This window comes from Hibiscus syriacus, unplaced genomic scaffold, assembly GCF_006381635.1.
Source record: "Hibiscus syriacus cultivar Baekdansim isolate YM2019G1 unplaced genomic scaffold, ASM638163v2 tig00110677_pilon, whole genome shotgun sequence".
Classification (NCBI taxonomy): Eukaryota; Viridiplantae; Streptophyta; class Magnoliopsida; order Malvales; family Malvaceae; genus Hibiscus; species Hibiscus syriacus.
In genome coordinates, this window is record NW_024062821.1 from 235,700 (window position 1) to 379,878 (window position 144,179).

The window sequence follows — 144,179 nt, forward strand, 5'->3', positions numbered from 1 at the left end:
CGGTGGACCAGACCATTAAAACTCTCTGCCTACATGGAGAAAGGTGATTGTATCATCAATGGTGGCAACGAGTGGTATGAGAACACCAGACACGAGGGAAGGAAATGTCCGGACGGGTTTGTTGTACCTTGGAATGAGAGTTTCCGGTGGCGAAGAAGGTGCGCGGTGCGGTCCCTCTTTGATGCCTGGAGGTTCCTTTGAAGCTTATAAATACATTGAAGACATTCTTCTTAAGGTTGCCGCTCAAATTCCTGATAGTGGACCCTGTGTGACTTACATTGGCAAAGGCGGATCGAGTAATTTTGTCAAGATGGTTCATAATGGAATTGAATACGGTGATATGCTGCTGATTGCGGAGGCTTACGATGTTCTGAAATCTGTCGGAAAGTTATCGAATGAAGATCTAAGGAGAGTTTTCTCAGAATGGAACAACAGGGAGCTTTTGAGTTTCTTCATTGAAATAACTATCGATATATTCGGAATTAAGGATGATAGAGGAGAGGGTTATTTAGATGTTTAAGTTTTGGACAAAACTGGGATGAAGGGGACTGGTAAATGGATTGTAAAGCAAGCTGCCGAGTTATCTGTTGCAGCTCCAACAATTGCAGCATCTTTAGACTCGAGGTTCCTTATCGGGTTAAAGGCGGAAAGAGTTGAAGCCGCTAAAGTCTTCAAATCTGGAGGGTTCAGTGACATCTTGACCGACCAAACCATGGATAAGGAAAAAACTAATCGACGATGTAAGGCAAGCTCTTTATCCATCCAAGATTTGCAGTTATGCGCAGGGCATGAATCTCATCAGCGCAAAAAGCATGGAGTAGGGTTGGGACTTGAAGTTGGGAAAACTGGCTAGGTTATGGAAGGGAGGCTGCATCATCCGAGCTATTTTTCTTGATCGAATCAAGAAGGCTTACGATAGAAACCCAACCTCGCAAACCTTCTCGTCAATCCCGAATTCGCAAAGGAAATCATTGACAGGCACTCTGCTTGGAGAAGAGTTGTTTGTCTTGCTATCAACCTCGGTATAAGCACTCCGGCATGTCATCGAGTCTTGCTTATTTCAACACTTACAGGAGGGAGAGGCTACCAGCCAACTTGGTTCAATCTCAACGAGATTATTTCGGCGCCCATACTTACGAAAGGGTCGATATGGAGGGATCTTTCCACACCGAATGGTTCAGGATCGAGAAACATTGAAAATTCGAAGTTTATAATTTACTCCACTGGTACTCTTCGGAACTTCGGATGCGTGTGATAACATATGTTCCGGATCACTCGAGCTCAATGTTATGGTTATTTCTTTTTACCTCAAAATCGTTTCGAAAACCTATCTGCGAATTTAGGCTTGTGTTAGTGTGTAGCATCTATTTTCTTTGTCAATGTGTTGAGCCTCGCATGTGATTGCAAATAATTTATGTCACTAATTACTGCTAAACACAAACATTCTTGCTTTCATTTTAAGCTTTGGTTGGTGAGTCTCCCAGCAGGGATTTCTTGCATACATAAGGACTCGAACTTGAGACTTTACTTAAGCAGTTACCTACCACTTGAACCAACTCTTTGGTATAATATTATGATTTTACATGTTTTGGATGGGTCCACGTGGAATATACCGAAAACTTGACACCCTCCCACTATGAATATTACACTGTGAGAGATTTCAACCATGTTTTGAATTCATTCAACACAATGAGTAAAGGGCAAATTTTCTTGGGTAAACTATATATTTAGGGCCTAAAATATTAGTTTTGGTATGCTTTAGTAATTAAACTTTTAATTTCTTTAAAAATTATACCTAAAGTTTAATTTATGTTTCATTTTAATTACCATCATTGAAAACTTAATATGTTTAGTACTTAAACTATTAATTTTAGACCGTTTTAGTACCTAAACTTTCAATTTTAGTCTATTTTAGTACCTAAAATTTTCAATTTTAGTCCGTTTTAGTACCTAAACTTTCAATTTTTTTAAAACTTAATGTTAAATTTTGAACAGAGTACTAAAATAAAATAAAAATTTAAATTTTTAACAGTGAGTACTAAATCTAAATTTTAAGTATGATTTTGAAAAAAATTAAAAGTTTAGTACTAAAATGAACCAAAAATAATAGTTTAAGTATTGAACTCGTAATTTAGTCAATTTTCTTTATACGTCTGCGACTCGTCGCATCCAGCTGCACTAATTTCTGAGATTGATAACCACCACATTTTTCATTTTTAAGGATAGATTACACTTTTTTATCCCTCAACTTTTATTATACATTTTTATTTTATCACTCATTTTTTTTATATAGTTTTTAATTTGATTACTCAATTTTTAAATTACTTTATTTTTTGTCAATCAGACGCTAAAATGAAAACATGATGGCGTGACCCATTTTCTCCGGCAAAAGTTCTCACTACTGGAAATTTTTAATTCCCAAACTAAGGTACTCATCCGATTAATTTTTCAAATGGGGTGTTTTTTATAATAAATTTGGGATCTTTCGGTGTCTTCAGGGTTAATCAGATTTTTTGATGGGATCTCTCGGCGTCTTCAGGGTGTTGGATTGTTTGTGTTTTCTACGGTAGATTTGGGATTTCTCGGCATCTTCAGGGTTAACCAGATTTTTTTTACTCTTGCTTCTTTTAGTTGAAATCCATGAAAAAATTTGGCCTTTTTACACAAATATCACATTAATATAAATTAATTACTTGTTAGACACTGTTTAAGAATATTTTACAGATCAAGCAAATTTTTAAATACTTTCTATAAAATTAATCATATTTTATTAGTATTTTATTTAATTATTGTATTATTTAATTATTTAATTATTTTATTTAATTATTTTATTTTTTTACAGTTATAAAATAGAAAGTGGTCCTTGAATAATTATATTCGGATTTCTCGGCTTTTAAACTTTTCTCTCGGCTATAAATACGCTCTCAACACGTGGATGTCTATACTGAAGCGACGACATTCTTCTAGTTTAGAGGATTGATGTGAATGTTTACAGGTTGAGAGCGTATTTATAGCCGAGAGAAAAATTTAAAAGCAGAGAAATACGAATATAATTATTCAAGGACCACTTTCCATTTTATAACTGTAAAAAATAAAATAATAAAATAAAATAATAAAAAAATTAAATAATAAAATAATTAATACAAAATATTATTAAATTTATAGAAAGTATTTAAAAATTTGTTAGATCCGTAAAATATTCTTAAACTGTGCTTAACAAGTAATTAATTTATGTTAATGTGATATTTGTGTAAAAAAGTCAAATTTTTCATGGATTCCACTAAAGACACCTAGAGATCCCAATAAACAATCCAAAAATCTGATTAACCTTGAAGACGCCGAGAGATCCCAAATTTATTGTAGAAAATACCCCATTTGGAGAATTAATCGGATGAACACTTTAGTTTAGGAATTAAAAATTCCCTGTAGCATTATACGGGAACTTTGGCCATTTTCTCCTGAAATGGAATCTATCTATCATCCACCTATTTCCTTTGTTTTGAAAATCGGACCGGCCGGTTCAATCGGGGAACCGTTACTTAGTCCGGTTCAATCTAAACCGGTTGAACCGCTATTAGTGAATCGGCCAAAACCGCTGAATCGTTCGAAACAGACTGGCTGAAAACCGGAAAAAATCGGGATTTTTGGTTTTTAAAAAAAAATTAAACCAAACAACGTCGTTTGTTAAACGAGCCAAGTCGAACTCGAGTATTGCTAAGCTCGACTCGAACTTGAAAACTTTAAAAGTAAGCTCAACTCAACTCAAATTCACAAGCTTAAAAATTATCAAGTTCAACTCAAACTCGAAATATAATATTGAAACTTGAACTCAAAAAGGCTTGAACTCAAAAAAAAAATTAGAATATCGATTGAAGCCTAAAATTCGAGCTTGATTGAAGTGAAAGCATAGTTCACTCAATGCTCACAAAAATGCTCCATGATTTTGAATGCCAAATTACCTCTATTATTTATAGAAGTTAGTTGTGATGCGCTTCTATGTTTCTTAGCAATGTGAGATTGTTTTGTTATCATATTTTTACTCTTTAGACTTTTGGGATGCTCTTCTATGTTTCTTAGCCATATGAGATTGTTTTTTAAAAAAAAATATGACTTGTGATATAAAAAATTATTTTTTATTAAATATTTTTGGTATTTTTATTTAATTTTTTAAATAATTATGACGTCGTCAGGTTCTTTCGACCAGTCAGACCGGTTCGATCGATTGAACCAGTGAACCGATAGCATGACCGGTTCGCTAACCAGTCCGGTTCTAAAAACCATGTCTATTTCAAAAAAAAATCTTTTTAAGGTTTCATCATTTTATCACACTGTTATCGAAATCATCATACTCTAATTTCTTCTTTGATCACTCTATACATTAGTAGACTTATTTTATCATCTCCTATCATTCTGTTAGTTTAAATTTTCTCAAAATCTCTTTAAAATATGTGGAACTACAACATAAAAACCAAATAAAAATGAATCTGGTTTAGGGATGGGCCTGAGATCAAAATTAGACGGGTTTCGACTTGACCCAATTGTGTCAGATTTTTTTAAAAAAAATTGGGTTCGGGTTGGATTCGGGTTTAGGGTGAAAATACCCAACCCAACCCAACTCGGGAAAAATTATAATTTTACCTTATATATTTAGGGATAATTACAATAATACTCCTCTATATATTATTTTTTTCAATTAAATCTCTATTTTTATTGAATAAAAATAACTTTTTTAATAAATATATTATTTCGAGTCTGGTCAGGTTCGGATTTTATCTCAAAAAATCGTATCGGGTTCAGGTAGGATGGAGGATGTAAAATTTTTGGATCAGGTGGAGGATGTAAATTTTTCAGGTCGAGTCGGGTCAGCCGAAACCCGAACCAAACCCGACCCGTGCCTATCCGTAATCTAATCTACAATCTTCACCGTTAGATCAATATATAATCAATATATATTGTTCATCTCCTTATTCTTCACTTCCCCACTCTTGAGATTTGGAAGAAGATGATCAAACATTTAAAAATAAAAAGGAATTTGAAAAACTAGGTAAAAATCTTGGGAATGAAGATTTGAAGGATATTTTTTATAAATTAAAAAAAACATTTGAGGCTTTTTATAATTTTAAATAGATAGATATCTTGTCACAATTCCGTTAAATAATTAACGTTGGAATGATAAAAAAATAAGCATTTTAAAAGTCGAGTAATCAATTTAAAAATATTTAAAGTGACCAGAATAGGAACACAATCAAGGTAGAGTGATGAAAAGGCATAGGTTACCCTTTTAGAAAACAAAATATATTTTGTTCTTTTTCAGATAAATTGAGTTTCGTTTACAAATTATTGAATTGATAGATTATTTCAATAAAAACAATATTATAATTGAATTAATAGCCTTTAAAATTGTATTAGTTCTGTAACGAATGGAATTTGAGCAAAAGAATATTGTTTTGTCACATAATCAATCAAGGGACTTATGTATTCACATATGGGAACCGAAACCATATCTTGTTTATTATGATAAAGAGAAATGGGCCACTACCACTTTGTTTCCTTTACTTCATTTTACTGTCTCCCACTAAATCCACTCCTCGTTTTCCTTTCAAGCTTTAATGCTCACTGTTTTGAGTTTACTAAATTATGTAGGTGACGCATTTAACTGGCTGTCTTATATCGAAATCCGCTTCTCTCATGGTGACCGTCCAAATTGCAGCAAATTCTTGCAATTTTAACTTGGAATTGCAATAATTTGACGATCCAAAGAAGCCGATTAGACAAAACAATCCAATAAAATCCAGTAAGGGACACAACAGAATAGGTCAGCAAATTTGTTTTCCGGTGGAAACTATCATTTCAAATGTCTCCACTGAACAAAAGGTGATGTGTAATTGCACTTTCCTTTGTATCGATTTGACGGTGTTGAGAAAACAACAGCCCTCTTTTCACTTAGTCTTTCAAGTCCTCCAATGTTGACATTAGCTGCTCAAACACTACATTTTCGAGCCACCACGTCTTTCAACCAAATCCATTACCATCTCAGCAACAACAATTATGGGTTAGCTAATGATTCACAGAGTAAATAATTAATCGACTAATTATCTAATTACGTATATAGGAAAGATGTGCCGAAATTGTTTCTATGATCGAGAATATTTTTCTTGAAAATCTGTACGATTTGATAAAATAAAATCATAATCGGGTGTTATCAAATATAATAGAATACATATAAAATTATTTTTTGAGAAAATTTTAAAAATATAATTTTGGAAGTTTGCTTTTTTTTTTTATTACAAAAAGTTTAGGTCAAAATCGTTCTCCCAGCCCACGGCCAAGACATACCTAAGATCCAATTGGGATTTACATAGGATTTTACAGATTGTTCACCAAGAGTGACGGTAGTAGGATTCGAACTTGGCCTTACAATATCAAATTCCTGAATATCAACTACCTATGTCAACACTCGTTAGCGAAGTTTGCCTTTTGACAGTATACGAAGAAAAGGTAGGAGAATATATTATGCGTGGGGAATGTGAAAACATCCTAAGATATACAAAATCGATAATATTACTAAAATAACAAATCAATATGACTTCTTTGAGAAATTACGAATACAAATTTAAATTTAAAATTAGATTAATTGAATGAATATAAATTTTATGAAGCTATCACAAATAGTCAACGAGATAACATCATGTGAGTTAGGACACCATCTTATCAAAGCAAAGCAAAGTCACACTTGTGGGGAGTAGTATGGGTATCGTGGATTGCCTCGAGTGAGAATACTATTAGGAGGTGTTTGGTTCAAGGATTATGGAATTCTCATGGGATGAGAATCCCACATTCCCATGTTTGGTTGGTCGGGAATCTCATTCCCCGTAATGTTTTATTACCAATAGTAGATTTTTTGAGGTATATTACCGGGAATGTCATTACCTCCCTTCCCTTAGGTATTGTAACATTACTGGTGTTTTGGACTAAAATGCCCTTAAATTATTATTTTTTTTCAAAAATATCATTCTTCTGTCATTGAATAATAAAAATTCTACGAAGGTTAAATTACAAATTTATCTTAAATTATTTTAGATTTACAAAAAAAAATCTATAATTAAAATTTTATATGAAGTTTAGGGGTTAAAAAAATGTACCCTTTCATTAAACCTTTTTTATGTTTTTAATTTTGTAAAAAAAATTATATAAATATTATGAATTTAATTTTTTAAAGAAAATATATAAATATTTTACAATTTGTAATATTATACAATATATAATAAGGACAATTTGGTCAAATATACATTCCAATAATCTTTTATTCCTTTAACCAAACACGGTAATCTTACATTCCTGCTAAAGCAACCAAACACAAAATACAACATTCCCAGTAATCCTATTCCCTGGTAATCTTTTATTCCCACTGGTAATCTTACATTCTGTGAACCAAACGCACCCTTATGGTTAATTTGTATGGGGTGTCTTTTGACAAATAGGGATAGAGTTCGGGGGCATATGGTTTGATGCTAGTACGTTGTGGTATGATTTGGAGTCAGTGGCGGATGCAGAGCATATTTACGGTGGGAACGTGTTCATTTTGAAATTCAAATTTCTTTATATTAGTTGTTCAGTTTATTATAGTATCCACCCAAAAATTTTATTTGTAATTTCATACAAAAAGTTTTAACAATTAATATGTGTGTGACCACCCTCAAACATATTTCTTGATCCACTACTGCTTGGAGTGCGATTATTAAGCCGGATTTACTTGACCAGTTTATTCACGTGGATTTAAAGGGTTGGATTCAAATGAATCTCTAAAAATTCTAAAATCAAAGATGGAAGACCTCAAATAATGATTATCTAAAGTAAGCTTTAAATTAAAGGAAAATCATTAGCAATACAGCTCCTAGATGTCACTTTTTAGAACAAATTAAACTAGACTTCAAGCTTAAATCTTTTATACATTATTCATTAATAAAGTTATTCTATTCTTTAAATAGAAAACTTATAATTAACTTTTTCCCTTTTCATTTAAGGCCAATTCAACTGGATTCGGGAAGTTTAGAGTACATAAAACAAGCAATGATATTCTAAAGTAACTTCAAATTGACAAACCCCAAAATACTCTACAAATTCTCAACAGAATCTACTTTGCTTCATCAGGCTAGTGGCCCTCCCCAAACCAATAACCAAACCCTTTGCCTCTTTTACCCAGCCTAACGCCATTAATCGGAATATTGCATTTTCCTTTTTCAAACTTTGTGGTCCTCGATATAAATTAATTATTTAAAAATTAAATACGGATAATTATTAAAAAAAATCTTCAATACACTCTTCTAGCATTTACATATTTCTGCAAAATTACATCCATCTGGACGTGAAAATGGCAACCGAAAAGAGAAAGAAAAGATTGGAAGATTTAGTGTAAAGTTGTTAGCTCCTTTAGTAATCAATCGAGAGCTCTCAAGCTTGTTGTTCAACATGGCGAATTGGGTTGGCGATGTACGTAGGGTTTTCGTCACCGGCCATGATCACAACAATTTTGGGCTCCATTTCAAGTTGCATGGCGGCCACCCCTTGCTTGGATGGCTTTTCTTCAGCTTCATCGCCATGCGTGGACGATTCCTTCCATGAACAAGCAAGAATGACTAACGCTATCGCAATGAGTCCTAGCATCGCCGCTATTCCACCGAACAGGTATGGAATGGGAGAGTTCCAGTGCCGGAACACCGCTCCTGTAGCCGCTGCCGTCGAGTTGCTTGCTGGCCTCATCTCTCTCTCTTTCTAGATGCTGATCAGAGGTTTATCTGTCGAGAATTTTGTTATCTTTCTTACTGGTTTTAAATGGTGAAATGGGAGATTAATGGGAGGTCTGAATTTATAGTAGCGGCCAATTGAGTTCCACAGTGCAGGATTAGGACGAGGAAAATACCATGTTGTTGCTTTTTCAATACGGTACCCAATTTGCCCGTTTTTCTAAAGAGATTCTTGCTTGGGGTCTACTTGAAATTATTACTGGGCCTCTGTGTACGTAGAGAATAGCACCGATTCAGGCATTTTTACTCAAAAATCACTGAAATAATCAATAATTACATGCCAGACACCCTTTCTTCAAATATTATCAATCTAGCATCCATTCTGACAGAGTGATAATAAAGTGAGTTTCAGGATACGCACCTTACAGAGATGAACGGAATGCGCGGATCATGAAGTGCGCCTTCCTGGGGTTTTGTCCAAGCTACCGTCATGGTGGAAAAACGTGGAATGTAATCCACGCCTTCGCGGGGTTTTCTGACACGCCAGGAAGGCATGGATCATGAAGAGTGACATTCGATTATTCCCCCTCAATTATTGTTCGTTCTATTATTACCGCAGCTGCCTTAAATCTCGTACGACCCATCCACCTCCCCTATAAATACCCAAAATCCAAATATCAAACCACACCAAAATTATATTCACATTCTTCCTTTTATACATTCCTTCTATCAAGTAGATTTTGTTGCAGTTTTTATAAGGTAAATTTTTTTATTATATTATATTTATTTCATATTTAATTTATTTGATCAAATTTTATTGTATTAATTTTTTTCTACGGTTGTAAAATGGAATGTGGGATCGTATCTCGAGATATTTTGTCAATACGGTAACAATATTAAATTGAGTTATTTAAATTATTGTGAATTTTTTTTAATTTTTTTAGTGTTAGTTTATATTTCAATTCATATTCTATTTATTTAATTAGGAGAATGATCGTATATTAGAAACAATTATTCATTTCTGTATATATAAGACTTTCAATCTTTCAAACTCTCAAAATAAGGCGTATTTCAGCTATTATTTATTATGATAGAAAAATTCGGGAAGATGAAACCGGCGTTATCTTCGCATCAAATTATTTTTTCACATTATCCTTCAAGAGAAACATCACTATTGAGGAGATGATTACTAAAATTTCAAGGAACGTTAATGTTGGAAGTACTAGAAGATTGTCCTCACTTCAGTACATATTTCCAACTACACTATTTCTGTTAACTTATACAGTGTTCGAACTCTCCAACGATGATGATGTTGTTATGATGGTTGATGCTGAGATTCAAAATTCAGACATTGTTACACAAATGTATGCCACATTTGTTGAAGTGTCTGCGGTTCATGGTATGTCATTATGCTCCCACTATGAGTTGGCTCAACAAGTTGATCAAGTTGACAGCCCAACTCAAGTAATGTGTAATATTTTAACTCATTAATGGGACATCCAAATCCTGATACCATCCAATCAAGTTCAATGGGGAGACATTCATCAGCAACTTGTTATGAACTCTACTGAGATGGGTACACGAACAATCAATATGGCAACATCATTTCTAGTTCAAGGGGAAGATATTCATATAAGAATTTCTTTGACCTTAATATGGAGATGCTTACAACACAACACCTAGTTCAAAACTCGTATGACATGATACCTTCAAGTTCAAAGGGAAAACATTCAACTACCAGCTTGTTCGATCTAAATATTGGCATCACAGAGTAACCCTCATCTCCACCAGAAGAACCTCTTCGTGAGCCAGGTGCAAATGGTGTTGAGACTGGACTATTCATTAAGCCAAAACCACCGCAGTTCAACATGGACTCCGATGATAATGATGTAGATGAATTTCCCACGAATATAGTACACACCGAACCTCCAACACACATGTATGAAACTGACTATGATACAATGTACGAGTTATAATTTACGTATATACCTAATGTTAGTGACTATAAATTTAACTTATCAGTCAATAATGGTGAGTTATATATCGGAATAGAGTTTTCATCCAAAGAAGACGCGATGATTGCAATTAAGAATTACAACATTCGTAATTATGTTCACTCTAGAGTCGATCAATCTACCACTGAAACGTATGGTTGCCACTGTATCCAACGTGTTAATAGATGTAACTGGATGGTTCATGTTTCAAATAAGAAGAGGAAAAACAACATATGGGAACTAACAATATACAACGGTCCTCATACATGTTGTTCTAGAGGGATCAACTAGGACCACCCCAACTTGGAATCTGACATTATCTACTAAGACATCATGCCCATGGTCAAAGCAAGCTCCCATATAGCTATTGTGGTGCTGATTTCAACTATAAAGTTTTAATATGGGTACATCATCTCCTACAGAAAAGCACATAAGGCAAAGCAAAATGCCATTAAAAAACTTCAAGGTGAGTGGGATTCATCTTACAATGAACTACCAAGTTGGTTTAGGGTAGTGTGCAGACTGAATCCTGGGACAATAGTCGATTTTGAAACTTGTCATACATACTACAATGATCAAGTGCTTCACGATCGATGTCAATTCTATCAGTTTTTTTTAACTTACACACAGCGCACTAATGTTATGAAATATTGTAAGCCCGTGGTCTAAATTGATGAGACATTCATGTGTGGAAAATACAAGAAAGTTTTACTATTGGCAGTTGTCTAATATGGTAATTGCAACATTCTTCCAGTTGCTTTTGCCCTTGTTGAAGGTGAAGATACAAATTCTTGGTGTTTTTTTCCTTAGAAACTTACACTTACATGTTGCCACAAGGGAAAAATATGTATCATTTCAGACCACGAAGCTAAGATCAAAGTAGAAATTAACTTTTTGGGTCCAATGTCACAACCGCCCCATGTCCAACATCGATATTGAATCCGACATATTATCGCGAACTATCATGAAAAATTTAAGAAGAATGATGAACGCTAATTACTTGTGCGTATGAGTATGTCATAATGTCTAATTTCATTTCTCAATCATTTTCATTTTTTATGGGAATTTAACAGTAAGTTCTACATTTGATGCGCATGATACGAATTATTACCTCAAACGTTTGAGTCCATACTTCAAGATTTACGAGAAAAAACGAGCAATGATACAATTACATCATCCTCATTAACAAAGAAATGTGGAAAAATGCATACGATGGTGGATATCGATATGGACATATGACAACCAAATTGGTTGATGCTATCAATTCAACCTTAAAGGGGGCACACCATTTACCAGTAAAAACTTTAGTTAAAATGATGTATTTTCATTTAGGAGCGCTTTTTGCAAAGCTCGGGGGACAAACTCAAACTTAGATGCAAAACGACCATGTTTATCACCAAAAATATAGTTGCAGATCTATAAAAAAAGATTGTTACATCAAATGGAATTTCTGTAACAAGCTTCCCTCGAACTCATGAATTATTTTGTGTCACATAAATGCCACAATAGAAAAAATGTTCATCTCTTTTATCATCACGTAACCGTTGAACATCACAATGTAATTGTAGTTTCTGAAATATTAGTGTATGTTATTTCATTTTTGTTTACTTTCAATTAATGTCATTTGAGCATCAACAAGTAATGGGATACTCAAGTGAAAATTAAATAAAAACATTACAAACTAAATAGTAAAAACAATTAAAATAATTAACTAGAAACATTAAATACAAATGTTACAATTCAAACAATTAAATAATAACAAAGTTAAGAAACAAAATACATAAGAAGTCCATAATTCAATACATTTGCTGATAAACAAAGAAAAATAGATAAAAACATTACAAACTAAACAAGTTTATCGATGTCTGCGTCTTGAATGTGTTCCACAGGGCGACGGTTATCTATTTCAATGAGGATTTCTTCGTATAACTTGTTTTTCCTCCTCACTCTCATCATCATTAGCAGCAGTAGAAGTAGCAACTACATTTTTGTTGATGAGGGACGGATGATGATGTAGCATCTCTATAGAATATGGACCCTGGAGGTGTATGACTAACCATCTCACCGCTTATAGAAAATTATGAAAACTACAAAAACACCAACATCGATGACTGTGATCTATATTGAGCTGAAGGTGTATGTGTATGTGGTGAATCACCACCCACCAAATAAGCAGCATATGAAGCCCACACTGGATCTATAAGCATGCCACGAGATGTCATAAAACCTTACGGTGGTGGCATCTGAAATGGTTGCGGTGGCATCTGAAATGGTTGCGGTGTCATCTGAAACAACTGCGATTTCATCCGCCCTATGAATAGTGGCGGGCTGAGAATATAAATCAGTGTAAACGGTGGTTGTTATAATGGTTCCAATGCTGCAGCTGAGGACGAGCCGAAAATGTATGCTCTCCATCCACGAGTCGGGGGATGATGTTGTTGTGACCGTGTACATTTTTCTCGACGTCGATGAATTCTCTAGCCTCGTGCTTCCTCGGAAAGTATGTTGAACCACTCATAATAGTTACCCACAATCGAATAATGATCCATATAAATAGGTTCCCTAGGGGGAATGTGTCCACGTCGATCCTCCTAGATCATTATCCACTCGTTATGCTTCAACAGCTAGTTGACATCCTTTTTGCCCCGTCTATCGACGTTATGCATATTGTCGAGATTCTTAGGTTCTTTAGGAATGTGTTGTACGAAAACAAATTAGCAGAGCTTGAAATCAATATGATGTCACTCGATAATTTATAAAAATTATTTTAATATTTTTCCTTATTATCCAATTGAATATGAAAAGATCATAAATTAAATTTATATTTGAATTCTTAAATTCTATTATTAGAGACAATTTATAATCGATAGGGATCAATTTTGGGCGTTGTGGGGTGCTAATCCTTCCCCAAACGTAATCGACCACGAATCCCTTTTTATTATTAAAAAGAACAAATTTTTGGTTAAACGCAGACTAGTTTCTCTTTTAAAATGGTATTTTATTAAAAACTATTTTAAAAGATGATTTTTAGGTATTCGACCTACCTAACCCAAAAGGCTTATGGCGACTTCAAACATTTCCTTAAAAAAAACCATTTATTTATCCTTAAAGGCTTATGGAGACTCGATTGGGGACCCTGGTCAACCTAAGTCAATTATATATTGTCTCTATAATTAAAAATTGAGAATTCAATTTTATTTAATTTATGATTCATTTCTTTCAATTTATTTTATACCATTGTATATTTATTTGTATTTAATTGCTTTTTGGATATTAATTTTTGTGTAAAAATTTCTCCTCACACACAACATTTGCATTTGCATAAACATAAGCTCTATATTGAGCTCTTTCCCTTTTAAATGGGAGTGAAAGCGACGTCTTCATGAGAATTTATTCTCCGTGTCAGACCTAGCAAGTAATTTTCGGGGTTCATATGCTCTATGTCTTCGTGAGAATTTATTCTCCGTGTCAGGCATAGAGAAATTTGACCCCTCGAATTGAACTCGATTCGCGTAAGTCTGTGATGGACTAGGATTGAGGGTTTGACAGCCCAAGGGGCACCAACAAGGACGATTCGAGTACCTTTACTCTTAGAACTGAAACCCTGCATATAATAAACCCTAGAAATTCTCCTGATCTAAGACAATGTTGAAACCCTATCTCTAAGTGAACACAAAGGAGAAATATGCTCTAGCTTTTAATTTATTTGATTTTTTTCTTTTTCCTGAATAAATGCATACGAACTAGAAATCATGCAGTTAGGTTAATTTTTCCAAACAAAGCATGGAACTAGAAAGCATGAGCAAAGGTAGAATATTTTCTTTCCATTAATTGATACTAACCATTTTATCTTTTTATTATTTTTATCTATTTTATAGATACATTTTATTTTTCTTTAATTTGTTTTCTTGTGTTTGCATTGCATGATCATGACATGATCAAAAGGTGTTGATTTAAAAGACTGTTCATCAAATTGGAAAGTTTTCATAAATGGACAAAACAATTTATGATCAAATAAAATATGACGCAACCAAGGAAATACATCCTGAGGAAACTCCGAGGATAGAAGCGAGCTATGCACACAAAGATCATGTTATATTAATACCAAAAGTATTCCACAAAGATCCTGTTAGATTGATACCAAAAGCATTCTACGGTAAGAGTATCCGTCAGAGCATTCAGAATAAAGGAGATTTTTATGAAGCTCAAGCATGTTATTTGAAGGATCAAAAAAAGAAATTGAGCACAGAAATGAAAACCATGCATGAAGATTTCCAAAGGATCAGCCAAGCTTTTCGAAATGCTGGCATAGGAAACACCCCAGAAGAGTGGATAACAGGGCCAAACTGAAAAAGAACTACAACATATATGAAGATCTTGTCCAAGAACTTCTTGGACACAAAGGTTCTCTTACAAGGGAAAATGATCAACTCCGAGAATAAACACAGAAAATGAAGGAAAAAGAGAATGTCATGAAAGAAGCTGCAGTCCAAGCAAACAATGTCGCTCATAAGCTGATAGACTTAGCTGACTTTACAAGGAATTGAAGCAGACTGATAACTCAACTGTTGAGCATGAATGGAAACTAATTTGGCTTTAGAGAAGTTAGGACTGAAAGTTGTCCCCTATATGTAAAAGTTTTGTTTGATGCACCGAAACTTTTGTGTTCAGTGAAATCTGTTTTAAGATGATCACTCTTGAGTAACACATTTTTCATACATGCATTTGCATTTTGCACATTTGCATTTGTACTTTTATGTTTGCTTTTGTATTGCACAATTTGCATTCTTATTTTTGTATTTCTATAATTTTGGCATATTCATGTTACATTTGCATTTGCATCTTTGCATTTTTTACGTTTGTATTTACCATTTCATTTTTGCATTTGCATCTTTACATAATTACATTTTGTTTCAAACTATTTTACATACATTTAATCATGACAATATGAGAATAATTGGTGAAGGATTCCATGACAGAATTTTCGAAATCAAATTGGAGCTAACTTGGTTTTCCTAAAGAAGGATAAGAGCCATGAATGAGATTTTAGCAAGGGTTGGTAGAATCGAGAAACTGCAAGAGCAACTTATCAAGACTCAACAAGAAATGACTGATCATGCAAAAAAGTTCCAGGTTGATTCAAAAGAACAAATGACCACGTTAATGGACATGATGAATGATATGATCCATGGAGAGAAGCCCTTAGAGGATTCTGCTGTAAACGCTGTGAATAAGGTTATGAATGATAATGATGAGTTCGAAGCGATATTGTCTGATGATCAAGAACCTATTAGGGAGCATGGTAATTCAAGACAACTTCAAGATTTGGTCCCAAGGGGCAATTTAAGGAATCTGGTAAATACTACCCCAATTATAGCTGAAATGAGCATCCAAAACCCCTACGATCACAAAAGCGCAATTAGTCGTTCAGAATGATCACAGAAAGTGAAAGTATCTTGATCGAGAAAAACTCTGAAGGTGTTTTAAGAATCTATCTCTGATTTATACCCTCATTTGGTTAAAGGTCAATATATTACACCAAGATTGGTGAAAGTGTCACCAAAACCTTATGCTCATTGCTATGATCAAGATAGCTTTTGCAATTTTCACTTGGGGGTAAAGGGACATTTAACAGGGAGTTGTTGGCCACTGTTAAAAGAAATAGAGATGCGCGTTGACAAGTGAGTATTGACACAAGAAATGGGGGAAAATAAGGATGAAAATCTTGGGCCAAGTACACACCCAACATTCGAGGAATGATAGAGCAAGATAAAATAAACAAGTGGAAGTTGTTATATACCACTGTAGTACCTTTCTATTTTCAGCATCTTGTTTGAACATGTTTTTGTTCCTTTTCTGTCTTGTTGTGATAAATATATTTTTGTTGCTTTTATGGTTATGAGCAAGGAATTAAATTTTAATCTTGAAATTTTTTAGTATCAAGTAGATTAAATATTATTTTTCAAGAATTATAGATCTTTGGAAAGTGGTAAAATTATACATTACATATCCCATCCAATGCCAATTACTTGACCCTTACAAAAACTAAATCTTGACCATACATTTATCTGAGACTATGAAGTCATGTCTCTACTTGTTTTTGAGACACCAAATACAGATGGTTACCTTCTTGGGCAGAGTTGATTGATTTATAACATTCCACCATATACACGACTTCAAAAGTCACACATTTTTCCTTCCAAATACAAAACCATCATAAACCAAAAGACCTCAAAAGAACCAAACTTTCAAATTATCCGTGAATCTTCCCACAAGAAGAGACGAGATGAGGCATCATGGACCAACTTATCGAAGATAATTTCGAGTAATTGGGGCATACTCAAAGAAGAAGAAAAAAGATTGATTTAGATAAATATATCATGCCTTAATTACATTGTTTTCATGTAAATAAAGATTAATCTTGAATATTCATCCCCCTGGGGATACCTCTTTTTACAAATGCTTCTGTGTATGAGATGATGAATGTCATTGTTTCATTTATCCTTTCAAATATATGTATATATATACATCCCTTGTTGTCCCCTTTTGAGCCTATAATATTTTTTTTCTGATTCAACCTTAACCAAGGATCACCCTCCACATTGGGGGGCAAGAAGAAGGATATTCTCACAGGAATAAAGATTGTCAATTACGAAGGTAAATCTTCATGAAATGAAGAGGGTTTTGAACTACAAGGTAGGTCAAATACAAAGTGCTTGAAGATCAATCCATTCAAGAATAACGAAAGAATTTCCAAAATGCAAGAGGAAAATGAGGTGCTCAAAGCAATTGAAGTCCTATACTCATTCAAAAAAAATGAATCAAGATTGGTGGCTCATTGAGCCTCAAGCTACAAGGTTGATCCAGTGCAATTAGTTCAAAGCTTCGTATTCAACAAAAAGAGCGAGAAATGATGAAGATATGAGAAAATGGAAATGAACCCAAAAATTGACAGTCTAGAGGGATCCAAAAGAAGAATGACAAATATCAAAGCAAATCCAAGTCAAGCAAGGCAAGATTGAAAGCATCAGAATGAATTGATCCTTGGTTCAATTACCCTTAAACACTTGTTTGGGCCTTTTTATCCATTTTTTTTCATAACCATGAGCCCTGGCCTACATTACGTACATGAAAAGTCCATTCTAATCATACATGGATTTCTAAGTGAAAGAGACTATCTTCAGATTTCATTCCGCCTCTCAAGATTGATTCTTATTTTGTAAAAATTGGTTTCTAAAATCTTTAATACATAATATGAAAAATGATAAAAGGGGGTTCAACACGTAAAATGTCTAAATAACGTCTTAAAACCAAAGGAGGATTCGAGTCAAAAAACCTGAAAAGACAGCTCGAATATTGAATGGTGCAACAACCACATAAGAGACGACCTTAAGCTCTTGATGAAGCACCATACATCCCAAAGACGTTCCTGAGATTCTGGAATCAAGAAATATCTCTAGGAGATTCGTATAACAACTACTTTTTCAAGTTAGTGGAAGCTCAAAGTGGCATATATGCTGGAAAAACCTGAAATACCTTCTTTACCATAATCAACCTACACCTTAAATCATTCAATAATTTTGACACTTTCCATAGGACTATGATTGTTTTATTTAAAAGTGTAGTTGATTTATTTGATATTCATTAAACTCATTGTTTATGATTTGATTCTATTGTGAACCTGTAAGGAGCAATACTTACAAAATTCTTTCATTCTTCGATAAAGAAAGGAGGAAAAACATTTTCAAACAAGACAGTCTCAAATAAGGAATGTCCTTAAAATAAATTATTGCCTATTCTATCTCTATTGAAGAAAAAGAATGAGCGAGGCCAAAATGATGATGCGTTTCACTTTCTTGAAGGCAAGGGGTCTGTGAGTCCAGAAAGTCTAGAGAATTGAACTTGTAATACTTCTCCTGTAACATTATTAGCAACTCATCAAGAAAGATTACCCTATTTAAAAGGGATACTTATCTCATGCTGATGGCAATAAGCAACACCAGACAAGTTACTTCCCCCATCTATTAATCTATCTCCCCTAAAAGATCCTTCAATCACAGAACCATAAGTCTCATTAGGTGTATTATGGGAATGAACAAGTCTTCCACATGCACTTTGGTTATACCAAGATGTTGGCTCAAGTCTAGATACATCATTGCTACTTCTTCCATACCGATCATTTTTTTGTCAGGATTATATCCATTATGTCCTTCAAAAGATTGATAAACTTGAAATTAAGAACTTATGGCACAAAATAAGACATTAGAACAGATTCTACACTTATAGACCTTTCATATTGGGTAATATTGGTTACAGGATTCCAGAAGTAGAGAGAACCAGTTTTACTATCAACTAAATTTTCCATGGTTTAGGAAGAGTGGGATATGGCAGTGTGTATCTTGGAGCAACAAAAAAGGTAGTCACTGTAGTAGTAATTGCAAGAAAAAGACACCAACAAAAATCTTCTAGTTCATCCCGATGATCTTCCAGTAAGGTTGTTACACATGATGCCACCGACAACATGGTTGAATCAGTCAAATCTACTCATCAATGGCTCCAACCGATCACCATTCAGTTCTTGCACATTTGCTTTCATATGTATGCCAAGACAGTAGAAGGCAACCTCAGCACCACCGATCCCAGAGAGAAGAGATGGGACATTGATACCCTAGAGGAACATGTCTCTTAAGACCGAAAGATGATAAGCCATTGTGTCGGCCTGGAATGAATTACCAAGCGATTTATACCAATCTGTCCGACTAGATCCCTCCAGATCAAAAAAATGAGTACCTCATTCAGAAGAGGCATATATCTCAGACATTTCTGTCTGAATGATTGATTACTTCTTAAGTTTGTGAGAACATAAAGAGAATTCCTCAAGTTACTGAACAACACCGCTGTTTAATGACACTAGAATGAGAGCATTCAAGATTAACAGATTTGTGTACAGATCACGAGTACCCTCAATGGGGCATTAGCAAATTTGGACCTCATGGGGATCATAAGATTCAAATCAGACAAACATTGAGAGTAAGCCTTACAATTTAAAATGTTGGGGCATTTTTTGAAGGCCCAATTCAGAATGATCCATGTTGGGCTTTTTTTAAGGCTCGCATCAACAAGAAGCAAATATTGGGGCATACTGAAAGCCCATTTCAATCAGAAATAGGAATGTTGATGCATTTTGAACGTTCGTATCAGCAATTATTGGGGCATGTTGAAAGCCGATATCATCTTGTGGAAATATCATTGACTTGAGCAAATATTTCCAATAAGACAGAAAGGAATGAAGAATGAAAATGGTGAAACAGTGACAGTGGAGCTGATTATACATAATTACTTCAGTCATCAGGCAGTTACATTAGAATCATGTTGTTGAACAAATATCTACTCAGCAAGTATGGTTTCAAATACCCAATCTTCTTAACCATGTGTCACTTGACAGTGTGTCTTTTGTTAAGTTATATCACATTTGCATTGATAAAGAGGGTCCCCATATAGACTATTCAATCCAGGGTTCAGTTCCTCAAGATCTCGACTTTTAATTTAGTCTTTTGTGTGTCAGTAATGGTTAGAAATATTTCTTTGAGGTTCCTGGCAGTTAGTTTTAATCATATTGTGGAGTTACGAAGCTGTTTTTCATAATAGTTTTCCCTTACTTGATGACATTAAAGAGGGAGGCTCGACTTACGTACATTACCCTTATTCCCATTATTACTGGGGTTATTATTGCCAATCAGGGTGAATGGGCTTTCATCTATTTGGTTTTATCATGTACGTTTCATCTACAGTAGTAAGAATTCCATGAACCTCCTTCTGCAGATGGCTCCTATAGTTGACGTGTTTCTACTTCCTACAACACTCATTATGGAAGAAAACGTGATCGGTATCACCTTTTCCCTTGCCCGAGATGATATCAAGATCAGTTGGTATCTCTTATTCAATTCGGCACTTTCATATTTTGTGAATTTGACCAACTTTTTGGTCATGAAACACGCCAACATCTCACTTGTATTCCCATTGAGTTTTGTTCTCAAGTGGTCTTGTGAAATCATACAAAAGTTCTGAACACTGTGAAAGAGCTCCCCTGACCATAAATCTGTGCAGAAGCCACAAGAAAGGATGAATGTGTTGTCAAATGTTTTACGAACATCTGGACAGAAGCCACAGGAAAAGATGAATGTGTTGTCAAATGTTTTATGAACCAGTGATTATGGTGCTGAACCAATGTTGTGATCATATGGTTTCCATTTATTGATCCAAGATGAAGCATGTCTTCTTCAATCCCAAGGTTAGAAGTAAAAAATGACGAAGATTTCTTTCCACAGAAGGGAAGCTGGAATTTTAACAACAAGAAACTAGTGGAGCCAACTAAGTTTGAATGACAGGTTGTTGTTAAACATCTTGACATGATATGGTCTGAATGGCTTTGTTTGAGACACGATTATATGTGGAGACATGAAAGGAATTAGGATAAATCCTCCTTATGATATGTTTCAAGAGTCAAATCAGAACAAACTCTACTCTCCTAATTAATTTTTGCTGAGTTCGACATATTTATATCTACATTCTTCAAAGATGATAGATTATCTATTCAAAGATGATATATTCTCTTTCCAAATATGAAAACTTTATTAGACTTCTACACAAGTTCAAATGAAGAAAACCGATGTTATTAAAGACAAAAATGGGACATCAATGTCATAATTCTAATTATGGCAAGAGTTCCATAAATGAAATAATTCTTCTGAGACTTTAATGCAAATGAAGAAGACACAAAGATGCAAGATTGAAATGACATTTTGATTAAAGTGAAGGAAGATTGTCCGCTATTTGTGAGTACTATAAATGGGTGCTGATATGTGTGCAACTATACACAATCGAACAAGTAATAAAGTGATAAGTCGAGTATCGTCTCCACAGGGAATTGGGGAAATCAAATAGGTTTGTCAAGGCACTTTACTTTGTCACCTAAGTAAAGTTAGTGATGGTATGTACAAATGAGAATGTTGTGGCAAAATAGAATAGCTGATGTGGAAATGGAATGATGGTAGAGTGATGGTAATTGAAAATGTCGTGGCAAATTAAATTGTAATACGTGCAAGCAAATGAAAATTTCAAGGCAAAATAAAATGTAAATATACGATTTAATAAATATAGGACTTTAGCTTTCTCAAATGACAAGCAGCAATGGGAATGAGTGGAAGGAGTCACAAGGAAAATCTAAGTCTATGTCTTTGAATGGTGTTTCTTCTAAGCTTACCATGCCCGACAGAGTCTACTGAAATGCCTTATGCTATCTCTAGTAAGGGACTCGACAAATTAAAGATGCCCTGGAAAAACTGATTGGCGTAAGCCCTTGCAGTGACCCTATTGGTTCAGTTAATAGGATATGTCTCGGCAATACCTTTTTACGGCAGCATTAACATCTAACCTATCGTTTATACACAACTCCTTTTAGTCGAATGAAATCTTATCCTTATCTATAAGGTGGATTAGGCGTAGTTACTATCTAGAACCCCTTGTTTGTATAGTTCCTCCCTAGCTCTCTCAAAGACTAAAGATATTTTGCCAAGGCATTCTCTCGAACCCTAAGCACCTTCTAAGGAAAATCTACTCTCGTAGCTCCTACAACCTTAAAGCATTAAGTCTCACAAACAAAACAGAATAAAGCATAAAACAACAACCATTTATTAAAATAAAAACTTAAACATCCAAGTGAACTCCCACAAAATAGGATTAGTTCATGGTGGGGTTCGAAATCAACAAGCACAAAGTAAGATTCATTCGTTCCTTACAACCCAACAACAAAATATAAAAGCAAAGGACTAAGGGGAGGAGAGAAAGCCTTCGACGTGCACTGTCCAATGCTTCCCTCGGCCACCAAGATCTGCTCCTAGCGAACTGGCTCCTCTCGGATGCTCAGAACGCCACTCCCTTCGACTTGTCAATGAGAAATGCCACGGCAAGTCTTCTTCATTGTGGCTTCTTCATTGAGAAAGATGAGACATTCTCTCTCTAACCTTTTAAGCTCAAAACATTGGGGAACTAAAGTCTTCTTCATTGTGGCTTCCTCCTCTATTTATAGGGGAAAATTAACCCTAAGACTTGGTGTTAACCATCCTAGGAAACCCCAAAACCATGGTTGATTTACTAGGGAGTCGGGCAAAGCATAGCAGTGATCCAGCCTGGGTTGCTGGCTGAGACCCGGCATAATCCCGTTGCAAGCGCCCAAGGACAGATAAGATCTGCAGGGTCAGACGGCATCATCAGTAGGACTGGCGGTTGCAGTGCCGATCCCTCCAGGTGTATCTTCGAGGTGGATTTCTCGGGCAGAGGGCACGGAGTATTGGAGACAGCTGGCTAGAAAATATCTTCTTTCACCTTTTGTGTTCTCGAAATGCCAGTCGAACTCGGTATTTTCATTTAGCTCAGCAATCTCCTTATGCCACAGCATTTTCTTTCCTCTTTTCCTTGCTTTCATCTTTCAATACCTGCACATCATCAGACAAGTACCTTTCCCATAAAGCAGCACCGCTTGTAAAAATAAAATACCACGGTAAACCAAAATCCACCACATGCAACTAAATGCTTTTAAATGCATCTATATGGTTCTAAATGGTCCTTTAGACATTCAATAACTTAAGTAAAAAGGTACAAAAATGTGACCTTTTACGGAGTTATCACACCCCCAAACTTTATCCATTTCTTGTCCTCAAGCAATGGATAATAATAGCAAAAAAAAATACCATGACAAGTTCAGTAGCAAAATAGTTTTACGAAATAAAATTTCAGCCCTCAGAATTTGGCTTCAACAAGTTAGACTAGGTTTGAGAATTCAAGTACTTCCCCTAGAACAAAACTCTTTGTGTGGGTGTGTGTGTGCTTGTATCCAATCCATGCTTAACAAACCTATAAATTTTCTATGCAAGCTTTCTCAATTTTCCATAACATTTTTTTAAAATCTACTCCCACCTTGCCTTTTTTTTTCTTTTATTAAATCTGCTACGAGGGGAGTCAGCCCATCACTCTACCATCCCACACTCTAGGTGAAAAGGAGCATACCTTCCACCCTCGAGCTAGTCAGGTAGAGTCATCCCGTGACATCTTTCATTCACTCATATGCCATGGCATAGCGAAGTGTCCCTCTACAGATATACCGAGGCATTTATTCATACTTCATTCATTTTTCAATATTTTTTTAGACATATAACTGTGGGGTTTCAGCAGTCAAATTTTTATGCCACAATATTTTAAGAATTTTCTTATAAAAAATTTCTAAGTTTCTCAAGCATGGAAAGCATACAATCGTGTATTCAAGGGTTTCAAATAAGCAAGTCCTAGAGTTGGTCCTATCATCCTTAACCAATCATGAACATTCTATCATGGTAACTCAGAATTCATCATCATCGGGCATCCTTAACTAATTCCAGAAAGCTATTCATAAATTACTAATGTCATGGCATATTTATTTTACTACTACTATCATGCAGTGTTCCGATAACCCTACTTCCCCCAAACCTGAGAGAAGCATTTTCCCCAATGCTTACTAAATCTAAGGAAAATGAAAACTACATGCTATAAATGCAATGCAATGCAAGGTACCTTGGCTTTATGGTAGTGGTACAGCGGTTGCACGGCGAGTGCGCTTGCGGAGTTTGGCGGGGCTGGATTATTCGGAGTCAGACGCGGGTGCGGCTGGAGGAGTGTTAGGTCCTTCGGGAACAACTGGGATCGGGGGCTCCTCACGCTGAGATGCCTTCCTAAGGCGACGTCTGGTCCTACGCAAGGGATTTTGCCGTGGCATCTCGGATTATGACTCCTCGGTGGGCTGTGGTACGGTAGGATTCTCGGCTTCCATTGGTGCGGTCGGTTGCGGCATATCATGATGTTCAGCCGCCAAAGGTTCAACAATTTGTGCAGGTTCTGGGAGATTAGCGAGTTGGAGGTTGGCTTCTCTGTCTACATCGAGTGACACTTCATGGATTGGATAGGGATCGACGGGCTCTTCTGCCGTAGATGGCTGGTGACTGTCTTTACTAGATGAGTGTTGAGCAGCCGCTGGAGCAGGGTGAGGTACTTCTGCAAATGCCTCGGTATCTTCATTCGGTGGCACAAGAACAACAGGAAAGGTAGGAATGGTAAAGTTAGTGTGCGGGAGGAACTCCATCAAGGCGCTGGTGAGAAATGCATCTCGTCATTTGGCATAGGCAAAATATACCATCAATTTGTGGGACAGCTGCCCGATATGCTCTTGAGTGCGCTAGAATGCCTGCTCCAGGGCGTTTGAAGTTGCCCTGACATGTGGAGATGGTACAGCGCGAGATGTGGTTGCCTCGCGTTCCTTTCCTTTGGCTTCCTTGTAGCCCAACAACAGAGGGATTTTTGCTTTATTGAGTCCAGCAATGCCCGGCAAAATCTCATCAAACATTTCTTCTCGAACCTTCTTTTTCTGACATAAAGCAGTGATGAGATTTGGGAATACTAAGGCACTGGCCGGTCGCTTCAGGCATAGATGAGCCTATTCTACGATAATCTTCCCTACATCGATGGTTCGTCCGGAAATGATCGAGTGTAGCAAAAGCATCCGCTAGCACGACACGGTTGTATTGTGGGAGGTTGGTAGAAGCTTGTGCTTCATGAAATGGTTCCACAACTTTACATAGGGGAGGAGTCTATCCCTATCCACGGTCTGTCGTCTCAGTTGCTGACCGTTCCACTGAGTATCGGGAAGACACAGGTCTTCCAGGATACCTTGGTAAGTTTCGTTGTCAGCGTCTTGGGTGAAGCTTGAATGGTTATCATCAACAACCTGCAGTTTAAAATATCGGTTAATAGCGGTAGAAGTAAAACAAATAGAAATGCAGCGAACCATCACGGCATGCTGATTTGGCTCAGTAATGTTAGAATAAATCTCCTTCACTAATGTTGCGTTGACAGCGGCAGTGTGCTTGGCAAATTTCTTCCACTTATGCCTAGTGACCACATCGAGCACCTCGCTGCCCAAGTCGGCATCCTCCTCCTCGGAGAAGACAAAACCCAACTCGAAAAAGACTCATCGGTTCTTGATTGTTTGGTACCGTTCCTCGGTGGCTTCATCCACAAAGTGTGGTGGTGAGGGTGGTGGAGGGGGTCGTGAACGAACCATTGTGAAAAAGTAAAAAGAAAAGAATGATGCAAGCTTTGAGCTACAACGGCAATGGCGGTTTTCGTCAAATGGAAGGGAGAAGAAAATGATAGAAAGTAAAAGTAAAAAGATAGAAAGTGAAAGGTGAAAACGTGGGGTAAGGGAGATAAAAAGAAATGTTTTTTGGGGAAATGTTAATGAAGGTGGGGCAGGGGCGGGAAAGAGACAATAAAAAAAATTAAAAATCAATTCCTAAGTCAAAAGTCAAAATAAAATTTCCCTACTTTTCTTTTCGTTTTGCCGCCCAAAATTTACTCATCTTCCTTAACACGCTTCATGTGCCTCGTGCGTGGGATCTCCCTTGCAAAAATAAAATGAAAATGATTAATTAAAATGAAAATTATTAAAAATAAAGATAAGATAAAAATATTTTATGTACAAAAGTGAGTTAAAAATGTCACGGCATCCTTAAGATGTCGGACCAATGTCAACGTCATGCAAAAGTAACGCCGACTTGTCACGTGTAGGTGGGACTCCCTGGTAAGCCTTGAGGCGCTGGCCATTGACTTTAAAGATTGATCCATCATCCATTTTCTTGATGTCAACAGTGCCATAAGGGTAAACGTGGTGAACTTCAAATGGTCCTGACCAACGTGACTTTAATTTGCCTGGGAAGAGTTTGAGCCTGGAGTTGAACAACAGAACTTTTTGACCCACATAAAAATGTTGTGGCAAAAGCATTCTGTCGTGCCACTTTTTGGTTTTTTCCTTATAGAGCTTGGAATTTTCATATGCTTGCGCTCGAAGCTCCTCCATTTCATTCAGATCGAGCAATCGTTTCTCCCCAGCAAGTTGCTCGTCGAAGTTTAATTTTTTTATCGCCCAGTATGCCATGTGTTCTAGTTCAACCGGTAGGTGGCAGGCTTTTCCATATACCATCTTAAAGGGCAACATTCCCAAAGGCGTTTTAAATTCTATCCGATAGACCCATAATGCTTCATCGAGCTTGGGGGACTAGTCTTTTATCCGAGGGTTCATCACCTTCTCAAGGATTTGCTTACTTCTCTATTAGAAACTTCAGCCTGTCCATTCGTCTGTGGGTGATATGCCATGGTAATTTTATGTCGCACTCCATATTTCTGTAATGCCTTGGCAATCAGCTTGTTGTCAAAGTGAGTGCCCTCATCACTGATGATGGATCTAGGGACTCCAAAGTGAGTGAATATGTTCTTATGAAGGAACTTGAGCATCGTCTTGGAGTTATTTCTTGGCATAGCAATTGCTTCAACCCACTTTGAAACGTAGTCCACCGCAAGCAAAATGTATAAGTCTCCAAAGGAAGATGAGAATGTTCCAATGAAATCAATGCCCCAAACATCGAAAAGCTCAATCTCCAGAATATTTTTGCAGCAGCATTTCATGGCGTCTGGAAATATTTTCAGTGCGTTGGCATCTGTCACACGCTTTGCAAAATGCGTAGGCATCTTTAAATAATGATGGCCAATAGAAGCCTGACTAGAGGACCTTTGTAGCAGTCCTCGAACCTCCAAAATGCCCTCCACAAGTTGATGTATGGCAATGGTGTAAGATATCGCTTTGCTCTTCTTCGGGGACACATCGTTGAATCATTTGATCAGCACATTGCTTGAATAAGTACTGCTCGTCCCAAAAATAGAACTTGGCATCATGAAGAAACCTCTTTTTACCCTGGCTATTTAGTTCATAAGGAAAAACACCACTAACTTGAAAGTTAACCAGGTCAGCGTACCACGAAATTGTCGTGGCATATAAAATTTTCTCGTCAGAGAATTCTTCTTTAATATCAAATATGTCATGGCATTTTGAAGTGTTCTCTAGCCTAGACAAATGGTATGCAACCTGATTCTCAGTACCTTTCCTATCAATTACCTCTAAGTCAAATTCTTGCAAGAGTAATATCCACCTAATCAGTCTAGGCTTGGCATCTTTCTTGTTCACTAGGTATTTTATAGCTAATGACCAGTGTGAACTATAACTTTGGTACCTATCAAGTATGGCCTAAACTTGTCAAATGAAAATACCACGGCAGGTAATTCTTTCTCAGTAGTTGTATAATTTAATTTTGCATCATTTAAGGTACGGCTAGCATAATATATGACATGAAAGATTTTACCTCTACGTTGCCCAAGCACAGCTCCCACGGTAAAATCACTTACATCGCACATTAATTCGAATGGGGCCGTCCAATCTGGGGGAACTATGATCGGCGCAGAGATAAGTCTTTCCTTTAGCTCTTTGAATGCGCCATGGCATTTCTGATCGAACACGAACGGTTGGTTCTGTTGCAGCAGGGTACACAAGGGCTTGGATAGTATGGAGAAATCCTTGATGAATCGCCTATAAAATCCAGCATATCCAAGGAAACTCTGAATGCCCTTGATAGAATTTGGTGGGGGAAGCTTTTCGATCACTTCGATCTTGGCTTTATCAACCTCAATGCCCTTCTCAGATATTTTATGGCCCAGAACAATGTCTTCTGTCACCATGAAATGGAATTTTTCCCAGTTTAGCACAACGCCGGCCTCTTTGCACCGCTTCAGTACCTTTGCCAAATTGCCGAGGCATTTTTGAAAGTCGTCACCAGAAACAGAAAAATTGTCCATAAAAATTTCCAGAAAGTCCTCAACCATGTCAGAAAAGATGGCTTGCATGCAGCGTTGAAAAGTTACTGGGGCATTACAGAGTCCAAAAGGCATTCTTCGAAAAGCATAAGTGTCATACGGGCATGTGAATGTGGTCTTTTCTTGGTCCTCTGGTGCGATAGCAATCTGGTTATACCCCAAGTAACCGTCCAAGAAATAATAATATGTCTTGCCAACAAGTCGATCCAACATTTGATCGATGAATGATAAAGGGAAGTGATCCTTCTTGGTGGCCTTGTTGAGCTTGCGGTAGTCCATGCAGATTCGCCACCCGGTGACCGTGCGAGTCGGTATCAACTCGTTATCTTCACTCGTTACCACGGTCATGCCTCTCTTCTTTGGCACGCATTGAACGGGACTTACCCACGAACTATCCAAAATAGGGTATATTATTCCAGCGTCAAGCCATTTGAGAATCTCTTTCATAACATCTTGTTTCATGATTGGATTTAATCTTCGCTGTGGCTCTATGGATTTGTTGTGGCATTCTTCCAGCAGGATTTTGTGCATGCAGATTGTTGGACTTATTCCCTTGAGGTCTGTCATAGTCCATCCTAACGCTTTCTTATGCTGTGACAAAACACTTAGCAAACTAGATTCTTGGTTAGGAGCAAGGGCAGAGGAAATAATCACAGGCAAAGTTTCATTACTACCCAGATAAGCATATTTAAGATGCCGTGGCAAGTTCTTAAGTTCAAGGGTAGGTGCATGCTGTAATGAGGGCTTGGGAGGAACAAACTCTTCAAAATTCAAAGGTTCAAAGTGCGTACCTGGGCTAGCTTTAAGGAAGCTAGCCTGCTGTTCCTCAGATGAAAGGTCATAAGTCTCTTCAAGAAACTTCTCATCAATATCCAGCTGAATGAAATTTTCGCGGCAAAACTGGTCTGCTTCTTTTTCAACTGCTGTATTTACTTCAAAAATGCTTTGGCATTCTTCAGAATCATCCATGTATTTGAGAGATCGGAATACATTAATGGTGACATGTTGATCGGCCACGCGCATGGTTAGTTCGCCCCGCTCACAGTCGATGAGAATTCGACCGGTGGCTAGGAAATGTCTCCCCAATATGATGGGTGCAGTGGCGTCGACCTCACAGTCCAGAATCAGAAAATCAACAGGAAAAACGAACTTGTCAACCTTCACGATGACATCTTCAATTTGCCCCTCTGAACGCATGTGTGAACGATCGGCTAATTGTAAGATGACGGAGGTGGGTCTCGCATTTCCTATCCCAAGCTTTACGAATATTGACTTAGGCATCAAATTTACACTTGAACCCAGGTTACATAATGCCTTCCCAACGAACTTGTCTCCTATCGAACACGGTATGATAAAGCTACCCGGATCATGTCTCTTTGGTGGTAGCTTGCTTAAGGAAGAGCAAAATTCTTTTGCCGTGGCAATTGTTTCGTACTACTCAACCTTTCTCTTATTGGTGGCAATTTCCTTAAGAAATTTAGCATATGTTGGCATTTGCTCTATTGCTTCTAGAAAAGGGACATTGATTTGCAGTTGACTCAGTATGTCAACAAACTTTTTAAACTGGATGTCTCCGTTGTGCTTCTTCAGTCTTTACGGAAAAGGAGGCGGGGGTCTGGCTTCCTATACTGATGGGGTACGAACAGAAGTTACCGTGTCATTTTTATTTACCCCTTCAGTTTCTTTACTTGATGAACTTTCAGATTTATCCTCATTCTCTGGTACTTCTTCTAGCACCTCTTGATCAACGTGACTGGTCTTAAGGGGCGACTCGTCCTTCATTGTTCCCCCAAACTTGTCTTCAAGATTAATCTGTGTACCACTTCAGAGAGTTAGCACACTACATTGCTCTTTTCCATGAGGTTTCATGACTTCAGTGTCACTCGGTAAATGTCATGGTCTGCGTTCTTGTAATGTCGTGATAATTTGACCTACCTGACTCTCCAGTGCCCTTTGTGATGAACTATGGCTTTGAAGTAGGGCCCCTTGATTTTTAATTTAGGTAGAATGGTCTTGCAGCATTGTCTTCATTGTTGCAATGAACTCTTGCATTGTGGCTTCCAACGAACTAGTATTAGATGAAGATGGCCATCCCTTATTAGAATTAAGCCATGGCATATTAGATTGATAGCCCTTGGAGTCATTAAATTCTGCTGCCGAGCTGGCTGATGGGCACTATTGGTTCATTGATTTCCCCATGAAAAATTTGGATGCTGACGCCATCCAAGATTATAGGTATTGGAATAGGGGTTGTTGTTGCCTCGGTTGAAGTTACCCACAAAGTTGATGGATTCTTGATTGGTTGGGCAGTCACTCTCATTGTGATTGTCGTGGCATAATAAACATGCTGAATTGGCTGCCTTCACTTCTCTCACCTCACTTGGCCTTTGTAAATTCTTTAGCATGTTGGTAATGGCCGCAAGTTGAGCGGACACATTTTCTTTAGAATCTAGCTCAAAATTCCCATGTGTTTTGCACCCGAATCCAAGCCTAGTAGAGGGAAAATGATAATCATTGGTAGCAATCCTATCCAAGATGTCAAATGCCTCTGTTGGTGATTTGTCAAGTAACGTCCCATTTGCCGAGGTATCTAGCCTCATCCTCATTGGTGCATTTACTCTATTATAGAACATCACCACTTGTGTCCAATCTTAAAAACCATGGTTTGAGCACTTGCAAAGCAATGCCTTGTACCAATCCCATCATTCATACATCGACTCGTCATCAGCTTGACGAAAGGAAGCAATGTCGTTCCTTAATTGGGTGTTCATGTTTGAAGGATTATACCGCAGCAAATTTTTTTTGCACAGATCTGTCCACCACTCCACAGAACCCGCTGGAACGCCACTCAACCAAGCCCTCGATCGGTCACGCAGAGAATACGGAAAAAGCTTCAATTTCATAATATCTTCGTGTACCCCTTGCTGGCGAAAAGAATCGCATACCTCCAAGAAGTTACGAATGTGCTGCCTAGCATCTTCATTTGGCATGCCCCCAAACTGCCCTATAGAATTCAGCATATTAAACATGACAGGTTTGAGCTCGAAGTGGGCTGCCTGAATTTCTGGGGCCACTATTCTAGGATTTAAATCATCTAAGATCGGGTTTAAGTGATCACGAATAGCACGAGGCCTGGTTGTATTCCTAGTATTTGGATTTGCCTCGGCATTATGATCATCCTCATGACCAATGCCTTGATTTCCGATTTGGTACATGCTTACACGTTGAGCGCGTCTTCTTTGCCTAAAAAGCCTCTCAATTTCTGGATCAATCGGTTCTAATGGCTCTTCAGGGTTGCTTCTGGTCATATACCTAGAAAAACAATTAAATAAAATTAAGGAAAGTAAAAAGTAAAGCTAATTAAAAAGAAAATATGAACAAGTAAAATAAGAATGATATGACAAATCAATTTAACTTCCAGTTGCCAAGTCCCCGGCAACGGCGCCAAAAACTTGTCCGCTATTTGTGAGTACTATAAATGGGTGCGGATATGTGTGCAAGTATACACAATCGAACAAGTAATAAAGTGATAAGTCGAGTATCGTCTCCACAGGGAATTGGGGAAATCAAATAGGTTTGTCAAGGCACTTTACTTTGTCACCTAAGTAAAGTTAGTGATGGTATGTACAAATGAGAATGCTGTGGCAAAATGGAATAGCTGATGTGGAAATAGAATGATGGAAGAGGTGATGGTAATTGAAAATGTTGTGGCAAATTAAATTGTAATACGTGCAAGCAAATGGGAATGTCAAGGCAAAATAAAATGTAAATATACGATTTAATAAATATAGGACTTTAGCTTTCTCAAATGACAAACAACAATGGGAATGAGTGGAAGGAGTCACAAGGAAAATCTAAGTCTATGTCTCTGAATGGTGTTTCTTCTAAGCTTACCCTGCCCGACAGAGTCTACTGAAATGCCCTATGTTATCTTTAGTAAGGGACTCGATAGATTAAAGATGCCCTGGCAAAACAGATTGGAGTAAGCCCTTGCAGTGACCCTATTGGTTCAGTTAATAGGATATGTCTCGGCAATATCTTTTTGCGGCAGTATTAACATCTAACCTATCATTTATACACAACTCCTTTTAGTCGAATGAAATCCTATCCTTATCTCTAAGGTGGATTAGGCCTAGTTACTATCTAGAACCCCTTGTTTGTGTAGTTCCTCTCTAGCTTCTCTCAAAGACTAAAGATATTTTTCCAAGGCATTCTCTCGAACCCTAAGCACATTCTAAGGAAAGGCTACTCTCGTAGCTCCTACAACCTTAAAGCATTAAGTTTCACAAACAAAATAAAATAAAGCATAAAACAACAACCATTCATTAAAATAAAAGCTTAAACATCCAAGTGAACTCCCACCAAATAGGATTAGTTCATGGTAGGGTTCGAAATCAACAAGCACAAAGCAAGATTCATTCATTCCTTACAACCCAACAACAAAATATAAAAGCAAAGGACTAAGGGGAGGAGAGAAAGCCTTCGACGTGCACTGCCCAATGCTTCCCTCAGCCACCAAGATCTGCTCCTAGCGAACTGGCTCCTCTCGAATGCTCAGAACGCCACTCCCTTCGGCTTGTCAAGGAGAAATACCACGGCAAGTGGGATTGACGGAGAAAGATGACACTTTATCTCTCTAACTTATTAAGCTCAAAATAGTGGGGAACTAAAGTATTCTTCATTGTGGCTTCCTCCTCTATTTATAGAGGAAAATTAAACCTGAGACTTGGTGTTAACCATCATAGGAAACCCTAAAACCATAGTTAATTTACTAGGGAGTCGGGCAAAGCATAGCAGTGATCCAGCCTGGGTTGCTGGCTGAGACCCGGCATAATCCCGTTGCAGGCGCCCAAGGACAGATAAGATCTGCAGGGTCAGACGGCATCATCAGTAGGACCGGCGGTTGCAGTGCCGATCCCTCCAGGCGTATCTTCGAGGTGGATTTCTCGGGCAGAGGGCACGGAGTATTGGAGACAGCTGGCTAGAAAATATCTTCTTTCACCTTTTGCGTTCTCGAAATGCCAGTCGAACTCGGTATTTTCATTTAGCTCAGCAATCTCCTTATGCCACAACATTTTCTTTCCTCTTTTCCTTGCTTTCATCTTTCAATACCTGCACATCATCAGACAAGTACCTTTCCCATAAAGCAGCACAGCTTGTAAAAATAAAATGCCACGGCAAACCGGAATCCACCACATGCAACTAAATGCTTCTAAATGCATCTATATGGTTCTAAATGGGCCTTTAGACATTCAATAACTCAAGTAAAAAGGTACAAAAATGTGACCTTTTACGAAGTTATCAAAGACCGAGTTCGCCACTTTGAAGTCACATGAAGATTGCATCAACATTTATGCATTCATAAGAACATCATTTGTATAATAAAAAAATGCATTACATTGATAGATTTGATTGCATTCAAACATAAAGTTTTACAGGTTTCCAAATGAAAAAGAAGATTCATGATGAAAAATACCTTACAAGAATAAGGTAGAATTCAAAACCCCAAATACAGGAATCACGCAAACATCTGAAGAATAGATGAACGCAATCCACAGAAGAAACATTATTTTGAAATGTGGCATGTTACCCAATCAACAAGTAATTTTGAAAAATGAGAAAACGACAAAGTTTCTTACATAGTAAACTATTTCCCAAATTTATAAGTCCTACGGGCCATCCATAAGACCTTCAGTGCAGAATGTTTTCAAACAGAAATTTATCTCACTTGAGATTGTTTTTCTTAAAACAAAATTTGTCTCGCTTGAGACAGTTTCACTCGAAACAGAAATTTATCTCACTTGAGATTGTTTTTCTTAAAACAAAATTTATCTCGCTTGAGACAGTTTCACTCGAAAGAATAATTTATCTCACTTGAGATTGTTTTTCTTAAAATAAGATTCGTCTCGCTTGAGACAGTTTCACTAGAAACAGAAATTTCCATCACTCGTTGGATCAACATTTCTAGAAATAGTCCATAATGAGAAGAACTCATATGAAGATGAAGAAAAAGTTCATAATGAGAAGAACTTGTTCAACCTTTTGCTCGATTCTATCACAGAATGAGATATACCAGCATCAACATTTTCAGAGGAAGTTCATAACGAGAAGAACTCATCTGAAGAGGAAGAAAAAGTTCAAAATGAGAAGAACTTGTTCAACCTTTTGCTCGATTCTATCACAAAAGGAGATAGATCAGCATCAACATTTCCAGAGGAAGTTCATAATGAGAATAACTCATATGAAGAGGAAGAAAAAGTTCATAATAAGAAGAACTTGTTCAACCTTTTGCTCGATTCTATCACAGAAGGAGATAGATCAACATCAACGTTTCTAGATGAAGTTCATAATGAGAAGAACTCATCTGAAGAGGAAGAAGAAGTTCATTATGAGAAGAAATTGTTCGACCTTAGCTTGATTCATCATCTATGGAGTTGAATGAAAGAAGAACCTCACTTGAGGATCAATATTTTCAGAGGAAGTTCATAATGAGAAGAACTCATTTGAAAATGAAGAAGAAGTTCATAATGAGAAGAACTTGTTCAACCTTGCCTTAATTCATCACATATGAAGTTGAATCAATGACACCTCTTTCGAGGATCAGCATTTCCAGAAGGAGTTCATAATGAGAAGAACTCATCTGACAAGGAAGAAGAACTTGTTCAATTTTTTGCTAGATTACATCACAAGAGGAGGATCATCATTCCCAGTGGAAGAGTTCATAATAAGAAGAACTCGTCCGAAGTGAGCAAAAAGTTCATAATGAGAAGAACTTATAGCTCAAAAGTTTAAACAATTCAAGCTAAAAATGGTGTTTTATGTCTTTACTCCATTCCTGTTCCATAACAACGAGTAAAGAGGGGCAGTTGTAATCACTATTTTTACCTCAACAGCAGTCCCTCTACGTTTCAGCTCCAGCAGCTGCCAGCAACTTCAACAACATCTGGTTCCCCGCTCTAATTAGCACCCGCCAGCATCTCCCTGTTCCAATAGCTTCCAACAACAACAGCTGGTCCCCTATCCAACAGCTTCCTAGTTACAACTCACCACCAAGTAAAACAAACAACAATCATCTTTTTTTTTGTTTTAAGCATGTAAATGGGTTAATATATATAACCCAAAAAACTCATTGTAATGGGGATGAGAACCTTTCAAATATAAAAAAAACTGTGAGTTTCTGGGATTTTTAATATCATTTTCATTTAACGGTTTTATGTTATTTTTTTCTTTTCTTTGGCATTTGAACAAAACAGTGTAGAGGAGAAAGTATAATCTTACCTTGTTAGTCGGTTCTCGCCAGAGGAGGGTTATAGTCGTTGTCATCGGGTTGTGTTTGGCTGAGAGTCTTTGGCGTTTAGGGCCTCATAGAGCGTCGGTTTTGAGTTTCTAGAGGAGTATGTGAGTTAGTTTATAGTTTTTGGGTTCATTTTTAGTAAGCCGACCATCATGGGTGGTGGTCAGAGAATTGAGGAGCGCCGTTGAGCGGCGATGTTGGTAATTTGTCAGTCTTGGTCGAAAGAAATTTGTGAGAAAGAAGATATTTGGGTGGTTGTTTAGCTTTCTACCGGTCGGCGTCGGTTCCATTCGGAGTAAATGGCCACCAAGGCGGTGGCCGGCGGCGTTGGTGAGAAGCTTTGAAGCTCTCGGCTGCATGCATGGAAGATGGAGAATGAGAGAGAAAACAATTTTTTTCATGTTTTGCAATGAAACATCAGACGGGTGTTTTAGTTTAGGTCATATATTAGCATTTTAGGGCAAATTACATATAGGCCATTCCATTTAAGCATCTATTTACATCTTGATCACTAACCGAGGGTCAAATTACATATAGCCCACTAAACTTTTACCATATCTTTATATTGTAGTCACCTAAAATAGAAAAAATCCCTAAATAATCCCTATAATTCAGATACATATTTGCACTTTAGTTCCTGATTTTTTTTATTTCGAAATTAGCTGCTATATTTTTATTTTCTTTCATTTTGATCTCTATGCTTTATTTATTATACTTTAGTCATTTTAATTCTATCTTTTAATCTTCTGAGCTATTTTATTTTTTGGCATTATATTTGATATCTTTTATTTTAGCTCTTTACTTTATATTTTAATTTATGCAATTTATTTTTTATTTATTTAATTTCATTACTTTAATTTTCTATTTTTGCTTTACATTTTTCAATACTTTAATTCTAGTTCTTTAACTATTTCGCTTTATTTTATGTTTAGTTTATTTTAGTCATATTAATATATGTATGTATGTATGTATATATATATATGAAAGATTAATAAGTATTATTTAATTAATTTCACAAATCAATTAAATGATAATATTTATTTATTTTTAAATATTAAGAAAGGGTGGTCTTAAAGTAACTAGACGTCCTATTCTGATACTTTAAAAATAAATAAATATCCTGCTTATAAAAATATATATATATTTACTTCATTATTTTTAGGAAAATTATTATATTCTTATTAATTTATTTTTAAATATTAAGAAAATATAGTCTTAAAGCAACTAGATATCCTTTTCTAATATTTTTAAATAAATAAATACTTTATTTATAATTTATAAAAATTATTTTAATATTTTTTCCTTATTATCCAATTGAATATGAAAAGATCATAAATTAAATTTATATTCGAATTCTTAAATTCTATTATTAGAGACAATTTATAATCGACAAGGACCAATTTTGGGCGTTGTGGGGTGCTAATCCTTCCTCTAACGTAATCGACCACGAATCCTTTTTTATTATTAAAAAGAACGAATTTTTGGTTAAACGCATACCAGTTTCTCTTTTAAAATGGTATTTTATTAAAAACTATTTTAAAAGATGATTTTTAGGTATTCGACCTATCTAACCCAAAAGGTCGATGGCGACTTCAAACATTTCCTTAAAAAAAACCATTTATTTATCCACATCACTTTTCCCGCCAAGTAAAATTTCGTGCCCAGACGAAAATCGGTTACGACAAACGCAATAACATATGTTATGTCCGCAATCACAATAATCGTAACGCAATCGAAAATGTAGCCGTAACCACAATTTAAATCCATGGTAAAAATATATTAATAAACTACAGTTTCCCATGATTCTTTACCTATGTTCCTTAAGGATCGTAGTACAAGAGCAGAGAACACAAAAGTATAGAAAAATGTGTTATAAGGATATATTCTTATTCAAAAATGAAAAAAAAAACTCAAGAAAAAATGAAAACAAAGGACATGGTATAAAAAAATAAGAGAATTAATAATCATTGGCGGTTGGCAACCAACATTAAAATTGATGACATCACTATCTAAACAAAAATCAAAGGAAAAGAAGAAGATGACACAAAATATTGAGAGAAAAATTAAGTTAAAAAACGAAGAAAAAATTGACAAGATTATGGAAGTCCTGAAAAATAAAATTTGATTTTATTAAACTAACTTGCAATAATAGTGAGATTAGGTCAAATCCCAAGAGAGCTTAAATTAGAATATCAATGTTTGACAGATAAAATCAAGAAATAAAAATAACGAAAACCAATTATTATCAAACTTCCAATTCAAAGATGTGTTTTTCATCCGACTGTAATTTTGATCATAAGCTTAAAATATCGATTTTCAATATTCGAGTAATTAGTCACTTGCTTGGAACCATAACAAGTATAGTTTCCCTTTTATACTTGATTAGCCTACTTATTTGCAACAAGTATTCAAATCAAGTCTTATCATTAATGATAGCATTAAGAATCGTGGGAATGATTAAAATAAAATCAATTAATTTCCTACTTTTATTTCCCCGAAGATTATCATGTGCAATGTGAGGTTCAGATAATAAACCGTAACAAACACAAATAATTACACTTACTCCTTGCTACTTATAAATAGTGGTAGAAAACTCAATATCAAATTAAATCATCAATTTAGCCAATATCAAGAATTCATAAAAATAAGAACAAGAAATAAAGATTGCTTGGATTAAAAAAGAAATACTAGTTTAGCACAAACCTCACAAAATTACAGTAGAATCGTTTCACCGTTAAATCAGAAATAAAGCTTAGCCACTCATGGTGGAATAGAAATACAAGAGAAAAAAAGAAGCTATATTGTAGAAAGATATATCTGAAAAGGGCTAAGGGACTCTTTATATAGAGCCAAAACACTAAAAGAAAGGTAAATCTGAGTCTATATCAAATAAGTAAAAAACTAAAATAAAAATAACTCAAGATAAATAAAGTCCTAATAAAAAAAGAGATTGCTTGACCATATACTTTCAAAATAATGAAAGTGTCCATAAAAGTGAGTTACATATCAGATTTGCTTCCAAAAGTTCAAATTTTTCTTGCTAGACAGCAGTCGCGTGTAAGTCATAAGACATGGTCACGTCTTATCAAAGATAGTTTTCTGCTTAGTTTCATATTCTTCCAAAAGACTTGATTCTCACATACAACGTTAAAAACAAACTTTTGAGTTGATTTTCACCACTACATCCATATTTCACCTCCTAAATCAAAACAAAGATAAATTCCACAATTAAGCTCAAATTATAATAAAGATATGAAGGAATTAAACATAAAAAGATGTATATAATTACAACTTACCAAAAATCGTTTTAAAATTGAATTTTTTAAAAATTATTTGATTGACGTATAATCATCTTCTTTCAAAATTCAATAATAAGAGTCAACAATCTTTAGAATATGTGATTAAAAGTTTTTAGTTGACATATTTTCTCGTTCTTAGTATGCGGGTTCAATACCCATTAGGAGTAAAATTCTCCTATTTTCTCAGGTAGAAATTGTTCAAAAAAGAATCCAATAATAAGAAGATAGAAAGGAAGAGATGAGTTAGTTGTCAAACTTGTTAAGTTTATTAGTGGTTAGTTGTGATCCATATGCTTATGGGCCTATTACAAACATGTAGTGAGCCTTAGCCTAGACAAGTATTTTGTTTTAATGAATCAAATATCACTTACTGATCCAGTTTCACTAGCTTGTGCCCTAGTTACCATCATGCTAGTTTTACTTTTATTATTAGTTTCCTAATCCTGAGTATTTCAATTTCTTAAAACAAGATTGTTTTCTCGTTTCGTGGCTGCTCTCTGTAGTGGGTCCGACGCTTCTTCCTCGACTAGTTGGTGCTGACACAACTTTAATTATACGTACCCTACTTGACGACAGAGATGTCTGGGATGTTGGGGGCTCCGATCGTATTCTTGGAATTTTTAAATTTTTTAAATTTTAATTTTTTTATATTTTTTACTGATTATTTAAATTTATATTTCCTAAATTTTTTTAATATAAAATTTTAAGTTCGTACACCTAATATAAATTTCTGTCGTACGTCGATGCTTGGCGAAATTAATCTCTACTTAAATGAGATTAATGTGTTTGATAGGTGGGAGGAGTTCATCCCGGATAGTTGTATGATATCATTTAAGTTTTAATAAAAAAGACCTATAAATTGCCAAAATCAATTAATAAACTATGCAAATAACGTGCATATTTCTAAGGTTAATTATAAAATAAGTGTCTAGATTATACTATTTTTTTAAATAGGTGTCTATAACGTTACAAACATTATTATTTTAATTGTTCGAGCCGTAGCGATTGTTAAATTCTATCGTTAAATGACATGTGTCATATTCTGATAATTTTAAAAATAAAATAAAATTATATATTAAAAACCCCAATTTAAAAAAAAACTTAAAAACAACTCAAAACTTTGAAAACTCCAATTTTGCTCCCTAAACTCATGCCCGCCATCGCTGTTTGACATCAATCTGACCTCCACCAGAACCTCCACCTTACGACAAGTCAAACCTGACCGTAAACGTTGCGTCTCTGAAGAAGGAAAAAACAAAATCACAACCCAAAACTGCATCTCTAACGAACACATACTACTAAATTTGTGACACTCAGGTGATCCAACGACGCACACAACAACAAGGGAGACAACGACCGTCCAAGAAAATGGCAAGGACGACGTCGAACGTGGCTGACAGGGAGGTTAGGGTTAGAGATTTTAAAGTTTGTTTGTAATATTAGAAAAATATAATTTTTTTATAAAATAATATTTAAAAAAAATCAAAATTATCAAAGGGTTACACGTGTCACTTAACGAATTTTTTAATAGTCGTTACATTATGAACATCTAAAATAGTAACATTTATAATGTTAAACATTTAAATAATTAAAAAAATTAAACACCGATTTAAAAAAATATATAATTTAAACACTTATCTTATAATAAGCGTATTTCTAAATCTGTGTACTGCAAAAACTTGACAATTCTTAATAATACCACAGTTCTTTTAAGTGGTCAAAACTACAGAACAAACCAATCAGCCATTATGAATGGTAAAAGTAAAGCAACAACCTCCCATTATTATAGGTCAAATGGAAATAAATATATTACCGTTGAAACGAACGATGGATTGCCATCTTGTCCCCGTAGCAATAGGTGATGTCCTTTTATGTTAGATCTAGGATCAGGGATGGCAATGGATCAGTTAAATTGTAATTTTGGTCCCTCTATAATCCTTGAAATTAGGTTTAATTAATTACTTTATTTTCATAATCTTATTAATTATTTTAAATAATAAATATTATTTTTTAAATCAAAATGTTCACTTAGATTTTCCTAGAAATATCATTTTCATATACGAAAAAAATCATATCATTATCAAATGGTTTAGAGAAGAATATTTAAACAAATATTATCTCATATTTATCACATATTTAAAAAAAATTCTTAACAAGTTTAGATAAATTTTGAATTTGAATGTGATTTATCATCTTAGTAGATTTGGAAGATTCTTGAATATAAATTTGAATAGTCACGTCACATCCTTCATTAGATGTTAATAACAAATAATTTGATTGATAAAATTTTAAATTCGATGATCAAAATAAAAATAATAATAGTCATAAAAATTGTTTATTTTATAACTTAAAATGGTTGAGAATCAAATATTTTAAAAATAACTTGCAAAATGGGACATAAATGTAATGTTAGACCAGCAACGGCTAAATCCTGCAAAAAGATGAAATAAATCCAAATACCAAAAAAAGAAAAGGTAGTGGCAGTGCAGCCTTGGCCTTTGTGTTTTGTTCTTGATATAAAAATGTGTCTAAGACACTGTCCATTACTTCCTGCATGCAACTGTTGAACATGTTGCAGATGATAATCTTAGCCGTTCATCCACTCTCCATCTATTCTAAGAATTTTATAGCTCTCCTTCATCTTACAACTTAGCCCCAGATTTCCAGTTGTTGCCCGTTTCCCCAGCTTACTCCTTTTCTCTCTGGGTTTTGTTTGTGTCGTGAGAAACTTTTTAGGGTGTTTCTTTTTTAACCCTATGGCTTGGCTTCTCGCTTTTGTTCTTCTTCTAGGCGTTCCTCAAGCAGCAGCTGATGAAGGTAAATCATTTTCAATCTTCTCCTCTATTTCCCCAGGCTTTGCTGTAGACTTTATTTAAAGTGATTTTGCAGCTGGTGAACTTGATTTCTTTCCCTTTCTTGTTTCTCATCCTTTTGAACGTTGGAGATCAGACGAACATGAACTGTTAGTGAAGGATAATCAAACATGTTTTCGGAGAAAGCGTTTTTAGTGTAGTGAAGTCTTAATTTTTTGTTTTTTTTTTTACTTAGCTTGAGGAGATTTTAGTAGGTTCAAGCATTAAATTGGGGAATGAATGAGATCTGAATGGCGATTGGAGATGTTAAGATATAGTGTGTATATATTGTATGTGGTCTACGTGTCGGCTAATGAGAAGGTAACTGATGACTCTTTGGTGGGGGGGGGGGGGGGGAAGGAAGGGGCTCTTCTAATCTTAATATACGGTGACAAATTTTTTTTACCGAAAATATTAATATTTTTTTATAAAGTATTATTTAAAATATTATTTTTTTATAAAGTATTATTTAAAATATTATTTTTTTATCAAAAATATTAATTTTATTACTTAATTTTTAGTAAAAAAATAATATTTTAAGTAGCACCTAACATTAACATTTCTTATAAAAATAATAATGTTTTAATTAACAATTTACAAAAAAAAATATTAACTTTTTATAATTTATTTTCTTAACCACGTATTAATATTATCGTACATTACACATTCCCGAAAAGAAAGGTATATAGGAATACTCAATTATTTAACTGCGGGCCATGCATTTTCTCTGTGTGCAATGTGGAATCCAGCTTTCATGCTGGATTTAAGGAATAGTTTTTCACCCTCACTTTCTACTTATTTTCCCATTACTGTTGAATTCTTTTGTTGAATTTAGATAACGAAAAGAAAATGGAAACCCAAAACCATGGTAGAAAATAGAGTAAATTTCGTATTTCATCACTCAACTTTATTTGTATTTCTATTTTAGTTAACTTTAAAACAAAACCAATTAGAAAATTAAGTGATTGAATTAAAAAAATTTGAATGACCAAAATATGAACGTGTACAAAGTTCAGTGATGAAATAAAGTAGTTTAAACTAGAAAATCAATACTATAATAAAAGGGTAAATTCATATTTACCTAAACTATCAATTTTGATCCATTTTAATATCTAAACTTTTAATTGTTTTTCAAAACATACCTAATGTTTAATTTTTTTAGTATTCCGCTGCTAAAAACTTCCGTTTTTAGTATCTAAACTATCAATTTTGATCCGTTTTAGTATTTAAAATTTCATTTTTTCAAAATCATACCAAACATTTAGTTTTTATAGTACCCACCGCTAAAAACTTCATGCTTTTATTGTCTAAACTATTAGTTTTGACCCGTTTTATCACCTAAATTTTCATTTTTTTCAAAATTTGATGTTAAATTTTAAACGGGGCAATAAATAAAATAAAAACTAAAATTTAGGTATGATTTTAAAAAATTGATAGTTTAGATACTAAATACGTAATTTACCGCAATTGTTTAAGGAAATATCTTTAATGTATAAAACTAGGAGGTTTAATTTAGCTTTAATTTTTGACTGATTCAACCATCTTTCTATTGTTTTATATACTTGTCAGCAGGCTAGATCTTAGAGGTAATTTCATTGGTTCATTTTAGTCCTTCACTGTATTTTCTTTTAGAAAAGAGAACAATCTCTGGCGGTAACATTTCCACTTGCCTTGGTAATGAAAAAAATGGTCAAAAGATTTACTGGATCTAGGGAACATACCATCCTCCATTGTTATATATATATATATATATATGTATTTGTCTTATTGCTTTTAATGTAGGTAGCATGCACCCATGTATGTGTAATTTTTTTATAGAAGTAATGTTCACGTGTAGAAGTTTCTTTATAGAAATGTTCGTAAAGGACTTCGGTTTCGTAAAATGTTGTTGAACTTTTCATTTTTCTTGAAGTATATGTGTTGGATGCATCCCCTATCCGACGCTTTGACCTGAGTCCAATTAACATGGCGTAGTCGAACTGCCCTTTGGTTTAACTATTTTGGTCTAATTTTGTTGCTGCAGATCCATACATTGGAGTGAATATAGGGACAGATCTATCGATCATGCCACACCCAACTCAAGTAGTTGCTCTTCTTAAAGCTCAGCAAATCCGACATGTTAGACTGTACGATGCGGACAGAGGTATGCTAGCCGCTCTTGCGAATACCGGCATTCGGGTTATGGTTTCTATACCCAACGACCAACTTCTAGGCATTGGACAATCGAATTCCACTGCAGCTAATTGGGTCTCTCGGAACATCGCCGCACATTACCCAGCCACCAACATCACTGCTGTTTGTGTTGGTTCTGAGGTTTTCGTTGCACTTCCTAATGCAGCGTCGGTGCTTGTGAATGCCATGAAGTACATTCACTCTGCCCTCGTGGCGTCGAATTTGGACAACCAAATCAAAGTTTCATCACCTCTTGCTTCATCCATAATCCTTGATTCTTTCCCGCCTTCCCAGGCTTTCTTCAATCGCTCATGGAATCCGGTTATGGTCCCCATGCTTAATTTCTTGCAGTCGACGGGGTCGTCTCTCATGCTTAATATATACCCTTACTATGACTATATGGAATCAAATGGTGTGATTCCATTGGACTATGCACTTTTCAAGCCTCTTCCTCCGACAAAGGAAGCTGTCGACTCTAATACCCTTGTCCACTACTCCAATGTCTTTGATGCTATGGTCGACGCTACATACTTTGCCATGGCTTTCCTGAACTTCACTAACATCCCTGTCATGGTGACTGAAACTGGCTGGCCATCGAAAGGTGATTCCAATGAACCGGATGCAACGATAGAGAATGCCAACACTTACAACAGCAACTTGATCCGTCATGTGATAAACAAAACCGGAACTCCCAAGCACCCTGGAATTGCTGTCAGTACTTACATCTATGAGCTCTACAATGAGGACCTGAAACCCGGGCTGATATCGGAGAAGAACTGGGGATTGTTTGATGTAAATGGTGACCCTATTTATATATTACGCCTCACAGATTCAGGGTCATTGTTAGCAAACGATACCACTAACCAAACTTATTGTACCGCTAAGGAAGGGGCTGATCCAAAGATGTTGCAGGCTGCTTTAGATTGGGCATGCGGACCCGGAAAAGTGGATTGTTCACAATTGTTGCAGGGAAAACCATGTTATGAGCCGGATAACGTGATTGCACACGCAACTTATGCGTTGGACACTTACTATCACCGTATGGGGAAGACTCCCGATGCATGCGACTTCAATGGGGTTGCAGATATTACAACAACAGATCCAAGTAAGATGAATAGAGAGCATGCATGCATAGATACTAATATAACATTATTGCTTGTATTAAAAGGAAACTAATCCTAGTTTGCTTCTTTCACAGGTCATGGTTCTTGTATATTCCCAGGAAGGTAAAAACTAAAAACTTTTTTCTTAGCCCTCTGGCTTAGGTTTTTTTTCCCACTTGTTACATAAGTTGAACATGCTATTTGTTGATGTGTAACGCAGCCATGGCAGGAATGGAACCATGGTAAATATAACGGCCCCGTCAATGAATTCAATGAGTTCGAATTCACCGGGTCGGAATTTTTACGGCGGGGGAGGTTTTGCTAGCGTGTTTGTGGTAATCAAAGTTATGTTGTGGAGTGTAATCCTTGTAGGGTGATTTTTTTTTAATTAATCTTCTTGTAGGATGATTTGTTTTTTCTTGTAGGATGATGGTAGGTGTATTTTGGGCATGCTATGGAGTTTAATTTAGACAAATTTTGGAATAGAGAATGTGGGTGATGGGAGTTTTCTCCATTTATTTTGGGTGCGGTGAAAATGATGGTTTAAGAACAGAGTGGCCTATTCGATTTTGTACAAAATGTTGCACTAGTCTCTTACTTTTGGGATCATATTGAATTTTTTTTATTATTCCCAAATTGAGTTGGATTGAATTCCAAATCCAAAAAAGAAAATTCTTTTAATATTTATCTTTTATATTTATAATTAAATTATATAAAATATCAAAACTTAGAATTAATATGAAAAATTTAAAATTGAAATTAATTAAATCAAAAACTAATAAATTATTTATATAAATTTAAAAATTAAATTTAATGAAACAATATACAGGTACACCCATACCTATAAAATAACATCCCACTCTCTCTATTCTAGAGACCACCACTCCTCAAAATCCGCAATTTCCTTTAAAATTAAATAAAAAAATGCCCACACCATATTAAAAAAAAACTTTCCACTCTCTTTTAATAATTTTCACTTCTCAAAAACTACCTTTTACTTTATAATTCTTTTAAAAATATTATGTTTGAAAAATTAATTATATTTTAAAAAAATCATCGACAATTCATTTATTTTAAAAAAACAAAAAATATATACCAAGAAAAAACTAATCTAATCTATTTTTTTTCAATTAAACAGTCATAATCTCGGTGTTTTCCCGATATATCACCTTTTACATTTATTTTTCCCTGTCAGGCACCCTTCAGACTATTTTTCCCGATCTAATACCCTTTACAGTAAGGCGCGCCCCCTACAGCGCGCTTTACGTTGATCTGGCGCCACGTGTGTAATGCACGACTCCTGGGGCGTGCCTTACGTCACGTAGGGTAATAGCGCGGGGCAGGGGCCGCGTTTTACCTTTCAATTATATATAGCGCGGGGAAGGAGTCGCACCTTAGCTTTAACTAATTAATTATATAAGGCGAAGTGCATGTACCACGCCTTGTATAATTATAACTTTTCTCGGCTATAAATACCCTTCTCCCCCGATAAATTCTTCACATCTCCCCTCTCAACTTATAAATTAAAACAATTCCCTCAACGAGTCAATAATTTCGACAATGTTCTCATATTTGATTTAGAAGTTCGTACGACTTTTCGTTATAAGATAATTTTGTTATAAATATTTTTTATTATACTTATTATTTATTATGATTAATTGAAAAAAATATTATACAAATTGTTTTCAATTAATTTTTGTGTTTGTAAAATTGGAAAGCAGGAGCATACGTCGAAATAGTTTTGCGGTGCAGGTAATAAAATAAAATTATAATATTTAAATTATTTACGTTTATGTGTAAAAATTTTATTGTGTTATATTTTCGTTCATATATTATTCATTTAATCAGGTTTGTTTCAGATATAATATTGTCGCACTTTTAAACTTAAAGAATGACGCGACTTTCAGTTATTGTTTATTATGATGGTGAAATTCGAGAAGATGAAACTAGCGTTGTTTTCGTATCAAATGAGCATGTTAAAATATCATTTAAGAGAAACATAACTCTTGAGGAGCTGATAACGAAGATTTTGAGGAAGGTTCATATTGGAAGTAGTAGAAGAATGTCGTCGTTGCAGTACAGATTTCCAACATCATTGTTGCCATTAACTTATACAACGTTCGAACTTTCGAACAATGATGATGTTGAAGTGATGGTTGAATCTAAAAGTAATTATTCGGACGCCGATATTGAGATGTATGCAAAATTTGTTCAAGTGCATGTTGCTCGGGGTCAATCATTAAGCTCACACTATGTGCTGGCTGAACAAGTTGATCAAGTTGACAGTCTGACGACAGTAATGTGCAATGATTTTAATGCCATAATGGGGAGACATTCATCCTTAACTCCTTACGATATATACCGAGGTGGGTCAACGAACAATATGTATGACAACATCGCCTGCAGTTCAAGGGGAAGACATTCATCTGCAAATCCCTTTGACCTTAATATGGAGATGCAATCGATGCAACAATCTGTGCACTATCCATTTGACACAATGGCTTCAAGCTCCAGGAGGAGGCATTCGACTGCGAGTTTTTTCGATTTCAATGTCGATATGCCTTCCAGTTCAAGGGGAAGGCGTGCAAGTAGTAGGTTATTCGACCTAAATGTGGAGAGCATGAAAGAACCATCATCTCCACCAGAAGATCCACTTTGTGAGCCTAGTGCGGATGATACTGATACTGAGACTGGACTATTCATTCACCCAGAATCACTGCAATTCAACTCCGATGATGATGATGTAGATGAAGTTCCAGGAAATGTGACACAAACTGACCCTTCTGCACACATGTATGAAGCTGATTATGGTGTAATGTACGGGTCAGAATTTGCGGATATGCCTCATCTCGGTGACTATGGATATTACTCATCAATAAATAATGGCGAGTTATCTTTAGGCATGGAGTTTTCAAGCAAAGAAGAAGTGATGATGGCTATCAAAAATTACAATATCCGTAATTCTGTTCAGTCCAGAGTCGACTGCTCTACGACCGAAAAATATGTATGCTACTGTGCCCGACGCGAAAACGGATGCAATTGAATGGTTCGCGTATCGAAGAGGAAGAGGAAAAACAACAAATGAGAACTAACAGTATACAACGGTCCTCACACATGTTGTGCTGGAATGGTCAACTAAGATCATCCCAACTTGGACTCTGAAGTGATATTCCAAGCCATCATGCCCATGGTAAAAGCAAGCTCTCATATAGCTGTTGCAGTGTTAATTTCAGCTATACAATCGCAGTATGGGTACACTGTCTCCTATAAAAAAACTTGGTTGGCAAAACAAAATGTCATTGTCAAACTTCATGGCGAATGAGATGCATCTTACAACGAACTTCCAGGTTGGTTTAGGCTGGTGCGGACGTTGAATCCTGGGATAATTGTGGACTTCGAAACCTCGTATGCATACCATAATGATCGCGTTCTACGCGATCGATGCCAATTCTACTGGGTTTTTTGGACTTACCCACATTGCGTTAATGCTGTCAAATACTGCAAGCTTGTGGTCCATATCGACGAGACTTTCTTGTATGGAAAATACAAGCAAGTTTTATTATTGGCAGTTGTCTAAGATGACAATCGCAACATTCTTCCAGTTGTTTTGCTCTTATCGAATGAGAAGATACAGATTCTTGGGCTTTTTTCCTCCGAAACTTACGTACACATGTTATCACGAGGGAAAAAATATGTGTCATTTCAGATCGCGGAGATGGGATTAAAGCAACAATGGAGTCTTTGGGTCCAATGTGGCAACCACCCTTTGTCCAACATAGGTATTATCTCCGACACATTACTGTGAACTACCATGGAAGGTACAAGAAGAACGATGACCGTCAATTAATTGTGCGCATAAGTAAGTGAAACTGATATAGTTTGTTTTCTTTCGATCATTTTATTTTTGCAAAGAAAGCAAGTTAGTAAGTTATACATTTTTTGATCAGGTTACGAACTACTTACTTGAACGTTTGAATCAATGCTTCAGGATTTGCGGGAGAAGATCGAAAAAGAAATGTGGACGAACGCATATGATGGTGGATATCTATATGGACACATGACGACCAACTTGGCTGAGGCAATCAATTAAACTTTAAAGGGTGCACGTCACTTACTTGTAGCGGCTTTGGTAAAAACTACATATTTTTGTTTGGGAGTGCTTTTTGCGAAGCTCGGGGGACAAGCTCAAACCTGGATGCAAGACGGTCATGTCTATCACCCTAGATTAGTTGCAGATCTACAGAAAAAAATTGTTGCATCAAATGGAATGTCTGTATCTGACTTCTATAGAAGGCATGAAATGTTTCGTGTCACAGAGTTGACGCGACCTCTTCAAGGGATTGAAGCTGTGTCGTTAAGAGTAAATCTACGAGACAGAACGTGCGACTGCGGGTTTTTTCAAGCTCTGAAGTATCCATGCTCTCATGTGATAATGGCTTGCTCGCATACGCGTCAAGACTATAATCGTTTTTTGGATCCCGTATACCTACTATTTGAAGTTTATAAGGTATACAAATTTGAGTTCCCCCATAGGTAATGACAAAGACCCTGATGAGGTTTAGGATTGACTTCCGATTGTACCAAATCCGAGTTTATTGAGGGAGTGTGGTCGTCCAAAATCCAATCAAATTCATTGCGATATAGATATTCGAGAAAGATCTAGACAAGACAGAAGATGTGGGCATTGTAGAAACCCAGGACATATTAGAAAAACATGTCCACTTCTGTTGTCATCAAGTAACAATTGATGACAACATGATGTAGTTGTTTATCAAATAATAATTATTGTACTTTAATTTGCATTTACTTAAAGTTATTGTTATTCGATAACCGCTGATGAACAGTAAAAAAACGATACAAGAAAACGATATTGAACGTTGGCGTTATATGTGATTATAATAAAAGATATAATAAGTGACAAATTGAAGAAAGTTTGAGAACACAATTATTAAATTTTATAAAACTAATAACAATTTGGTATTTGAACATAATTTTAAATACAACAAACTTACAAAAAGTATTAAATGGTAAATGATAACTAAATAACAATAACTGATACTAAAAGGTAATAAACAAAATTAACCAAAATACATTAACAAAATTGTATAACAAATTTAACAAAATAAATTAAAATAAATCCAACCACATTAAAAAAAAGTAAGTATTAAATGATAAATAATTAAAAAATTACAATAAAAAGTCCAATAAACAACTAAATACAAATATAAAAAAACAAAATCTATCGATGCCTGCGACGCGAATGTGTTCCGTAGGGCGGTGGCTGTCGGTCTCGAGGAGGATTTCTTGTATCAGTGGTTGTGACTCCTCGCTATCATCATCATCACCATCGTCATCGTCGTCGTCGTCGTCATAAGCTATATTAGGTTGATGAGGAGCTGATGACGATGAAGCACCTCCAGAGAATAAGGACCCTGGAGGTGTATGACTAACTATCTTATCGACCTGCGAAAACTGGGAAAACTCATAAAACCCAGACATCGATGAGTGTGAAAACTGTACAGGAGGTGTCTGTGTTGCGGCCATGAGTGATGAGTCTGAACCCACAAAAATGTGGGCATATGAACCCCAAGTTGAATCTACAAACATAGACTCATAATATCCTCCAGGAGGGGTCATAAAACTCTGTGACGATGGCGGCGGCGGGGGTCATAAAACCAGGTGACAGTGGCGGCGGCGACATCGGGTACGGGAACGACGATGGCGGCATCACATATGGCTGTGGAAGGTAAGTTGTTGTAGACGGTGGCTGTTGTGAAGGTCATGCTGGTGCAGTTGAGGATGAACCGGAAGTACCTGCTCTCCATCCATGAGTCAGGGGACGATGGTACTGTGTCGGTGAACGTCTCTGTCGACGTCGCTGAAAGGTCTGCCCTTGTGCATCCTTGGAAAACAGAAACAATTTCCCGTTACTTTTGAACCACTCATAATAACCGTCAACAACCATCAAAGAAGTTAGTAAAAATGGGCTCTCTACAGGGAAGACGCCGATGTCGATCCTTCCACAGCACGACCCACTCGTGATGCCTCACTAGCCAATCTGTATAACTGTATCACTCTTGCCGCATCTATCTGTGCTATGCAACTCGTCCATATTGTGAGGTTCTTCCAGAATTGGTTGAAAACAACCAAATTGCCGGAGCACGTGATCAGTGGAGTGCCACTCGACGATCGCATAACAGATCAAAGAGACCATCGCCATCCAAACATCTAATGGGCCCCTCAACTCAGGTGGGATCACCATCCTCACATCATCATTAGAATATGACACCCAATCAAACTAAAATAAATTTATATAATTTTTTATCAAAATAATAATATAATTATACAACTATAATCTAAAATCGCTTTTTAAACATTAAAAGACATACATGTGTGCCAACCTTCTGATCGATTAGAACCCTAATTTTTTTCTAAATCATCAGGTAGCTCCTGATGATTTTTCCTATCATTAGACCACCTATTCAAGGAAAACAAAATTTATTATACACTGTATAAAATGATTAATATACGAAATCAATTTTATAATTACCTCAAGAGAGTATCAGAAATACGAATGAGTTCTTGACAACGGGATATAAAAAGGGCAATCAATACCATGCCCAAGACTGCAGCAACAGGAGACATCCGCCGATAGCATTTTTCCTGTAGTCAGTGGCTCGACACATTTCCCTGTACAGGAAAGCCAAAACTGCCGAGCCCTAACTGAGTGATACGGCCAGACGAAAGTCACTAAGATGTCGCAACCACATATAGTGAACTTGGTTGCGCGATTTGTCCAGCATCAACAACCCTCCTATCAATTACAGTATGCATGCCCGTACATACATTTTAACTTCATCATCAGAGGCGTCCTCGCTCAACTCCCGAAAATTGACATCTAACCAATTTAACGGTATCCGACCACCGTTAAAACTTTCTGGGACACGTCCTAGATAGTCCCGGCACAAAGTAGTCCATGAACCGTGCGCCATCCCTGATATCACATCTCCATCTACCGAAAGCCTCAGGTACATAGAAACATCCTCAAGTGTAATCGTGCACTCTCCGCACGGAAGATAGAATGTGTGGGTCTCCGGCCTCCACCGCTCCACTAAGGCAGCAATAAGGTCTGATTCTATCTTACAGTGACCCTCATATCTACCTATGTGACCGAATCCAGCCTCTACTAAATACGGCATGACACGGTCATGTATCACTAACTTAAGGTTCCTAATAAAAGGATCTAATATACGGTCTCTCTCCTAAAATATAAATAATTACAAAAATTAATTTTTAAACTAATAATCATGAATTAAATAAATAAATAAATTATTACTAATAATTTAAATTAAATTAAAACGTTAAAATGTTACTGTATCAACAAAATGTCGAGATATATGATTTTCATCCAAGTGAAGCAGACCGCCTTCCATTTTTTATCTGTAAAAAAATTAAGCAAATATAATATTAAATAATTTAAATACTTAAATAAATTAAATATAAAATAATAAATATAATAAAATATATCTTAAATAGAGAATATAAAAGTATTTGACAGAGGTTTAGAGAATTTGAGGAAAGTTGAGAGGATTTGATGTGATGAAAGTGATTGAGGATGAGAGTATTTATAGGGAATGATGGAGTGTGAACGGTCAAGGTAGGTAGGTAATTAAACCTATGGCGCGCCGCAGGGGGCGTGTCTTTCTGACGCGTGTCAGATTTGCAGGTAAGGCGCGACGCCTGCACCGCGCTTTACACTCGTGTATCCATCCAGTCAGCATAAGGCGCTTTTCAGGGCGCGCGTCTTACCCCACGTGACACCAAATGAGCGTAAAACACACTGCAGGGGCGCACCTTACTACGAAAGGTGTTAGATCAGGAAAAATAGTCTGTAGGATGTCTGACAGAAATAAATAAATGTAAAAAGTGATATATCGGGAAAAACGCCTATAATCTCACCCATGTTAATAAATTTAATTTTTATTAAAGAAATAAATTTAATTTATATTTAATTTATGTTAATATATAAACAAAATTTCAAATTCCAATCGTATCCAGATCTGATCTAAAACAGTTTGGATTTCTGCTATGGATCCATTTATCCGTCCCGGGGAGTCAACACAGATATACTTGTCGAAACCCTAAATTTGCCAAACTATAATCTCTTGCAACTATATAAATCTCCCCAACCCTACATCTAATCCTAAAACAGCCGATATCTGAAATCTCCGCCCCAAGATCTAATAGTTCTCCTAATCTTCGTTATCTCATTAGCATCTATCTATGATCCTCAGTGCTCTTTATAAAACAATAGCTCTAGAGGATACGAAAAGATGCAATATCAAAGGTACTTCTGGACACGCAGTTTCCAGAATTTGGATTTGTTTGTATCTTTTTCCTTATGGATTATTGCGTTTTCTCGTAAGTTCCACAGTTTCTATTTTTAAAATCTGTCAATTTTTTTTTAATTTTTTGCTCGATGATGATTGATATTTGCTTTAACCACACTGAAAATCCAGATCTCGGAGGTTAGGCGGTTTCTCTTTGGTTTAACGCAAAGTTGCTATGCTTCTAGTGTTTGATTTTGGCCTAATGATTCTGTTTCCTAGGAGCTGGAGGATAATATCCTCTTCTTTTAGATTATGGAGGAAAGCTTTTATCAAGCTCCAGAAGTACTGGCTGTTTTGTGTTAAATTTCAGAGGTAAAATGCTTGCCTTCTTGGTCTTATATGTGGAAAATCTTGGCCTAATTCTGAGAGCAATTAATCATCACATAATTTTCCTTTTTGTTTCATATGAGAGATATCTTTCCCATTGTTTGAAAGAAATTTATTTGGTCTTGTTATTTGTTTTTCTTGTTTATTTCAATCAGGCTGAATTAAGGTTGATTTTGTTTACATGAATATCTTAATCTTTTAAGGTTTATGAAGATTGAGAAATTAAAACAGAATTAGAATTGGGAAATGATGACAGCTTAATTGCTGGATAGTATCTGAGCAAAGATTTGACGAATTATATTTTGCACGTCAGTCTGATCCCAATCACATGTTCAAACTTGATGCTTTTATGAAACAAATCACTCCCAGACTTGCACGATTGAAAAATTATTAAATGGTAAGCGTAATAGAACAATTCAAACGTAATGGACGAACTGGTTGAGAAACTATACATGCATTGTAAGATGGGTTTTTTTATTATTATTTCAGATCCAGTCTTTTTTCCCCCTACAATGAACCAACATGCAATTGAGTATGATACAAGGGTTGTTTACCGAACAATGATGGCTACAACCTATCTATCTACTTTCCCCACTGTCCTCTCGTTTGAATATGATACCTGGCGGTTCTGGCCTGGTCAACATTTTTTTGTTATATAATTTTTTAATGGATTCGAGAAAAATAATTTTCATTTTTAATGTAACTTTGAAGAATATGTTTCAAAACAATATATCAAAGGTAGAAAAAGAATATGGAACCTGCAACAATATTTTGACTCCAATTGTTCAAAGATATATTTCATCACTATTTATAAATACTAAATTTTTTATTTAAATTTAATAAAATTTAAAATATTAATTATAGTACGCTTGAATTTTAAAATTATAAAATTATTATAAAATTTTATTGAATTATTACAAAATGATCATTATTATAATAATTATATAATTTTAATTAATTTAATAATTCATTTTAAAATAATTCAATAAATTTTAAAGTTTATTTTAAACAAATATTGTGATAAATTTAAGGATAATTTACACAAATGGTATTCCAACTATAGAATATTGTTTTTTGAGTTCTTCAACTATTGAAAATTACAAAATAGCCACTGAACTATAGGGAGTTGCTTTATTGAGTCATCTGTATATTAAAAATTACAAAATGGTCACTTAACTATTCATTATGTTTCAAACTCGTCATTTTTTATTAAAATTTTAATGGTAGTCTGAGTTGTACGCTAACTCAGACAATCATTAATTTTTTGATTAAAAAAGAACGAGTTTGAATCATAATAAATAATGAAGTAACTATTTTGTAATTTTTAATAGTCGAACGAATTAACAAAGTAATTTTTTATAGTCAGAGACTATTTTATATATTTTAAAAACCAAAGAACTCAATATCTACTTTATCCTAAATTTAGTAATTGTTATGTAAAGTTTGAAAATTCAATAATCAAAACAATCCCTTGGGCATAGTTCAATAGCCTTGTAATTTAACAATTTTTGAACAAACAATATAAATTTAGAATAGTTTTTATTTTTTTATTGTAAGCTTAGAATAGTTAAATTTGAAAAAAAAAGACGTTTAGTATCAATGTGTGTGTGCGTACATATATATATATATATATTACGTGGGGCTTACATCTTCGCCTTGATTATGGACGACATCTATTGTGCGACACCAGACGATGTACCTTGGTGTATGCTTTTCGCTGACGACATTGTTCTAGTTGCTGAAACAAAATCTGAGTTGAATAGTAGACTGGCTACCTGGAAGACTGCTTTGGAAGAAAAAGGTTTAAGGATCAATATTGAAAAGACAGAGTATTTATGTTCAAACTTCAATGGGAACCAAAACGATGAAGATGTAGAAGTATGCATAGAAGGACACGTTCTTCCCTCAAAGGATTGTTTCAAGTACTTAGGGTCTATGATACATAAAGATGGGGGTGTAGATGATGACGTTACACACCGTATAAAGGCGGGATGGCTAAAGTGGAGGGCCGCTACTGGAGTTTTGTGTGACAAGAAGGTGCCTCTAAAACTTAAGGGAAAATTTTATAGAATGGCAATAAGACCAGCGTTGTTGTATGGATCAGAATGTTGGGCAACCAAGAAGGATCACGTAAGGAGGATAGAGGCCGCAGAAATGAGAATGCTTCGATGGACATGTGGTAGGACTCTGTGGGATATGACGACAAACTCTGCTATTAGGATGTCCTTAGGGGTGGTGTCTGTTTCCGAAAAATTGAGGGAGGGAGGACTACGGTGGTTTGGGCATGTCCTTAGGCGACTACCGTCGGATGCGGTCAGGAGGGTAGAGTCGATTACAGTCGACGGTGCCAGAAGGAAAGGACGACCAAGGCGGAAGTGGGAAGACTGCTTGAGATCTGATTTGATGGATTTAGGCCTTACCGAAGACATGACCTATGATAGGAAATTATGGAGGCTTAAGACTAGGGTAGTCGAGTAGTGTGGGTCACATCTATAGGGTGTATCATCTTTGTCTTCTTTTAAATGCATTTGTAGTAATTTCCATGACTTTTACTTTTTATACTTTTCTGTTATTGGTATTTATGAAAGATTAGAACTGGGCTTGCTATAATTGTCTTCTGTGTATCATTCTCGTCATGTTGCCTCTGTTAAATTTAGCCGGTCTTATGTTTCTGTCTATATGCAGAGATTCTTTCGCAGGGATTATTTTGCAGGGATTACTCCCCATTACAGAAGCACATATGATATTAATGACTGCATATGAATATTGTTTAGCTATGTATTTATGTAATTATTTATACATGCATTGCATTTTATCTATATTTTTAATTTTCTGAGTACCGGAGGTCTTTCACGGAAGCTATTCTCAACCTGGCGTTGGGGGCAGCCTACTACCCTACCTCCCCCTTACCCCATACATATGAGAATTGGGTTTTGTTGTTGTTGTTGTTGTTGTATTACGTGGGGGGAAATCCGAGTAGCTTAAACTCAAAGAGCAGCTGAAGAAAAGCGACTAAAAAGGAACATTACAGGTTAAAAGTTTGAAACGTTTATGTAGATATTGAAAACCGGGATTCACTTCCCGTATAAATTCACATTTTCTATGAAATTTGGTCTCTGCCCCGAATTTTCTTTCCAGTTTCCATGTGCTTTCTTTTTCCCTTTTTCTCTCTCTAATTTCCCAACTCTGTTCTCGTTTCATTACGAATCATCGATCCATTTTGTTGCCCAATTCTCTCATCCGATCCGACCATACATGTCTGTTGTTTGCGGCGGCGAATGCATCCTCTGTCTTGGCTGTTCGCGTTGGGCATGGAAGCGCTGCACCCACGTCGGTTCAGACGACAGCGAAACCTGGCCGTCAGCTACCCCCGACGAGTTCGAGCCCGTCCCCAGACTCTGTCGTTTAATCCTAGCCGTCTACAAAACTGATCTCAGAAACCCCCAATCCCCTCCCGACGGCGGCTACCGAGTCAACCCGGACTGGGTCTTGAAACACGCCGACTACGAACAAACCCAGGGTCGTTCTCCGCCGTACCTTATATACGCCGACCATGAACGGAAGGAGATCGTGATGGCGATCAGGGGACTCAACTTGGTCAAAGACAGTGACTATAAAGTTCTGTTGGATAACAGGCTGGGGATGCAGATGTTTGACGGGGGATATGTTCATCACGGGATGTTGAAATCGGCGGTGTGGTTGTTGAACGAGGAGAGTGAGACGTTGAAGAGGGTTTGGGAAGAGACTGGTAGGGAATATGAATTGATTATTGGCGGACATTCGTTGGGGTCGGGCGTGGCGGCGTTGATGGCGGTGGTGCTGGTTAATCACAGGGATAAATTGGGTGGAATTCCCCGGAATAAGATTCGGTGCTATGCGTTGGCGCCAGCCAGGTGTATGTCACTCAACTTAGCCGTCAAGTATGCTGATGATATTCACTCCATTGTCTTGCAGGTAGATCATCTCTTTTTTTTTCCTCAATGGTTTTGGCCTGCATTTAAATGTTTATCTGATTATTACGTGGGAATAAAATTTGACTCGGAAAATCAATTTTTTAATTAGATTTAAGATTACAAAGTTTAACTCGTATTGATTTCACTTAAAATTTTTTAAAAAAGTTTAACTCAAAATTTTTAGTAATTAACGAATAAAATTTTTTGTCATCTTTTAACTCCCTATAATATATATATTACATTTGAAAACAATATAAAGAAATATATATATTTATCTAAAAAAGAAATATATATATATATGATTTAACTAGGTTGTATAATACTCTTTTACTTTTATATAAATTTAAAATCACTGGAGGATGAAAAATAACATATATTAATATCATAACATTATAAATATTTATAATTAAATTTAAAAAGAAATTCGAAGAACTCGACTTTGAAAAAATTCAAATAAAACTTGAATTATAAATTCATACTATTCAACTCGACTAACTTGATTTTTTTTAACTCGATTTGATCAAGTACTTGTTCCTAATTAATAATGTTGCCTGATCACCTTCAGTAAGTGAATTTTGATTGTTAACATCCCCTTTGCATGATATTATAATTGTTTCAGGATGATTTCTTGCCTAGGACAGCCACACCCTTGGAAGATATCTTCAAGTCTATATTCTGGTACTTTTTCTCTCATTTGATTTTGCATATTCTTATTAACCATTCTCATATAGCCTTATTGTTTCATCTATTATTTGATGCTTTTGGACAGCTTGCTTTTGGACAGCTTGCCATGCTTGATATTTCTTGTTTGCCTGAGGGATACCTTTATACCGGAAGGTAGGAAACTTAAAGATCCGAGACGACTTTATGCTCCTGGACGAATGTATCATATCGTCGAGCGAAAATTTTGCAGGTACCAACATTTTCTGACTCTTGCTTCTTCATCTTTACATCAACCAATGCATTTTATTTACAATTCTATCTTATTAGATTATGGTCAGGTTGGTTTGTCTGTTTATTTGATTTTAAGTTGCTATGTGATTTGAGTCCTTAGATGTGGGAGGTTTCCTCCAGAAGTCCGAACAGCCATTCCTGTCGACGGGCGGTTTGAACATATCGTGTTATCTTGTAACGCGACATCTGATCATGGAATAATTTGGATCGAAAGGGAATCGGAGAAGGCTTTGGGGGTGAGTGCCCTTCGTTTTAGTTTAGTATTGAAGCTTCATTGGTGTACCTTGGATTGTCATCAATATAGCTTAATTGTTGATTCCTACAGATTATGAGGGAGAACAAATCCGAGACGATAACAGTTCCCCCGAAAATACAGAAACTGGAGAGGTTGCAGACCATTGAGAAAGAACACAAAGATGCATTGCAAAAAGCCGTCAGTTTGAATATCCCTCATGCCGTGCCCGCAGATGGTGAACCGATCGAGATTGAGGAAACAGAAACAGTGGCTGCTGGAACCGACAATGGAGGTGTTAAACGGACAAATTGGGATGACTTGGTAGAGAAACTTTTCAAGAGGAGTGACTCAGGGAAACTACTACTAAACAAGGAATCACATACCCCTTAATTCTCTTTTCTTTTTCCCCTGTTTCCCCTGACTACAAATCGAAAAAACCCAAACCAACTTGGTCTATATTCTATTTTTAGAATCAAAAAGTGATAAAATGGTAAAAGAAGAAGCATTACATCTGTGGGTTGTATAAGCTCTCGAGCCTCATGGCAGCTTTGAGCAGTGCTTTATCAATCAGAATCCTCGTAAACTTCTCCATTGGAGAGTTCATCGTACGTTCTCATGTCAAGCTGATAACGTACGATGCCTCCGATGCCACCGAACCCTCTGCAGAACTGTGATCCTTCTTGGGATTTGTTCGTGACAAATTCAAGAGAGCAACCGAAACGCTTATACTTGTTGGCAAACCATTCGAGTAGCGGCATTTTTTCCTGAACTTCCAACTCCGCAGAGGTTTCAGGATCACGGAAGTTGCTCTGATCAGCCTCCTGCTCCTTATTCAGGCGTTTTATGATAATTTCAGCCGTTATACTATGTTTTAGCATGTACCTATTGATCTCCAGGTTTTCCCAAACAATGAGAAGTTCTACAGCATTCATTTCCAGAGCCTTCAATGTATCATCTACGCCGAAGTATTTTCTATTGGGAAATAAACGAGAACGAGTAATTTTCCTATAACTAGATTAGTGAGAATGTAAAATAAAAACGGAAAAATAAAACCCGAAATTGATAACGGAGTTCAGCCAATTTTGTCTACGTTTCCGGACTGCTACAGATCTTTTACCAAGAGAGAAAATTTACAGGTTGTTGAGTTAATCGATTGACGGAATCGGCAAAGAGGGGGTGAATTGACAATTAAAATTTTGTGGAAGCTTTTGCAGAAATTTGAAAGTAATTGCACAGCGATTTAGAGTGGTTCGACTTTATCAATCAAAGTCTACGTCCACTACCTTAGCTATCTACACTAAAGATTTTCTAACAAATTCACTAATTTGTTCTTTCTTTTAAGGCCAAAGAGATAACCTTACAACTCCCTCAAGAATATACCCCAATTCTTGAGAACACTCTTTTCTCAAAGAGAATATTACAAATTTGCAAACTCACAAGAAAAAACTCACAAGGCAAATATGTTTGCACAATTCTAGAACAAAAAAAGAACACTCAATAATAAATACAATTGAGCACAATAAGTGTTCTTGAAAGCAAAAATGAATATTGAATAAAAAATAGGCTTGAAATGCTCAAACTTGAGGTTTGATGCTTTCTCTTTGATTCTCTCTTGATTCTAGTTGCTTGATGTTTCTTGTTGTTGATCAGCGGCTTCTAAGATTGTTTAAATACACCTTGAATCACTTCTGAACGTTGGGAATGATTAGTGGAGTCAATAGAGCCGTTTAAGTGTGAAAACAATTAATTAAAGCAGTTGGGAGCGTCAGTGCATCGATGCATACCCATGGTGCATCGGTGCATCAGTGTAAAATTCAAATATTTTGACCGTTAGACCCTTAGTGCATCGATGCATCAAGTGCATTCGATGTTTCAAAATAGCCAGAGTGCATCGATGCATGACTGGTGCATCGATGCATCAAATGCATTCGATGTTTTCATAACATCCTTAGTGCATCGATGCATGAAATACATTCGATGTTCAATTTAATTCATGGTGCATCGATGCATGGATCGGTGCATCGGTGCATCACTCTGAAAAATTGATTTTAGGCTTGATTTTGGTTCAAAATACTTTGTGAAAATTTTTCAAAAATATATTAAGTATAAAACACAATTTTACACATTTAGTAAGGTTTGAAATTGATCTTAAAAGACTTGGAGTAATAATTTGATATTCGAGTAATTAAATCGAATATACTTTTAGAAAATCATTTGTAAAATCTTAAAATTCATTTAACTTAATTTGTTATATCGAAACATCAAAATGTTTTCAACACAGGTGTTTATAAAACACTCACTACTCATAAGAAAGTTCTCTAGTATTAGGAGAAAGAAATGATTTGGGATTTTGGGATGATTTTGAAGCTAAATAGGCTAGGGTATTTATAGTTGAAGCTTAGGGACTAATCTTGTAAATACCCTAAAAATTACAATGACTAAAGTTGCAATTACCCAAAAATATTCAACACATTTATTGCACCGAATTCGGTAGCCTCACTTAGTTGAAAATGCAACTCCCTTTGTTGAATTCTTTAGCCCCTTTGTTTGACTTTTCCAACAATCTCCCACTTGAAGACTTATTTTAATCTGTCTTCACACCTCGATCAATGCAACATCATTTCTGGTCTTGTTAACCTAGCATGTCAACTGAAGCTGAACACAACTTCAGTTTGTTCGTGGTCAACGTGTTTGTCAACATATCTGCCAGATTTTGAGCTCCACTAATATTTTCAAGTTTCAAAATCCCATCTTCCAGAAGAGACCGGATAAAATGATATCGCAATTATATATGCTTCGTCCTGAAAGACGGATTCTTCGCTAGATGGATAACACTTTGACTGTCGCAATACAATACATTGTTTCTTGTTTCTTGCCTAACTCTTCCAAGAAACTTTGGAGCCAAACTATCTCCTTGTTGGCTTCTATAACAGCGACATATTCTGCTTCAGTTGTGGAGAGAGCAACTATCTTTTGTAGTTGAGAAACCCAACTCACTGCGGTTCCTCCAAGAGTATAGACATACCCTGTAGTGCTCATTCTGATGTCAACATTTCCGGCTAAGTCAGTATCTACATAGCCTGTCAGTATCGTATATCCACCTTTGAAACAAAGTACTTTATTTGTAGTACCTCGCAGATATCTGAGGATCCATTTGACAGTTTCCCAGTGTATCTTCCCTGGATTATTCATGTACCTGCTAACAGCTCCCACTGCATGAGCAATATCTGGTCTGGTACAAATCATGGCATACATTAGACTTCCAATTGCTGAGGCATACGACACCTTCACCATGTGTGCACGTTCTTCCTCCGTCTTTGGTAACTGTTCTTTGGTGAGTCTAAAATGAACACCTAAAGGTGTACTTACTGGTTTAGCATTTTGCATGTTGAACCTGGAGAGTACTTTGTTGATGTACTCAGCATGTGATAAAATCAAAGTCCCTGACTTTGTTTCTCTCTTGATCCTCATCCCATGAATATGCTTTGCAGTGCCCAGATCTTTCATTGCAAACTGCTTCGACAATTTTTTCTTCAAGTTTATAATCTCTTGCATGTCCGAACCTGCAACGAGCATGTCATCAACGTACAATAATAAAATAATGAAGTTGTTATCGAACCTCTTGATGTAGCAACAATGATCTGCTTGGCATCTGGTAAAACCACTGCTACTCATGAAACTATCGAACTTCTTGTACCACTGTCTAAGAGCTTGTTTTAAACCATACAAGTTCTTCTTCAACCTGCATACCATGTTTTTCTTGCCTGCCTCAATGAAGCCTTCTGGCTGCCTCATATAGATTTCTTCCTCCAAATCACCATGAAGGAAAGCTGTCTTTACATCTAACTGCTCAAGATGTAGATTTTATGTTGCTATAATTTTCAACACCAGTTTGATTGTAAACAGTTTCACGACTGGAGAGAAAATTTCATTGTAGTCAATACCTTCTTTTTGCTGAAAACCTTTGACAACCAATCCCGCTTTATAGCGTTTGTTCCCATCGTGCTCTTCCTTGATCCTGTAAATCCACTTGTTATGAAGTGCTTTCTTGTCTGGTGGTAATTCAACTAATTCCCACGTCTGATTTGACATAAGCGAGTTCATCTCATCTTTCATGGAAGACTCTCACTTGACTGAATCCTTCATTTGCATTGCTTCATCATAGCACTCTGGTTCACCATTGTCAGTCAGCAACAAGTAGTGCAAAGAAAGAGAATACCGTTGGGTTGGTTTAAGAATTCTGGAGGAGCGTCTTAGTTCTGGTGTGACCGGTTCTTCTTGAACTGCTTCAGGAGTGATCTGAACATCATTTCCATAAATCTCCTCAAACTCAACAAATTCCTTTGTTTCAGCTTCGGTGTTGGAGCTACTTGATTCCATGGTTGACCTGTCTTTGTACATCACATTCTCATTGAAAATGACATCTCTGCTTATGATGATCTTCCGATTTTCATAGTCCTAAAACCGGTAATCGAACTCATCACCACCATAACCAATAAAAACGCATTTGTTGGACTTGGCATCAAGTTTACTTCTTTCAGCAGAATCTATGTGTACATAAGAAATACAACCAAACACTCTTAAGTGATAAAGGTTTATTTCTTTCTTGCTCCAAACTTCCTTTGGTATTCCACCATCCAAGGGAACTGAGGGCCCACAGTTGATCAGGTAAGCTGCAGTGTTGATAGCTTCAACCAATAGCATTTTGGGCAAGCCAACATGTATCATCATGCTTCTGGTACGTTCATTCAGAGTTCTGTTCATGCGCTCTGCTACACCATTCTGCTGTGGTGTCATGGAACTGTTGTCTCCATCTTTATCCCATTGTTTGCGCAGAAATCTCTTAATCTTCTATTTTTGTACTCTCCTCCGTTATCAGACCTCAACCGCTTAACTTTCAAACCAGTCTCATTTTCCACCATGGCTTTCCATTTTTTTGAAGGTATCAAAGACTTCTGATTTCTTCTTCAGAAAATAAACCCACACCTTCCTCGTAGAATCATCGATGAAGGTGACATAATATAATGAGCCTGCAAGAGATGGAACTGGAGATGGTCCCCATACATCAGTATGAACCAACTCTAACTTTTCAGCCTTGGGTGTCTTGTCAATCTTTGCAAAACTCACTTTCTTTTGTTTGCCAAAGATGCAGTCCTCGCATAGTCTGACATTTACACTCTTTAGATCCGACAACTTCCTTTTTGAAAAAAGTGTCTTCATCCATTTCTCGCTCATATGGCCAAGCCTTTGGTGCTATATGTTTGATTTTCCATCAGCATCTGTTGCTGCAATGATATTCTCTAAATTTGAGGTTATATAGAGAGTATCAATCTTCTTACCACGAGCAATGACGAATGCTCCTTTGGTAATCTTCCATTCACAGCCTGAAAAGGTTGTGCTATATCCTTCTCCATCAAGCTATCCTATAGAAATCAAATTTCTTTTGAGGCCAGAAATATTTTTCACTCCTTTCAGCGTCCAGGTGGTATGGTTTGGCAACTTTAATCGGATGTCTCCTTTTCCGACGATCTTCAAGGTTTCATCATCAGCTAGATGAAACTTCCCAAAATCACCACTGACATAGTTCTCCATGATTTCTCAGCATGGGGTGGAGTGGAAAGATTCCCCTGAATCCAAGATCCATGATTCAATCGGACTGTTGACGCTTAGAAACATAGCATCACCTATCTCCTCTGTCACATGGGCAGATTCCTGTACGCCGGTATTTTTCTTCGGTGCTCAACAATCTCTTTTAAAGTGACCCTTCTTGTTGCAGTTATAACAGGTACAATCTTTATTTCCCGTTCTTGATTTTCCCCTTCTGGATTTGGATCTGCCACGATTTGAACTTCTTTCTGAAGTTCTTCCTCTGGACTCCGTGTACAAGGCTGAGGAAGTTGATACTTCACCCGATTCTCTCTGTCGAATTTCTTCGCTCAATACCAGATCCCGAACATCGTCGAATTTTAATTTGTTATTTCCCGACGAGCTGCTGACTGCCGTAACAGTAGCATTCTAACTGTCTGGTAGAGATGATAAGACAATTAAAGCTCGAACTTCATCATTGAATTCAATTTCCAAGGAACTCAACTGGGTTGTGATTGTGTTGAGTTCATTCAGGTGTTGAGCCACTGATGCCCCTTCCACCATCCGCAAATTGAATAATCACCTCATCAAGTGCACTTTGTTTGAGGCCGATGACTTCTCATATATACTGGAGAGAGCCGCCATAAGACCCGTTGTGGTCTTTTCCTTTGCTATGTTAAAAGCAACATTGTGGGACAACGTCAGTCGGATAACTCAGAGGGCTTGTCTATCGAGAAGAGCTCAGTCTTCATACTTCATGCCCTCTGGTTACTTTCCTGAGAGAGGTTGATAAAGATTTTTCTGGTATAGAAAATCTTTAATCTGCATCTTCCAAAAGCCAAAGTTCGCACCATCGAACTTCTCAAATTTCACATTCCCTTCGTCTGCAGTCATCGCTCCCACTCGAATCTGGTTTCGTTTGGATCGTTCTGACAATTTTCGCGAACCGCCGTGTATTAGAACACCTCCGTCGACAAATTCGTATCGCCGACAAAATTTTACTATTCACGAAATTCACTATTCACATAAATAGTAACCTCGCAAAAATTGACAAAATTCACAACCAAAAGCTCTGATTACCAGTTGTTGGGAAATAAACGAGAACGAATAATTTCACTATAACCAGATTAGTGAGAATGTGAAATAAAAATGAAAAAATAATACCCGAAATTGATAACGGAGTTCAGCCAATTTTGCCTACGTCTCCGGACTGCTGCACATCTTTTACTAAGAGAGAAAATTTACAGGTGTTTACAAAACACTCACTACTCACAAGAAAGCTCTCTAGTATTTGGAGAAAGAAATAATTTGGGATTTTTGGATGATTTTGAAGCTAAATGAGCTAGGGTATTTATAGTTAAAACTTAAGGACTAATATTATAAATACCCTAAAAATTACAATAACTAAAGTTGCAATTACCCAAAAAAAAATTCAACACATTTATTACACCGAATTCGGTGTACAATTCCACATTCGGTGGCCTCCCTTAGTTGAAAATGCAACTCCCAGTTCCCTTTGTTGAATTCTTTAGCCCCTTTGTTTAACTTTTCCAACAATTTCTGATTAAACGCTTTTCTTTTATGAACTTTACATTCGACAGGATTTCAGCAGAGAGCTCAATAGCTTGATTAAAACCGTTTTCACCGCCATACGACACATCAACAACGTTCAAAATCTTGGCTTGTAAACGAGGATCAAACATGTCGGACTGGCTCAATTCAGTCTTAAAGTCAGCTGAACCAGCCAGTATCAGCCCAGAAACATTAGGCTGACTAGTTGCAGATTTAATAAAGAACTGGGTGGCCAGTTCTGCAGTTTTCCTCACATGGTTGTGCCGCTTCTCCATTCTCAAACGAGCAAAACGCAGAGCGGACTGTCCTCCTCTTCCATGCTTCTTCGGTAGATCAACGGTGAATTTATGAAGTACCTCTCTCGTGTTCCCGCTTAGCGTACCGAATAATGTGCCATTACTATCCATGACTATAAACCCAAACTTGTCATCAGACTCTAAAAGCTCATTCAAAGCTTCAGTAAAAGATAAGGATTAAACAAAACATATAAATGAAAGGGCTTAGAAGAGCATTCAGTGATTGTAAAATCCTTATCTTTTACGGTGATATGCAATGACGCTGGTTTGTTTCGGGAAATAAATAAATAAATAAATAATATTTTTTATACTTCTAACTCTTAGCGGTCATCAGATTTAGCTGGTAGTTTAACACATCGATTTGGTAAGGGAACCGTGGCTCTGGATTGGGGAGGGTTCTACTTCTAACTCTTAAGTAGCCGTCATTAGATTTAGCTCGTAGTTTAACATAATAGCTATACCCAAAGACAAAAAAAGTATTAAATGCAGATAAACAAAACCAACCAAGGAACAACTAAAAGTATAGTAAAAAGATGATTATACTTGTAAATGAAGAATAAAGAGAGTAACAATATCAACCATCACTTAGTACACTTCCATCCTATATAACATAAGGTAATACCTTCCAGGGGAGTCACAAAGTAAGGAGAGGAAGAATTCTTACAAACTCGGTAAGAATTACAATGCCCTTCATTACCTTTCCGATTATTCTTACAATATTCTGCTCATAATACCCTAATGAATGTTTCTTGTGTTTCTAATTTTGTAAAAGGTGTATTGCTGTATCACAAAGGTCAAAGGAATATTCTTGTTACTAACTACCAATTAGTCTAGCGGGTTGAGACGGTAAGTCCGTTAAACAAGGTCCCTTGAAGATGTATCACAATATATAATTTTTGGGATTTTTCTCATGTTTATTGAATGCTTGCATATTGTTTTGTTTTTGTTCCCCTTCATGTTATTTCTTATGGGTTTGATGATTTCCCGTTTTATTTGGTTTTGACTGATTATTGATTTGTTATTGTCACTGGTGTTTTCCAGTGAGAGCTCCATGGGTTCTGGTGAGAGGTAGGGTAAGGACTAAGAATGAGAGGTTGTTCGAATGAGAAAAATTCCAAAAATTATATATTTTTTAAAATAAAAACACACGTTAATTTCGAAATAATCTCAAAACTTTGAAAACCTTCATCTCAACCCCTAAACCCACACTGACCGCCACCGCCGCTCGTCCGTTCTTGTCACCGTACATCCCAATCGAATCGCCTCGCCGCCATGATCAAAACCCCCAAAACAATTCATGGATAGCCATCGCCGGAATCGAACCCTTGAAGTTTCTCTCGAAAACCCATCCTGACGCCTCGTATTTTGGATGATTCCGGCCGCCTCGGACCTCCGTTCGCCTCACCACCACTATATTTAGCTTCCTCGTCACCGTCCGATCAAAACCGAACGGTGGGTCACGTCGTAGTCGCCGTCCGCCGCCGTGGGTAAGCTTCGGTGTTAAAATTTGGACGTTTTTGTAATTTAAAAGAAATAAGGGTTTTTTTATAAATATAATAACATTTTTAATATTTAATTTTAAAAAGAAATTTTTAAAATTACCAAATTGTGACATGTGTCACTTAACGGAGAAAACTAACGGTCCATCACTACGTGACCATTTTAAGTAACGGAATGAAACGTTAGACACAAAACTGAAACAAAAAAAACGTTAAGCACTAAACTGAAAAAACGAACATACGTTAACACCTTTTGTATATTAAAACCTTAAAAAAAAACTCAATTCCTTTTCTCTTAGCGCAAATCCGCGGGCATTAGTGTAATATAATGATCAACGACCGTTTTTGTTGGCCAATGATGAATACATTAATTAATTTTTTGAATTTAAATCTCTAATTAAATGCAAAAATATAAAATTTTGGTTAATTTTAAGAAAACAGCTATTACATCCTTTAACCAGAAATAAACTACTAAAATAACTACTATCGTATCGTTGATTACATTTACTGGTTTCAGGTGAAGCTATTGTGGTGCATTGTTGTTGGTTTGCATTGCAATAGTGGAAATGTAGCGGAACTGGGCAGGGACCAGCTGGAGCTTTGGTCCCTGCCAATTATTTTTTTAATATTAATTAATATTAAAAAAATATTTTTATAAATAAATAAAATAAATTTTATCGACTCTTAATTAATTTTTTTATTAAACTAACGTGATTATAAAATAATATATGTTCTAAATACTCTCAACCATTTAACAATATACATTTAATCATCTTGCTATAATCACTGGTGTTTGAACATGTGACCTCTAAGAGTAATAATATATATATATATATTAGGAACAAGTTAAAACTTATTCTTTGTTGATAAAATTTTAATTTTCACTTTACCACTATATATATTTAACTTATTCTTATAAATTGTCGCTTGAACTCAAATTGTTGATGAAATTAATATTTAAATTAAATTTAGTTAATATATATATACATATATTAATTATAATGAAACTTATAAAAAATTTAAATTTTATCTACAATATAACTATTTTAATTTAATGCAATGGTTAAATATCAAATCTCTTTTTCAATAGTTGGTTGCTGGAGTCCTTTTTTAATTGTAATTCATATTTTCATTGTTTTTGATTAATGGAGTAATGACATACATCATTATCTTATTAGATATGTCTATTAAATAAAAAATATTTATTAATATGGCATAAAAAGGACGCATAGACAACAACATTGAAGTAAAAAAGGGACTAAATTGAACACCCAAAACCCATCAAAGCCTGCATACACTAAAGGAACTTATTAAACTGTTAAACCAAAGGGGGAGATGTTTATGCAAAGTCCATTATCATGGTCGAAGCAGATTGATCCCAAACGAAGCGGTGCAGATCATGAGCCCCAACAATGCCAAGAACCCAAATCTCCTGCAAAATCATATCGATGAACTTTTATCATTACGCCGCTCTTTTATTTTGTTTTACATAGAAATAACGTTGGTTAAAGAAAAGAAATACCCGAGTGAGACGGTTCTTGGGATCGCCGGTGGCATAGCCGGTGAAGTAGAGATAATGGGATACGATATAAACAAGGCCGAGAGCAGCGGAAACGCAAGGATAGCCCATCCCTCCCTATATCAGCAACACGAAGAACATGGGCATCAGCTCCAGCGAGTTCTTGTGCCCTCTCTGATTCAACCATCTTTCTATTGTTTTATATACTTGTCAGCAGGCTAGATCTTAGAGGTAATTTCATTGGTTCATTTTAGTCCTTCACTGTATTTTCTTTTAGAAAAGAGAACAACCTCTGGCGGTAACATTTCCGCTTGCCTTGGTAATGAAAAAAAATGGTCAAAAGATTTACTGGATCTAGGGAACATACCATCCTCCATTGTTTTATATATATATATATATATATGTATTTGTCTTATTGCTTTTAATATAGGTAGCATGCACCCATGTATGTGTATTTTTTTTATAAAGGTAATGTTCACGTGTAGAAGTTTCTTTATAGAAATGTTCGTAAAGGACTTCGGTTTCGTAAAATGTTGTTGAACTTTTCATTTTTCTTGAAGTATTTGTGTTGGATGCATCCCCTATCCGACGCTTTGACCTGAGTCCAATTAACATGGCGTAGTCGAACTGCCCTTTGGTTTAACTATTTTGGTCTAATTTTGTTGTTGCAGATCCATACATTGGAGTGAATATAGGGACAGATCTATCGATCATGCCACACCCAACTCAAGTAGTTGCTCTTCTTAAAGCTCAGCAAATCCGACATGTTAGACTGTACGATGCGGACAGAGGTATGCTAGCCGCTCTTGCGAATACCGGCATTCGGGTTATGGTTTCTATACCCAACGACCAACTTCTAGGCATTGGACAATCGAATTCCACTGCAGCTAATTGGGTCTCTCGGAACATCGCCGCACATTACCCAGCCACCAACATCACTGCTGTTTGTGTTGGTTCTGAGGTTTTCGTTGCACTTCCTAATGCAGCGCCGGTGCTTGTGAATGCCATGAAGTACATTCACTCTGCCCTCGTGGCGTCGAATTTGGACAACTAAATCAAAATCAAAGTTTCATCACCTCTTGCTTCATCCATAATCCTTGATTCTTTCCCGCCTTCCCAGGCTTTCTTCAATCGCTCATGGAATCCGGTTATGGTCCCCATGCTTAATTTCTTGTAGTCGACGGGGTCGTCTCTCATGCTTAATATATACCCTTACTATGACTATATGGAATCAAATGGTGTGATTCCATTGGACTATGCACTTTTCAAGCCTCTTCCTCCGACAAAGGAAGCTGTCGACTCTAACACCCTTGTCCACTACTCCAATGTCTTTGATGCTATGGTCGACGCTACATACTTTGCCATGGCTTTCCTGAACTTCACTAACATCCCTGTCATAGTGACTGAAACTGGCTGGCCATCGAAAGGTGATTCCAATGAACTGTATGCAACGATAGAAATGCCAACACTTACAACAACAACTTGATCCGCCATGTGATAAACAAAACCGGAACTCCCAAGCGCCCTGGAATTGCTTTCAGTACTTACATCTATGAGCTCTACAATGAGGACCTGAAACCCGGGTTGATATCGGAGAAGAACTGGGGATTGTTTGATGCAAATGGTGACCCCATTTACATATTACGCCTCACAGATTCAGGGTCATTGTTAGCAAATGATACCACTAACCAAACTTATTGTACCGCTAAGGAAGGGGCTGATCCAAAGATGTTGCAGGCTGCTTTAAATTGGGCATGCGGACCCGGAAAAGTGGATTGTTCACAATTGTTGCAGGGAAAACCATGTTATGAGCCGGATAACGTGATTGCACATGCAACTTATGCGTTCGACACTTACTATCACAGTATGGGGAAGACTCCCGATGCATGCGACTTCAATGGGGTTGCAGATATTACAACAACAGATCCAAGTAAGATGAATAGAGAGCATGCATGCATTGATACTAATATAACATTATTGCTTGTATTAAAAGGAAACTAATCCAAGTTTACTTCTTTCACAGGTCATGGTTCTTGTATATTCCCAGGAAGGTAAAAACTAATAACTTTTTTCTTACCCCTCTCGCTTAGGTTTTTTTTTCACTTGTTACATAAGTTGAACATGCTATTTGTTGACGTGTAACGCAGCCATGGCAGGAATGGAACCATGGTAAATATAACGGCCCCGTCAATGAATTCAATGAGTTCGGATTCGCCGGGTCGAAATTTTTACGGCGGAGGAGGTTTTGCTAGCGTGTTGGTGGTAATCAAAGTTATGTTGTGGAGTGTAATCCTTGTAGGATGATTTTTTTATTAATCTTCTTATAGGATGATTTGTTTTTTCTTGTAGGATGATGGTAGGTGTATTTTGGGCATGCTATGGAGTTTAATTTAGACAAATTTTGGAATAGAGAATGTGGGTGATGGGAGTTTTCTCCCATTTATTTTGGGTACGGGGAAAATGATGGTTTAGGAACATAGTGGCCTATTCGATTTTGTACAAAATGTTGCACTAGAGTCTCTGACTTTTGGGATCATATTGAATTTTTTTTATTATTCCCAAATTGAGTTGGATTGAATTCCAAATCCAAAAAACAAAGTTCTTTAAATATTTATTTTTTATATTTATAATTAAATTATATAAAATATCAAAACTTAGAATTAATATGAAAAATTTAAAATTGAAATTAATTAAATCAAAAACTGATAAATTATTTATTTAAATTTAAAAATTAAATTTAATGAAACAATATACAGGTACACCCATACCTATAAAATAACATCTCACTCTCCCTATTCTAGAGACCACCACTCCTCAAAAACTGCAATTTCCTTTAAAATTAAATAAAAAAATGCTCACACCATAATAAAAAAAAACTTCCCACTCTCTTTTATTAACTTCCACTTCTCAAAAACTACCTTTTACTTTATAATTCTTTTAAAAATATTATGTTTAAAAAATTAATTATATTTTAAAAAAAATCATCGACAGTTCATTTATTTAAAAAAACAAAAAATATATATCAAGAAAAAACTAATCTAATCTATTTTTTCAGTTAAACAGTTATAATCTCGACGTTTTTCCCGATATATCAGCTTTTAAATTTATTTTTTCCCTGTCAGGCACCCTTCAGACTATTTTTCCCGATCTAACACCCTTTGCAATAAGGCGCGCCCCCTACAGCGCGCTTTACGCTGATCTGGCGCCACGTGTGTAAAGCGCGACCCCTGGGGCGTGCCTTACGCCACGTAGGGTAATAGCGCGGGGCAGGGGCCGCGTCTTACCTTTCAATTATATATAGCGCGGGGAAGGGATCGCATCTTAGCTTTAACTAATATAATTATATAAGGCGCAGTACAGGTACCGTGACTTGTATAATTATAACTTTTCTCGGCTATAATTACCCTTCTTCCCGGTAAACTCTTCACATCTTCTCTCTCAACTTATAAATTAAAACAATTCCCTCAACGAGTCAATAATTCTGGCAATGTTCTCATATTTGATTTAGAAGTTCGTGCAATTTTTCGTTATAAGGTAATTTTGTTATAATTTTTTTATTATACTTATTATTTATTATGATTAATTGAAAAAAATATTATACTAATTGTTTTCAATTAATATTTGTGTTTATAAAATTGGAAAGCAGGAGCATACGTCGAAATGGTTTTGTGGTGCAGGTAAAATTATAATATTTAAATTATTTACGTTTATGTGTAAAAATTTTATTGTGTTATATTTTCGTTCATATATTATTCATTTAATCAGGTTTGTTTCAGTTGTTTTTTTAAGATATAATATTGTCGCACTTTTAAACTCAAAGAATGACACGACTTTCAGCTATTGTTTATTATGATGGTGAAATTCGAGAAGATGAAACCGGCGTTGTTTTCGTATTATATGAGCATGTTAAAATATCATTTAAGAGAAACATAACTCTTGAGGAGCTGATAACGAAGATTTCGAGGAAGGTTCATGTTGGAAGTAGTAGAAGAATGTCGTCATTGCAGTACAGATTTCCAACATCATTATTGTCATTAACTTATACAACGTTTGAACTTTCGAACAATGATGATGTTGAAGTGATGGTTGAATCTCAAAGTAATTATTCAGACGCCGATATTGAGATATATGCAAATTTTGTTCAAGTACGTGTTGCTCGGGGTCAGTCATTAAGCTCCCACTATGGGCTGGCTGAACATGTTGATCAAGTTGACAGTCCGACGACAGTAATGTGTAATGATTTTAATGCCATAATAGGGAGACATTCATCCGTAACTCCTTACGATATGTACCGAGGTGGGTCAACGAACAATCCGTATGACAACATCACCTGTAGTTCAAGGGGAAGACATTCATCTGTAAATCCCTTTGACCTTAATATGGAGATGCAATCGATGAAACAATCTATGTACTGTCCATTTGACACAATGGCTTCAAGCTCCAGGGGAAGGCATTCGACTGCGAGTTTTTTGATCTCAATGTTGATATGCCTTACAGTTCAAGGGGAAGGCGTGCAAGTAGTAGGTTCTTCGACCTAAATGTGGAGAGCATGGAAGAACCATCATCTCCACCAGAAGAACCGCTTCGTGAGCTTGGTGCGGATATTGCTGAGACTGGACTATTCATTCACCCAGAATCACCGCAATTCAACTCCGATGATGATGATGTAGATGAAGTTCCAGGATATGTGGCAGAAACTGACCCTCCTGCACACATGTATGAAGCTGATTATGGTGCAATGTACGGGCCAAAATTTGCGGATATGCCTCATCTCAATGACTATGGATATTACTCATCAATAAATAATGGTGAGTTATCTTTAGGCATGGAGTTTTCAAGCAAAGAAGAAGCGATGATGGCTATCAAAAATTACAATATTTGTAATTCTGTCCAGTCCAGAGTCGACCGCTCTACGACCGAAAAATATGTATGCTACTGTGCCCGACGAGAAAACATATGCAATTGGATGGTTCGCGTATCGAATAGGAATAGGAAAAACAACATATGAGAACTAACAGTATACAACGGTCCTCACACATGTTGTGCTGGAGGGGTTAACCAAGATTATCCCAACTTGAACTCTGAAGTGATATGCCAAGCCATCAAGCCCATGGTAAAAGCAAGCTCTCATATAGCTGTTGCAGTGTTGATTTCAGCTATACAATCACAATATGGGTACACTGTCTCCTATAAAAAAGCTTGGTTGGCAAAACAAAATGCTATTGTCAAACTTCATGGCGAATGAGATGCATCTTACAACGAACTTCCAAGTTGGTTTAGGCTGGTGCGGACGTTTAATCCTGGGACAATTGTGGACTTTGAAGCGTCGTATGCATACCATAATGATCGAGTTCTACGCGATCGATGCCAATTCTACCGGGTTTTTTGGACTTACCCACAGTGCATTAATGCTGTCAAATACTACAAGCCTGTGGTCCAGATCGACGGGACTTTCTTGTATGGAAAATACAAGCAAGTTTTATTATTGGCAGTTGTCCAAGATGGCAATCGCAACATTCTTCCAGTTGCTTTTGCTCTTGTCGAAGGAGAAGATACAGATTCTTGGGTTTTTTCCTCCGAAACTTACGTGCACATGTTATCACGAGAGAGAAAATCTGTGTCATTTCAGATCGCGGAGCTGGGATCAAAGCATCAATGGAGTCTTTGGGTCCAATGTGACAACCACCCTTTGTCCAACATAGGTATTGTCTTCGACACATTACCGCGAACTTCCATGGAAGGTACATAAGAATGATGAGCGTCAATTAATTGTGCGTATAGGTAAGTGAAACTAATGTAGTTTGTTTTCTTTCAATCATTTTATTTTTGCAAAGAAAGCAAGTTAGTAAGTTATACATTTTTTGATCAGGTTACAAACTACTTCATCGAACATTTGAATCAATGCTTCAGGATTTATGGGTGAATAACGAGGAAGGATACGATTACATCAGCCTCATCGAAAAAGAAATGTGGACGAACGCATATGATGGTGGATATCGATACGGACACATGACGACCAACTTGGCTGAGGCAATCAATTCAACCTTAAAGGGTGCACGTCACTTACCTGTAGCGGCTTTGGTAAAAACTATATATTTTCATTTAGGGGTGCTTTTTGCGAAGCTCGAGGGACAAACTCAAACCTGGATGCAAGACGGTCATGTCTATTACCCTAGATTAGTTGCAGATCTACAGAAAAAAATTGTTGCATCAAATGGAATGTCTGTATCTGACTTCTATAAAAGGCATGAAATGTTTCGTGTCACAGAGTTGTTGCGACCTCTTCAAGGGATTGAAGTTGTGTTGTTAAGAGTAAATCTACGGGACAGAATGTACGACTACGGGTTTTTTCAAGCTCTGAAGTATCCATGCTCTCATGTGATAGTAGCTTGCTCGCATACGCGTCAAGACTATAACCGTTTTGTGGACCCTGTATACCTACTATGTGAAGTTTATAAGGTATGCATATTTGAGTTCCCCCCATAAGTAATGACAAAGACCCTGATAAGGTTCAAGATTGGCTTCCGATTGTACTAAATCCGAGTTATTGAGGGAGTGTGGTCGTCCAAAATCCAATCAAATTCATTGCAATATAGATATTCGAGAAAGATCTAAACAAGACAGAAGATGTGGGCATTGTAGAAACCCAGGACACACTAGAAAAACATGTCCACTTCTGTTGTCATCAAGTAACAATTGATGAGGACATGATGTAGTTGTTTATCAAATAATAATTATTGTACTTTAATTTGCATTTACTTAAAGTTAATGTTATTCGATAACCGCTAATGAACAGTAAAAAAACAATACAAGAAAACGAGATTGAACGTTGGCGTTATATGTGATTATAATAAAAGATATAATAAGTGACAAATTGAAGAAAGTTTGAGAACACAATTATTAAATTTTATAAAACTAATAATAATTTGGTATTTGAACATAATTTTAAATACAACAAACTTACAAAAAGTATTAAATGGTAAATGATAACCAAATAACAATAACTGATATTAAAAGGTAATAAACAAAATTAACCAAAATACATTAACAAAACTGTATAACAAATTTAACAAAATAAATTAAAATAAATCCAACCACATTAACAAAAAAAGTAAGTATTAAATGATAAATAATTAAAAAATTACAATAAAAAAATCCAATAAACAACTAAATGCAAATATAAAAAATAAAATCTATCAATACCTGCGACGCGAATGTGTTCCGCAGGGCGGTGGCTGTCGGTCTCGAGGAGGATTTCTTCATATCAGTGGTTGTAACTCCTCGCTGTCATCATCGTCGTCGTCGTCATCGTCGTCGTCGTGAGTAGCTACATTAGGTTGATGAGGAGCTGATGACAATGAAGCACCTCCATAGAATAAGAACTCTGGAGGTGTATGACTGACTATCTTACCGGCCTGTGAAAACTGGGAAAACTCATAAAACCCAGACATAGCTGAGTGTGAAAACTGTACAGGAGGTGTATGTGCTGCGGCCATGGGTGATGAGGCTGAACTCGTCAAAATGTGGGCATATGAACCGCAAGTCGGATCTGCAAATATAGACCCATAATATCCTCCAGGAGGGGCCATAAAACTCTGTGACGGCGGCGGCAGCGGGGGTAATAAAACCAGGTGACATTGGTGGCGGCGACATCGGGTACGGGAATGGCGGCATCATATATGGCTGCGGAAGGTAAGTCGTTGTAGACGGTGGCTGCTGTATAGGTCCTGCTAGTGCAGCTGAGGATGAACCGGAAGCACCTTCTCTCCGTCCACGAGTCGGGGACGATGGTGCTGTGTTAGTGAACGTCTCTGTCGACTTCGCTGAAAGGTCTACCCTCGTGTATCCTCAGAGAGCAGAAATAGTTTCCCATTACTGTTGAACCACTCGTAATAAATGTCAGTAACCATCAAGAAGTCAGTCAAAATAGGCTCTCTACGGGGAAGATGCCGATAACAGATCAAAGGGACCATCACCATCCAAACATCTAATGGGCCCCTCAACTCAGGTGGGATCATTATCCTCACATCATCATTAGAATATGTCATCCATTCAAACTAAAACAAATATATATAATTTTTATCAAAATAATATTCTAATTATACAACTATAATCTAAAATCACTTTTTAAACATTAAAAGACATACTTGTGTGCCAGCCTTTTGATTGATTAGCATCCTAATTTTTTCTAAATCATCAGGTAGCTCCTGATGATTTTTCCTATCAGTAGACCACCTATTCAAGGAAAACAAAATTTATTATACACTGTATAAAATGATTAATATACTAAATCAATTTTATAATTACGTCAAGAGTAGCGGAAATACGAATGGGTTCTTGACAACGAGACATAAAAAGGGCAATCGATACCATGCCCAAGACTGCAGTAGCAGGAGACATCCGCTGATAGCATTTTTCCTGTACTCAGTGGCTCGACACATCTCCCTGTACAGGAAAGCCAAAACTACTGAGCCCCAATTGAGTAATCTGGCCAGACGAAAGTCGCCAAGATGTCGCAACCATATACAGTGAACTTGGTTGCGCGATTTATCCGGCATCAACAACCCTCATATCAGCTGCAGTATGCATGCTTGTACATACATTTTAACTTCATCATCAGAGGTTTCCTTGCTCAACTCCCGAAAATTGGCATCTAACCAATTTAACAGTATCCGACCACCGTTAAAACTTTCCGGGACACGTCCTAGATAGTCCCGACACAAAGCAATCCATGAACCGTGCGCCATCCCCGATATCACATCTCTATCCACCGAAAGCCCCAGGTGCATAGAAACATCCTCAAGTGTAATCGTGCACTCTCCGCACGGCAGATGGAATGTGTGGGTATCCGGCCTCCACTGCTCCACTAAGGCATCAATACGGCATGACACGACCAGGTATCACTAACTTAAGGTTCCTAATAAAAGGATCTAATATACGGTCTCTCTCCTAAAATATAAATAATTACAAAAATTAATTTTTAAACTAATAATCATGCATTAAATAAATAAATAAATTATTACTAATAATTTAAATTAAATTAAAACGTTAAAATGTTACCGTATCAGTAAAATACCGAGATATATGATTTCCATCTAAGCGAAGCAGACTGCCTTCCATTTTATATATGTAAAAAAAATTAATTAAATACAATATTAAATAATTTAAATACTTAAATAAATTAAATATAAAATAATAAATATAATAAAATATACCTTAAATAGATAATATAAAAGTATTTGAAAGAGGTTTAGAGAAATTGAGGGAAGTTGAGAGGATTTGGTGTGATGAAAGTGATAAAGGATGGAGGTATTTATAGGGAAGGATGGGGTGTGAACGGTCGGGGTAAGTAGGTAATTAAACCTATGGTGTGCCACAGGGGGCGCGCCTTTCTGACGCGTGTCAGATTTGCAGGTAAGGAATGATGCCTGCACCGTGCTTTACACACGTGTATTCATCCAGTCAGCATAAGGCGTTTTTTAGGACGCGCGCTTTACCCCACGTGACGTCAGATCAACGTAAAGCGCGCTGTAAGGGGCGCCTTACTATAAAGGATGTTAGATCAGAAAAAATAGTTTGTAGGGTGACTGACAGGAATAAATAAAGGTAAAAGGTGATATATCGAGAAAAACGCCTATAATCTCACTCATGTTAATAAATTAATTTTTATTAAAGAAATAAATTTAATTTATATTTAATTTATGTCAATATATAAACAAAATTTCAAATTCCAATCGTATCCAGATCATCTAAAACAGTTTGGATTTCTGGTATGGATCCATTTATCCGACCCGGGGAATCAACACAGATATACTTGTCGAAACCCTAAATTTGCCAAACTATCATCTCTTGCAACTATATAAATCTCCCCAACCCTACATCTAACCCTAAAACAGCCGATATCTGAAATCTCCGCCTCAAGATCTAATAGTTCTCCTAATCTTCGTTATCTCATTAGCATCTATCTATGATCCTCAGTGCTCTTTATAAAACAATAGCCTAGAGATACGAAAAGATGCAATATCAAAGTACTTCTGGACACGCAGTTTCCAGAATTTGGATTTGTTTTTATCTTTTTCCTTATGGATTATTGCGTTTTCTCGTAAGTTCCACAGTTTCTGTTTTAAAAATCTGTCAATTTTTTTAAAATTTTTTGCTCGATGATGATTGATATTTGCTTTAACCACACTGAAAATCCAGATCTCGGAGGTTAGGCGGATTTCTCTTTGGTTTAACGTAAAGTTGCTATGCTTCTAGTGTTTGATTTTGGCCTAATGATTCTGTTTTCTAGGAGCTGGAGGATAATGTCCTCTTCCTTTAGATTATGGAAGAAAGCTTTTATCAAGCTCCAGAAGTACTGGCTGTTTTGTGTTAAATATCAGAGGCAAAATGCTTGCCTTCTTGGTCTTGTATGTGGAAAATCTTGGCCTAATTCTGAGTGCAATTAATCATCACATAATTTTCCTTTTTGTTTCATATGAGAGATATCTTTCCCATTGTTTGAAAGAAATTTATTTGGTCTTGTTATTTGTTTTTCTTGTTTATTTCAATCAGGCTCAATTAAGGTTGATTTTGTTTACATGAATATCTTAATCTTTTAAGGTTTATGAAGATTGAGAAATTAAAACAGAAATAGAATTGGGAAATGATGACAGCTTAATTGCTGGATAGTATCTGAGCAAAGATTTGACGAATTATATTTTGCACGTCAGTCTGATCCCAATCACATGTTCAAACTTGATGTTTGTATGAAACAAATCACTCCCAGATTTGCACGATTGAAAAATTATTAAGGGGTAAGCGTAATAGAACAATTGAATGCCAGTCCAATACTATAAAAAAATAGTTGAAAAAAATTATATTGTAAGATTCATTTGTCCATCCCAAAGTACACTAACATCGTCTAGTGTACATATCTACCTTGCAGGCATTTTTCTTTTAATTATTTATTATTTTGGAAAGTTGTATGAAAGTATAAAAATCTAAATATATTAGTGTAGTTTTTATTTGATTAATGGATGATATTAATTCTTGTCCAAAGTATAATAGATGGTATAAGATGATCATGGACGAACTGGTTGAGAAACTATACATGCATTGTAAGATGGGTTTTTTTTTTAATTTCAGATCCAGTCTTTTTTCCCCCTACAATGGACCAACATGCAATTGAGTATGATACAAGGGTTGTTTACCGAACAATGATGGCTACAACCTATCTATCTACTTTCCCCACTGTCCTCTCGTTTGAATATGATACCTGGCGGTTCTGGCCTGGTCAGAATTTTTTTGTTATATAATTTTTAAATGGATTCGAGAAAAATAATTTTCATTTTTAATGTAACTTTGAAGAGTATGTTTCAAAACAATATATCAAAGGTAGAAAAAGAATATGGAACCTGCAACCAGGGGTGTAAATGAGTCGAGTTCGAGAATTGTTGAGTGACTCGACTTAAAAACTCTGAAATGAAACTCGATTGAAAAACTCCAGAGCTTAAAATTTTTAAGCTCAACTCGAACTCGAAATCCCGAACCGAAGCTCATGACCAACTCGAAAATGCTCGAAATGATTTTTTTAAATTTAACTAGATTGAAGCCTCAAACTCGAACATGAACCTTAAATACATAAAAATCTTATTGTATTTAAAAAAAAAAATTAACACGTAAATGTTAATATTATTAATAAATTTATTTTTTAAAAAATAAAATCTTAATATATTATATTTTTGAGTTGCTCACGAGTTTTTCAGGTCGAGTCTTAAGTAGCTCGTTTCGGCTCGTTAAGAATTCGAGTCGAGCTTGAGCTCTAGTCGAGTTCATTCGATCCGAATATTTAACAAGCATTGACCGAGTCGATCTCGAGTAGCTCGCGATCTATCTCATTTCATTTACAGCCCTACCTACAACAATATTTTGACTCTAATAGTTCAAAGATATATTTCATCACTATTTATAAATACTAAATTTTTTTTATTTAAATTTAATACAATTTAAATATTTAAATATTAATTATAGTTCGCTTGAATTTTAAAATTATAAAATTATTATAAAATTTTATTGAATTATTACAAAATGATCATTATTATAATAATTATATAATTTTAATTAATTTCAATAAATTTTAAAGTTTATTTAAAAAAATATTGTGATAAATTTAAGGATAAATTACACAAATGGTATTCCGACTATAGAATATTATTTTTTGAGTTCTTTGACTATTGAAAATTACAAATTTGCCCTTAAAATACAGGGAGTTGCTTTGTTGAGTCATTTGAATATTAAAAGTTACAAAATTACCACTCAACTATTCATTATGTTTCAAACTCTTCATTTTTTTATTAAACCTTTTCATTTTTTTATTAAAACTTTAATGGTAGTCTGAGTTATACGCTAACTCAGACAATCATTAATTTTTTGATGAAAAAGAACGAGTTTAAATCATAATAAATAATCGAGTGACTATTTCGTAACTTTTAATAATAAAACGAATTAACAAAAACTATTTTATATATTTTAATAACCAAAGAACTCAATAAAGCGATATCTACTTTACCCTAAATTTAGTAATTGTTATGTAAAGTTTGAAAATTCAATAATCAAAACAATCCCTTGGGCATAGTTCAATAGCCTTGTAATTTACCAATTTTTAACAAACAATATAAATTTAGAATAGCTTTTATTTTTTTATTGTAAGCTTAGAATAGTTAAATTTGAAAAAAAAAGACGTTTAATATCAATATGTTTGTGCGTACATATATATATATATTACGTGGGGGGAAATCCGAGTAGCTGAAACTCAAAGAGCAGCTGAAGAAAAGCGACTAAAAAGGAACATTACAGGTTAAAAGTTTGAAACGTTTATGTAGATATTGAAAACCGGGATTCATTTCCCGTATAAATTCACATTTTCTATGAAATTTGGTCTCTGACCAAATCTTCTTTCCAGTTTCCATGTGCTTTCTTTTCCCCTTTTTCTCTCTCTAACTTCCCAACTCTGTTCTCGTTTCATTACGAATCATCGATCCAATTTGTTGCCCAATTCTCTCATCCGATCCGACCATACATGTCTGTTGTTTGCGGCGTCGAATGCGTCCTCTGTCTTGGCTGTTCGCGTTGGGCATGGAAGCGCTGCACCCACGTCGGTTCAGACGACAGCGAAACCTGGCCGTCAGCTACCCCCGACGAGTTCGAGCCCGTCCCCAGACTCTGTCGTTTAATCCTAGCCGTCTACGAAAGTGATCTCAGAAACCCCCAATCCCCTCCCGACGGCGGCTACCGAGTCAACCCGGACTGGGTCTTGAAACACGCCGACTACGAGCAAACCCAGGGTCGTTCTCCGCCGTACCTTATATTCGCCGACCATGAACGGAAGGAGATCGTGATGGCGATCAGGGGACTCAACTTGGTCAAAGACAGTGACTATAAAGTGCTGTTGGATAACAGGCTGGGGATGCAGATGTTTGACGGGGGATATGTTCATCACGGGCTGTTGAAATCGGCGGTGTGGTTGTTGAACGAGGAGAGTGAGACGTTGAAGAGTGTTTGGGAAGAGACTGGGAGGGAATATGAATTGATTATTGGCGGACATTCGTTGGGGTCGGGCGTGGCGGCGTTGATGGCGGTGGTGCTGGTTAATCACAGGGATAAATTGGGTGGAATTCCCCGGAATAAGATTCGGTGCTATGCGTTGGCGCCAGCCAGGTGTATGTCACTCAACTTAGCCGTCAAGTATGCTGATGTTATTCACTCCATTGTCTTGCAGGTAGATCATCTCTTTTTTTTCCTCAATGGTTTTGGCCTGCATTTAAATGTTTATCGGATTATTATGTGAGAATAAAATTTGACTCGGAAAATTAATTTTTTAATTAGATTTAAGATTACAAAGTTTAACTCGAATTGATTTCACTTAGTTTTTAAAAAAAATAAAGTTTGAATTATAATTCAAATTAACTCAAAACTTTTAATAATTAATGAATAAAAATTTTAGTCATCTTTTAACTCCCTATAATATATATATATTGCATTTGAAAACAATATAAAGAAATATATATATTTATATGAAAAAGAAATATATATGTATATATGATTTAATTAGGTTATATAATACTCTTTTAATTTTACACAGATTTAAAATCAATGGATGAGGGAAAATAACATATATTAATATCATAATATTATAAATATTTATAATTAAATTTAAAAAAAATTTCGAAGAACTCGAATTTCATAAACTCGACTTTGAAAAAATTCAAATAAAATTGGAATTATAAATTCAGACTATTAAACTCGACTAACTTGACTTTTTTTAACTCGATTTGATCAAGTACTTGTTCCTAATTAGTAATGTTGCCTGATCACCTTCAGTAAGTGAATTTTGATAGTTAACAGCCCCTTTGCATGATATTATAATTGTTTCAGGATGATTTCTTGCCTAGGACAGCCACACCCTTGGAAGATATCTTCAAGTCTATATTCTGGTACTTTTTCTCTCGTTTGATTTTGCATATTCTTATTAACCATTCTCATAGAGCCTTATTGTTTCATCTATTATTTGATGCTTTTGGACAGCTTGCCATGCTTGATATTTCTTGTTTGCTTGAGGGATACCTTTATACCGGAAGGTAGGAAACTTAAAGATCCGAGACGACTTTATGCTCCCGGACGAATGTATCATATCGTCAAGCGAAAATTTTGCAGGTACCAACATTTTCTGACTCTTGCTTCTTCATCTTTACATCAACCAATGCATTTTGTTTACAATTCTATCTTATTAGATTATGGTCAGGTTGGTTTGTCTGTTTATTTGATTTTAAGTTGCTATGTGATTTGAGTCCTTAGATGTGGGAGGTTTCCTCCAGAGGTCCGAACAGCCATTCCTGTCGACGGGCGGTTTGAACATATCGTGTTATCTTGTAACGCGACATCTGATCATGGAATAATTTGGATCGAAAGGGAATCGGAGAAGGCTTTGGGGGTGAGTGCCCTTCGTTTTAGTTTAGTATTGAAGCTCCATTGGTGTACCTTGGATTGTCATCAATATAGCTTAATTGTTGATTCCTACAGATTATGAGGGAGAACAAATCCGAGACTATAACCGTTCCCCCGAAAATACAGAAACTGGAGAGGTTGCAGACCATTGAGAAAGAACAAAAAGATGCATTGCAAAAAGCCGTCAGTTTGAATATCCCTCATGCCGTGCCCGCAGATGGTGAACCGATCGAGATTGAGGAAACAGAAACAGTGGCTGCTGGAACCGACAATGGAGGTGCTAAACGGACAAATTGGGATGACTTGGTAGAGAAACTTTTCAAGAGGAGTGACTCAGGGAAACTACTACTAAACAAGGAATCACATACCCCTTAATTCTCTTTTCTTTTTCCCCTGTTTCCTCATATTAATTTATTCTTTCAAACATTATGATTATTTGAAACTATATATATTCTTTTTCATATATTTTAAAAGGCAATGCTTTATTGAAAATAATTTGGGGATTAAACAGTTGCATGTAACAAGTTCTGATTACAAATCGAAAAAACCCAAACCAACTTGGTCTATATTTTATTTTTAGAATCAAAAAGTGATAAAATGGTAAAAGAAGAAGCATTACATCTGTGGGTTGTATAGGCTCTCGAGCCTCATGACAGCTTTGAGCAGTGCTTTATCAATCGGAATCCTCGTAAACTTCTCCATCGGAGAGCTCATCGTACGTTCTCATGTCAAGCTGATAACGTAGGATGCCTCCGATCCCACCGAACCCTCTGCAAAACTGTGATCCTTCTTGGGATTTGTTCGTGACAAATTCGAGAGAGCAGCCGAAACGCTTATACTCATTGGCAAACCATTCGAGTAACGGCATTTTTTCCTGAACTTCCAACTCCGCAGAGGTTTCAGGATCACGGAAGTTGCTCTGATCAGCCTCCTGCTCCTTATTCAGGCGTTTTATGATAATTTCACCCGTTATACTATGTTTTAGCATGTACCCATTAACAGGGCCGTCGTTTTTTAAAAAACACGTCGCAATAAGTCTATCTATAGTGTCGTTTATTGAAAAAACGTCATTATATATATATTTTTTTGGGGCCTTTTTTGGGGGCCTGCGCGGTCGCGCAGTTTGCGCCGCCCCGGCCACGGCCCTGCCCATTAATCTCCAGGTTTTCCCAAACAATGAGGATTTCTACAGCACTCATTTCCAGAGCCTTCAATGTATCATCTACTCCGAACACATACTTTCCAGTATCCTGGCTTATCTCCTCAAAATATTTTCCGATTAAACGTTTTTCTTGTATGAACTTTACATTCGACAGGATTTCAGCAGAGAGCTCAATAGCATGATTAAAACCGTTTTCACCGCCATACGACACATCAACAACATTCAAAATCTTGGCTTGTAAACGAGGATCAAACATGTCGGACTGGCTCAATTCAGTCTTAAAGTCAGCTGAACCAGCCAGTAGCAGCCCAGAAACATTAGGCTGACTGGTTGCAGATTTAATAAAGAACTGGGTGGCCAGTTCTGCAGTTTTCCTCACATGGTTGTGCCGCTTCTCCATTCTCAAACGAGCAAAACGCAGATCGGACTGTCCTCCTCTTCCATGCTTCTTCGGTAGATCAACGGTGAATTTATGAAGTACCTCTCTCGTGTTCCCGCTTAGCGTACCGAATAATGTGCCATTACCATCCATGACTATAAACCCAAACTTGTCATCAGACTCTAAAAGCTCATTCAAAGCTTTAGTAAAAGATAAGGATTAAACAAAACATATAAATGAAAGGGCTTAGAAGAGCATTCAGTGATTGTATAATCCTTATCTTTTACGGTGATATGCAATGACGCTGGTTTGTTTCGGGAAATAAATAAATAATAATTTTTATACTTCTGACTCTAAGTAGCCGTCATCAGATTTAGCTGGTAGTTTAACAAGTCGATTTGGTAAGGGAACCATGGCTCTGGATTGGGGAGGGTTCTACTTCTAACTCTAAGTAGCCGTCATCAGATTTAGCTGGTAGTTTAACGTAATAGCTATACCCAAAGACAAAAAAAAAGTATTAAATGCAGATAAACAAAACCAACCAAGGAACAACTAAAAGTATAGTAAAAAGATGAATATACTTGTAAATGAAGAATAAAGAGAGTAACAATATCAACCATCACTTAGTACACTTCCATCCTATATAACATAAGGTAATACCTTCCAGGGGAGTCACCAAGTAAGGAGAGGAAGAATTCTTACAAACTCAGTAAGTATTACAATGCCTTTCATTACCTTTCCGATTATTCTTACAATATTCTGCTCATAATACCCTAATGAATGTTTCTTGTGTTTCTAATTTTGTAAAAGGTGTATTGTTGTATCACAAAGGTCAAAGGAATATTCTTGTTACTAACTACCAATTGGTCTAGCGGGTTGAGGCGGTAAGTCCCTTAAGCAAGGTCCAAAGTTTGAATCTTGACATCGTGAATGGAACAAACTGGGTTGAGAGGGTTGCATCAACCATACCGTCGGCCAATGGACCAGATACCAAGGGTAATAAAAAAAGGTATATTGTTGTTGATCTCTTGTTTGCATCCAAGCTCAGCAATAAGCGCTGCTTGAACATAGATTCAAGTACTACTAGCATGCTCATATACCCCTCACAATAAACATCGCTCAGGTTATTATTCCTTCTAAGAACACAAAGATGCTTTAATACCAACTACTTCGCTCACATTTGGGATACATAAGAAAACATGGTCTGGAAAATACCTTCATCTAGCCGTGTAACTGTTAAGGCCTAAGAGAATCGGAGAAGAACGGGAATCGAAGAAATAGAAATAGAGATGAAGAGAAGAGAGATTGAAGAATAGAACAATTTCATTCATTTTTCCGATGAAGAAACATTGCCAAAAGAGAAACTATCAAATTTTCACAATCCAAAAAGTAGCTATGTTGGATTCCTCACACTTAATAAGACGCAAGGATGAAGAATTCTCTCTTATATTGCTTCATCAATAAAAATAGTTAATGGTGGAGTCTAGCAAACATCTCCTTAGTAGTAAGTTTTAACAGACTAAGAGCTAGTCTCTCCAACAGAGTCCTCTATAATGGTGTGTAATCCTATTTTAAATAGTTTTTAGCATGCAAACACACACATATATTCAACGATATCATTCTGTAGTGTGGTGAGATGTTGTACAAATGTCCTGGTTTCCACAAAACCCTAATTGCTCTCAAAACTTTTTTCTTATATTGTTGATCTCTTGATTTAACTTACTATTTCGTTAAGTAAGTCCAACTGAGCCATACAAATTATATCAGTGAATTATCAGCACTACTGCCCTAGTGACAGCATAATACAATCAAACTTAGGTACAGTAAGACACTTAAGCTAGAGATTATTTAATCTTTTTTTCCATCACATGAATCTAGAGACGCACAAAAACTTGAGCACGACAGATGAAAACCACATTTCTTATATACAAAATTTGAAGTTGTAGGGGTGCTTCCCAACTAAATTTGATACCAAGAAGTAGTTTATAAAACCACATTTCTTATATACAAATTATATCGTACACGAGTTATAGATGTCACATGACTTTTAAAACATTTTCATACTTGAAAACCATTAAAATTTTGTTTCTTTAAATAAACGATTTAATAATGTAGTTTATAAAACGTTCTTCAAATACATATATATAAAATAACATTTAAAATCCATCAAGCAGTAGTTTAAGTTCAAACGTAATATAATACTACAACCAAATACTAAGTATTTTATCAGAGCATCACAACATATCTAAGTACATGTCAACTAGTAATATCAAAATAAACATCTAGATATGTCATACTGTTACTAATGAGACACCCTTGACTGATGGTATCACCTGCACTCCGATTCGTACACTAAACCTACGCGTGAAACTTATTACACGCTAAGTATTCACTTAGTGAGGCATAATAAAACAAATAAGGCATTTTAAAAACATGAGTAAGCCATTATAATATCAAAATATGATTTATTGTATAAAATACATAAACGCATAAAAACTGACTTTATAAGCCAAGTTTCCGTCAAATAACATGCGAAATATTATTTAGTATACCCAACACACCTATCAATCAATATATTCAAAAGTACTCATTCATAGCCCAATGCATGTCAAATGAGAATGCAAGGTACATGAGTTGCACATAAGTGCCAAACGAAAGTATAGGTATTGTAGTAACAACGACACCATACTAATATATCGAAATGGTAATTCACAAACTCATTATGAATACCATGCATGTACACATAGTGAAGACAGTACACAAAGGTACTGATACGAAAATGCAACAAATGCATTAAACAAATCGATTGATAATCATCATATTCCAAGTATGTCAAAATGAACTTATGACTTTCAATGCACATACAATAGACCTTTAAATCAAATTCGCAGATTAAACATTTATTCTGAAACATCGATAGTTGTTAAAATAAAATAAAAGTTCATCAATATATTGTAGGGCAGTTCATACCCTAAAATCACCATAAACCATTTTCATAAACCTTATGAAAATATTTCAAAATACAGTAAAACATGCTTTTATAAAAACATTCAAGGTTGACCCATCGCAAGTCGTCCTCATATCATATAAGTACATAATAAATGCACTCACCTTGTATGCCTTACTATTAAGCCTTACTATCGAAATCCGATTATTCTTGAATTTTTTCCTTGTCTTTCACTTTGCGTATCACGAGTTCGATCACGATCTACACGAGCATCCATACAAAGCATATACAAATATAAAATACATGTTAGCGTTCTTACTAACATTTCATACTTAATAATAATACTCCAAAAGTACTATTATTTTCAAATTCTTCTAAAATTCATCTTAACTTTTCCTTTTCATTCATCTTGGGCTCTTTTCATTAATTCTTAAATTCAAGGCCCAAATAAGTCCAATAATTTCCACCATTAAACTTTCGGCCCAAATACCGCAACAATGCCATATTTACCATTTAATCGACTAACTTTCTCAATGTTTACCATTTAGCACTCAAACTTTGTCAACTTTCCAAAATGACTCAATTTCACATTCTAACTTCAATTTCAGCCCCCATATAGTAATTTCCAACATAGTATAACAATTATTGAATAATTATACAACAAACCATAACTTTTTCATAATTACTGATGTGGTCTCCCAACTTTCACAAAATTACAGATTGGCCCAAAAAATTCTCTAAGGCTTGTGGAACCTTTCTAATATTATTTCTAAGACACATGAAATTTTTCAAAAATTTTCCCCATCATCTTCCTCAAGGTCGAATGGTTTATGTACCCAAGACTAAGATTTTCATGATTTTACTCGATTTTGATTCGATTCAAGCATGAAATCAACCTCGGTTTAACATTATACAATCTGTACAATCAAATACCTAATCAAATTTCATCATAACATAAACTTCCTCCAAGATTAGGGTTAGGGCGAAATTAGCCATAGCATGTATAGTTGATTTTAATCATAAATTATGCTTGGAATTGATTCTACGACCTCAAAAACATAAAAATCCTTCATCAATCCCATAAATCCTAATGTGAACATAAACCCTAAAATTTGGTTTCTTTGAACAAAAACCAAATTAGCAAGCAATAAAGGTACCAAATGATAGCGTTTTTCAAATAGAACAAATTTCTATTCCACGACATGATCCAAAATCCAAAGGAAATTGCTCAAAAATGAGAAAAACAAATTTCTCTTACCTTGCTAGGGGGTAGTAGTCCAAGGGGCTGAAAATGGCCTAAGTTTCATGAAATTTCTAATGAATTTCATGTTAATTTACCTTATATTAAGCTTAAATAAATTAAAAATTCATTTAATGTGAAATGTCTATTTTACCATTAATGAAACTTGATATTTACAATAATACCAAGCCAAATAACCTTATCATATTTCCAAAGTCAAAGATAAACAAAATATTTTACCCTTTTTCAATTTAAACAAGCAATTTTCCAAAAATTGCAATCTTGCCACTTTGATCCAACGATCCAAATTAAACATGGAAATATTCTCAAATACAATAGTCCATATTATTTTCCATCATTTTAACATATGGAAATAATATTTTTAAGCCTAATTTATCATCTTCATTTTTTCAAAAAATTTCTCTTCGATCTGTTTTACCGATTTCTTATTGGACTTTGACCCTTTTCTAATTTTCAACATAAATTTCGAATTAGGAATCTGATTTCAATAAAACCCCACTATCAAGAGTAAGCTATCCATTTATGTGATAAAAAATATTTTTGGGAAAATAACCACTTAGGTCCCTAAACATTCCTATTTTATACTTTGGCCACTAAACTTTCAAAACTTATATTTTTGTCACTAACCAAAATTTGGATTATCACACTAGAGGCTATTGAGGAAGTAGTTAAGCCAGACAAGAGTAGGTAATTATATAAACCTTTTTTTGCAGAGAAAGTTTTAGTGACCTTTCATGACATTCGTCTAAATAAGGCTCCAGGATATGTTGGGCTTCCTACAAGCTTCTATCGTTCTCATTGGGATATTGTCGGGGATGATCTAGTTAATGTATGTTTACAACTGTTGAATGGTCATGAAGATATGGCTAAAGTTAATATGACTTTTCTGTTCTTAATACCTAAAGTGGAAGATCCTAGATATATGAAGCACTTTAGACCTATAAGCTTATGCATAGTGGTTTACAAAGTCATATCAAAGGTACTTGTGAATCAAATAAAACCTATCATGAATGTATGCATAAGTGATAATCAAGCGGCATTTCTTCTAGGTAGACTAATTTCTGACAATATTCTTGTAGTGCATGAGTTAGTGCACTATTTGAATTCTTCTAAGAATGGGATTAGCAAAGGGGCAATGCTTAAAGTGGATATTGAGAAGACTTATGATAGGGTAGAATGGAACTTCTTGGAGAGTGTCATGTTGAAGCTTGGGCTATGTGCTGAGTTTGTGAGATTACTTATGAAATGTGTAACTTTAGTTACATTCACTGCAAGGGTTAATGGTTCATTGACTACTGAATTTGATCCGAGTCGTGGATTAAGACAAGGAGACCCTTTATCTCCATTCTTATTTCTTTTCGTTACCCATGGGCTACCTGCTTTATTTCATAAGGCTCAACAAGCAGGTGATATTAAGGGTATTCAGGTATGTCAAGTTGGACCACATGTGTCCCATTTATTGTTTGTAGATGACAATTCAATGTTCTTGAAAAATTCAGTTTCTGAAGCTAATAACATCAAGAAAATTCTATCACTGTATATGTCGTCTTCTGGGCAAAGAATTAACTTGGACAAATCAACTATATACTCAAGTCCTAATACTCTTTCGGAGCATCGCCATCTTTGTTGGTCAAATAATACTAGTAGCCGGTGGCTGTTTGAAATTCAAAGGTGGGGGGCTGCTTTAAATTTCAAAGTTAGGCAACCTATTTTATTGAATTTGGGTAAGGGATAATCACCAAATTGAGTCATTGAACTTTAGAGTATTTATAAGATTAGTCCTCAAGGTTCAACTATAAATACTCTAGCTCATTTAGTTTCAAAATCATCCCAAATCATTTCTTTCTCCCAATACTAGAGAGCTTTCTTGTGAGTAGTGAGTGTTTTGTAAACACCTGTAAATTTTCTCTCTAAGTAAAATATCTGCAGCAGTCTGGAGACGTAGGTAAAATTGGCTGAACTCCGTTATCAATTTTGGGTATTATTTTTCCGCTTTTATTTCACTTTCTCACTAATATGGTTATAGGAAAATTACTCATACTCGGTTTATTTCCCAACAACTGGTATCAGAGCTTTTGGTTGTGAATTTTGTTAATTTTTTGCGAGATTACTATTCACGTAAATAATAAATTTTGTGAATAGTGAAATTTTATCGGCGATACGAATTTGTCGACGGAAGTGTTCTAATACACGGTGGTTCGCAAGAATTGTCAGAAATAATCCAAACGAAGCCAGATTCGAGTGGGAGCGATGGCTACAGACGCAGGGAAGGTGAAAATTGAGAAGTTCGATGGTGCAGACTTTGACTTTTGGAAGATGCAGATTGAAGATTTTCTGTCCTTGAAAAATCTATATCAACCTCTCTCAAGAAATCAACCAGAGGGCATGAAGAATGAAGACTGGTCTCTTCTCGACAGACAAGCCCTCGGAGTTATCCGACTGACGTTGTCCCGCAATGTTGCTTTCAATATAACAAAGGAAAAAACCACGGCGGGACTTATGGCGGCTCTCTCCAGTATGTATGAGAAGCCATCAACCTCAAACAAAGTTCACTTGATAAGGCGATTATTCAATTTGCGGATGGCGGAAGGGGCATCAGTGGTTCAACACATGAATGAACTCAACACAATTACAACCCAGTTGAGTTCCGTGGAAATTGAATTCGATGATGAAGTTTGAGCTTTAATTCTCTTATCATCTCTACCAGACAGTTGGAATGCTACTGTTACAGCAATCAGTAGCTCATCGGGAAACAACAAATTAAAATTTGACGATGTTTGGGATCTGGTACTAAGCGAAGAAATTCGACGGAGAGAATCGGGTGAAACATCAACCTCCTCAGTCTTGCACACGGAGTCCAGAGGGAGAACTTCAGAAAGAAATTCAAATCGTGGAAGACCAAATCCGGAATGGGAAAATCAAGAACGGGAAAGAAAGATTTTACCTGTTATAACTGCGGCAAGAATGGTCACTTTAAAAGAGATTGCCGAGCACCGAAGAAAAATACCGGCGCACAGGAATCTGCAAACGTGACAGAGGAGACAAGTGATGCCATGATTCTAAGCGTTAACAGTCCGATTGAATAATGGATCTTGGATTCAGGGGCATCTTTCCACTCCACCCATGCCGAAAAATCATGGAGAACTATGTCAGTGGTGATTTTGGGAAGGTTCATCTAGCTGATGATGAAACCTTGAAGATCGTCGAAAAAGGAGACATCCGACTAAAGTTGCCAACCAGACCACCTAGACGCTGAAAGGAGTAAGACATATTCTTGGCCTCAAAAGAAATCTGATTTCTGTAGGACAACTTGATGGAGAAGGTTATAGTACAACCTTTTCAGGTTATGAATGGAAGATTACCAAAGGAGCACTCGTCATTGCTCGTGGTAAGAAGACTGGTACTCTATATATAACCTCAAACTTAGAGAATATCATTACTACAGCAGATGCTGATGGAAAATCAAACCTATGGCACCAAAGGCTTGGTCATATGAGCGAGAAAGGGATGAAGACACTTTTGTCAAAAGGGAAGCTGTCGGATCTAAAGAATGTAGATGTCGAACTATGCGAGGATTGCATCTTTGGCAAACAAAAGAAAGTCAGCTTTGCAAAGATTGGTAAGACGCCCAAGGCTGAAAAGTTAGAGTTGGTTCATACTGATGTATGGGGACCATCTCCAATTCCATCTCTTGCAGGCTCATTATTATGTCACCTTCATCGATGATTCTACAAGGAAGATGTGGGTTTATTTTCTGAAGAAGAAATCAGAAGTATTTGATACCTTCAGAAAATGGAAGGCTAGGGTGAAAAATGAGACTGGTCTGAAAGTCAAGCGTTTGAGGTCTGACAATGGAGGAGAGTACATAAATTGTAGATTCAGAGATTTCTGCCCAAACAATGGGATCAAGATGAAGACAATAGTTCCCATGACACCGCAACAGAATGGAGTAGCAAAGCGCATGAACAAAACTCTGCATGAACGTGCTAGAAGCATGAGGATACATGTCGGATTACCCAAATTTCTATGAAGCTATCAACACTGCAACTTACCTGATCAACCGTGGGCCCTTATTTCATTTGGATGGCAGAATATCAGAGGAAGTTTGGAGCAAGAAAGAAATAAACCTTTCACACTTAAGAGTGTTTGGTTGTATTTCTTATGTACACATAAATTCTACTGAAAGAAGTAAACTTGATGCCAAGTCCAACAAATGTGTCTTTGTTGGTTATGGTGGTGATGAGTTCGGTTACCGATTTTGGGATTATGAAAATCGGAAGATCATCAGAAGTAGAGATGTCATTTTCAATGAGAATGTGATGTACAAAGACAGGGTAACCATAGAATCAAGTAGCTCCAATACCGAAGCTGAAACAAAGGAATTTGCTGAGTTCGAGGAGATTTCTGGAAATGATGTTCAAATCAGTCTTGAAGCAGTTCAAGAAGAACCAAGCACACCAGAACTGAGACGTTCCTCCAGAATTCCTAAACCAACCCATCATTATTCGCCTTCTTTGCACTACTTGTTGTTGACTGACAATAGTGAACCAGAGTGCTATGATGACGCAATGTAGATGGAGGATTCAGTCAAGTGGGAGTCTTCTATGAAAGATGAGATGGACTCACTTATGTCAAATCAGACGTGGGAATTAGCTGAATTACCATCAGGCAAGAAAGTGCTCCATAACAAGTGAATTTACAAGATCAAAGAAGAACATGATGGGAGTAAACGCTACAAAGCAAGATTGGTTGTTAAAGGTTTTCAACAAAAAGAAGGTATTGACTACAATGAAATTTTCTCTCCAGTCGTAAAACTATCTACAATCAGACTGATGTTGAAAATTGTATCATCAGAGAATTTACATCTTGAGCAGTTAGATGTAAAAAAAGTTTTCCTTCATGGTGATTTGGAGGAAGAAATCTATATGAGGCAACCAGAAGGCTTCATAGAGGCAAGCAAGAAAAACCTGGTATGCAGGTTGAATAAGAGCTTGTATGGTTTAAAACAAGCTCCTAGACAGTGGTACAAGAAGTTCGATAGTTTCATGGGTAGCAGTGGTTTTACCAGATGCCAAGCAGATTATTGTTTCTACATCAAGAGGTTCGACAATAGCTTCATTATTTTATTGTTGTACATTTATGACATGCTCGTTGCAGGCTCAGACATGTAAGAGATTATAAACTTGAAGCAAAAATTGTCGAAGCAGTTTGCTATGAAGGATCTGGGCGCTGCAAAGCAGTTATTGGGATGAGGATTAAGAGAGACACAAAGTCGGGGACTTTGATGTTATCACAGGCTGAGTACATCAACAAAGTACTCTCCAGGTTCAACATGCAAGATGCTAAACCAGTAAGTACACCTTTAGGTGTTCATTTCAGACTCTCCAAAGAACAGTCACCAAAGACGGAGGAAGAACGTGTATACATGGTGAAGGTGTCGTATGCATCAGCAATTGAAAGTCTGATGTATACCATGGTTTGTATTAGACCAGATATTGCTCATGCAGTGGGAGCTGTTAGTAGGTACATGAATAATCCAGGCAAGGTACACTGGGAAGCAGTAAAATGGATCCTCAGATATCTGCGAGGTACCACAAACAAAGCACTTTGTTTCAAAGGTGGAGATACGATACTGACAGGCTATATAGATGCTGACTTAGCCGGAAATGTTGACATCAGAAGAAGCACTACAAGGTATGTCTATACTCTAGGAGGAACTACAGTGAGTTGGGTTTCTCAACTACAGAAGATAGTTGCTCTCTCCACAATTGAAGCAGAATATGTCGCTGTTACGGAAGCCAACAAGGAGATGGTTTGGCTCCAAAGTTTCTTTGAAGAGTTAGGCAAGAAACAAGAAAACAATGTCTTGTATTGCGATAGTCAAAGTGATATCCATCTAGCAAAGAATCCATCTTTTCATTCCAAGACAAAACACATACAATTGAGATATCATTTTATCCGGTCTTTTCTGGAAGATGGGATTTTGAAACTTGAAAAGATTAGTGGAGCTCAAAATCCGGCAGACATGTTGACAAAGACGGTGACTACGGACAAACTGAAGTTGTGTTCAACTTCAGTTGGCATGCTAGAATAACAAAACCAGAAATACTGCTGCATTGATCGAGGTGTGAAGACATATTAAAACCAGTCTTCAAGTGGGAGATTGTTGGTCAAATAATGCTAGCAGGCGGTGGCTGCTTGAAATTCAAAGGTGGGGGGCTGCTTGAAATTCAAAGGTGGGGGCCTGCTTTAAATTTCAATGTTAGGCAGCATATTTTATTGAATTTGGGCAAGGGATAATCACCAAATTGAGTCATTGAACTTTAGGGTATTTATAAGATTAGTCCTCAAACTTCAACTATAAATACCCTAGCTCATTTAGTTTCAAAATCATCCCAAATCATTTCGTTCTCCCAATACTAGAGAGCTTTCTTGTGAGTAGTGAGTGTTTTGTAAACACCTGTAAATTTTCTCTCTTAGTAAAAGATATGCAGGAGTCCGGAGACGTAGGTAAAATTGACTGAACTTCGTTATCAATTTCAGGTATTATTTTTCCGCTTTTATTTCGTTTTCTCACTAATATGGTTATAGGGAAATTACTCGTACTCAGTTTATTTCCCAACAATCTTATGACAAATATAATTGGTATTCAAGAAGTTTAATACCTGGGGCATTATCTTGGTCTTCCCCTTCACATAGGTAAATAAAACTAACACCTTTGGTTATCTACGTGACAAAGTCATAGTTAGGGTAACTAGATGGACCAAAAGATTATTATCGTATGGGGGCAGAAAAATATTCCTTAAATTAGTGGCACAAGCGTTACCTCAATACTCAATGTACTGTTACTTACTGCCTGAGCATCTTCTTAATGAGATGACTAGAATAATGCGAAGATACTGGTGGACGGGAAAGATTTCTGAATGAGGATGGCCTCTAGTAGCTTGGTCAACAATCTACAAACCTAAGTGTAGTGGAGGATTAGGATTTCGTGATCTTCGTTCTTTCAATATGACCCTAATTGGAAAACAGGTTTGGCGATTGATTACATAATCAAATTGTTTTCTATCTCGTGTGCTTAGAACAAAATACTTTCCAAATGGGGATCTTTTAAATGCTCCTATTGGAGACAAAATCTCATATGGATGGAAAGGAATACATAAGGCGATTCAAGCATTTAATGGAGCTTTTTATTGGAGGATAGGGACGGATAGTAAGCTCAACTTGGTGACAAATAAGTGGGGTGGTTCCACGATGGTTAATCTAACAGGTGATTATATTACTTCTAATAGACAAAGTTCATGTGGTTTTTAATTTATGTATGTAGGACGACCTATGTGGGACGAGACGAAGGTGCGTTCAACTTTTGCGACATCATATGCTGAGCTCATTTTATCAACAACGATAGCTCCTTGCTCGGAGGATACTATTATTTGGGGAAATCATAATTTCGGGATTTATTCGGTTTAATCTGGATATTGGTGGCTCCAAATACCTACACATACAACAAAGGTGAATTCGAATCTATGGAAGGTCATTGCCAAGCTTCGAATGTTTCCTAAGGTTACGTTATTTGCTTGGAGGATGGCGCATGGAGGGCTCCAGGTTGGTTCCCGCCTTCTGATTGCAGGTATAGGGATGAGCTTATGCCCTATGTGCAACAGAGATATGTAAAAAATGGTGCACATTCTTCGTGATTGCTCGTACGCCTAGGAAGCCTTCATAACAACTGGGTTGACAGGTTCCTTTTTATCTAGTCAGTTAATATCTCCCTTAAGCAGGATTGAGACAGTCTTTGTTGCGCTTGATGTTAAAAATTTTGTAGGGTTCATAATGCTTCTTTGGAACATTTGGAATAGACGTAATGTAAAGGTACATGATGGTCGACTTCAACCTCCTTGGGTTATTGTGGCGAATGTGAAGTCACTTCAGGAAGAATTTGTCCAGGTTCAGAGTTTTCAGATGGATCCTCACTATGTTCCGAGCGCTCGTGATGGGATTGTTCTTGGTTTGAATCCGACACGCTGGAAGCCTCCTCCGCAGGGTGTAGTGAAGGTTAATGTTGACGGTTCCTTTGATCTACGAACGCGAATGGAAGCTATATGAGTCATTGCCAGGGACTCGGATAGTAGGGTCTTAGGTGGAATGGCCTCGACTTCTCTCGGGTGTGTGAAAGCATGGTTAGCTGAAACACATGCAATTATCGGAGGTATTCATTAGGCCATAGATTGCAGAAGGCAGTGTGTGATGATTGAGACTGATTCCAAGCTACTGGTCAATAAACTTAACCGTGATATTGAAAACATTTCGATGATCGGGATCCATTTATCTGAGGCGCGTCAGTTGTTGTCTATTTCTAATGGGTTTAGTGTTCATTACATTGTAGGTGATTGTAATATGATTGCTCATAATCTTGCAAAATGGGCTATTAGTACTGGTAAAGCTATGTATTTTGACTCAGTTTGTCCCGAGATTATTCGAAACGATGTACTGGCTGAGTTTTCTATTTAGTAATGAAGTTCTTGTGGGTACTCTTTTCCCCTTATAGGCATAGAAGAGGTTTTTAATGATACCCTAATTTAAAAAAAAAAAACAGAAACGATAACCGAATGATCGTCATCACAATGTAAGGAAAACTGTCACGAGTTTTAACTCAAACACATGATCCAGTCTCGTGGATGAGATTGGGTCTCGTGATGTTACAATCGATTGTAAAGAATATGTATATGATACAATGGAAAATACTTACTCCCATGGCTCATCTCCAGGGAGAAGAATATCGTTCTCCCTGTCGAAAAATACAAGCTGTCAGCCTGATCTAAGAGGGTCTTCCAACTTCCCCTCAATTCCAAACATCTCAGCCAACTCCTCTCGCAGCTCATGGTAGCTGCTGAACCAGGAGATGCCCAATGAGCGCCCCACCGGCCCTGATTTATAAACCTACAAAAAACAAAACTATACATCATCATTATAATCTTGATCAAACTAAGACGAAATTTGACATCCAGTTTAGAAACAGCTGCTCATATACCTTGACAAATGTTCAAGTTGGAGACGACAGGTCAACTAGCCCTGTGTTCTGCAACTCCGAGGAGTCCTGCACGCAACCATACAGAGGAGTCTGGAACGAGGGATCCTTCAATGAAATTGAGGGCACATCAGCTTCACTTGAAGTAGTGAAACCAGGAATCAAGATGGGAAGTAGAAGGCCATAGGAATTGTTGTTAACACCAAAATGAGTAGTATTTCAGGCATCCGTGTTACCGATATCTTGCTAGGTTATAGTGTCTTTTCCAGGAGAAACTTGTGGAACCGATGTTGAGCTAGCAAAGGCATTTACCTGTGAATGAGTATATTTTGGAGCCCAAGACTGTTGGGGTAACTGATCAGCTAGCATTTGACTGATCAGTTGTGGAGAAGATCAAAAGATTTGCACTGCTTTCAGGACACAATGAACCCAGCATATTCAGAGGGGGGGGGGGGCAGATTCGGAGAATTTTGCCAAGTCAATAAAATCTGGTTTCAGAATCGATGAAGGTGCATTCACCTGCTGCCTCTGCTTGAGCTGATATTTTGGATTATGTTTTGCTGTTTTTGAGCCTGCTCCTCTGATTGCTGGCTTACTTCTTCCTGTCCGAGGACTGATGGGCGAACCTTGGGTTTAGCATTTTGCGTCTCTTCCCAAAACTCACAGGATAGATACATAAAAGGAAATGTAAAGCAGGGAACGCCATTCAGGACATATGGTTTCGTATAAGATTCCAACTTCACATGATCATCCAACTAGAATAAAGCTCTAAAAAATCATAGACATCAAACAATAAATCATGGATACTAAGCGCACCGGGAATTTTTCGCACATGTATAAATAAAATATGTTAACAATTACCTTCATAGTTCACAGATCGCCAATGGGAATTTGGCCGACTAACGGGATCCAAACTATTTATACATATACCTGGAGAAGGGGAAATTTGACATTTGCATATGAACAAATAAATGATGCAACATAGAAACAGTATAGCTTCAATATATGCACAAGTTATTTGCCACCATATCACAAATTCAGAAAAAAAGATTAAAATATATAGATGGCTTTCAAGAACATGAATCAGATGAACAAAAGCAAGTCGTAAAACCACTTCTGAGTCCATCAACTCGGAACAAAATCTAGGATATGTAAACTTCAGTTGATATGTTCTTGAGTTTAAAAATTTATTTAATGGCTTCTGAGACTGTCGGCTTCGGAACAAAATCACCGGCATCTTATTGTTCTATGGATTTGATGCTCCTTTACATTTGAAAGTTGATATTTCAACAGTATGGGCTAAAAAGCAACCTTTCTGTATGCATTTTTGTGAATCATTACCATATTTTGCACAATAATCCAAATTTGATTTCCATGACATAGTTTCTTAAGTTAGCTTAGACTTGGAGACAAGTTGAAATACAGGAAAGGAACTGTATCTCTAGAACAAGGACAACCATACAACTCAGGAGATAAAAAATGAATCAAAATCAGATGCATGAGGCATTTGGTAGAACATAAATACAATGTAAGTTGCATTGTTTACTAATGACAAAGAACAAATAGCCTAGAGGCTAGAGATGATTATAATATATGAGAATGCTTTGTTGAAACTAACATCTAAATATATGTCAAAATTTCCACTCAACTTCATGTAGATCCCTCGCAAGAAGTTCCTGAGCAGTTGGCTGCGGCTGCAAGAAGTCCTGCAAACAAAGAATAAACACACCAGCACTACGAACCCAGCTTGAAGGTAGGGACATACAAGTCATATATTACCAGTGGCGGAAACACTTTCTCGGAAGCGTGACGAGGAACGGAAAAACCACCATGGGTACTAGTATCACTTCCTGTCAGTGTCTTGTAGAAATAATTGGTTGGCTGCTTGCTTGGAATCCCCAACTCCATAGGAAGAAACGTATCCTTCTGCTCTTCCTATATGAAAAATATGTACGAGTACAAAAAAAAAAAGGGTATATTAATGAAGAAGTAAGCCATGTTTCTTACAGATGTCAAGGATTGCAATGACATTTGGGCGTATACTTCATCTGTCTCAACATCAGCTTGAAAAATATGTACACACATGCAGAGGCTGTGCTTGAACTTTTTCAGCATTGAATGACTGAAAATGAAGAGGTAAACTAAAAAGGAAAGAACATACATGCATGGTAACATTGTGAAGCTGCCATATCAACTGAGGAGGCAAATTTGGATAATTTGGAATGTTGGTGCCGACCTCCTTGTTAGTGGTGGCTGCTACCTGTAAATTGATCGCATTTTCCATTGTATTTGGAACAAATAAAGAGAGAGATTTTGTAACGCAATATATATATATATATATATATAAAAGACCTGCTCCCTATGACCCTGAGGAAAGTAGACGACACGAGTCCTCGAGTTGGGTAGATAAACCAGTGGGTCAGCGCAGGCATGCCATAAGTCAAAGTTCAAGCACTTGCTTTCCCCTAATAATCATTGATCGTTCGTTATAATTTGAATGAACATGAAGAAATATAAACAAATAAACCAATTTACGTGCATGTGTGACGAGATTTATATACATGAAAAAGTACCATACAATCTTTTTTTAACAAAAAAAAAAAAACAACCTTCATGTTCTTGCTGCTGACCAAGGCTTGATTCAGACTTGACATTGAAAGCTTCACATCAAGCCTCTTAGCTTCCGGTTTGAAAGAAAGAGAATTCTAAATCAAAGTAAGAAACCATAAAACCCCAACCTTTCAGTTGCACTACAATCGTTGCACATGAAATGATGAAACCCCCAAAACTTCAAAACAAAAAGTAACCCCATTTTAGATCTTAAGCTCGGAAAGTGGAAGAAGAAGAAGATGGCAGAGTTTACTCTTCTTCTTCTACAACTCCACAGGTATTGAGTACGGTTTTTCTGTATAAGTAAGACTCAGCTTTGATTGATTGAGCTCCATTTATGCTAATAGATGGAATTATCAACAGGTGTAGTTCCTTTCCCACCATCAAATATGCCATTTCACTCACAATTACTTCATTACTGACTTCTTTGTAAGTTGATGATTCTATGAAATAATATTAAAGAGGAAAGAGAAGAAAAATATATGTGAGAATGAGGAAATAGGATTCTTGATTTAACTTTTGACTTTGGATTAAAAAAAACTCCATTCCTTTTCTCTTAGCGCAAATCCGCGGGCATTAGTTTAATATAATGATCAACGACCGTTTTTGTTGGTCAATGATGAATACATTAATTAATTTTTTAATTTAAATTTTTAATTAAATGCAAAAATGTAAAATTTTGATTAATTCTAAAAAAAACAGCTCTTACATCCTTTAACCAGAAATAAACTACTAAAATAACTACTTACGCCATTATCGTATCGTTGATTACATTTACTGGTTTCAGGTGAAGCTATTTATGGTGCATTGTTGTTGGTTTGCAATGCAATTGTTGTAACCGTCATTCGGGTGGTCCTAGAATTGGGTTCCGACTTAAATTTGATGTGTTAGAGCTGTCACCGATCATTTAAAATTAAGTTAATTGGATACCTTAACTTACCGTTTACCTGATCTGTGTTTTACCAAAAATTAATCGGATTCGGGAGTCTATTACAGTCAATGAAGGATTAACACTCTTGTACTGAACTTTCGGTACCAATTTAATTTCCCTATTGTCTTAATTGAGAAAATTAAAAGTTAAATTAAGATTTAGAAGCTCGATCCGAATTGCTTACCTTTGATAAATTTAAAAATTGTCCTAAAAAATAAATCAGATTAATGTCAAACAATTAAATTAAATTAAAAAATTATAAAAAAAAGACTAAAAAACTTCAAATAAAAAAAGGATTAAATGGAAAAGAATTAAAAAAAATCAAGGATCGAATTGATATTAACTGAAAGCTGCAAGGAAAAATAAAAAGTTAGGGGGTCAATTTGCAAAATATAAGAAATTTAAACTGGGATTAAATTGAATTAATTCAAAATTCCAAGACAAATTTACAACAGGTGACCAAAATGAATTACGCATCAAAAGTGCAGGGATTGCAAAAATAATTAAACTATTTCATATTTACACAGTGGTCCTCTCTATATAAAGCCCAAAAACCAAAACAACAAAAAATAATTTTATCTCATTTCACCCAAAAACTCTCCCAAAAAAATCTTCCCCAAATGCTCTCAACCCTTCCCCCACCGACCAATGGCCGATTACTTACCGATGTAACCCCACTGTTGTTAACCGCCGCGCCGGCCGTCGGGAAACTTAAAACTACACCAAAAGATTCTCTTCTAAACCTTATAACCGAATCTAACTCCTAAATCTCCAAAATAAACCCCAAAAATGTAGATCTAAAAGTAAGATTTCAATTATTTTACCTTTTTCGATGATGTCTTTTCAACTCTCGATAGTTTTTCCTTTTCTGACGTGGTTTCTATGCATTCTTAGCGTTTTTTGGTTAGACAAATCTTTAATCTATGTTTCTTTTTGCTTTCAATTTCGGCTATTTTTTGTATGCTTGTTGTGTATTGTTGCGTTTTTTTGTCTGGTTGCTTTAGTTGCTCAATTGATTTCCTCGTGGTTTTTTTCTTTGTTGCTTCGAAGGTTTGGTGGGTATTTATACCCCTCCGCCGGTGGTCGTTTCCGATCCTAATAGGGTTGTTTCCCTCATCCCCTTTTTACTTGGGCCGATTTGTTGTTAGTGTTGGCCGAAAATCCTAGGATGGTTCTGTCCTAGGTTGCTTCGATTTGCTCTGCCCTGAGATTTCGGTCGGTTACTGTGTATGGCTTCTGTAGTCACTCATTTTCGTCCAAGGTTCTATTTAGCATATATATATAATATATAATATATATTTTTTTAATAAAATTTTGAATATATATATATATATATAATATAGTTTTTTTAAAAAACATTTTGAAAACATATATAATATATAGTTTTTGAAAACATTTTAAAAACATATATATAATATATAGTTTTTGAAAATATTTTGAAAATATATATATTATATAGTATAACATTATATATGATTTATTATATTTTATTCGTTTTCTTTTTTCTTTATTTATTTTTGTTTTTCTTTCTTTGGTCTAAAATTTAAGGTCCAAATCCATCAGTCCAAGAGGTCCAGTAGGAAGCTCAACCAGGGCATGCCTGACCCAGCAAACCGACCCGGCCAAGAATCCAACAAACCAACCTGACCCAATGACTTAGGGTTTCATCTTTTGGATATCAACGTTGCAACACCAGATCCGTTGGATCTGAACCAATCCAATGGTCCAGATGGGCCACAAAGCTAGGTTTTTAGCACCGAACGTTTAGGGGAAACATCGATCAGCTCGAGGATTCTTGGAGAGTCCTCGTTCCAGAAACAACAACAACACAAATCATTCAGTAAAAACAACAAAACAAATCCATGTTTCAGTCGAAATAGAACTCTAAATCAACCCAAAAATAGTGGGTTCACAAAGCTATAAACTCATGTACATGTAAAACCAAAAGAGAAAGAAGTAAGATCGAAGCAAGAGAGCACTTGTAACATTCGAAACAAAAACATAAATAAACAAGGTATTTTTTCCCTTCTCGACTGTTTTATATGTGTTTGTGTTTGGGGTTTATTATGATTTTATTTCGAATTTGAAAAAAGAAACCAAGGATCGAAAGGGGAAATTATTTCCCAAAAGATATTTTTCAGATCTAGTCTTCCCTATGGTTTTTTTTGCGAAAACAAATAAGATTTTTCGAATAAATTAGAGAAAAAGCTTTCAAAAAAATCTGGGTTTCTAGGTTGAATGTTTTTCGTGTTATGAAGAACACGAAGAACAATTCAGAGCATTTTATTTTTTTGGTTTTGATCTGTTTTGAGGGAAAGAAGAAAAATGAAATATGTCTATGAAACTTGGGCTTTATAGCCGACCCGAAACCCGACCGTTTTCACCCCAGGATCCGCGTGTTTTTGATCGGGTAGGGGCTAATTGCAAAATTGGTCCGTGATTTATTTTTAAAACTTGTTTTGCGCCTTAAATTCGATTTTAATTCTGATTTTATTTTAAATTCCCCCATCACTGTATTTTATTTTTCAATTTGATAATTTATTTATTTCATGTTTTATTTAATTATATTTAAAAGACTACCACGCTTTATGAGTCATTAAATCCGATAATAATTGTTCTTTTTTAATTTTTTTATTTTTATTTTAATAATTTTTTTCTTTATTTATATTTTTCAATTGATATTTTTTATTTTTTAAATTTAATTGACTTTTTCTTTATATTATTTTTATTTAGTTGGTATTTTCAATGTGTATGATTTGTTTTTGTTCTCTTTGTTTCAATTTTCCATTCTGTTAATTTTTATTTCTTGGCATGTATATATTTTTTTTCTTTTGATCAATTCAGTATTTCATTTTTAACATCTTTTTGACTTTTTAGGGATACTCTTAAATCAGTTAAAGGTAAGTAATTTGGATCGGATTTTTACTTTTTGATTTAACTTGCAATTTTCTTAATTAAGACAATTGGAAATTAAATTAGTACCGAAAAGGCAGTACAATGGTGCTAATCCTTATTTGATTGTAACCGACTCCCGAATCCGACATATTTCTGGTAAAACGCAGATCAAGTAAAAAACCGAGGTATCCGATCAACCAATTTTTTTTCTAAAAATAAATTATCAGTGACGACTCTAACCCATTTATTCAAGTCAAAGCACAATTCAGGCCCACCTGAAAGGCGACCGCGACAGCTTCCATGCGCCATTTGTGCAGCACCCTTGCTAAGTGCTAGAACCCTAGTTGCCTAAGGCTGGGTCAGGCCCTCTCCTCCTAACCGAGCTTGCTTTGCTGGGTCAGGCTGACATAGTTCGATTGGGCTAAGTTTTTAGACTAAAAATAAAAAAATATTATTAAAAATAATACAATATAATATAATAAATAATACGTACACTATATTTATTTTAAAAACTATATAACATATATTATATTTTCAAAAACTATATGTTTTCAAAAATTATTTATATTATATATGTTTAAAAAAAACTATTTTCAAAAGCCATATATTATATGTTTTTAAAACTATATATTTTCGAAAACTATATATTTTCAAAACCATATATTATATACATTTTTTGAAATTATTTTTTTATATTATATACTATATAATAATATAAATAAAATCCCTTGATGTCCCTACCAAAAATGGATGTCTACAGTAATAGTGGAAATGTAGCAGAACTAGGCAGGGTGTTGAAAACATTTTGATATTTCGATATAACAAATTAAGTTAAATGAATTTTAAGATTTTCCAAATGATTTTCTAAGTATATTCGATAGAATTATTCGAATATCAAAACATTACTCCAAATCTTTCAAAGATCATTTTTAATCCTTACTCAAAGTGTAAAATTAAGTTTTAATCTTAAAACAATTTCAAAATAATTTTACAAAGTATTTCGAACCATTTCAAAGCCAAAAATTCCAGATTGCTCAGAGGGAACCGATTCCCCCCCAAGGGGGTACCGATTCCCCCCTGAATGGTTTGGCTCCGAGAATTCCAGTATGCTCGGAGGGAACCGATTCCCCCCTTGTATAACGGTCGAAATATTTGAATTTTACACTTAGGGAACCGATTCCCCATAGGGGGGTACCGATTCCCCCACGCTCTAAACTGTTTTATTAATTGTTTTCACACTAAAATTGATATATTATTTTCTCTAATTATCCCCAACGTTTAGAAGTGATTCAAGGTGTATTTAAGCAAGCTTAGAAGCCATTGATCAATAACAAGAAACATCAAGCAATAAGAAATCATAGAGAAACAAGAGAGAAAGCATCAAACACCAAGTTTGTGCAAATCAAGCCAATTTTCCTTTCAATATTCATTTTGCTTTCAAAGAACACCATTTGTGCTCATTTGTAATTATTTGTGAGTGTTCTTTTCTTGTTCTAGAATTGTGCAAACATCTTACCTTGTGAGGTTTTCCTTATAAGTTTGCAAATTTGTAATCTTCTCTTTGGGAAAGAGTGTTCTCAAGAATTGGGGTATATTCTTGAGGGTGTTGTAAGGTTATCTCTTTGGCCTCAAAAGAAAGAACAAATTAGTGAATTTGTTGGAAAATCCTTAGTGTGGATAGCTAAGGTTGTGGACGTAGACTTTGATTGAGAAAGTCGAACCACTCTAAATCGCTGTGCAATTACTTTCAATTTTCTGCAAAAGCTTCCACCAAATTTTTAGTTGCCAATTCACCCCCCTCTTGGCCAATTCCATCAATCGATTAACTCAACAATTGGCATCAGAGCCTCACTCATTTGAAGGTTTAATCACCTCTTGAGTCGATCCGGGAAGAGTTAAATCGATAAAGATGGCGTGCCTCCACACTTCAATGGAACAAATTATCGTCATTGGAAGAGGTGTATGATGATATTCATCAAAGCATTTGATATGGAAGCTTGGATGATAATCAAGAAAGGATATTCCTCTCCTACTAAGAAGGCAAAGAAGTGGAGTGTTCAAGAACGGAAGGAAGCTCAACAAAACTCAAAGGCTATGCACATGTTGTGTTGTGCAATTGATCCTAATGTATATAACGGAGTTTCTTCTTGTTCAAGTGCCAAGGAAATATGGGATAAGCTTGAGGAGATCTATAGAGACAAGGAAGAAGAAGAACCAATAAAAGTGATGTCTCTATTAGCTCTCACAGAGCCAAAGGTATCTTCTAACTCAAATATATCAAATTCAAAATCTTTTAATGAGTTACAAGATGCTTATGATAAATTATTTTCGAAGTTTGAGACCATGAACTCCAAATACAATAAATTAATTTCTAAATTTATTGCTAAAAATGATCTTTTGAAAGCTAAAACAGACTTGGAAAATCAAAATGAAATGTTGAGAAATGAGTTAGAGCTTTCAAAAATAAAATCTGAAAACTTTGAAAAAGAAATTTTCAAATTAAACAAACTTCTTCTAGAAATGAAAATGGATTTTGAAAATCAAAATGAAATCTTGAAGAAGAATTTAGAACTCTCAAAAATGAAATTTGAAAGTATTGAAAAAGAAAATTTCAATTTGAAAGATAAGCTTGAATGTTTAACAATAGAAAAAGAGATCATTCTAAATAATTCATCTAGTTCAATAATGACAATATGTTCACATTGTCATTATCATGGTCATAAGGAACATACTTGTCCTTTAAAGAAAGGAAAACGATTTAAAATTAGACAAGTATGGGTTCCAAAAGGAACAAGAGGCATTGAAACTAATGTTCAAGGATCCAAAGCAATTTGGATACCAAAATCTACTTAAATGTCTCTTGTAGGTGTGTGAGAGCAATTATGATAAAGATGATGATATTCAAGATGCTCTAAGCCACACATAAAAAGGGAATGGGTAACCTCTAAACTTAATATTTTTATTATTTGGTTGCTCATTTAGTTTATGCATGCATGAGGTTTTAAAATGTTGAATTATGTTTTATCTCATGTATGTTGAAAAATATTGTATGATGAACATGGTAAATTTTGGTAATGTTTTATAAACTATAGTTCATCATATTAATTTTTGGTCAAAATTGTTTTTAAAAGGTAATTGATATCTCTTTAACAATTAATATCGATTTTTCAAGAACTTTGGTTTTGCAAAATTTTGACCTAAATTTTTTTTAATGTTTATGCATAGATTTTTTGTTTAAATATTATAAAGTTTTAATGCATAACATTTTCAAAAACTTTATGCATGTTCTCTTAATCTCTATAATCAACATTGCATAATGTTTTATATGTGAATGGGTTAAAAGCAAATCTTTTGAAAAATAAATTTGATAAAAGATACAATGTTTTATTTTAAATGATTGCAAAATTGATTAACATTGCATCTATTTTCGATTATGCTTGTTGGTCATAAAATAGGGATATATATATATATATATATATATATATATACATGATGCATTTAGATTTTATTAATATGACTATTTTGTGCCTAGTTGCTAGGGATGAGCATGATGATTTGTTATGGCATAGGAGACTAGGACATGCTAGTATAAGTGTTTTGCAACGGCTAATTCAAGGTGATTTAGTTTGAGGGTTGCCTAAGCTTAAATTTGATAATGATAAAATCTGTAATGCTTGTGCTAAAGGAAAACAAAAGCGAGTTTCTTTTAAATACATTAATGATGTATCAACTAGTGGAGTTTTACAATTGATCCATTTAGATCTTTTTGGGCCAACTAGAACTACTAGCTTGGGTGGAAAACAATATGCATTTGTCTTGGTAGATGACTATTCTAGATATACTTGGGTTCTATTCTTAAGTACAAAAGATGAAGCATTAGAACATTTCATCACATTTTCAAAAATTATCCAAAACGAAAAAGGTTACTCTATCACTAGTGTTAGAAGTGATCATGGAACTGAATTTGAAAATCTTGGATTTATTGAATTTTGTAATTCTAATGGTATTAGCCATAATTTTTCAACACCTATAACCCCTCAACAAAATGGAGTTGTTGAGAGGAAAAATCAAACTTTAGAAGAAATGGCTAGAACCATGCTTTGTGAAAATAATTTGCCAAAAATTTTTGGGCGGAAGCCACAAATACCGCTTGTTATGTTGTAAATCGAGTAATGATTAGGCCAATTTTAAAGAAAACTCCATATGAAATTTTCAAAAATAAAAAGCCTAACATTAGTTATTTTCATCCTTTTAGATGTAAATGTTTTGTTTTAAACAACGGTAAAGAGAACCTTGGCAAATTTGATGCTAAAAGTGATGAAGGAATTTTTCTGGGTTATTCCTTAAATTCTAAAGCTTATCGAGTATTTAATAAAAGAACTTTAGTTGTAGAAGAGTCTATACATGTTGTTTTCGATGATAATCCCCTTCCGAGGAAGGATTCTTGTGTGAATGATGATGTAGGTGTTATAAATACAAATGACGTTAGACATGACGTTGGAGAACCATCATCAAAGGAAGAAATGAAAAATGAGGAAACTCATGATCCTCTTGAGAATCCAACCATTGAAGAAAGGGGAGTATCTTATCCAAGAGAGTACAACTATGTCAAGGATGGTAAAATTATAGGTAATCCATCCAAAGGGGTAACAACTCGATCTTCTCTTAGAAATATTTATAATTATGTTGCATTTATTTCATGCATAGAGCCTAAGAACATCAAAGAATCATTAAAAGATGAACATTGGATTATGGCTATGCAAGATGAATTAAATCAATTTGAGAGAAGTAAAGTATGGACATTAGTTGAAAGGCCTAGTAATAAATCTACTGTAGGTACTAGATGGGTATTTAGGAATAAGCTTGACAAGAGTGATAATAAAGTGAGAAACAAGGCTAGACTTGTTGCTCAAGGGTATACTCAAGAAGAGGGCATAGACTATGATGAAACATACGCTCCCGTAGCTAGGATGGAAGCAATTAGAATGTTATTAGCATTTGCATGTTTTCATGAATTTAAATTATATCAAATGGATGTTAAAAGTGCATTTTTAAATGGTTTTATAAAAGAAGAAGTGTATGTGGAACAACCTCTAGGTTTTGAAGATTCAAATTTTTTGGATCATGTTTTAAAATTGACAAAAGCTCTTTATGGTTTAAAGCAAGCTCCTAGAGCTTGGTATGAAAGATTGTCAAATTTCTTAATTGAAAAAGGTTTTTCAAAAGGGAAGGTTGACACTACATTGTTTTTGAAGCATAAAGGTAAAGATTTATTAGTAGTTCAAATTTATGTTGATGATATAATATTTGGTTCTACTAATGATGTTCTTTGCCAAGAATTTTCTAAGCTAATGCAAAGTGAGTTTGAGATGAGCATGATAGGGGAGCTCTCATTTTTCTTGGGACTCCAAATCAAGCAAAGAAAAGATGGCATCTTCATCAATCAAGCTAAGTACGTCAAAGATATGCTCAAGAAGTTTGGACTGGAAAATGGGAAACCTCATGACACTCCAATGAGCTCTTCAACAAAGCTTGACTTAGATGAAGGAGTTAAATGTGTAGATGTTAAATTATATAGGTCAATGATTGGATCTCTACTTTATCTAACTGCAAGTAGACCGGATATTATGTTTAGTGTTTGCTTATGTGCTAGATTTCAATCATGTCCTACAGAATCACATTTACTAGCTATTAAGAGAATCTTTAGATACCTTAAAGACACTCCTAGTTTAGGACTTTGGTATCCTAGAGACTCTAGCTTTAGCTTGCATGCTTTTTCTGATGCAGATTATGGAGGATACAAATTAGATAGGAAAAACACCTCCAGTACTTGCCAATTCCTTGGAAATATGCTAATTTCTTGGTTTTCAAAGAAACAAAATTGTGTTGCATTATCTACCACCGAAGCCGGATACATTTCAGCTGGTAGTTGCTGTGCACAAGTTTTATGGATAAAACAACAACTTTTTGATTATGGAATTGAAGTAGGTACCATTCCTATCAAGTGTGAAAATACTAGTGCTATTTTTCTCACTAAAAATCCCATCCAACACTCTAGAACTAAGAACATTGAAATAAGACATCACTTCATTAGAGACCATGTCACTAAGGAAGATGTAGTTCTAGAATTTGTTGATACTTTGCACCAATTAGCGGATATCTTTACAAAACCTTTAGACAAGGAACGATTTTGGACACTTAGGAGAGAATTAGGTTTGACCAATCTATCTTCACTGAGTGTTTAAAATAATTTTAACACTTTTAATAATAAATGAAAAATGCTTATAATAGTAATTTTTTTGCGTTCATTGCTATTAGTTAGGGGGAGTTTATGATTCTGACGAAAAAAATTAATTTTATGTTCAAATATCGTTTAAAGATTAATTGAATTGTTTGAACATGATTAATTTTCAATATATGAGTTGCCAATACCACTAGAGGAAATTAATTTAGCATTTTGGATGTTTAAAATCGGATTTTAGTATTTTGATGCAGAGGGAATCGATCCCCCCTTGAGGGAACCGATTCCCCCTTTGAAGGGGAACCGATTCCCCCCACAGGGGAATCGATACCCCCTAGGGTTCTGGTTTTAACACGGGCAGAACCCAATATTTTCTCAAACCTCTCTTATTTTCTTCCTTCAGCCGTTTCTCACCCTCTAAGCATTCAAATCTCCATTTTTGCCTCAAATCAACTTTTTTAATCGGAATTCACTTCAAATATCATCCTCTAAACCTGTTGGAATCATAAAAAACGTGCAAACTTCATCTAATCTCACTCAAATCCGAAATCATTCAAGGTATTTTTCCAAAACTTCTTTTTATCAATTTATGAACATAGAACTAGTTTTAGTTAGTTCTAGGTTGAATTTTTGATCGGACATTGATTATTTAGTGATTAGAAACTAGATATTACAACTAATTTCATCAAAAACACAAGATTTTTTTTAAAATTTTCTAAATAAAAAAAATTATTAATTTTCAAATTATTGTGTTTTGATTAAATTATGTTGTTATTATGAAAACTATACATATATTGTTTCTCAAAACCATATTTTTTAAAAGTTTTTCAAAAACGTTTCCCATTAGGATTGATTTAGAGAACCTTGAAATATTGAGGACTCAATTGAGTTTTGGGATTGATTGAATTGCATACATGTGTTTTCTAAATTGCAGGTTATCAATTCTATTCCGATTTCCTAAACCATGTTCAATCCTAAACGTGCTAGGTCTTCATCTAGTCGTTCACACCGTCAACCAAATCCACCTCCAAATCTCCACCTATTCCAATTTCTAATCCTAATCCTATTGATCCTAATTTGACTATCCAAAATTCGTGTTTCGATCATCCTAGTCCTAGAAATCATCGTTTTTGGTATTATCAATATTTCGACTCTTACAAAATTCGGGAAGAACGTATTCCTTCTCGTCAAGCTATGTTAGCTATCAATTTTAAATATCTTCCTCTTTTACAAGAGTGGAAATTTGATAAACTCTTTGACCTTGAACACATCGTTTACCATCAACTTGTTCGTATTTTCTATTCTAATGCCGTTTGTGTTAAAAACCAAACTGAAACCGAAACCATAGGAATTCGTTCCTACCTTCTAGGACAATTCTTATATATTGACTCGGCTTACATAGCCAATACATTCGGATTAGATAATGATGGTATTTCAAATAAAAAATAGGTTTTAGGATCTCGTTATAAAAGAAGGGATAGTGCAAGTGTCCTAGACCTTCATGAACGTTTTCTTCATCTAATGATTTCTTGGTGGTTTCGACTATCCGGAGGTCGTTATTCTACTCTTAGAGCCTTAGATCTTTGGTGGTTACATTGTTTCGAAAATAATATTAAAATCAACCTACCTCAGATTATTTTTGTTGAAATTGTTGAAACCGTAAATCTTGTTCCTAACAAAAAACTCTGTTCATCTCTTGTTTATGGTTGCATTTTGAGTAATCTGTTTTCCAAAGCTGGGCTTAGAGTCGGTTTAGATGTTGTTTTCCCCCTAAAGAAATAAATTAACCTTCTTTCCTTAACGAGAGCGGGATGGATTAAGGATAAGGAAACCGGTGAATGGGTTCGATCTTCTGCAAATACTCCGGGAGCTAGTTCTTCACAAGCTCCATCCGAAGCTGACGAAGATCTCGAGCTTGAGAAATTAATGCGAGACATCGATGAAGCCGAAGATGAGCCTGAGCAGCCCGAGGAGCAGCCCGAAGAGCAAGCACAACAAACGCATCTAATGCCTCCATATTTCCAATCCTTTATGGAGACATTCGATTTTCGATACGCTACTATGGATTCGCGCTTTACTTCTATAGAGTCCCATTTATCCACAATGGGAGCTCAACAATTAGAAATTCTTCGGGAAATGCGTGCAAATAATGAAGCAACCAACGCACGTATTAATGACCTCACTAACGAAATGGCCGCTATGCGAGCTCGTTTTCCTCCTCCTGATCCGGATATGTGATTCAATGTTTTTGCTTTGAACTCCAAACTTATTGTTTTAACATTTTGAATATTTTGGAATGTTTGAATTTGTGGATTGATTGACTTTGAATTTGTTTGGATTTATGAATGGTTAGAAATTATCTATTTGGTGTGATTAAATTTATTTATTATTGCATCATTTACTTCATGATTAGATATATGACCAATTTTGCCATTTTACATTAATTATGAATATTGATTATGAAACTAATGGCTAACGTTTCTCTTGCTTGTGATCTTAGCAGCTATTTATATAATCAATTGGCTAAATGATTTCAAAACCTTGTTTAAATTCTTTAAAATGTCTTTTTGATTTAACAAAAAGGGGGAGAAGTGTTAAAGTGTTTTTAAATGATAAATGGGAGAAGTGTTAAAGTAAGGGGGAGTAATTTCAAAACTTGATTTCAAAATCTTAAAATTACTAAAATGTTTTGTTATATCCAAAAGGGGGAGATTGTTGAAAACATTTTGATATTTCGATATAACAAATTAAGTTAAATGAATTTTAAGATTTTCCAAATGATTTTCTAAGTATATTCGATAGAATTATTCGAATATCAAAACATTACTCCAAATCTTTCAAAGATCATTTTTAATCCTTACTCAAAGTGTAAAATTAAGTTTTAATCTTAAAAACAATTTCAAAATAATTTTACAAAGTATTTCGAACCATTTCAAAGCCAAAAATTCCAGATTGCTCAGAGGGAACCGATTCCCCCCCAAGGGGGTACCGATTCCCCCTTGAATGGTTTGGCTCCGATAATTCCAGTATGCTCGGAGGGAACCGATTCCCCCCCAGGGGGTACCGATTCCCCCCTTGTATAACGGTCGAAATATTTGAATTTTACACTTAGGGAACCGATTCCCCATAGGGGGTACCGATTCCCCCCACGCTCCAAATTGTTTTATTAATTTTTTTCACACTAAAACGGCTATATTATTTTCTCTAATTATCCCCAACGTTCAGAAGTGATTCAAGGTGTATTTAAGCAAGCTTAGAAGCCATTGATCAATAATAACAAGAAACATCAAGCAATTAGAAATCATAGAGAAACAAGAGAGAAAGCATCAAACACCAAGTTTGTGCAAATCAAGCCAATTTTCCTTTCAATATTCATTTTGCTTTCAAAGAACGCCATTTGTGCTCATTTGTAATTATTTGTGAGTGTTCATTTCTTGTTCTAGAATTGTGCAAACATCTTACCTTGTGAGGTTTTCCTTATAAGTTTGCAAATTTGTAATATTCTCTTTGGGAAAGAGTGTTCTCAAGAATTGGGGTATATTCTTGAGGGTGTTGTAAGTTATCTCTTGGCCTCAAAAGAAAGAACAATTAGTGAATTTGTTGGAAAATCCTTAGTGTGGATAGCTATGGTAGTGGACGTAGACTTTGATTGAGAAAGTTGAACCACTCTAAATCACTGTGCAATTACTTTCTTTTTTAATATTAATTAATATTAAGAAATATTTTTATAAATTCTTAATTAATTTTTTTATTAAACTAAAGTGATTATAAAGTAGTATCTGTTCTAAATAATCTTAATAATTTCACAATGTACGCTCAATCATCTTACTATAATTACTGGTGCTTGAAGCCGTGACCTCTAAGAACAACAACAACAATTATATATATATATATATATATTAGGAACAAGTTAAAACTTATTCTTTGTTGATAAAATTTTAATTTTCACTTTAACCACTATATATATTTAACTTTTTTTATAAATTGTCACTTGAACCCAAATTGTTAATGAAATTAATATTTAAATTAAATTTGGTTAATATATATACATATATTAATTATAATGAAACTTATAAAACATTTTAAATGTTATCAACATTATAACTTTTATAATTTAATGCAATGGTTAAATATCAAATCTCTTTTTCAATAGTTGGTTGATGGGGTCCTTTTTTATTTGTAATTCATATTTTAATTGTTTTTTTATTAATGGAGTAATGACATACATCATTATCTTATTAGATATGTCTATTAAATAAAAAAATATTTATTAATATGGCATAAAAAGGATGCATAGACAATAACATTGAAGTAAAAAAGGGACTAAATTGAACACCCAAAACCCATCAAAGCCTGCATACACTAAAGGAACTTATTAAATTGTTAAACCAAAGGGGGAGATGTTTATGCAAAGTCCATTATCATGGTCGAAGCAGATTGATCCCAAACGAAACGGTGCAGATCATGAGCCCCAACAATGCCAAGGACCCAAATCTCCTGCAAAATCATATCGATGAACTTTTATCAATAGGCCATTCTTTTCCTTTTCTTTTTTTTACATGGAATCAACGTTGGTTAAAGAAAAGAAATACCCAAGAGTGAGACGGTTCTTGGGATCGCCGGTGGCATAGCCGGTGAAGTAGAAATAACGGGATACGATATAAACAAGGCCGAGAGCAGCGGAAACGCAAGGATAGCCCATCCCTCCCAATATCAGCAACACGAAGAACATGGGCATCAGCTCCAGCGAGTTCTGGTGCCCTCTCTGCAAGGAAGTACGTACAATTCCAGGTTATCAACTTATGAGGAAACTAAAGGCATGCAAAAGGGTGGGTAAGGAAGAACCTGAACACAGTTGAAGAGTTTGGCATCTTTGTTTTCCGATTCGAGGGCGTAGAGCGTAGGGTAAAAGACTTTATACTTCTTGCGAGCTTTTCCGACTTGGAAAGCCATATATCAACCGCTCATGCTTTGTTTTCCAAAAACGAAGGCTATGGGAAATATTCCAGACTTGTTCACCAAGTAAACAAGACAAATTAGTCAAAAACGAAGGCCATCCACTTGGTTTTCTTCATTTCTCTATTCAAAAACTTAATGCCCTAGGCCAAAAAAAAAAAAAAAACAAATGAAAACCGCGGAACTAGTCTAGTGCGTCCCTAATCTTTATGCCATCTTATGTTTATTTAGTTATTTTATTAATTTATTTATATTGTGAATTATAATAAAATAAATTGTTATCGTGTTGTACTGCATATTTTATTATTATGTTAAGATTTATGGTTCTTAAATCTCATGATAGATAATATTATTTATTTGTATCTTAAAAATTTTCCTCCTATTGTTTTTATTATTCAATAATTAGGTTGATTTTGTTGTTTGATAATTTCAGATAAAATGACTAATTAATGTAATTAATCTACTTTATATTTTGTATATTCTTTTTATTATCTTGAAAATATGAACTTTGGATATATTTTCAATTTATTTATTCAATAAAATTAATTATTATTATTATTAAAAAACTTAAAAAATAACATTTATTAATTTACATTTTACCTAATACTAGAAAATATAAATTTTTTTTACTATAATCAAGAATGTTAAATACTGAATATTTCCATGGGCGGGATGATAATAAAAATAAATCATAAATGTTTTTAAATACATGTGAGAAAAACAAGGTGAATCGATTCTGTCGTCATAATCATATAAAAAATAACACTTGTAGGGAGTGTGAATTTGGAAAAAAACGCGTCTTACAATGCAAATCTTATCCATGCTACCCAAGGACTTCAATTCCCTTTATTCACATATGTTCAAGAAGCTAAGCCAGTACACTGCTTAAGGCAAAAATAGTTGATCTCCAGTTTATTAAAAGACTGAAGTCCACCCACTCACTTCTTTAGCAGCATTGCGCTGCATTGTGCCATTATCTTTGATGCCCTAGTAATAGAATCAGTCATGTAGAAATTCTCAACAGCAGCCTTGAATGGTGTCGACTCTACCTTCTGTGTGCAGTCGGGGCTCAATGACGGTCCAAAAGCAGCTGGCTCTATCTCATCAGCACGGAGTAGGTTTGGTGCCACAGTGCTCATCCTGGATCGTATGGCTGATAATGTATCATAAGGTAAACGAAATCCTGCAACCTCAGAGAGAGCTCGAATGATCTTCCAATCATCCCTAGCATCACCCACTGTAGGTACTGCAGGCAATGTTTGCTGAGTGCACCCTTCTGTATTTTCATACGTGCCCTCCTTCTCGCTGAATGCTGCTGAAGGAAGAATTACATTGGCACGATAGACACTACGGTCCCCATGGTGCCCCTGGTACACCACGAAAGCATCAGCCTGAACTTTGTCCAAGTTCACATCATCAGCACCCATTAGATACAAGAATTTTGCAGACTCGATGCTGTTGCTGGATTCTGGAACAAGTCCAAGGTCGAGGGCTGCAGCCTGGGAAGCATTGAGAAGTAAAACATTTGAATCCGTTCCATTCAGGTCTGATGACATTCCCCTTCTTTGCAATGGCTTCAACAGCAGCGAAAATTGCATCTTTGTCGTCCCTCTCAAATAGCCCAGCACCGACAAAGATAGCTGGATTTTTAGCATTTGAGATGGCCGAAGAAAAAGGATGACGTCCCTCAGCAATCTCAAGAATTGTTTGAGGGCCAGTGCCAAGATGCTTTGAAGTCTGTTGGAGGACCAATGTAGCCCACTTTAGCATTTGATGCCCGAACTGTCTTACGAATTCTGGCATTTACCATGGCGGCTTCAACCCTTGGCTGAAAATTAACATGGAATATATGATTATTAGGCTGAAGGGTAACATGAAATTATATGATAATTATACTATATACTTGCTATATTTAAAATCCAATCCATCCACACATTTTATTGTTCTCACAACAGTATCTTTTTTTTCTTTACTTGGTGCTTAGAATCCCGGGCCCTATTGATAGCAGTATTTTCATTCTCTTATACCTTCGGTGTAACTAGTAGATTTTTTGTTCTCAACAGAAATAATTCAAAGAATGAAGCAATCCGGCAGCAGTGTGCATCCAAGAATGTTTATTCAATTTAGAAGAAAAATGCAACACTTATCATGGGAGGGATTCAGTTAAGTAATTGCTAACTATGCACAGCAAATGTGGATAAAAGACATTGTGACAGGGTACATGAAAGAAGTACAGAACATGAGAATTTGGGTTGCTAGAGCATTACCTGGGTACCAACCAAAAGGAATAAATCAGCCTGCTCAAGCCCAGAAATACTGCTATTCATGAGATATCTATATCTTAGGTCAGCATTAGGGCTGGTACCAGTTCCTTCACACCACACATTGTTTGACTCCATGTTGTTTAACAAATCTTTCAGGGCCATCATGGATTCAGCATCGGAAAGTTTACAAGCAACCCCAACAATTTCATCTGGTTTAACCTTAAGGGCAACCTCGGCAACAATAGCCAATACATCACGCCAGCTCACCGCCTTAAAGCGACCATTAGCATCACGAATCACGGGGTCATTTAGCCTCTGTCTCTTCAGTCCATCATAACAGAAGCGAGTTTTATCTGATATCCATTCTTCATTTATATCCTAAAACGTCAATGACACAAGAAAAAGTTACTTATCTTGTCAAGTTAGACGGGCAAATAGAACATTAAGAAACTTTTTCTTATCTTTTTTCAACTTTTTATTGATAATCAAAAACATTTCAATCATTAATGAATGTTACTCGGATAAAAAAAGAAAACATCAGTAGGAAACTGTGACCAGTTTCAAAGTACAATTTCCTTCAAATTTTAAAAATTGAAGCTCAGTAATTTATGAAAAGAAACTTTAGTTTCTCTGGAACTTGCACAAATTGAAAGAGACCATTTAATCATTTTTACCTTAAAGAAACAAACCCTAATAGAGAAGTCCAAAATTCACAATTTTCACGATCTTTTAGGGGGTGTAGGGATGAGGGCCAAAATTTTAACAAGAGATCGTCCGAACAAATGCAATTATCAGACAACAACAGGGCAGTATTAAATCTATCCCATGCAGTCCATACCATACTTTTATTTATCACTAATCACAACTAAAAAAAGAAGATATATCTAACTAGAAATTACAGTGGAAAAATATACAGAATGATATCAGAATTGTGTTGTTACATATGCCACAATAATCACATTGACAATTTAAGTCTAGAATAAGTGATCTTAAATCATGTGTCACAGCTTTTCAAGAACTAATATAGAGGCTGCTTTTCATAACAGAAAGAATACAGGTCAGAGTTACTGAAGTGATAAGATCAAAACAATTTAACTAGAGCAAAAGCAGTCAACATATAGTTCATTGTTTCATGGGCTTCAGATAAAAGATTTGTAGAATCGATTGTACCATAAGCGGTTTATGACAATTTACACTTACCTCATTTAAACGTGGAAGGATACGCATAACCTCAGGACCTCTGCTATCAATCCGAATGTTGGATCCAACCGCATCAGTCACATTAATGGTCTCTGTTCCTTTCAACTCCCAGTTTCAGGCCTTAAATGCAAAGGGTTTAGAGGTAAGGGCTCCAACAGGGCAGATATCAATTACATTTCCAGAAAGTTCACTTGTCATAAGCTTTTCAACATAAGTCCCAATTTCTTCTCCACTACCACGACCTAACATGCCAAGATCCTGAGTTCCAGCAACTTCTGTTGCAAATCTGACACACCTGATGAGACCACACAAAATTAGTTGCCTCAAACTCTGACTTACGGAACATAGAACAAGAAGAAAATTGCTTATGGATATTTCTTAAACAAACAAACCCTTAAAAGATCATAAGGCATTTGCCAAAAAACGGCTTAAAGAAGATGCAACATTAGCTCAATACTCAAAAAAGAAAGAACGCTAAAGAGGCCTTGAAAGATCTATTTATGAACCACAGAATCCAAACAAAGCTTCTTTTGGCTTCATTGAGGTGTTTCTTGCCGCTAAGCATTTGACTTCAGAAAGGGCATAATTTTGTGAGCAAATGTTTAGAACTTAGATTGAAATGTGTAAATATGGAATAACGGCATCAGTCTTCCATAGTGAAGTAAAGCAAAATTCACACTAGATATTATATAGGCCAACTTAATGACAATCTGATACAAACCATTCCAAGTACAGGGCAACACATGATTAAAATGGTGGTGAGGATATAAACAAGCAATATCAGCAATATTAGTGAACTACCATTCAAGTGGAAGCAGTCAAAGTCTGGATTCAAATCTTAACATCTTAAAATTTATACCTTGTACACTGAATGCACCGAGTCATGACAGTCTTCACCAAAGGACCAAGGTTCTTGTCGACAACAGATCTCTTCATTTCAGTAAAACGGCCACGATCAGATCCAAATGCCATAGACTGATCCTGGAGATCACATTCTCCACCCTGATCACAGATTGGGCAATCCAGTGGATGGTTCATCAGCAAAAACTCCATGCCTTCTTCGCCAATGGTGTATCAGTCTTAATCTTCATTCCTATGTTACAGTCCCAAGCAAATTAGAGAACATGATAAAATAAACAAATAATGTAGTCAGAAACCAGAATCAAATCAACATATAACAAAAAGATATATATATATATATATCTAGAGAAGCATAACTCCCTAAAGGTTAAATTGTTTAAAATGAAAAACACTTTCGCTTTGAAAGTTCAGTTTCACTTGAATTATTAGTATTTCGAACCATGATTGCGAAAAACGTAAAACAAAAAAGAAATTACTGAACATATACAAATTTTAAAAATGGACAAAATAATTGGATTATAGCGTTATGAATCACAGCGCTATATCTTTGTTAACATTAAAACAAAAAATAATGCCACTAAGAACAACAAAGAATCGTTGAAGCAAACCAAATAGTATGGGATTAATTTAATAGCCTAATCCAAATTACTAAATACATCACGAATCAGCATAAAATAAATCAAATGCAATCATCCATAAAGGTTAAAATCAAACAAAATGAAAGAATTGAGTTAAAATGCAAAACTAATGGGCATGGAATCGAAAGGCTCACCAGGGAGGGCGGGCATGGCGCAAGAGGCGACGGGCTTGGTGGATTTTTCAACCTCGACAAGGCACATACGGCAGTTCCCGGCTATCGAAAGTCGGCTATGATAACAAAACCTAGGAATGTCAACTCCAGCGATCTCGCATGCCTGAAGAACAGTCATGCCCTTGGGGATTTTCACCGGGAACCCATCAACGAACACCTCGATGACATCATCAGGGTTTGTGAATTCGACCCGGGCACCTCCCACGGGCTTCTTCGGCGGAGGCGGAGTGGGTTCCGGCTGCGCTGCTGCGGCCGATGAGGTATTGGGGGATTGGAGGCCTGGTTTGGGGACGATGGGTCGGAATCGAGAATACTGCGAAGAGAGAATCCTGGTGGATTTAAGGGTTCTTGAAGCTAATGACCCTAAACCCATTTCTCAGTACGAAGAGATCTATAAGCTTAGCTTCCTTTGTTGGAGCTGAGAAGAGCGGCGAGTGATTTCCAATGGCACTGAAATGAAATGAAATAATATGAAGGGCGTGTGATTCCCCACGAGTCGGGTTTCAAGTTGACCCGTTTTTGTCTACTCTATTGGCCATGAGATTCTATACTTTGTTTAGGGAGGGTCGGGTTTTAGTTTAGTGATCACCTGTACTGAAAATTTTATACTTTTTCACCTGATTTGATTTAAAAAATATATATCTTTCATTTTATCGCAACCGTCTTTTGGTTGTATTCAAAATTAGCCTACGATTTGAATAATTGGGTTAGAGTCGTCATCGATTATTTTAAAACGAATTTAGGTGGGTCAGACATCATCTTAACTGATTTACGTTTTACCATAAACGTGTCGGATTCGAGATTCGGTTACGGTCAAGGAAAGATTAACACCCTTGAACCACCCTTTCGGTACCAATTAATTTATTGATTATCTTAATTGCGAAAATTAAAATTTAAGAATTTGATTCAAATCACTTGCCTGATTAAAAATTCCCCCATTAAAGAAGAGCAGTTGTTCAACTTGGGTGTGATTCGTAAGAAGATCAAAATTCAGAGTGACGATCGAATGCAGAATTCGTTCCCTAACAAAAATGCAATTGAATGAAAAAATGGAGAATTTAATCCCGCTTAGTCTCGGCAATGGCCAATGGCCGGTAGGTACTTACTCCAATGATCACGTTGCGCCAAAGAGAAATTGAGAAGACCCGATTATTTGAACATTAAAAGGAGAAGACAAAGCCATGGAATTAATAATTAAAGCACTATGGAATAAAGACAATGCCATGGAATTTCAATAATTAAAGCATTATGGAATATGACAAAGCTATAGAATTTAATAATTAACAAACTATGGAACAAGTCAACAAGATAAAGCCATGGGATTTAATAATTAAATCACTATGGAATTTGAAACTTTGATTTATAATAGGATTAAAATTATTGGAAAATCAAAAGAGTAAAAGAACCTGTTTGGCGTCATGGTTGGCTCCTTGGTTTTGCGAAACTGGTTTCAGATTAACACCTGAAATTCCATCCACTGTTGTGCCTTCATCAATTGATATTTGCCTTCGCTTATAGCGGCTTCAACATCATTTGTGTGGCAGGCCGTTACAGGTACAAGGGAGTCCGGAGATTGCACGCCTGAGGTTGAGCTATCCTTTACTTCATGTGCTAATTCATCAACCTTGTCCAAATCCAAAGAAAGCTTGGAGCTAGTGAGTTCATCCACATCTCTGGTATGAACAGAATTTGAATTGTTAAGCCGCTGTCTTAGTACTTGAAAACTGGCTGCTAAATCATCAACGCTGTTTCCATTCTAATTTTGCAGCATTCTTCTGTATCAAGCGAAACAAACTCCCACGTGAAAGGAATTCAGTGACAATGCAGAGAAGTTGAGGAGAAGTGACATCTCCCATGAATAGCAAAACATTTGGGTGCCGGAGTCTTTTCATTAGAGAACCTCCTTACAACCCAGTGAACAGAAACGAAAAGGGTCCAAGAGTGTACTTCCACAGATTTCATATAAATGAGAAACTCCCAATTTCCCAGATTTTGGTTGAGGTCTCTGGTTCAGAAACAAGACGCTGGCACTGTTTATCATATAAGTTTGCGCACCAGTTATGTCAAACACTTTGTGAATCTCTGTCACCCTCACTACAACATGATACGAAGATCTCCTTATCTTAATCACTTGATGATTTTTGTGTTTACAAGAGTGGCAATAAAAGCAAAACGAATCGTCTCCATAGTCTAAACAATACAGATTGCATTCCCCTCTAGCTGAAGCATCGCCGTGTATTCTGCAAACTGTGAAGAACGTCGAGCTCAGCAATGGCTCCAGCCATGGCGGCACCGGCATTGTAAAGAACGAAGAGAAAGAAAGAGTGGGAAACGGTTGAAATAAATTTTGCAACAAGAAAACGAGGGTGATGAACAAATGAAGGTGGTGATGAGTTTTGGACGGACTAGATTGAACGCGGTGGCTGATGTTTTACTTTCAGTCGTTGGATGGAATGGAGACAAGGATGGGTTTGGCGCTTTTGAGAGATGGAAACTGACGTCTCCATTAATGGTGGATGATTTGAGGTGAGCGAGACCACCTTCCAGTTTTTCCTTTATGTCCCCCCCTGAACGTGGAAATACCATATATTTAATAGGTGCCACGAGATGAGGAGGAAGCAGATGTGAGGAGCGAAATTTGGGGGTGAGTTGGGTGAGTGGGTTAGGTTTAGGTGTTTAGTGGTTTAGTGGGTAGTGGAGTAGGTGGTTTTATTACTGGTAGGGTGCAAAAAATATTAAAAAGTATTAATAAAATAATAATAATAATTTATATAAATGTATATTTGTATGGTCAAAAAAGTGTGTCTACAGCTGCCCCTCTTTGTCCATAGTCATGTAACGGGTGTAGGACGAAGATAGAAGACACACTTTTCGTTAATGCATCCAAATTTAACACCATCCATTATAGGGATGAATTCCCATTTTTATCGAATATCCTCTATTGTAGAGTTGAAATCCGACGTCATAATTGGTTTGTCAATCTATATTGAACCACGAAATAACTCCCTTGTCGTGAGATTGAGTTGAAATTGGAAAATTCTGAGCACAAAATCATTCTTCGTGAAGTTGAAATCGGACTCAAAGTATTAGAAAGTAGCTCCTGGATCGTCTTCTGGCCCAAGATACTTCGTCGTGAAGGTGAGACTTGACCCGAAGACTTTGGTGTTGTCGTGTTACAGATGACCCCTTCGTCGTGAAGTTGAGTCACTCTGTTGGGGTACGATACCCTTCGTTGTGGAGTTGGAGTTGTATAGGGCCCCTTCGTCGTGAAGTTGAGCCTTGGAATTGGACATCCTTCGTCATGAAGTTGAAATCCAATGTAAGTTACGCTGTTTCGAGGCCAATATCCTCCGTTGTGAAGTTGAAATTGACTTTGAAACTTGGAAGTTTGTTGACAGACACTCTTTCTTTGAGTTGGATATATTTCGTCGTGAAGTTGAAATCCAAACTAGAGATGGATGTTGCTTGTGTGCATGATTCCCTTCGTCGTGAAGTTGAAACTGCGGGTGGCCCCTTCGTCGTGAAGTTGAGCCTGAAATTGGATATCCTTCGCCGTGAAGTTGAAATTCAAGTAAGTTGTATTGTTCCGAGTCCAATATCCTCCGCCGTGAAGTTGAAATTGGCTCTGGAACTGGAAAATTATTTGTTGACAGCCAGTCATTCTTTGAATTGGATATCCTTCATAGTGAAGTTGAAATCCAAATCTGGAGATGGATAATGCTTATATGCACGATTCCCTTCGTCGTGAAGTTAAAATCGTGGATGGCCCCTCCGTCGTGAAGTTGAGCCTTGAATTGGATATCCTTTGTCGTGAAGTTGAAATCCAAGTAAGTTTTATTGTTTCGAGTCTAATATCCTTCGTCGTGAAGTTGAAATTGGCTCTGGAACTAGGAAATTATTTGTTGACAGTCAGTCGCCCCTTCGCTGTGAAGTTGAAATTGACTCTGAGCGAATCTGAAAAGTTACTTGTTGACAATCAGTGGCCCCTTCGTTGTGAAGTTGAGCTTGTGTTGTCTTGAGTCCAATATCCTTCGCTGTGAAGTTGAAATTGGCTCTAAATGAAACTGAGAAGTTGTTTGTTGACAACCAGTCGCCCCTTCGTTGTGAAGTTGAGCTACCACCATCAACTTTTGAATGTGTTTTTGAATCGAGAATCTTTCATCTTGAAGTTGAAATTTGACTCTAAAAGTTGTAAAAAATTATGTGTGCTAAAAATGATAAATGTGATGCTCTTAAGTATGTCTAAAATGCAGGCAACATGAATGAGTTATGTTTTATCTCTTGGATTGGAGTCACGTGTTTTGTCTAGCAATATGGTCCATGGAATCGATCGTGCCCCATTCTCTTTTCAAGCTTTGGCTTTACAGACATTTCATATCTGAGACTGTCCTGTTTGAAAATGTTTTTCTCATTTTTTTTGTTTTAGGAGGGAAAATGATAAAAATTATGTAAAATATTGTTCGCAATTGAATCAAATTGTAAACATGAGTTCAAAGTATATCAAATGAATCAATAGCTCTTTTTAATGCTTTCAGAGTTATAGCTCTTTGACAAATGTTCAAATGGATGAGTTGACTTCAGGTTGATTTCATTTCTAAGGTTTCGGTAACCTAAAATGTCATTTTTTTGAAATATCGCAATATTCTTTTTCTTTGGTTTGGCATTTTAATTGGGTGCGAACAAAATGACGCAACTAGCATGATCAGTTACTAGACCTTTTATTTCAGTCCTATGAAATCTTTCATTTGTTCAAGTTTTGTAAGCTTCTCTAACAAAGGTAGTGCAAAAATATCAGTCTAAAATGAAATTCTTGAGTGCTCGTGTGTATTTGACTATAACAGGTGTTCCTTAACTCTCCTAGTCCATCATTACCGAAAATTTCTTGTTTAGATAAATTTGATTTAATTTGTCATTATCTGGCTAGCCAAATCCATAAAGCCAGGGCATTTAACCAATTGCTTTAGAGGGAAAGCTTAATATTATAATCACTTTTATCAGGTTAACTGAAGGGTTCATCTCATCACAAAGTCTTCAGCCTGACAATAGTAGTGGAGCAAACACCGAGTTGCCAAGTGTCCGAGCAATGTCATAGTTTGAACACAATCTATTCATAAAGCCAGGGCTTTCGAGTTTCCTCTATAACCAATTGCCTTAGTGGAATAGCTCAGTTTTTACGGATTTAATTTCTTAAGATTATCAAGAACCTGTTATAGCCTAGGTGTTGTTAAAAGTCAAGGAATCTCATCTTTAGAGTTCAATTTCCAAGCAAATGGCCTAAACTAGATTTTCTTACTCGACTATTCCATATGTGAAGATTATTATCATCATTGAACGTCTTAAATAAAAAGTATAGTAATGTCATATGCAAAAGGATGTCTCATGTTGTCCGCACCTTATGAAAGGAAAAAGTTACATTGGTTAATTGCAAGAGCAGGGTACGGTGTTTGAGTGTATATTCTGGGTAATGTCAAAGTCCTTGTTTTAAATCATGTTACTTTGTTAGGGATTCATAACTTTAAACCATTTACAGAGCTTCTTAATTCAGTTGACATTCAAAGAATTACAAGTTTGCAAATGTGATTCATTCCTCGTCATCATTAAAGTAACATAAATCTATTCAAATGTTCTTACAAAAACTTGAGAAAAAAAAAAACAAACTCAAACAAAATGCCTTAAATGATGAAATGATCTGCCTCACTTGGATGCCCTCGAGTTGTTGAAGTCGATCCAATTCTTGTTATGTATTTTCTGTACGATTCTCTTGAATGTGGAGTAGTTCTTGATAGTGCGCCCTGGGACACCGCTATGATATTCGCAATGAGCATTCTCATCATACTACCTGGGGTACAGGGGCTTCATGGATTTCTCTGGATATGGTGACATCACATGTGCGTCAAACAATTTTTGATAAAGCTCCTTATATGTCATAGGATCAAAATGTTCTCATTTTTGATGAGACATGTGAACGTAATAAAAAGGAGAAAAGTAATGTGAAATATGCAGGAATGCATGATGCATACAATGTTTGAGGCATTGGTCCAAAAAATGTGTTTGTTATTAGAATAATTCTTATTGGGGACAAAAGTGTTTTATCTTTTAAGAGACAAAAATATCCTGACAGCTTCTAATATGTTGACTAGTCTTTTGCCTTTGTCTGTCACCGGTTGAATAACCTGTCGAACCGCTCTGGCTTCTCTAGATGAACTGTGCAAATGACGAATTGTTTGCCAAAAAAAAAGTCTCGAAGGACTGCACCTCTGGCTTCTATTTTCTGTTGAGTCTGTTCCCTAACGGCAACACCATTGGAGCCCTCCATCGATAGAAACTATCCGAAGCTTGCTTCTTGAATTCGTCAGCAATGGCATTCAGCTCAGCTAGGGTTTCGTCATCTTGTTCTCGTAGTTTTCGAAAGGAGCGTCCGAGTCAGTAACCTTTCCTCGTTTTGCCCCTGCAACCTTTGCCAGTCAGTTCTTCAAAGATAGACTTTCATTGTGCTTGATGTAGACCCGGTTCATTCTGAGTCCTTTATAATGCAATAGAGTGATATACTCTTCAATTGTAGGTACCACGTCTTCTGGATTGAATGTGACACATAGTCGCCTTGTAGATTGTCCTCTGTATTTTCATCTCTTGTATTACAACCCCTTTGTTCATTAATGTAGATTATTCATGTTTAACAAACACATTTTTGGTGAATCAATACCTCTTTTAAATGATGCAAGTGATGAAAATAAAATAAAACAAAACAAAAAATGAAAAGAGTTAGTGAGGTGAAAATAATAAAAAAACAATCATGAAGATAAAAGTCCTACCCCACATGATATCTACCCCACATGTTTTAATTCCTACTCGGACATGATCTCTATCCCGCATGCTAATTTCAAACAAATCTTAACTGCATATTTGTCTAGTTCGCATGCTTTAAATAGAAAATAAAGCAAGAAATAATCTCGAAGCAGCCTAGGGTTTGAAATGAGGTTTTGGGTGGGCTCTAATTCTCCATGACCTCCTGGTTTTGGTTCTAAAAAACGGTACCTGAGTTCTCCTTGCTGGTGCCCCCTTGGGCTTGCCAGACTCTTAGTCCTAAGCCTATTACAAGCTTGTGTGGACTAAGTTAAACTCGAGAGGACACATTCTCTTATGTCTGTGCGGTAAATAAATTCACAAGAAGACATAAGGTATATGAATCCTGAAGGCTACTTGATAGGCCTGTGCGGTAAATAATTTCACACGAAGGCGTCGCTTTCACCCTTACTTAAATAGGGTTCAGAGCTCGGGTTTAGAGCCTTAAGTGAAATTTTGAAAAATCTGATATCATTAAAAAACGTCAGTACAACTATTTATTTGGAAAAAATAATCAAAGGTAAATAATTATAATTGAATAAATAAATAAAAATTGAAACTTGTAATTTTCGCTAAAAAAGACAACCGAAAATTAATTTCGGCCTGACTCACTTACCTGTCCCCAACAGAGTCGCCAAGCTGTCGCGACCGTCTTTCGGTTGTACCCGAAATTGGGCTACGACTTGAATAATTGGGTTAGAGTCGCCACTGACCATTTTAAAACGAATTTAGGTGGGTCGGACACCATCTTACCTGAACTACGTTTTACTAGAAACGTGTCGGATTCGGGAGTCGGTTACGGTCAAGGAAGGATTAACACCCTTAAACCTCCATTTCGATACCAATTAATTTGTCGGTTGTCTTAATTGTGAAAATTGAAATTAAAATTAAAATTTAAGAACTTGATTTAAATCGCTTGCCTTTAATTAATTAAAAATTCCCCAACAAAGAAGAGCAGTTGTTCAACTTGGGTGTGATTCGTGAGAAGATCAAAATTCAGAGTGACGATCGAATGCAGAATTCGCTCCCTAACAAAAATGCAATTGAATGAAAAAATGGAGAATTTAATCCCGCTTAGTCTCGGCAATGGCCAATGGCCGGTGGGTACTTACTCCAATGATCACGTAGCGCCAAAGAGAAATTGAGAAGACCCGATTATATGAACATTAAAAGGAGAAGACAAAGCCATGGAATTAATAATTAAAGCACTATGGAATAAAGACAATGCCATGGAATTTCAATAATTAAAGCATTATGGAATATGACAAAGCTATAGAATTTAATAATTAACAAACTATGGAACAAGTCAACAAGATAAAGCCATGGGATTTAATAATTAAATCACTATGGAATTTGAAACTTTGATTTATAATAGGATTAAAATTATTGGAAAATCAAAAGAGTAAAAGAACCTGTTTGGCGTCATGGTTGGCTCCTTGGTTTTGCGAAACTGGTTTCAGATTAACACCTGAAATTCCATCCACTGCTGTGCCTTCATCAATTGATATTTGCCTTCGCTTATAGCGGCTTCAACATCATTTGTGTGGCAGGCCGTTACAGGTACAAGGGGGTCCGGAGATTGCACGCCTGAGGTTGAGCTATCCTTTACTTCATGTGCTAATTCATCAACCTTGTCCAAATCCAAAGAAAGCTTGGAGCTAGTGAGTTCATCCACATCTCTGGTATGAACAGAATTTGAATTGTTAAGCCGCTGTCTTAGTGCTTGAAAACTGGCTGCTAAATCATCAACGCTGTTTCCATTCTAATTTTGCAGCATTCTTCTGTAGCAAGCGAAACAAACTCCCACGTGAAAGGAATTCAGTGACAATGCGGAGACGTTGAGGAGAAGTGACATCTCCCATGAATAGCAAAACATTTGGGTGCCGGAGTCTTTTCATTAGAGAAACCTCCTTACAACCCAGTGAACAGAAACGAAAAGGGTCCAAGAGTGTACTTCCACAGATTTCATATAAATGAGAAACTCCCAATTTCCCAGATTTTGGTTGAGGTCTCTGGTTCAGAAACAAGACGCTGGCACTGTTTATCACATAAGTTTGCGCACCAGTTATGTCAAACTTTTTGTGAATCTCTGTCACCCTCACTACAACATGATACGAAGATCTCCTTATCTTAATCACTTGATGATTTTTGTGTTTACAAGAGTGGCAATAAAAGCAAAACGAATCGTCTCTATAGTCTAAACAATACATATTACATTCCCCTCTAGCTGCAGCATCGCCGTGTATTCTGCAAACTATGAAGAACGTCGTGCTCAGCAATGGCTCCAGCCATGGCGGCACCGGCATTGTAAAGAACGAAGAGAAAGAAAGAGTGGGAAACGGTTGAAATAAATTTTGCAACAAGAAAACGAGGGTGTTGAACAAATGAAGGTGATGATGAGTTTTGGACGGACTAGATTGAACGCGGTGGCTAATGTTTTACTTTCAGTCGTTGGATGGAATGGAGACAAGGATGGGTTTGGCGCTTTTGAGAGATGAAAACTGAAGTCTCCATTAATGGTGGATGATTTGAGGTGAGCGAGACCATCTTCCAGTTTTTCCTTCGTGTCCCCCTGAACCAGTGGAAATACCATATATTTAATAGGTGTCACGAGATGAGGAGGAAGCAGATGTGAGGAGCGAAATTTGGGGGTGAGTTGGTTGAGTGGGTTAGTTTTAGGTGTTTAGTGGTTTAGTGGAAGTGGAGTAGGTGGTTTTTTTATTGGTAGGGTGAAAAAAATATTAAAAAGTATTAATAAAATAATAATAATTTATATAAATGTATATTTGTATGGTAAAAAAGTGTGTCTACACATTCGACTTAATTTTTTGAGATAAAATTTGAATTCGACTCAACCACTTTGAAATAATAAAAAATATTATTTTTATTCAATAAAAATAAAGATTTAATTAAAAAAAAAATATAGAGAGCTATTATTGTAATTATCCATAAATATATAAGATAAAATTATATTAACGTTCTCCCAAGATTAATTGCTGAAGTAGGACGAATTGCACAGTGTTGGCCGTAGGTCGCCATGCCTTCCGGGCGACCTACGACGTGGCAGCTTCAGATGTCCCATGCACAACCCAACCCATAGGTCTCCATGCACTCCCAGCGACCTCCTAGGTCGCCATGCACTCCGGGCGACCAAGGAGGTCGCCATGCACGCCCGGCGACCTTGTCTCCTTGCATGGCCATGTGATATTTCTGCACGTCCCGCTCTATGGATGCAACGCATGCATGAGGGAGCATAGGGTTAAAGCTTGGTCGTCGGGCAGGAATCTCCCAGCTATGACATGCAGGGCGTGCAAGGGTTAAAAGCTTGGTCGACGGGCGTGCATGGCGACCTCCTTGGTCGCCCGGAGTGCATGGCGACCTAGGAGGTCGCTGGGAGTGCATGGCGACCTATGGGTTGGGTTGTGCATGTCCCATGCACATGATCATTCCCTCGTCGGAAGCTGCCACGTCGTAGGTCGCCCGGAAGGCATGGCGACCTACGGCCAACACTGTGCAATTCGCCTTACTTCAGCAATTAATCTTTGGAGAACATTATCTCTTGAAATAAATAATTCCAACACATTATCTCGTAGATTTAGCCTATTTAATAGGTGCCACGAGATGAGGAGGAAGCAGATGTGAGGAGCGAAATTTGGGGGATGAGTTGGGTGAGTGGGTTAGGTTTAGGTGTTTAGTGGTTTAGTGGGTAGTTGAGTAGGTGGTTTTTTTTACTGGTAGGGTGCAAAAAATATTAAAAAGTATTAATAAAATAATAATAATAATTTATATAAATGTATATTTGTATGGTCAAAAAAGTGTGTCTACACATTCGACTTAATTTTTTGAGATAAAATTTGAATTCGACTCAACCACCTTGAAATAATAAAAAATATTATTTTTATTCAATAAAAATAAAGATTTAATTGAAAAAAATAAAATATAGAGAGCTATTATTGTAATTATCCATAAATATATAAGATAAAATTATATTTTTTCAGGTCGGATATTTTTCACTATAAACTCAACCCGACTCGATCCAAACCTAAATTTTTTAAACCTGACCCGACCCGTCAGGTTTGGATCTCATGCTCATCCCTACTTTGTTTCTAAATTACGTTTGTACCAAAATAACAATCAAACTTTAATTTCCCCAATTGTTTTTAATAATAAATATTACTTAATAAGCTAAAATTTTAATATTCTATTTTTTTAAAATCATTTATTTAAATAAATAAAATTATAAATATTAACTTTTAAAATCTCTAACATTTTGAAATCATCACCCAAATGAAACTATTTTTTTTTGAAAGAACCAATTCATTATATTAAATAGCATTCATGAGAATAACAAACTTAATACAATCGAGTTGATCATAATAAAACCAATACAGATTGGGTCTCGACAAAGCTCATTGAGCTAGTGTGTGAACCACTCGATTCGCCTCACGGTTGACGTAAAAAACTTTGATCTCCCAATTCCTTGTCAATAAAATACGTGCTTCATTGTGCAACAATCTAATGGTTGAGACATATTCACTCTGGTTGGAAAGGTTGTTCACTATGGAGATTGCATCTCCTTTAATAACTGCGTCCATTCATCCGTTCTTAATGGCGAATTTAATCCATTGTGTGAAGATTATCGCTTCCGTTGATTCTGCCATGAAGGGTGGATCAATTTGGTAGCACATGCCCCCAAGGGCCAGTCCATTTTGATCTCTAGCGACGATACCAATTGCAACAGAGGCATTTGATGTTTTAAACGACTCATCAATATTTATCTTGATCGAGTTTTGCTTAGGACGACTCTAATTGTGCAGTTTTATCAACCTCTGTTAGGGAGTGATGAAACTTCCACACGAGTTCGCTTCAAGAATTCTGCACAAAGCCCCCAGTCGGCAACCATCACATCTCTATCCTCTTACATCTCTTCATCATGCATCCATTTTTTTCCTTCGGTTCCATACGTTCCATAGAAGCACAAGGAGCTTGGAAAGTCCCTCCAAGTCCATCTGAGAAGCCGTCCATTCAAGCCATTCCTTGCAGGAATCCCCTTACCAATCGATGATAGAAGTTTTGAGCCCTGAGATTTGGAGAATAGCACGAGTCTTAGGATAGTCCTTTAGGGCATAAATTGTTGTTTCAATTTCATTACCACACATGGGATAGATCCCCTCAAATAACTGTTACCACACATGGGATAGATGTTGGAACCGTCGGCGCACCCCATGACGCAACAGAAAAAATAATTTGACAGTTTCACCAGCGATCCAAGTACGAAATACAATAATCGGGAGGAAGAGATGCAAAATTTCACTTTGGGTTCCTTGAATAGCAGCAACAGGTATGAGCGGTTCGAATCGTAAATCCTCCACGAAATCACATCTCGATGTCTACTTAGTTCACCCGATTGAGAGCAAAAAAATTTACTTTTCCCAAAACTATTTTGATAAAACGTGTAAAGTCTAAGGAGAAGATAGAAACGACTACTAGGCCAATCTTTTCCTTTTATAATGTTGTTGGCCTAACACTTTGGGTTTTACGAATTAATTAAAAGAAAATAATTACATTAATTATATTCCTTTTAATATTTATTTAGTATATACGGTATAATTAAAATCATATATATATATATATATTGATCTTAATTATATATATTGTGCATGTGTAACTAATTATAATTTGCTCATCTTAACCCTTGGGTGTGACCCTGTATGTTCCTGTAACGTTAGTAGTAATATTAGAACCATTCTAACACTACAAACAATGAGTGACATATAGCAATATATAATTGTCATCTAAGTTACAAGAAATCATGATTCGACATAACATCTTCGTAACCAACTCTATTATGTATCATATCATTTTGTCATTTATATATAGAATAAGCACAAGTCTCGGAATAATCACACTTGTATAGCCCATATATTCTTTCTTGATATCTAAAGTAGACTATAATAAACGAATAATTTGTGATATCTCATATCAACTTATTCGAGCATGACCATGCATTTTTAGTCTCACTCAATCAAGTGGCCTGTGATATGTTCAATATCAGTCTTTATAGTGCAACCAATTAAGGAACATGTTTAACCGTATCAAAACATACAATAATATATGTTGAGATAGTAATGATCTCAAGTCTGAGGATCATACATATAGTCATCACCAAGAGCAATGTTGTGACCATTACATAATAATCCAAGACATATGCTCATAGCGGATCAATCCAATATATTGTTCTCTAACGACATATTCATGCATTGATTCTGACATCTCTATGCCAATGACATCTTAGTGTCATAAATCAATAATATGTTATTCTTAACTGTATTATTATTGTCTATGCCCATAATAATACTCGACTAAGGACCTTTCAATAATAATCATATTATTATATGGACATTATTATCTGTTAGTTAATTTAATACACATAAATATAATAAAAGAAAATAACGGTAATGCCTTTATTCAATAAAAACGGTAAAGATAGTGTGTTAATACAATCATTACATATTAGTCTTTGAGCATACTCTAACAATAGATCCCCCCAAATAACCAAGATTTCTTCATTTTTCCCCTGTAGGGATTGCCCCATGACACAATCTCCAGCCCAAAATCTTTATTTTGGGCAAGGTAGGTAGTTTGTTGTGTGTTTTCCATATTTTACCTTGTGCAGTGGGGAGACCCTTTTGTAAAAGAAGTTAGTTGCACCCCGACTTGGTTGAGTAGCATTTTGTGTTGTGATGACTCCAAATCAATTTGTCTTCTTGAATGGGGGCTATAAGTGTTACCAGGACTTTGTTCGCATCTTCAGAGGTGAGCACCTACTGTATCTTTGCTTCATCCTATCTGGGGACATTTGAGCAAAAAGTTAACACATTTAAATGGGGAATCCTCGTTATCCCGGTAAGAGAAAGACCAGTTGATCAGGAAAGCATTCCCACACTCATCAAGGAACATTCTAACCTCTCCCTTAAACCCGATCCTCTAGAAGAAATCGTCTTTCAAGGATTATTTTGCTTTGAAGAGGCTAGTCCAAGCGTAGGAGGCCCTATCTCCTAGTTTGACATCCATAAAGGAGTTAGGAAAATACTTTACCTTGAAAACTTTGAATGCCAGAGAGTTATGGTCATGTAAAAATCTCCATATTTGGTTCCCCTGCAAGGCGAGATTAAATAGATTGAGATATCTGAAACCCAAGCCTCCTAGTCACTTTGTACTACAAACTTTTTCCTAATCAACCATAGCCATCCTTTAGTATCATGCTTTCCCAACCACTAGAATGACCTAGTCTAAGTAGTGTTGTCCTCAATTATGCCTTCTAGAAGAAGATAACATGACATAGCATACGTGGGGAGGTCTTGTGCATCCGATTTGAGGAAAATCTCTATCACCAAAAGAAATAAGATTTTTAGTCCAACCTTGAATTCTTTTAGCTATTTTTTCCTTAGAAAAACTAAATATGGAGATTTTCCCTTTCCCCATAACAAGCGGGAGGCCAAGGTATGTTCTTGGATCATCATTTTCTTCAACACTAAAAACTTGTATAATGCTTCTCCAGTGATCAGGGTGTGTTGATGCTGAAGTAAATGTTAGATTTGTCATAATTGACTTTCTGTCCAGATGACTGCTTATAAATATTGAGAATGTCTTTCACCCTTTGGGATTTCGTCATAGAGTTCTTGAAGAACAACAGACTGTAGTCGACATAAAGGAGATGAGTAATTATAGGGCCACACATGCTTACTTTCACACCTTTTATGAGTCATTTCTGTTGTGCATCAAGTAGGAGAACAAAAATACCCTACGCACAAAAAAGGAACATATATAAGGAACAATAGTCTCCTAATCGGAGTCCTCTTTCTGGTATGATGCAGTCTGACAATTGTCCATTAATCTTAATTTGATAAGAGACCGAGTTGATACATTTCTTAATCAAGGAGACGAAGTCCTTATTAAAACACATTCGGACCATGACCTTTAGGACAAAATTCTATTCCACTCTTTCATATGCTTTTCCATATCTAATTTAAGGCAACCCCTTTGTTAGGGTCGTTTTTAGAGCTTTTAAGGTAGCAAAAAAGTTCATGAGCAACCATAAAATTATCAGATATTCTCCTCACATGAACGAATGCACATTGATTTAGAGTGACACATTTAGACACCACGAGCTTTAGATGATTAACTTTTGCTTTAGACATTACTTTATACGTGACAAAACATAGGCTAATTGGTCTAAATTTTTTGATAGAATCAAGGTTATTTATAATCTTAAGAATGAGAACAATGACAGTACGATTAACCTCATCAAAAATAGCGTGCCCATTAAGTAAATGAAGACAAAGAATAACTAGATCATTATCTACCACATCCCAAAAAGATTTAAAGAATGATCCAGAAAGGCCATCAATACCTAGGGCTTTGTTGGGGTTGATTTTAAAGAATGCTTGGAGGACCTCATTGGCGGTGAACTCTCGACAAAGCATTGAATTGTCCTTGGAATTAAGTAACACACCTATCAATGGCTTCCAAGATTTCTTTCGAAGTTTTCATCATAGAAGAGCGGAAGAGAGATGAGAAGAACTTGAAGGCTACCTCAAAAATCTCTTGCATTTGATCAACCCATTGTCCATCGGCTTCTTTCAGCCTTTCGATCCAATTCTTTTTCTTTCTCCCATTAGACCTGGCATGGAATAAAGAGCGTTCCTGTCTCCCTCCTTAAGCCAAGCCACTTTAGATCTCTGCCTCTAATAGGCCTCGTCTTTATCGATAATCTGTTTGAGTTTCCCTTTGGTTTGGATAAATTTCTGCATGGATTCTTCTGTGATTGGGTTCGCTTCGAGTTGCTCAATTTTTTACCTGAGAATATTTTCTTATTCTTTTACCTTGTCCCTCCGCATTTTTTACCACTGGCCTAAACGAGTTCTAACCGCCTGTATCTTAGCCAGAGTATTCCCAGAACCACCAACCCAAACATCTCTAACAACTTTTTTACACTGATCCACCTTAGTCCAGCTAGAATCAAATTTAAAATAGTCCCCACACGAGGCTTGAGTGGTATCTCTCATTGGTCCCAGAAGGTCTACGAAAATGGTCACATGATCATAATAGACAGTGAGCTCGATAGAAACTTCGTAGTCTTTAAAAGGTTGTATCGTATCCACTCTAGGGTAGCAATAAATCTATCCAACCGCTCCCGGATACGATTCCTCGCTTGTTTACCAAAGATCCATGTAAGCCATCGTACTTGTGGTTTCAGATCCCACAAATTAGATGATTGAAGCCCAAGTCTGAAGCCCAAGTCTGAAGTCATTTATTTCAACCCTTGGTCTTCGTCTTCCACCAACCTTCTCATTAGGGTGGATAATTTCATTGAAGTCCCCCTACAATCCAAGGTAAATGAGATAAACGAGCAAGCCTATTCAGGAAGTCCCAATTTTCTTTTTTCCTAGTGTTTGTGCAACAACCATAAAAACCAGTGAAACGAAAGTAGAGGTTTTTCCATGATACTTCAGCATTAATATGATAATTACAGTAGCCGGGAAGATTCACATGCACTTCATCAGTCTACAATAACAAAAGTCTAGTACAAACGTCAAGTTTTTGAAAACAAAACATCCTTTATTCCTACCCTAGTCCTAAGTCTCTCGGCTTTGTTCTTCCTAAGTCTAGACTCGCAAATGAAAACAAGTTTTAGGCCCCTTTTTTGAAATATTTCTTTTAAGCTCTTGAATTGTCGTTGGGTTTCCAAGCCCGCTATAATTCCAACACATGGCTATCATATGGATTGGCGGGGCTGCCCGACAACCACTGCCGCTGGTACATTAATATTTCCCCCATCAGATGGGGGTTCATCAGGGTCCGTTTCTTCAATATTCTCTACTTGTAAAGTCATAATGGTCACGGTGTTCGTATTTTCATTTCTTCCATAGGCATTCTTATTTTTTTCCTCTGATTCTCACCATTCTTCCTCTTGCCACTGCTTGTCGACACTAGGTCCACAACCGCTTGCTACCGTGGCTGGCCCACCTGACACTCGAGTCATCACCTTGTTTAGCCTCCTTGTTTTTATTATCCTTGCATTGCGAGTGTTCTCGCTTGCTACCCCGACTGACAGAAGGGAACAGACTCGAGAAGTCCTATGCGAGCTACCCAGCTATGTGTCTTGATCATTCGAAGTCGAGGCTGAATCTTGTTCAACGTAGAAAATTCTTCCCCTTTTGCCATTTCTTTTATTAGCTTGGGTCTGAGCCAAGTACACGTGCAACCAATCACCGTATTAAAGGACATCCTGGTGGTTCACCGTGAAAGCTGAGCACTCTACAATCATGTGATCGAGAATACCACACCTATGGAAGAATGAAGGAAGCCTCTCGTACTTGAGGAGTCATTGTCTCGGTTACTCGTCCGCTCTCACCCTAAGATTAAGGCATCATCTCAAGGGCTTGGCGATGTTAATCTCCATTCTAATCCAGAGATACTCACCCATTCTCCATTCATCTTCTATAAAATCAATCGCAACCGTTTTACTAATAGTATTTCCAATTTTGATACCCAAGAATTTGCTCATTAAACTCAGAGTGAGCTCGAAGATCCTTACCCAAATATGAATCAAGTTGAAGTTGTATTCTTCCACGCTTAAGGTTGGGTCATAGCCACAAAGGCTAAGCAAACCACTATGTCCAAGGAGTTCTACTCATTATGGCTTGTTTATCTTCAAAAGTATTGAACTTGAAAAGGAACATGTTGGGGTGAAGGCTAGAAGCTTCCGAAAGCCTCTTCATGCCCCACACGGATTTGAAGACTTTAATCACTGTGTCTCCATCGGATTACTTGAGAGTGATGAGTTTTCCAACCACCCAACGCTCCATAATCTGTAAATCTTCATAGGGGAGCACTCGAGGTGTCTCAAAAACCACAACTTCCTCTTCGGTGAAAGATATTTGTCTCATGAGGTAAATGACTTCTTCGAACATGATTGATGGTAAAAAAAGAGGTCGAGAAAGGAAATAAGGATTAATGAGTTCTAATGAAAGGAGGTGACAAAAAGCCTTAACAATATTGTAGGAATGGAAATAACCAAGAGCCTTAATAATATTGGAGAAAAAGGACGGGGCCAGAGTGTTGGAACAAATAGGAAATTTCAAATGGAAAGATTTGGGGAGAATGTCACTTGCGTAATGTGGTTTAGAGAATATTGGTGATGGGAAAGGGATGATTGAAAATACCAAAAGTGGGGATTAGATAAAGAAATGAAATGGCAAGAGGCAATCAAAACTTTCTCCAAGAAATTCTTGTTTTGATTTTTCAAATTCGGTTTATAAAGGAACTTGGGTTCACTCTATGTTACCTCATTTGTCTTTCTATACTTCTTACAATCATTCCTTACACTTAGGGATGTGTAAAAATATCCGATCCGGTTGACCCGACTCAAAACATAAAAAACCGGGTAATTTTTTAAAAAAATTACTTGATCGGGTCGGGTACCCGGCCCGACATTTTTCGGGTCGAGCCCGGATCACAAAATTAAGTTTTTCCTAATACTCAGTTTATATATATGTAGTGACAGGCCGAAACAGTTTCTTTGGGAGTAGGATACTCTAATCTGTTGGGGGAAATCTATGAATATTCATTGCTATTTTCTCAATATAATGTAAAAAAACAAATATGAAATGAACTAAAGTTATATAATTCGAATCCAACAATGCACTTTCTTTCTGGTCTTCAAACCCAAGCTTACATGGGAATCTGGCAGTGAAATTGACTTGTCATTTTGCTGTAGTTTTTATGGATGCCAAACAAAGAGTACAAATCAAAGAAATTGTTTCTTCACCAGATTTGAAGTAATTTAATTTTCTTTTCATTTCTATTAAATAAAAATTTGGATTGACTAATAAATCTGATTGGATAAAATTTGATCGATTCAATGTGATATTTTTAGGGTAAATTATCTGATTGATTATTTTCATTTATATTTTGCCAATGTATTTCATATCTTGCCAATATATATATATAATATTCAATTACCAAACCATTAACATGATAATCTGTATAAATATTGATATTATTTGTAATTGGATTATAATTGGATTAAGTTTTGATAGTTTAGTAATTGGATTATGACTATCAAATATGATATTAATTTAATTGGATTAATTTGTAATTGGATTATAATTGGATTAAGTTTTGATAGTCTAGGTAATTAAATTATATAAATAGGTTGTGGTTATAATTTAATATCATAATTGGATTAAGTTTTGATAGTTTAGTAATTGGATGTTAATGACTATCATAATTCATATTTATTCTAGTTAGCCATGAATTTTTATGTTTTATTTATATTATGAATTATTAGATTTTGTATTTCAAACTTTTAAATTTTATGTTCGAATGTTGGAGTATGTAATACGAAGTTTCGAACATTTAAATTTGTGTATATTTTTTAAATTAATAATTTGAAAATAAAAAGGGGTACCGGGTACCCGATTACTTGGTACCCACAACATCCAGGTCGAGACACGGGCCGATAAATCACCAACCCGGATATTGCAGGTATCCGGTAATCAGGAACCCAAAAATTTGGGTACCCGGATTTGCACACCCCTACTTACACCATGTCTTATATACACCAATGAATAAAGAACCGAGGAAAGTTTACCTTGAAGGATGAGAAAGTCTCATGTGCGACATACTTAATATACGGCTAAAGAAAGGCGCTACTGGTTTTGTTATTATTTTTTAACAAAACCGGTAAAAAATTACCAGAAACATTATTATTTCTATCGGTTTTATTATTATTGGGCGCTTTACCGGTTTTGTTAACATATTCGGTAAAGCTCTACCGGTTTTATTATTATTGAACACTTTATCGAAAATATTAAAAAACGTTGATGTTTTAGGTAGAAATAATAATATTTTAAATAATTTTTTTTACTAATTTTATTAAAAAAATAATAACAAAATCGAGAATTGTTAAGTATATTAAAATTGTGAACGGTAGAACTTAGAATTGATCACGTAATGTCTTTTTTCATGCTGTTGGGACCGTCGTCGCACCCCACGGCGCAGCAGAAACAAAACTCGATGGTCTCACCAGCGATTCAAGTACGTAAAATCGAAATCGGGAGGAAGGGATGCGAATACTTACAGCGGGTTCCTTGAAAAACAGTAAGGACATCAATGAGAAGGTGTGATCATGAATTGTTCGAATCGAAAGCCTCCACGAAAACACATCTCGGCCTCTACTTAGTTCACCCGATTGAGAGCAAAGTTTTCTTTTTCCTAAAATCTGTTTTGAGAAAATGGCTAAAGTGAAAAAATGGCTACTAGACCTTGCCTCCTTTTAAATATATCAATTACCCTAACATCTTAGGGGTTTTAAAGTTATTTTGAATTAATAAATAAAATATTATTTAATTAATTCAAATTAAATATACATTAAAGACTTATAATCTAAATTACAATCTTTAATGTTTATTTAAAAACTTATTTAATTATTTCAAATTATATATATATATATATATATATATATATATATATATATATATATATATATATATATATATATATATATATATATATATATATCAATTAAAAGAGTTGTAATCTAAATTACATTCTTTTAATACTTACTTACTATATTCGAGATAATTAAAATCATATGTATATCAAATATACATATCTTAACTATAGATATATTTTAGTAACATACAACAAATTGTGCATCTTTGCTTATTTCAATCCTAGGGTGTGACCATGTAGGTTCTTGTAACGTTAGTAGTAATTATTAGAACAATTCTAATATTACATACAATGAGTGATATGTAGCAATATATCATTGTTACCTAAGTTACAAGAAATTATGATTCAACATATCATCTTCGTGAGTAACTCTTTTATGTATTACATCCTTTTGTCCTTTATATCTAGAATAGGCACAAGTCTTAAAATAGTCACACTTGTATAGCCCATTTATTGTTTCATGATATCTAGAGTAGACTATAATTAACGAATAATTTGTGATATCATATATCAACTTATTCGAGCATGGCCATGCATTTCTAGTCTCACTCAATCAAGTGGCCTATGATATATTTCCTATTATGTAGGAATGACAAATCCTATCTTAACCATATACACCCCACTACATATATCAAGATATATTCAATAACAGTCTTTATAGTGCAACCAGTTACGGATCATGTTTAACTGTATCAAAACATACAACAATATATGTTGGGATGATATTGATCCCAAGTCTGAGGATCATATATATAGTTATCACCATGAGCAATGTTATGACCTTACATAATAATCCAAGACATATGCTCATGATGGGTCAATCCAATACATTGTTCTCTAACAATATAATCATGTATCAATTCTGACATCTCTATGTCAATGATAACTCCTTGTCAACACTCAATAACATGTTAGTCTTAATTGTATTATTATTGTCCATGCCCATAATAATACTTGACTACAGATTTTTTAATAATGTTATTATATGGACTTTATTATCTTTCCGTTAATGTTAAACACAAACATATAACTGAAAATAATATTGGTAATGCCTTTATTCAATAAAATCGGTAAATAAATGTATTATTACAATCATCATATAATTGGTCTTTGGGCATACTCTAACACATGCCTGGCCACCAAAAACACTCTTTCAAATCTTGATACATTTTGTTTCCTCCTAGGTGCATCGTTAAAGGGCTGCAATGTGCTTCATACAATATATCTCTTTTTAACTCATCATCATAAGGAACACACACTCGATTTTTAAATATACACACCCATTTGACTTAACCTCGAAGTCCTTGAGTCTACCTTTCTCTACTTGTTAGAACCAAGTTAAACACTTATCATCTTTCTTTTGTAACTCCTTAATCCGATTTAACAATAATGGCTTCAACATTAACTTAGCTATCACTGCACCATTATCCTTTAGCACAATTTGAGCATCCAAACTACGCAAAGCGGTAAAAGTCTTCCGACTAAGAGCATCTGCTACCACGTTAGCTTTCCCGAGATAGTAATCAATGATTACATCATAATCTTTCAGCAACTCCATCAACATTCTTTGCCTCAAATTTAACTCCTTTTGCGTCAACAAATACTTCAAACTCATATGATCGGTAAAGATGTAGTAACGTTCACCATATAAATAGTGCCGCCAAATTTTCAATGCAAAGGCCACAACTGCTAACTCCAGATCATGCGT

The 144,179-nt window shown here is 35.9% G+C and overlaps 8 protein-coding genes, 1 long non-coding RNA gene, 2 other non-coding genes and 4 pseudogenes across 12 annotated transcripts; 8 read left to right on the plus strand and 7 right to left on the minus strand.

The window, feature by feature from the left end:
• LOC120138006 overlaps positions 1-1,251 on the plus strand; it is a 2,185-nt pseudogene extending 934 nt beyond the window's left edge.
• Positions 1,252-8,451: 7,200 nt separating this feature from the next.
• LOC120138013 (protein GLUTAMINE DUMPER 4-like) lies at positions 8,452-8,760 on the minus strand. The gene has a single exon (XM_039153630.1). It carries the CDS (start codon positions 8,758-8,760, stop codon positions 8,452-8,454), a length of 309 nt encoding a protein of 102 aa, XP_039009561.1.
• Positions 8,761-41,828: 33,068 nt separating this feature from the next.
• Positions 41,829-45,828, plus strand: LOC120138021 (glucan endo-1,3-beta-glucosidase 2-like). Its single transcript, XM_039153636.1, has 5 exons — positions 41,829-41,935; positions 43,994-45,247; positions 45,341-45,368; positions 45,466-45,610; positions 45,662-45,828. Exons 1-5 carry the CDS (start codon positions 41,875-41,877, stop codon positions 45,668-45,670), a joined length of 1,497 nt encoding a protein of 498 aa, XP_039009567.1. The 5' UTR covers positions 41,829-41,874; the 3' UTR covers positions 45,671-45,828.
• Positions 45,829-53,315: 7,487 nt separating this feature from the next.
• On the plus strand, positions 53,316-54,090 carry LOC120138024. The gene is made up of 2 exons (XR_005517478.1): positions 53,316-53,666; positions 53,765-54,090. It is a non-coding gene; the product is annotated as an uncharacterized LOC120138024 (long non-coding RNA).
• A 110-nt stretch (positions 54,091-54,200) lies between these two features.
• Positions 54,201-54,287, plus strand: LOC120138035. Its single transcript, XR_005517480.1, has one exon. It is a non-coding gene; the product is annotated as a small nucleolar RNA Z122 (small nucleolar RNA).
• A 2,823-nt stretch (positions 54,288-57,110) lies between these two features.
• LOC120138022 (diacylglycerol lipase-alpha-like) lies at positions 57,111-60,005 on the plus strand. Of its 2 annotated transcripts, none has more exons than XM_039153637.1 (5): positions 57,111-57,916; positions 58,535-58,593; positions 58,685-58,828; positions 58,970-59,105; positions 59,195-60,005. In XM_039153637.1, the coding sequence occupies exons 1-5, from the start codon at positions 57,218-57,220 to the stop codon at positions 59,492-59,494; spliced, it is 1,338 nt and encodes a 445-aa protein (XP_039009568.1). In that variant the 5' UTR covers positions 57,111-57,217; the 3' UTR covers positions 59,495-60,005. The 2 variants fall into 2 exon arrangements, with proteins under 2 accessions (XP_039009568.1, XP_039009569.1); XM_039153638.1 differs by having other exon boundaries at positions 58,700-58,828.
• LOC120138015 (eukaryotic peptide chain release factor subunit 1-2-like) lies at positions 59,668-69,763 on the minus strand. The gene is made up of 3 exons (XM_039153631.1): positions 69,580-69,763; positions 66,278-66,716; positions 59,668-60,076 (listed from the first exon to the last, which is right to left on the minus strand). The coding sequence occupies exons 1-3, from the start codon at positions 69,761-69,763 to the stop codon at positions 59,668-59,670; spliced, it is 1,032 nt and encodes a 343-aa protein (XP_039009562.1).
• Positions 69,764-70,216: 453 nt separating this feature from the next.
• LOC120138023 lies at positions 70,217-72,140 on the plus strand (annotated as a pseudogene).
• An 8,073-nt stretch (positions 72,141-80,213) lies between these two features.
• On the plus strand, positions 80,214-80,300 carry LOC120138036. Its single transcript, XR_005517481.1, has one exon. It is a non-coding gene; the product is annotated as a small nucleolar RNA Z122 (small nucleolar RNA).
• Positions 80,301-82,550: 2,250 nt separating this feature from the next.
• On the plus strand, positions 82,551-84,956 carry LOC120138025. The gene is made up of 5 exons (XM_039153639.1): positions 82,551-83,335; positions 83,992-84,050; positions 84,142-84,270; positions 84,412-84,547; positions 84,637-84,956. Exons 1-5 carry the CDS (start codon positions 82,637-82,639, stop codon positions 84,934-84,936), a joined length of 1,323 nt encoding a protein of 440 aa, XP_039009570.1. The 5' UTR covers positions 82,551-82,636; the 3' UTR covers positions 84,937-84,956.
• Positions 84,957-85,099: 143 nt separating this feature from the next.
• Positions 85,100-86,306, minus strand: LOC120138016 (eukaryotic peptide chain release factor subunit 1-2-like; the record flags this gene model as incomplete). Its single annotated transcript, XM_039153632.1, has 2 exons — positions 85,100-85,562; positions 85,720-86,306. Coding segments are annotated over 2 exons (915 nt in total), but the record flags the coding sequence as incomplete, so codon positions are not given.
• A 12,749-nt stretch (positions 86,307-99,055) lies between these two features.
• Positions 99,056-102,344, minus strand: LOC120138017 (annotated as a pseudogene).
• Positions 102,345-116,266: 13,922 nt separating this feature from the next.
• On the minus strand, positions 116,267-116,968 carry LOC120137999 (microsomal glutathione S-transferase 3-like). Its single transcript, XM_039153620.1, has 3 exons — positions 116,861-116,968; positions 116,608-116,780; positions 116,267-116,512 (listed from the first exon to the last, which is right to left on the minus strand). Exons 1-3 carry the CDS (start codon positions 116,966-116,968, stop codon positions 116,437-116,439), a joined length of 357 nt encoding a protein of 118 aa, XP_039009551.1. The 3' UTR covers positions 116,267-116,436.
• Positions 116,969-117,783: 815 nt separating this feature from the next.
• Positions 117,784-122,635, minus strand: LOC120138030 (annotated as a pseudogene).
• A 7,732-nt stretch (positions 122,636-130,367) lies between these two features.
• Positions 130,368-131,582, minus strand: LOC120138005. Its single transcript, XM_039153624.1, has one exon. It carries the CDS (start codon positions 131,254-131,256, stop codon positions 130,696-130,698), a length of 561 nt encoding a protein of 186 aa, XP_039009555.1. The 5' UTR covers positions 131,257-131,582; the 3' UTR covers positions 130,368-130,695.
• Positions 131,583-144,179: the final 12,597 nt, after the last annotated feature.

Excerpts from the sequence above, each read along its gene's own strand:
- LOC120138015 (XM_039153631.1), bottom strand. The coding sequence starts at position 69,763 with ATGGTTGAATCAGAGAGGGCACAAGAACTCGCTGGAGCTGATGCCCAT. Across the intron at positions 66,717-69,579 it reads CCAAGAACCGTCTCACTCGG|CTTTGAATGAGCTTTTAGAG; the intron begins GTATTTCTTTTC and ends CTTTTACTGAAG. Across the intron at positions 60,077-66,277 it reads GAAATCCTGTCGAATGTAAA|AAAATACTTCGGCGTAGATG; the intron begins GTTCATAAAAGA and ends ATTTCCCAATAG.
- LOC120138021 (XM_039153636.1), top strand. The coding sequence starts at position 41,875 with ATGGCTTGGCTTCTCGCTTTTGTTCTTCTTCTAGGCGTTCCTCAAGCA. Across the intron at positions 45,248-45,340 it reads TATTACAACAACAGATCCAA|GTCATGGTTCTTGTATATTC; the intron begins GTAAGATGAATA and ends CTTCTTTCACAG. Across the intron at positions 45,369-45,465 it reads TCTTGTATATTCCCAGGAAG|CCATGGCAGGAATGGAACCA; the intron begins GTAAAAACTAAA and ends TGTGTAACGCAG.
- LOC120137999 (XM_039153620.1), bottom strand. The coding sequence starts at position 116,968 with ATGGCTTTCCAAGTCGGAAAAGCTCGCAAGAAGTATAAAGTCTTTTAC. Across the intron at positions 116,781-116,860 it reads AACTCTTCAACTGTGTTCAG|AGAGGGCACCAGAACTCGCT; the intron begins GTTCTTCCTTAC and ends ACTTCCTTGCAG. Across the intron at positions 116,513-116,607 it reads AAGAACCGTCTCACTCTTGG|GAGATTTGGGTCCTTGGCAT; the intron begins GTATTTCTTTTC and ends ATGATTTTGCAG.
- LOC120138013 (XM_039153630.1), bottom strand. The coding sequence starts at position 8,760 with ATGAGGCCAGCAAGCAACTCGACGGCAGCGGCTACAGGAGCGGTGTTC.
- LOC120138025 (XM_039153639.1), top strand. The coding sequence starts at position 82,637 with ATGTCTGTTGTTTGCGGCGTCGAATGCGTCCTCTGTCTTGGCTGTTCG. Across the intron at positions 83,336-83,991 it reads TTCACTCCATTGTCTTGCAG|GATGATTTCTTGCCTAGGAC; the intron begins GTAGATCATCTC and ends TAATTGTTTCAG. Across the intron at positions 84,271-84,411 it reads GTCAAGCGAAAATTTTGCAG|ATGTGGGAGGTTTCCTCCAG; the intron begins GTACCAACATTT and ends TTGAGTCCTTAG.
- LOC120138022 (XM_039153637.1), top strand. The coding sequence starts at position 57,218 with ATGTCTGTTGTTTGCGGCGGCGAATGCATCCTCTGTCTTGGCTGTTCG. Across the intron at positions 57,917-58,534 it reads TTCACTCCATTGTCTTGCAG|GATGATTTCTTGCCTAGGAC; the intron begins GTAGATCATCTC and ends TAATTGTTTCAG. Across the intron at positions 58,594-58,684 it reads ATCTTCAAGTCTATATTCTG|CTTGCTTTTGGACAGCTTGC; the intron begins GTACTTTTTCTC and ends GCTTTTGGACAG.
- LOC120138005 (XM_039153624.1), bottom strand. The coding sequence starts at position 131,256 with ATGCCGGTGCCGCCATGGCTGGAGCCATTGCTGAGCACGACGTTCTTC.